The following is a 144179-nucleotide window of genomic DNA, read 5'->3' on the forward strand; positions in this document are numbered from 1 at the left end:
TAACTTAGGCCAAAATTGTAATATGATCTTATGAGTTATGGATATTGTTCCAATTCATATTTCAAGAATTACACGGCATGCTAATTACGTTGTCGATTGCCAAATTGCATTATCCCTAATAGTTTCCGATATACGGTCTATTGAAATTTTACACTTTAAGCTCTGTTTATAGTATAGACCAGAATCGTAAAATGGTCTTATGAGTTACGGATTTCATTCCAAATCACACTACCAGTAATACTCGGCATACTAATTAGGTTGTCGATTGCCAAATTGCATTATCCCTTATAGTTTCCGAGATATGGACTATCGACATCTTACAATATTGGCTCTGCTTCTACATGGACCAAAATTGTAAAATGGCCTTATGAATTAGCGATTTCGTTCCAATTCACATTCCAAGTAATATTCGGCATGCTAATTACGTTGCCGATTGCCAAATTGCATTATCCATTATAGTTTCCGAGATATGGACTATCGACATCTTACAATATTAGCTCTGCTTCTACTTGGGCCAATATTGTAAAATGGTCTTATGAATTAGCGATTTCGCTCCAATTCACATTCCAAGTCATATTCGGCATGCTAATTACGTTGCCGATTGCTAAATTGCATTATCTATTATAGTTTCCGATATGTGGACTATCGACATCTTACAATATTGACTCTGCTTCTACTTGGGCCAAAATTGTAAAATGGTCTTATGAATTAGCGATTTCGTTCCAAATCACATTCCAAGTAATATTGGATATGCTAATTACGTTGCCGGTTGCCAAATTGCATTATCTCTTATAGTTTCCGAGATATGGACTATCGACATCTTACAATATTTGCTCTGCTTCTACTTGTGCTAAAATTGTAAAATGGAATTATGAATTAGCGATTTCGTTCCAATTCACATTCCAAGTAATATTCGGCATGCTAATTACGCCGCCTATTGCCAAATAGCATTGTCTCTTATAGTTTCCTAGATATGGACTATCGACATCTTACAATATTGGCTCTGCTTCTACTTGGGCCAAAATTGTAAAATGGTCTTATCAATTAGCGATTTAGTTCCAATTCACATTCCAAGTAATATTCGGCATGCTAATTACGTTGCCGATTGCCAAATTGCATTATTTATTGTAGTTTCCGAAATATGGACTATCGATATATTACAATATTAGCTCTGCTTCTACTTAGGCCAAAATTGTAAAATGGTATTATCAATTAGCGATTTAGTTCCAATTCACATTCCAAGTAATATTCGGCATGCTAATTACGCCGCCGATTGCCAAATTGCAGTATCTATTATATTTTCCGAGATATGGACTATCGACATCTTACAATATTGGCTCTGCTTCTACTTGGGCCAAAATTGTATAATTGTCTTATGAATTAGCGATTTCGTTCCATTCACATTCCTAGTAATATTCGGCATGCTAATTACGTTGCCGATTGCCAAATTGCATTATCTCGTATAGTTTCCGAGATATGGACTATCGACATCTTACAATATTGGCTCTGCTTCTAGTTGGGCCAATATTGTAAAATAGCCTTATGAATTAGCGATTTCGTTCCATTCACATCCCAAGAAATATTCGGCATTCTAATTACGTTGCCGATTGCCAAATTGCATTATCTCTTATAGTTTCCGAGATATGGACTATCGACTTCTTACAATATTGGCTCTGCATCTACTAGGGCCGAAATTGTAAAATGATCTTATGAATTAGCGATTTCGTTCCAATTCACCTTCCAAGTAATATTTGGCGTGCTAATTACGTTGCCGATTGCCAAATTGCATTATCTCTTATAGTTTCCGAGATATGGACTATCGACATCTTACAATATTGGCTCTGCTTCTACTTGGGCCAAAATTGTAAAATGGTCTTATGAATTAGCGATTTCGTTCCAATTCACATTCCAAGTAATATTCGGCATGCTAATTACGTTGCCGATTGTCAAATTGCATTATCTATTGTAGTTTCCGAGATATGGACTATCGACATCTTACAATATTGGCTCTGCTTCTACTTGGGCCAAAATTGTAAAATGGTCTTATCAATTAGCGATTTAGTTCCAATTCACATTCCAAGTAATATTCGGCATGCTAATTACGTTGCCGATTGCCAAATTGCATTATTTATTGTAGTTTCCGAGATATGGACTATCGACATCTTACAATATTGGCTCTGCTTCTACTTGGGCCAAAATTGTAAAATGGTCTTATCAATTAGCGATTTCGTTCCAATTTGCATTCCAAGTAATATTCGGCATGCTAATTACGCTGCCGATTGCCAAATTGCATTATCTCTTATAGTTTCCGAGATATGGACTATCGACTTCTTACAATATTTTCTCTGCATCTACTAGGGCCAATATTGTAAAATAGCCTTATGAATTAGCGATTTCGTTCCATTCACATTTCAAGTAATATTCGGCATGCTAATTACGTTGCCGATTGCCAAATTGCATTATTTATTGTAGTTTCCGAGATATGGACTATCGACATCTTACAATATTGGCTCTGCTTATACTTTTGCCAAAATTGTAAAATGGTCTTATGAATTAGCGATTTCGTTCCAATATGCATTCCAAGTAATATTCGGCATGCTAATTACGCTGCCGATTGCCAAATTGCATTATCTCTTATAGTTTCCGAGATATGGACTATCGACTTCTTACAATATTTTCTCTGCATCTACTAGGGCCAATATTGTAAAATAGCCTTATGAATTAGCGATTTCGTTCCATTCACATTTCAAGTAATATTCGGCATGCTAATTACGTTGCCGATTGCCAAATTGCATTATCTCTTATAGTTTCCGAGATATGGACTATCGACTTCTTACAATATTGACTCTGCATCTACTAGGGCCGAAATTGTAAAATGGTCTTATGAATTAGCGATTTCGTTCCAGTTAACATTCCAAGTAATATTCGGCATGCTAATTACGTTGCCGATTGCCAAATTGCAGTATCTATTATAGTTTCCGAGATATGGTCTATCGACATCTTACAATATTGGCTCTGCTTCTACTTGGGCCAGAATTTTAAAATGGTCTTATGAATTAGCAATTTCGTTCCAAATAACATTCCAAGTAATATTCGGTGTGCTAATTACGTTGCCGATTGCCAAATTGCATTATCTCTTATAGTTTCCGAGATATGGACTATCGACATCTTACAATATTGACTCTGCTTCTACCTGGGCCAAAATTGTAAAATGGTCTTATGAATTAGCGATTTCGTTCCAATTCACATTCCAAGTAATATTCGGCGTGCTAATTACGTTGCCGATTGCCAAACTGCATTATCCCTTATATTTTCCGATATATGGTTTAATGAAACTTTACACTTTAGGCTCTGTTTATAACATAAGCCAAAATTGTAAAATGGTCTTATGAACTAGGGATTTCGTTTCAAATCACATTCCAAGTAATATTCGGCATGCTAATTACGTTGCCGATTGCCAAATTGCATTATCTCTTATAGTTTCCGAGATATGGACTATCGACATCTTACAATATTGGCTCTGCTTCTACTTGGTCCAAAATTGTAAAATGGTCTTTTGAATTAGAGATTTCGTTCCAATTCACTTTCCAAGTGATATTCGGCATGCTAATTACGTTGCGGATTGCCAAATTGCATTATCCCTTATAGTTTCCGAGATATGGACTATCGACATCTTACAATATTGGCTCTGCTTCTGCATGGACCAAAATTGTAAAATGGCCTTATGAATTAGCGATTTCGTTCCAATTCACATTCCAAGTAATATTCGGCATGCTAATTACGTTGCCGATTGCAAAATTGCATTATCCATTATAGTTTCCGAGATATGGACTATCGACATCTTACAATATTAGCTCTGCTTCTACTTGGGCCAATATTGTAAAATGGTCTTATGAATTAGCGATTTCGCTCCAATTCACATTCCAAGTCATATTCGGCATGCTAATTACGTTGCCGATTTCTAAATTGCATTATCTATTATAGTTTCCGATATGTGGACTATCGACATCTTACAATATTGACTCTGCTTCTACTTGGGCCAAAATTGTAAAATGGTCTTATGAATTAGCGATTTCGTTCCAAATCACATTCCAAGTAATATTGGATATGCTAATTACGTTGCCGGTTGCCAAATTGCATTATCTCTTATAGTTTCCGAGATATGGACTATCGACATCTTACAATATTTGCTCTGCTTCTACTTTTGCTAAAATTGTAAAATGGAATTATGAATTAGCGATTTCGTTCCAATTCACATTCCAAGTAATATTCGGCATGCTAATTACGCCGCCTATTGCCAAATTGCATTGTCTCTTATAGTTTCCGAGATATGGACTATCGACATCTTACAATATTGGCTCTGCTTCTACTTGGGCCAAAATTGTAAAATGGTCTTATGAATTAGCGATTTCGTTCCAATTCACATTCCAAGTAATATTCGGCATGCTAATTACGTTGCCGATTGCCAAATTGCATTATCTATTGTAGTTTCCGAGATATGGACTATCGACATCTTACAATATTGGCTCTGCTTCTACTTGGGCCAAAATTGTAAAATGGTCTTATCAATTAGCGATTTAGTTCCAATTCACATTCCAAGTAATATTCGGCATGCTAATTACGTTGCCGATTGCCAAATTGCATTATTTATTGTAGTTTCCGAGATATGGACTATCGACATCTTACAATATTGGCTCTGCTTCTACTTGGTCCAAAATTGTAAAATGGTCTTTTGAATTAGAGATTTCGTTCCAATTCACTTTCCAAGTGATATTCGGCATGCTAATTACGTTGCGGATTGCCAAATTGCATTATCCCTTATAGTTTCCGAGATATGGACTATCGACATCTTACAATATTGGCTCTGCTTCTACTTGGGCCAATATTGTAAAATGGTCTTATGAATTAGCGATTTCGCTCCAATTCACATTCCAAGTCATATTCGGCATGCTAATTACGTTGCCGATTTCTAAATTGCATTATCTATTATAGTTTCCGATATGTGGACTATCGACATCTTACAATATTGACTCTGCTTCTACTTGGGCCAAAATTGTAAAATGGTCTTATGAATTAGCGATTTCGTTCCAAATCACATTCCAAGTAATATTGGATATGCTAATTACGTTGCCGGTTGCCAAATTGCATTATCTCTTATAGTTTCCGAGATATGGACTATCGACATCTTACAATATTTGCTCTGCTTCTACTTTTGCTAAAATTGTAAAATGGAATTATGAATTAGCGATTTCGTTCCAATTCACATTCCAAGTAATATTCGGCATGCTAATTACGCCGCCTATTGCCAAATTGCATTGTCTCTTATAGTTTCCGAGATATGGACTATCGACATCTTACAATATTGGCTCTGCTTCTACTTGGGCCAAAATTGTAAAATGGTCTTATGAATTAGCGATTTCGTTCCAATTCACATTCCAAGTAATATTCGGCATGCTAATTACGTTGCCGATTGCCAAATTGCATTATCTATTGTAGTTTCCGAGATATGGACTATCGACATCTTACAATATTGGCTCTGCTTCTACTTGGGCCAAAATTGTAAAATGGTCTTATCAATTAGCGATTTAGTTCCAATTCACATTCCAAGTAATATTCGGCATGCTAATTACGTTGCCGATTGCCAAATTGCATTATTTATTGTAGTTTCCGAGATATGGACTATCGACATCTTACAATATTGGCTCTGCTTCTACTTGGGCCAAAATTGTAAAATGGTCTTATCAATTAGCGATTTAGTTCCAATTCACATTCCAAGTAATATTCGGCATGCTAATTACGTTGCCGATTGCCAAATTGCAGTATCTATTATATTTTCCGAGATATGGACTATCGAGATCTTACAATATTGGCTCTGCTTCTACTTGGGACAAAATTGTAAAATTGTCTTATGAATTAGCGATTTCGTTCCATTCACATTCCTAGTAATATTCGGCATGCTAATTACGTTGCCGATTGCCAAATTGCATTATCTCTTATAGTTTCTGAGATATGGACTATCGACATCTTACAATATTGGCTCTGCTTCTAGTTGGGCCAAAATTGTAAAATAGCCTTACGAATTAGCGATTTCGTTCCATTCACAACCCAAGAAATATTCGGCATTCTAATTACGTTGCCGATTGCCAAATTGCATTATCTCTTATAGTTTCCGAGATATGGACTATCGACATCTTACAATATTGGCTCTGCTTCTACTTGGGCCAAAATTGTAAAATGGTCTTATCCATTAGCGATTTAGTTCCAATTCACATTCCAAGTAATATTCGGCATGCTAATTACGCTGCCGATTGCCAAATTGCATTATCCCTTATAGTTTCCGAGATATGGACTATCGACTTCTTACAATATTTTCTCTGCATCTACTAGGGCCAATATTGTAAAATAGCCTTATGAATTAGCGATTTCGTTCCATTCACATTTGAAGTAATATTCGGCATGCTAATTACGTTGCCGATTGCCAAATTGCATTATCTCTTATAGTTTCCGAGATATGGACTATCGACTTCTTACAATATTGACTCTGCATCTACTAGGGCCGAAATTGTAAAATGGCCTTATGAATTAGCGATTTCGTTCCAGTTCACATTCCAAGTAATATTCGGCATGCTAATTACGCCGCCGATTGCCAAATTGCATTATCTATTATAGTTTCCGAGATGTGGACTATCGACATCTTACAATATTGACTCTGCTTCTACTTGGGCCAAAATTGTAAAATGGTCTTATGAATTAGCGATTTCGTTCCAGTTCACATTCCAAGTAATATTCGGCATGCTAATTACGCCGCCGATTGCCAAATTGCATTATCTATTATAGTTTCCGAGATGTGGACTATCGACATCTTACAATATTGGCTCTGCATCTACTAGGGCCGAAATTGTAAAATGGACTTATGAATTAGCGATTTCGTTCCAATTCACATTCCAAGTAATATTCGGCATGCTAATTACGTTGCCGATTGCCAAATTGCAGTACCTATTATAGTTTCTGAGATATGGACTATCGACATCTTACAATATTGGCTCTGCTTCTACTTGATCCAGAATTTTAAAATGGTCTTATGAATTAGCGATTTCGCTCCAAATCACATTCCAAGTAATATTGGGTATGCTAATTACGTTGCCGGTTGCCAAATTGCATTATCTCTTATAGTTTCCGAGATATGGACTATCGACATCTTACAATATTTGCTCTGCTTCTACTTGTACCAAAATTGTAAAATGGCCTTATGTATTAGCGATTTCGTTCCAATTCACATTCCAAGTAATATTCGGCATGCTAATTACGCCGCCTATTGCCAAATTGCAGTACCTATTATAGTTTCCGAGATATGGACTATCGACATCTTACAATATTGGCTCTGCTTCTACTTGGGCCAAAATTGTAAAATGGTCTTATCAATTAGCGATTTAGTTCCAATTCACATTCCAAGTAATATTCGGCATGCTAATTACGCTGCCGATTGCCAAATTGCATTATCTCTTATAGTTTCCGAGATATGGACTATCGACTTCTTACAATATTTTCTCTGCATCTACTAGGGCCAATATTGTAAAATAGCCTTATGAATTAGCGATTTCGTTCCATTCACATTTCAAGTAATATTCGGCATGCTGATTACGTTGCCGATTGCCAAATTGCATTATCTCTTATAGTTTCCGAGATACGGACTATCGACTCCTTACAATATTGACACTGCATCTACTAGGGCCGAAATTGTAAAATGATCTTATGAATTAGCGATTTCGTTCCAGTTCACATTCCAAGTAATATTCGGCATGCTAATTACGTTGTCGATTGCCAAATTGCAGTATCTATTATAGTTTCTGAGATATGGTCTATCGACATCTTACAATATTGGCTCTGCTTCTACTTGGGCCAGAATTTTAAAATGGTCTTATGAATTAGCAATTTCGTTCCAAATCACATTCCAAGTAATATTGGGTATGCTAATTACGTTGCCGGTTGCCAAATTGCATTATCTCTTATAGTTTCCGAGATATGGACTATCGACATCTTACAATATTTGCTCTGCTTCTACTTGTACCAAAATTGTAAAATGGCCTTATGTATTAGCGATTTCGTTCCAATTCACATTCCAAGTAATATTCGGCATGCTAATTACGCCGCCTATTGCCAAATTGCAGTACCTATTATAGTTTCTGAGATATGGACTATCGACATCTTACAATATTGACTCTGCATCTACTAGGGCCGAAATTGTAAAATGGACTTATGAATTAGCGATTTCGTTCCAATTCACATTCCAAGTAATATTCGGCATGCTAATTACGTTGCCGATTGCCAAATTGCAGTACCTATTATAGTTTCTGAGATATGGACTATCGACATCTTACAATATTGACTCTGCTTCTACTTGGGCCAAAATTGTAAAATGGTCTTATGAATTAGCGATTTCGTTCCAAATCACATTCCAAGTAATATTGGGTATGCTAATTACGTTGCCGGTTGCCAAATTGCATTTTCTCTTATAGTTTCCGAGATATGGACTATCGACATCTTACAATATTTGCTCTGCTTCTACTTGTGCTAAAATTGTAAAATGGAAATATGAATTAGCGATTTCGTTCCAATTCACATTCCAAGTAATATTCGGCATGCTAATTACGCCGCTTATTGCCAAATTGCAGTACCTATTATAGTTTCTGAGGTATGGACTATCGACATCTTACAATATTGACTCTGCATCTACTAGGGCCGAAATTGTAAAATGGACTTATGAATTAGCGATTTCGTTCCAATTCACATTCCAAGTAATATTCGGCATGCTAATTACGTTGCCGATTGCCAAATTGCAGTATCTATTATAGTTTCCGAGATATGGTCTATCGACATCTTACAATATTGGCTCTGCTTCTACTTGGGCCAGAATTTTAAAATGGTCTTATGAATTAGCAATTTCGTTCCAAATCACATTCCAAGTAATATTGGGTATGCTAATTACGTTGCCGGTTGCCAAATTGCATTATCTCTTATAGTTTCCGAGATATGGACTATCGACATCTTACAATATTTGCTCTGCTTCTACTTGTACCAAAATTGTAAAATGGCCTTATGTATTAGCGATTTCGTTCCAATTCACATTCCAAGTAATATTCGGCATGCTAATTACGCCGCCTATTGCCAAATTGCAGTATCTATTATAGTTTCCGAGATATGGTCTATCGACATCTTACAATATTTGCTCTGCTTCTACTTGTGCTAAAATTGTAAAATGGAATTATGAATTAGCGATTTCGTTCCAATTCACATTCCAAGTAATATTCGGCATGCTAATTACGCCGCCTATTGCCAAATTGCATTGCCTCTTATAGTTTCCGAGATATGGACTATCGACATCTTACAATATTGGCTCTGCTTCTACTTGGGCCAAAATTGTAAAATGGTCTTATGAATTAGCGATTTCGTTCCAATTCACATTCCAAGTAATATTCGGCATGCTAATTACGTTGCCGATTGCCAAATTGCATTATCTATTGTAGTTTCCGAGATATGGACTATCGACATCTTACAATATTGGCTCTGCTTCTACTTGGCCAAAATTGTAAAATGGTCTTATCAATTAGCGATTTAGTTCCAATTCACATTCCAAGTAATATTCGGCATGCTAATTACGTTGCCGATTGCCAAGTTGCATTATTTATTGTAGTTTCCGAGATATGGACTATCGACATCTTACAATATTGGCTCTGCTTCTACTTGGGCCAAAATTGTAAAATGGTCTTATCAATTAGCGATTTAGTTCCAATTCACATTCCAAGTAATATTCGGCATGCTAATTACGCCGCCGATTGCCAAATTGCAGTATCTATTATATTTTCCGAGATATGGACTATCGACATCTTACAATATTGGCTCTGCTTCTACTTGGGCCAAAATTGTAAAATTGTCTTATGAATTAGCGATTTCGTTCTATTCACATTCCTAGTAATATTCGGCATGCTAATTACGTTGCCGATTGCCAAATTGCATTATCTCTTATAGTTTCCGAGATATGGACTATCGACATCTTACAATATTGGCTCTGCATCTAGTTGGGCCAATATTGTAAAATAGCCTTACGAATTAGCGATTTCGTTCTATTCACATTCCTAGTAATATTCGGCATGCTAATTACGTTGCCGATTGCCAAATTGCATTATCTATTGTAGTTTCCGAGATATGGACTATCGACATCTTACAATATTGGCTCTGCTTCTACTTGGGCCAAAATTGTAAAATGGTCTTATCAATTAGCGATTTAGTTCCAATTCACATTCCAAGTAATATTCGGCATGCTAATTACGTTGCCGATTGCCAAATTGCATTATTTATTGTAGTTTCCGAGATATGGACTATCGACATCTTACAATATTGGCTCTGCTTCTACTTGGGCCAAAATTGTAAAATGGTCTTATCAATTAGCGATTTAGTTCCAATTCACATTCCAAGTAATATTCGGCATGCTAATTACGCTGCCGATTGCCAAATTGCATTATCTCTTATAGTTTCCGAGATATGGACTATCGACTTCTTACAATATTTTCTCTGCATCTACTAGGGCCAATATTGTAAAATAGCCTTATGAATTAGCGATTTCGTTCCATTCACATTTCAAGTAATATTCGGCATGCTAATTACGTTGCCGATTGCCAAATTGCAGTATCTATTATAGTTTCCGAGATATGGTCTATCGACATCTTACAATATTGACTCTGCATCTACTAGGGCCGAAATTGTAAAATGATCTTATGAATTAGCGATTTCGTTCCAGTTCACATTCCAAGTAATATTCGGCATGCTAATTACGTTGCCGATTGCCAAATTGCAGTATCTATTATAGTTTCCGAGATATGGTCTATCGACATCTTACAATATTGGCTCTGATTCTACTTGGGAGAGAATTTTAAAATGGTCTTATGAATTAGCAATTTCGTTCCAAATCACATTCCAAGAAATATTCGGTATGCTAATTACGTTGCCGATTGCCAAATTGCATTATCTCTTATAGTTTCCGAGATGTGGACTATCGACATCTTACAAAATTGGCTCTGCTTCTACTTGTGCCAAAATTGTAAAATGGCCTTATGAATTAGCGATTTCGTTCCAGTTCACATTCCAAGTAATATTCGGCATGCTAATTACGCCGCTGATTGCCAAATTGCATTATCTATTATAGTTTCCGAGATGTGGACTATCGACATCTTACAATATTGACTCTGCTTCTACTTGGGCCAAAATTGTAAAATGGTCTTATGAATTAGCGATTTCGTTCCAGTTCACATTCCAAGTAATATTCGGCATGCTAATTACGCCGCCGATTGCCAAATTGCATTATCTATTATAGTTTCCGAGATGTGGACTATCGACATCTTACAATATTGGCTCTGCATCTACTAGGGCCGAAATTGTAAAATGGACTTATGAATTAGCGATTTCGTTCCAATTCACATTCCAAGTAATATTCGGCATGCTAATTACGTTGCCGATTGCCAAATTGCAGTACCTATTATAGTTTCTGAGATATGGAGTATCGACATCTTACAATATTGGCTCTGCTTCTACTTGATCCAGAATTTTAAAATGGCCTTATGAATTAGCGATTTCGTTCCAAATAACATTCCAAGTAATATTGGGTATGCTAATTACGTTGCCGGTTGCCAAATTGCATTATCTCTTATAGTTTCCGAGATATGGACTATCGACATCTTACAATATTTGCTCTGCTTCTACTTGTACCAAAATTGTAAAATGGCCTTATGTATTAGCGATTTCGTTCCAATTCACATTCCAAGTAATATTCGGCATGCTAATTACGCCGCCTATTGCCAAATTGCATTATCTCTTATGGTTTTCGAGATATGGACTATCGACATCTTACAATATTGGCTCTGCATCTACTAGGGCCGAAATTGTAAAATGGACTTATGAATTAGCGATTTCGTTCCAATTCACATTCCAAGTAATATTCGGCATGCTAATTACGCCGCCTATTGCCAAATTGCATTGTCTCTTATAGTTTCCGAGATATGGACTATCGACATCTTACAATATTGGCTCTGCTTCTACTTGATCCAGAATTTTAAAATGGTCTTATGAATTAGCGATTTCGTTCCAAATCACATTCCAAGTAATATTCCAAATTGCATTATCTCTTATAGTTTCCGAGATATGGACTATCGACATCTTACAATATTTGCTCTGCTTCTACTTGTACCAAAATTGTAAAATGGCCTTATGTATTTGCGATTTCGTTCCAATTCACATTCCAAGTAACATTCGGCATGCTAATTACGCCGCCTATTGCCAAATTGCATTATCTCTTATGGTTTTCGAGATATGGACTATCGACATCTTACAATATTGGCTCTGCTTCTACTTGGGCCAAAATTGTAAAATGGTCTTATGAATTAGCGATTTCGTTCCAATTCACATTCCAAGTAATATTCGGCATGCTAATTACGTTGCCGATTGCCAAATTGCAGTACCTATTATAGTTCCTGAGATATGGACTATCGACATCTTACAATAATGGCTCTGCTTCTACTTGATCCAGAATTTTAAAATGGTCTTATGAATTAGCGATTTAGTTCCAATTCACATTCCAAGTAATATTCGGCATGCTAATTACGTTGCCGATTGCCAAATTGCATTATCTCTTATAGTTTCCGAGATATGGACTATCGACATCTTACAATATTTGCTCTGCTTCTACTTGTGCTAAAATTGTAAAATGGAATTATGAATTAGCGATTTCGTTCCAATTCACATTCCAAGTAATATTCGGCATGCTAATTACGCCGCCTATTGCCAAATTGCATTGTCTCTTATAGTTTCCGAGATATGGACTATCGACATCTTACAATATTGGCTCTGCTTCTACTTGGGCCAAAATTGTAAAATGGTCTTATGAATTAGCGATTTCGTTCCAATTCATATTCCAACTAATATTCGGCATGCTAATTACGTTGCCAATTGCCAAATTGCATTATCTATTGTAGTTTCCGAGATATGAACTATCGACATCTTACAATATTGATTCTGCTTCTACTTGGGCCAAAATTGTAAAATGGTCTTATCAATTAGCGATTTAGTTCCAATTCACATTCCAAGTAATATTCGGCATGCTAATTACGTTGCCGATTGCCAAATTGCATTATTTATTGTAGTTTCCGAGATATGGACTATCGACATCTTACAATATTGGCTCTGCTTCTACTTGGGCCAAAATTGTAAAATGGTCTTATCAATTAGCGATTTAGTTCCAATTCACATTCCAAGTAATTTTCGGCATGCTAATTACGCCGCCGATTGCCAAATTGCAGTATCTATTATATTTTCCGAGATATGGACTATCGACATCTTACAATATTGGCTCTGCTTCTACTTGGGCCAAAATTGTAAAATTGTCTTATGAATTAGCGATTTCGTTCCATTCACATTCCTAGTAATATTCGGCATGCTAATTACGTTGCCGATTGCCAAATTGCATTATCTCTTATAGTTTCCGAGATATGGACTATCGACATCTTACAATATTGGCTCTGCTTCTAGTTGGGCCAATATTGTAAAATAGCCTTACGAATTAGCGATTTCGTTCCATTCACATCCCAAGAAATATTCGGCATTCTAATTACGTTGCCGATTGCCAAATTGCATTATCTCTTATAGTTTCCGAGATATGGACTATCGACTTCTTACAATATTGGCTCTGCATCTACTAGGGCCGAAATTGTAAAATGATCTTATGAATTAGCGATTTCGTTCCAATTCACCTTCCAAGTAATATTTGGCGTGCTAATTACGTTGCCGATTGCCAAATTGCCTTATCTCTTATAGTTTCCGAGATATGGACTATCGACATCTTACAATATTGACTCTGCTTCTACTTGTGCCAAAATTGTAAAATGGCCTTATGAATTAGCGATTTCGTGCCAATTCACTTTCCAAGTGATATTCGGCATGCTAATTACGTTGCCGACTGCCAAATTGCATTCTTCATTATAGTTTCCGAGATATGGACTATCGACATCTTACAATATTTGCTCTGCTTCTACTTGTGCTAAAATTGTAAAATGGAATTATGAATTAGCGATTTCGTTCCAATTCACATTCCAAGTAATATTCGGCATGCTAATTACGCCGCCTATTGCCAAATTGCATTGTCTCTTATAGTTTCCGAGATATGGACTATCGACATCTTACAATATTGGCTCTGCTTCTACTTGGGCCAAAATTGTAAAATGGTCTTATGAATTAGCGATTTCGTTCCAATTCATATTCCAACTAATATTCGGCATGCTAATTACGTTGCCGATTGCCAAATTGCATTATCTATTGTAGTTTCCGAGATATGAACTATCGACATCTTACAATATTGGCTCTGCTTCTACTTGCGCCAAAATTGTAAAATGGTCTTATCAATTAGCGATTTAGTTCCAATTCACATTCCAAGTAATATTCGGCATGCTAATTACGTTGCCGATTGCCAAATTGCATTATTTATTGTAGTTTCCGAGATATGGACTATCGACATCTTACAATATTGCCTCTGCTTCTACTTGGGCCAAAATTGTAAAATGGTCTTATCAATTAGCGATTTAGTTCCAATTCACATTCCAAGTAATTTTCGGCATGCTAATTACGCCGCCGATTGCCAAATTGCAGTATCTATTATATTTTCCGAGATATGGACTATCGACATCTTACAATATTGGCTCTGCTTCTACTTGGGCCAAAATTGTAAAATTGTCTTATGAATTAGCGATTTCGTTCCATTCACATTCCTAGTAATATTCGGCATGCTAATTACGTTGCCGATTGCCAAATTGCATTATCTCTTATAGTTTCCGAGATATGGACTATCGACATTACAATATTGGCTCTGCTTCTAGTTGGGCCAATATTGTAAAATAGCCTTACGAATTAGCGATTTCGTTCCATTCACATCCCAAGAAATATTCGGCATTCTAATTACGTTGCCGATTGCCAAATTGCATTATCTCTTATAGTTTCCGAGATATGGACTATCGACTTCTTACAATATTGGCTCTGCATCTACTAGGGCCGAAATTGTAAAATGATCTTATGAATTAGCGATTTCGTTCCAATTCACCTTCCAAGTAATATTTGGCGTGCTAATTACGTTGCCGATTGCCAAATTGCCTTATCTCTTATAGTTTCCGAGATATGGACTATCGACATCTTACAATATTGACTCTGCTTCTACTTGTGCCAAAATTGTAAAATGGCCTTATGAATTAGCGATTTCGTGCCAATTCACTTTCCAAGTGATATTAGGCATGCTAATTACGTTGCCGATTGCCAAATTGCATTCTTCATTATAGTTTCCGAGATATGGACTATCGACATCTTACAATATTAGCTCTGCTTCTACTTGGGCCAATATTGTAAAATGGTCTTATGGATTAGCGATTTCGTTACAATTCACATTCCAAGTAATATTCGGCATGCTAATTACGCTGCCGATTGCCAAATTGCATTATCTCTTATAGTTTCCGAGATATGGACTGTCGACTTCTTACAATATTTTCTCTGCATCTACTAGGGCCAATATTGTAAAATAGCCTTATGAATTAGCGATTTCGTTCCATTCACATTCCTAGTAATATTCGGCATGCTAATTACGTTGCCGATTGCCAAATTGCATTATCTCTTATAGTTTCCGAGATATGGACTGTCGACTTCTTACAATATTTTCTCTGCATCTACTAGGGCCAATATTGTAAAATAGCCTTATGAATTAGCGATTTCGTTCCATTCACATTTCAAGTAATATTCGGCATGCTAATTACGTTGCCGATTGCCAAATTGCTTTATCTCTTATAGTTTCCGAGATATGGACTATCGACTTCTTACAATATTGGCTCTGCATCTACTAGGGCCGAAATTGTAAAATGGTCTCATGAATTAGCGATTTCGTTCCATTCACATTCCTAGTAATATTCGGCATGCTAATTACGTTGCCGATTGCCAAATTGCATTATCTCTTATAGTTTCCGAGATATAGACTATCGACATCTTACAATATTGGCTCTGCTTCTAGTTGGGCCAATATTGTAAAATAGCCTTACGAATTAGCGATTTCGTTCCATTCACATCCCAAGAAATATTCGGCATTCTAATTACGTTGCCGATTGCCAAATTGCATTATCTCTTATAGTTTCCGAGATATGGACTGTCGACTTCTTACAATATTTTCTCTGCATCTACTAGGGCCAATATTGTAAAATAGCCTTATGAATTAGCGATTTCGTTCCATTCACATTTCAAGTAATATTCGGCATGCTAATTACGTTACCGATTGCCAAATTGCTTTATCTCTTATAGTTTCCGAGATATGGACTATCGACTTCTTACAATATTGGCTCTGCATCTACTAGGGCCGAAATTGTAAAATGGTCTTATGAATTAGCGATTTCGTTCCAGTTCACATTCCAAGTAATATTCGGCATGCTAATTACGTTGCCGATTGCCAAATTGCAGTATCTATTATAGTTTCCGAGATATGGTCTATCGACATCTTACAATATTGGCTCTGATTCTACTTGGGAGAGAATTTTAAAATGGTCTTATGAATTAGCAATTTCGTTCCAAATCACATTCCAAGAAATATTCGGTATGCTAATTACGTTGCCGATTGCCAAATTGCATTATCTCTTATGGTTTTCGAGATATGGACTATCGACATCTTACAATATTGGCTCTGCATCTACTAGGGCCGAAATTGTAAAATGGACTTATGAATTAGCGATTTCGTTCCAATTCACATTCCAAGTAATATTCGGCATGCTAATTACGTTGCCGATTGCCAAGTTGCAGTACCTATTATAGTTTCTGAGATATGGACTATCGACATCTTACAATATTGGCTCTGCTTCTACTTGGGCCAAAATTGTAAAATGGTCTTATCAATTAGCGATTTAGTTCCAATTCACATCCCAAGTAATATTCGGCATACTAATTACGTTGCCGATTGCCAAATTGCATTATTTATTGTAGTTTCCGAGATATGGACTATCGACATCTTACAAAATTGGCTCTGCTTCTACTTGTGCCAAAATTGTAAAATGGCCTTATGAATTAGCGATTTCGTTCCAGTTCACATTCCAAGTAATATTCGGCATGCTAATTACGCCGCCGATTGCCAAATTGCATTATCTATTATAGTTTCCGAGATGTGGACTATCGACATCTTACAATATTGACTCTGCTTCTACTTGGGCCAAAATTGTAAAATGGTCTTATGAATTAGCGATTTCGTTCCAGTTCACATTCCAAGTAATATTCGGCATGCTAATTACGCCGCCGATTGCCAAATTGCATTATCTATTATAGTTTCCGAGATGTGGACTATCGACATCTTACAATATTGGCTCTGCATCTACTAGGGCCGAAATTGTAAAATGGACTTATGAATTAGCGATTTCGTTCCAATTCACATTCCAAGTAATATTCGGCATGCTAATTACGTTGCCGATTGCCAAATTGCAGTACCTATTATAGTTTCTGAGATATGGAGTATCGACATCTTACAATATTGGCTCTGCTTCTACTTGATCCAGAATTTTAAAATGGCCTTATGAATTGGCGATTTCGTTCCAAATAACATTCCAAGTAATATTGGGTATGCTAATTACGTTGCCGGTTGCCAAATTGCATTATCTCTTATAGTTTCCGAGATATGGACTATCGACATCTTACAATATTTGCTCTGCTTCTACTTGTACCAAAATTGTAAAATGGCCTTATGTATTAGCGATTTCGTTCCAATTCACATTCCAAGTAATATTCGGCATGCTAATTACGCCGCCTATTGCCAAATTGCATTATCTCTTATGGTTTTCGAGATATGGACTATCGACATCTTACAATATTGGCTCTGCATCTACTAGGGCCGAAATTGTAAAATGGACTTATGAATTAGCGATTTCGTTCCAATTCACATTCCAAGTAATATTCGGCATGCTAATTACGCCGCCTATTGCCAAATTGCATTGTCTCTTATAGTTTCCGAGATATGGACTATCGACATCTTACAATATTGGCTCTGCTTCTACTTGATCCAGAATTTTAAAATGGTCTTATGAATTAGCGATTTCGTTCCAAATCACATTCCAAGTAATATTCCAAATTGCATTATCTCTTATAGTTTCCGAGATATGGACTATCGACATCTTACAATATTTGCTCTGCTTCTACTTGTACCAAAATTGTAAAATGGCCTTATGTATTTGCGATTTCGTTCCAATTCACATTCCAAGTAACATTCGGCATGCTAATTACGCCGCCTATTGCCAAATTGCATTATCTCTTATGGTTTTCGAGATATGGACTATCGACATCTTACAATATTGGCTCTGCTTCTACTTGGGCCAAAATTGTAAAATGGTCTTATGAATTAGCGATTTCGTTCCAATTCACATTCCAAGTAATATTCGGCATGCTAATTACGTTGCCGATTGCCAAATTGCAGTACCTATTATAGTTCCTGAGATATGGACTATCGACATCTTACAATAATGGCTCTGCTTCTACTTGATCCAGAATTTTAAAATGGTCTTATGAATTAGCGATTTAGTTCCAATTCACATTCCAAGTAATATTCGGCATGCTAATTACGTTGCCGATTGCCAAATTGCATTATCTCTTATAGTTTCCGAGATATGGACTATCGACATCTTACAATATTTGCTCTGCTTCTACTTGTGCTAAAATTGTAAAATGGAATTAAGAATTAGCGATTTCGTTCCAATTCACATTCCAAGTAATATTCGGCATGCTAATTACGCCGCCTATTGCCAAATTGCATTGTCTCTTATAGTTTCCGAGATATGGACTATCGACATCTTACAATATTGGCTCTGCTTCTACTTGGGCCAAAATTGTAAAATGGTCTTATGAATTAGCGATTTCGTTCCAATTCATATTCCAACTAATATTCGGCATGCTAATTACGTTGCCAATTGCCAAATTGCATTATCTATTGTAGTTTCCGAGATATGAACTATCGACATCTTACAATATTGATTCTGCTTCTACTTGGGCCAAAATTGTAAAATGGTCTTATCAATTAGCGATTTAGTTCCAATTCACATTCCAAGTAATATTCGGCATGCTAATTACGTTGCCGATTGCCAAATTGCATTATTTATTGTAGTTTCCGAGATATGGACTATCGACATCTTACAATATTGGCTCTGCTTCTACTTGGGCCAAAATTGTAAAATGGTCTTATCAATTAGCGATTTAGTTCCAATTCACATTCCAAGTAATTTTCGGCATGCTAATTACGCCGCCGATTGCCAAATTGCAGTATCTATTATATTTTCCGAGATATGGACTATCGACATCTTACAATATTGGCTCTGCTTCTACTTGGGCCAAAATTGTAAAATTGTCTTATGAATTAGCGATTTCGTTCCATTCACATTCCTAGTAATATTCGGCATGCTAATTACGTTGCCGATTGCCAAATTGCATTATCTCTTATAGTTTCCGAGATATGGACTATCGACATCTTACAATATTGGCTCTGCTTCTAGTTGGGCCAATATTGTAAAATAGCCTTACGAATTAGCGATTTCGTTCCATTCACATCCCAAGAAATATTCGGCATTCTAATTACGTTGCCGATTGCCAAATTGCATTATCTCTTATAGTTTCCGAGATATGGACTATCGACTTCTTACAATATTGGCTCTGCATCTACTAGGGCCGAAATTGTAAAATGATCTTATGAATTAGCGATTTCGTTCCAATTCACCTTCCAAGTAATATTTGGCGTGCTAATTACGTTGCCGATTGCCAAATTGCCTTATCTCTTATAGTTTCCGAGATATGGACTATCGACATCTTACAATATTGACTCTGCTTCTACTTGTGCCAAAATTGTAAAATGGCCTTATGAATTAGCGATTTCGTGCCAATTCACTTTCCAAGTGATATTCGGCATGCTAATTACGTTGCCGACTGCCAAATTGCATTCTTCATTATAGTTTCCGAGATATGGACTATCGACATCTTACAATATTTGCTCTGCTTCTACTTGTGCTAAAATTGTAAAATGGAATTATGAATTAGCGATTTCGTTCCAATTCACATTCCAAGTAATATTCGGCATGCTAATTACGCCGCCTATTGCCAAATTGCATTGTCTCTTATAGTTTCCGAGATATGGACTATCGACATCTTACAATATTGGCTCTGCTTCTACTTGGGCCAAAATTGTAAAATGGTCTTATGAATTAGCGATTTCGTTCCAATTCATATTCCAACTAATATTCGGCATGCTAATTACGTTGCCGATTGCCAAATTGCATTATCTATTGTAGTTTCCGAGATATGAACTATCGACATCTTACAATATTGGCTCTGCTTCTACTTGGGCCAAAATTGTAAAATGGTCTTATCAATTAGCGATTTAGTTCCAATTCACATTCCAAGTAATATTCGGCATGCTAATTACGTTGCCGATTGCCAAATTGCATTATTTATTGTAGTTTCCGAGATATGGACTATCGACATCTTACAATATTGCCTCTGCTTCTACTTGGGCCAAAATTGTAAAATGGTCTTATCAATTAGCGATTTAGTTCCAATTCACATTCCAAGTAATTTTCGGCATGCTAATTACGCCGCCGATTGCCAAATTGCAGTATCTATTATATTTTCCGAGATATGGACTATCGACATCTTACAATATTGGCTCTGCTTCTACTTGGGCCAAAATTGTAAAATTGTCTTATGAATTAGCGATTTCGTTCCATTCACATTCCTAGTAATATTCGGCATGCTAATTACGTTGCCGATTGCCAAATTGCATTATCTCTTATAGTTTCCGAGATATGGACTATCGACATTACAATATTGGCTCTGCTTCTAGTTGGGCCAATATTGTAAAATAGCCTTACGAATTAGCGATTTCGTTCCATTCACATCCCAAGAAATATTCGGCATTCTAATTACGTTGCCGATTGCCAAATTGCATTATCTCTTATAGTTTCCGAGATATGGACTATCGACTTCTTACAATATTGGCTCTGCATCTACTAGGGCCGAAATTGTAAAATGATCTTATGAATTAGCGATTTCGTTCCAATTCACCTTCCAAGTAATATTTGGCGTGCTAATTACGTTGCCGATTGCCAAATTGCCTTATCTCTTATAGTTTCCGAGATATGGACTATCGACATCTTACAATATTGACTCTGCTTCTACTTGTGCCAAAATTGTAAAATGGCCTTATGAATTAGCGATTTCGTGCCAATTCACTTTCCAAGTGATATTAGGCATGCTAATTACGTTGCCGATTGCCAAATTGCATTCTTCATTATAGTTTCCGAGATATGGACTATCGACATCTTACAATATTAGCTCTGCTTCTACTTGGGCCAATATTGTAAAATGGTCTTATGGATTAGCGATTTCGTTACAATTCACATTCCAAGTAATATTCGGCATGCTAATTACGCTGCCGATTGCCAAATTGCATTATCTCTTATAGTTTCCGAGATATGGACTGTCGACTTCTTACAATATTTTCTCTGCATCTACTAGGGCCAATATTGTAAAATAGCCTTATGAATTAGCGATTTCGTTCCATTCACATTCCTAGTAATATTCGGCATGCTAATTACGTTGCCGATTGCCAAATTGCATTATCTCTTATAGTTTCCGAGATATGGACTGTCGACTTCTTACAATATTTTCTCTGCATCTACTAGGGCCAATATTGTAAAATAGCCTTATGAATTAGCGATTTCGTTCCATTCACATTTCAAGTAATATTCGGCATGCTAATTACGTTGCCGATTGCCAAATTGCTTTATCTCTTATAGTTTCCGAGATATGGACTATCGACTTCTTACAATATTGGCTCTGCATCTACTAGGGCCGAAATTGTAAAATGGTCTCATGAATTAGCGATTTCGTTCCATTCACATTCCTAGTAATATTCGGCATGCTAATTACGTTGCCGATTGCCAAATTGCATTATCTCTTATAGTTTCCGAGATATAGACTATCGACATCTTACAATATTGGCTCTGCTTCTAGTTGGGCCAATATTGTAAAATAGCCTTACGAATTAGCGATTTCGTTCCATTCACATCCCAAGAAATATTCGGCATTCTAATTACGTTGCCGATTGCCAAATTGCATTATCTCTTATAGTTTCCGAGATATGGACTGTCGACTTCTTACAATATTTTCTCTGCATCTACTAGGGCCAATATTGTAAAATAGCCTTATGAATTAGCGATTTCGTTCCATTCACATTTCAAGTAATATTCGGCATGCTAATTACGTTACCGATTGCCAAATTGCTTTATCTCTTATAGTTTCCGAGATATGGACTATCGACTTCTTACAATATTGGCTCTGCATCTACTAGGGCCGAAATTGTAAAATGGTCTTATGAATTAGCGATTTCGTTCCAGTTCACATTCCAAGTAATATTCGGCATGCTAATTACGTTGCCGATTGCCAAATTGCAGTATCTATTATAGTTTCCGAGATATGGTCTATCGACATCTTACAATATTGGCTCTGCTTCTACTTGGGCCAGAATTTTAAAATGGTCTCATGAATTAGCAATTTCGTTCCAAATCACATTCCAAGTAATATTCGGTATGCTAATTACGTTGCCGATTGCCAAATTGCATTATCTCTTATAGTTTCCGAGATGTGGACTATCGACATCTTACAAAATTGGCTCTGCTTCTACTTGTGCCAAAATTGTAAAATGGCCTTATGAATAAGCGATTTCGTTCCAGTTCACATTCCAAGTAATATTCGGCATGCTAATTACGCCGCCGATTGCCAAATTGCATTATCTCTTATAGTTTCCGAGATATGGACTATCGACTTCTTACAATATTGGCTCTGCATCTACTAGGGCCGAAATTGTAAAATGGACTTATGAATTAGCGATTTCGTTCCAATTCACATTCCAAGTAATATTCGGCATGCTAATTATGTTGCCGATTGCCAAATTGCAGTACCTATTATAGTTTCTGAGATATGGACTATCGACATCTTACAATATTGGCTCTGCTTCTACTTGATCCAGAATTTTAAAATGGTCTTATGAATTAGCGATTTCGTTCCAAATCACATTCCAAGTAATATTGGGTATGCTAATTACGTTGCCGGTTGCCAAATTGCATTATCTCTTATAGTTTCCGAGAGATGGACTATCGACATCTTACAATATTTGCTCTGCTTCTACTTGTACCAAAATTGTAAAATGGCCTTATGAATTAGCGATTTCGTTCCAATTCACATTCCAAGTAATATTCGGCATGCTAATTACGCCGCCTATTGCCAAATTGCATTATCTCTTATGGTTTTCGAGATATGGACTATCGACATCTTACAATATTGGCTCTGCTTCTACTTGGGCCAAAATTGTAAAATGGTCTTATGAATTAGCGATTTCGTTCCAATTCACATTCCAAGTAATATTCGGCATGCTAATTACGTTGCCGATTGCCAAATTGCATTATCTATTGTAGTTTCCGAGATATGGACTATCGACATCTTACAATATTGGCTCTGCTTCTACTTGAGCCAAAATTGTAAAATGGTCTTTTCAATTAGCGATTTGGTTCCAATTCACATTCCAATTAATATTCGGCATGCTAATTACGTTGCCGATTGCCAAATTGCATTATCTATTGTAGTTTCCGAGATATGGACTATCGACATCTTACAATATTGGCTCTGCTTCTATTTGGGCCAAAATTGTAAAATGGTCTTATCAATTAGCGATTTAGTTCCAATTCACATTCCAAATAATATTCGGCATGCTAATTACGTTGCCGATTGCCAAATTGCACTATCTCTTATAGCTTCCGAGATATGGTCTATCGACATCTTACAATATTGGCTCTGCTTCTACTTGGGCCAGAATTTTAAAATGGTCTTATGAATAAGCGACTTCGTTCCGAATCACATTCCAAGTAATATTCGGTATGCTAATTACGTTGCCGATTGCCAAATTGCATTATCTATTATAGTTTCCGAGATATGGTCTATCGACATCTTACAATATTGGCTCTGCTTCTACTTGGGCCAGAATTTTAAAATGGTCTTATGAATAAGCGATTTCGTTCCAAATCACATTCCAAACAATACTCGGCATGCTAATTACGCTGTCGATTACCAAATATCATTATCTTTTATAGTTTCCGATTATATAGATTATCTACATTTTACACATTTAGGCTCTTTTTTTAATAAAGGCCAAAATTGTAAAATGGTCATATGAATTAGGGGTTTCCTTCCAAATCACATTCCAAGTATTATTAGGTATGCTAATTACATTGCCATTTGCCGAATTCAATTACCTCTTATAGTTTCCGAGATATAGGCTATCGAAATTTTACACTTTGACCCATTTTTTAATATAGACCAAAATTGTAAAATTGTCTTATGAACCAATGATTTCGTTCCAAATCACATTCAAAGTTATATTCGGTATGATAATTACGTTGCCGTTTACCAAATTTCATTATCTCTTATAGTTTGTGATATATAGCCTATCGAAATTTTACACTTTAGGCTCTTTTTTTTTAAATAAGCCAAAATTGTAAAATGGGCATATGAATTAGAGATTTCGTTCCTAATCAAATTCCATATAGTATTCTGCATGCTAATTACGTGGTCGATTGCCAAATTGCATTATCTCTTATAGTTTCCCAGATATAGGCTATTGAAATTTTACAGTTTAGACTAATTTTTTAGTATAGGCCAAAATTGTAAAATGGTCTTATGAACTAGGAATTTTGTTCCAAATCACATTCCAAGTAATACTCGGCATGCTAATTATGATGTCCATTGCCAAATTGCGTTATCCCTTATATTTTCCGAGATATGGACTATCGACATCTTACAATATTAGCTCTGCTTCTACTTGGGCCAAAATGGTAAAATGGTCTTATGAATTAGCGATTTAGTTCCAATTCACATTCCAAGTAATATTCGGCATGCTAATTACGCTGCCGATTGCCAAATTGCATTATCTCTTATAGTTTCCGAGATATGGACTATCGACATCTTACAATATTGGCTCTGCTTCTAGTTGGGCCAATATTGTAAAATAGCCTTACGAATTAGCGATTTCGTTCCATTCACATCCCAAGAAATATTCGGCATTCTAATTACGTTGCCGATTGCCAAATTGCATTATCTCTTATAGTTTCCGAGATATGGACTATCGACTTCTTACAATATTGGCTCTGCTTCCACTTGGGCCAAAATTGTAAAATGGTCTTATCAATTAGCGATTTGGTTCCAATTCACATTCCAAGAATTACACGGCATGCTAATTACGTTGTTGATTGCCAAATTTCATTATCCCTTATAGTTTCCGATATAAGGTTTATTGAAATTTTACACTTTAGGCTCTGTTTATGATATAGGCCAAAATTGTAAAATGGTCTCATGAACTAGGGATTTCGTTTCAAGTTACATTCCAATTTATATTCGGTATGATAATTACTTTGCCGTTTGCCAAATTGCATTATCTCTTACAGTTTCGAAGATATGGACTTATGAAATTTTACACTTTAGACTATGTTTCTAACTTAGACCAAAATTGTAAAATGGTCATATGAATTAGGGATTTCGTTCCAAATCACGTTCCAAGCAATACTCCACGTTGGCAGCCAAATTGCATTATCTCTTATAGTTTCCGAGATATGGTCTATTGAAGTTTTACATTTTAGACTATGTTTCTAACTTAGGCCAAAATTGTAAAATGGTCTTATGATTACGCACTTCGTTCCAAATCAAGTATTATTCGGTATGATAATTACGTTGCCGATTGCCAAATTTAATTATCTCTTATACTTTCTGAGATATATACTATCGAAATTTTAGTAATTTAGATTAATTTTTTAATTAAATCCAAAATTGTAAAAGGGTCATACGGGTTTCCTTCCAAATCATATTCCAAGTCATATTCGGCATGCTAATTACGTTGCCGTTTTCCAAATTGAATTATCTCTTATAGTTTCCGAGATATAGGCTATGGAAATTTCATAATTTGGATTAATTTTTTAATATACGCCGAAATTGTAAAATGGTCTTTTGAACTAGGGATTTCGTTCCAAATCACATTCCAAGTTATATTAGGTGTGATAATTACATTGCCGTTTGCCAAACTGCACTACCTCTTGTAGATTCCGATGTATGGATTATCGGAAATTTACACCTTATACTCTGTTTCTAATTTGAGGCAAAATTGTAAAATGGTCATATGAGCTAGCGATTTCGTTCCAAATCACATTCCAAGCAATACTCGGATGCTAATTACGCTGTCGATTGCCAAATTTTTTTATATCTTATAATATCCGAGATATAGCCTATCGAATTTATACACTTTTAGGCCCTTTTTTTAATATAGGAAAAAATTGTTTCGTTCCAAATCACATTCCAAGCAATACTCGGCATGCTAATTATGCTGTCGATTGCCAAATTTTATTATCTCTTATAGTATCCGAGATATAGCCTATCGAAATTATACACCTTTAGGCTCTTTTTTTAATATAGGCCAAAATTGTAAAATGGGCATATGAATTAGGGATTTCGTTCCGAATCACATTCCGAGCAATATTCGGTGAGCTAATTACTTTACCGTTTTACCAAATTGAATTATCTTTTTAGTTTCCGAGATATAGGCTAACGAAATTTTACAATTTAGATTCATTTTTTAATAAAGGCCAAAATTGTAAAATGGTCTTATGAACTAGAGATTTCGTTCCAAATCACATTCCGGGTAATATTCAGCATGCTAATTACGTTGCCGTTTGCCAAACTGAATTATCTCTTATAGTTTCCGAGATATGGGCTATTGAAATTTTACACTTTAGACTCTTGGTTTAATAAAGGCCAAAATTGTAAAATGGTTATATGAATTAGGGGTTTCGTTCCAAATCACATAACAAGTAATATACGGCATGCTAATTACGTTGCCGTTTTTCAAATTGAATTATCTCTTATAGTTTCCGAGATATAGGATATGGAAATCTTATAATTTAGACTCATTTTTTTATATAGGCCAAAATAGTAAAATGGTCTTATGAACTAGGGATTTCGTTCCAAATCACATTCCAAGTTATATTTTGTGTGATAGTTACGTTTCTGTTTGCCAAACTGCGCTACCTCTTATAGATTCCGAGGTATGGACTATCGGAATTTTACACATTGGGCTCTGTTTCTAACTTAGGGCAAAATTGAAAACGGCCATATGAGTTAGCAATTTCGTTCCAAATCACATTCTAGGCAATATTTGGCATGCTAATTATGTTGTTGATTGCCAATTTGCATTACCTCTTGTAGTTTTCGAGATATGGGCAATCGAAATTTTACACTTTAGGCTCTGTTTCCAACTTGGGCCAAAATTGTAAAATGGTCTTACGAATTAGCAATTTCGTTCCAAATCACACTACAAGTATTATTCGGTATGATAATTACGTTGCCGATTGCCAAATTGAATTATCTCTTATAGTTTCTGAGATATATACTATAGAAATTTTATAATTTAGATTTATTTTTTAATTAAAGCCAAAATTGTAAAATGGTCATATGAATTAGGGGTTTCCTTCCAAATCACATTCCAAGTCATATTCGGTATGCTAATTACGTTGATGTTTGCCAAATTGAATTATCTCTTATATTTTCCGAGATATAGGCTATCGAAATTTTTCACTTTTGTCTGTATTTTTAACTTAGGCCAAAATTGTAATATGATCTTATGAGTTATGGAGTTTGTTCCAATTCACATTTCAAGAATTACACGGCATGCTAATTATGTTGCCCATTGCCAAATTGCATTATCTCTTTTAGTTTCCGAGGTATGGACTATCGGAATTTTACACATTGGGCTCTGTTTCTAACTTAGGGCAAAATTGAAAATGGCCATATGAGTTAGCAATTTCGTTCCAAATCACATTCCAGGCAATACTCGGCATGCTAATTATGTTGTTGATTGCCGAATTGCATAATCTCTTATAGTTGCCGATATATGGGCTATCAAATTTTATTCAGATATAGCCGAGATATGGGCTATCAAAATTAAGTCATATTCGGTATGCTAATTACGTTGCTGTTCGCCAAATTGAATTATCCCTTATATTTTCCGAGATATAGGCTATCGAAATTTTACACTTTTGTCTGTATTTTTAACTTAGGCCAAAATTGTAATATGATCTTATGAGTTATGGATTTTGTTCCAATTCATATTTCAAGAATTACACGGCATGCTAATTACGTTGTCGATTGCCAAATTGCATTATCCCTAATAGTTTCCGATATACGGTCTATTGAAATTTTACACTTATTTCATTCCAAATCACACTACCAGTAATACTCGGCATACTAATTAGGTTGTCGATTGCCAAATTGCATTATCCCTTATAGTTTCCGAGATATGGACTATCGACATCTTATAATATTGGCTCTGCTTCTACATGGACCAAAATTGTAAAATGGCCTTATGAATTAGCGATTTCGTTCCAATTCACATTCCAAGTAATATTCGGCATGCTAATTACGTTGCCGATTGCCAAATTGCATTATCCATTATAGTTTCCGAGATATGGACTATCGACATCTTACAATATTAGCTCTGCTTCTACTTGGGCCAAAATGGTAAAATGGTCTTATGAATTAGCGATTTCGTTCCAAATCATATTCCAAGTAATATTGGATATGCTAATTATGTTGCCGGTTGCCAAATTGCATTATCTCTTATAGTTTCCGAGATATGGACTATCGACATCTTACAACATTTGCTCTGCTTCTACTTGTGCTAAAATTGTAAAATGGAATTATGAATTAGCGATTTGGTTCCAATTCACATTCCAAGTAATATTCGGCATGCTAATTACGTTGCCGATTGCCAAATTGCATTATCTATTGTAGTTTCCGAGATATGGACTATCGACATCTTACAATATTGGCTCTGCTTCCACTTGGGCCAAAATTGTAAAATGGTCTTATCAATTAGCGATTTGGTTCCAATTCACATTCCAAGTAATATTCGGCATGCTAATTACGTTGCCGATTGCCAAATTGCATTATCTATTGTAGTTTCCGAGATATGGACTATCGACATCTTACAATATTGGCTCTGCTTCCACTTGGGCCAAAATTGTAAAATGGTCTTATCAATTAGCGATTTAGTTCCAATTCACATTCCAAGTAATATTCGGCATGCTAATTACGCCGCCGATTGCCAAATTGCAGTATCTATTAAATTTTCCGAGATATGGATTATCGGCATCTTACAATATCGGCTCTGCTTCTACTTGGGCCAAAATTGTATAATTGTCTTATGAATTAGCGATTTCGTTCCATTCACATTCCTAGTAATATTCGGCATGCTAATTACGTTGCCGATTGCCAAATTGCATTATCTCGTATAGTTTCCGAGATATGGACTATCGACATCTTACAATATTGGCTCTGCTTCTAGTTGGGCCAATATTGTAAAATAGCCTTACGAATTAGCGATTTCGTTCCATTCACATCCCAAGAAATATTCGGCATTCTAATTACGTTGCCGATTGCCAAATTGCATTATCTCTTATAGTTTCCGAGATATGGACTATCGACTTCTTACAATATTGGCTCTGCATCTACTAGGGCCGAAATTGTAAAATGATCTTATGAATTAGCGATTTCGTTCCAATTCACCTTCCAAGTAATATTTGGCGTGCTAATTACGTTGCCGATTGCCAAATTGCATTATCTCTTATAGTTTTCGAGATATGGACTATCGACATCTTACAATATTGGCTCTGCTACTACTTGGGCCAAAATTGTAAAATGGTCTTATGAATTACCGATTTCGTTCCAATTCACATTCCAAGTAATATTCGGCATGCTAATTACGTTGCCGATTGCCAAATTGCATTATCTATTGTAGTTTCCGAGATATGGACTATCGACATCTTACAATATTGGCTCTGCTTCTACTTGGGCCAAAATTGTAAAATGGTCTTATCAATTAGCGATTTAGTTCCAATTCACATTCCAAGTAACATTCGGCATGCTAATTACGTTGCCGATTGCCAAATTGCATTATTTATTGTAGTTTCCGAGATATGGACTATCGACATCTTACAATATTGGCTCTGCTTCTACTTGGGCCAAAATTGTAAAATTGTCTTATGAATTAGCGATTTCGTTCCAGTTCACATTCCAAGTAATATTCGGCATGCTAATTACGTTGCCGATTGCCAAATTGCAGTATTTATTATAGTTTCCGAGATATGGTCTATCGACATCTTACAATATTGGCTCTGCTTCTACTTGGGCCAGAATTTTAAAATGGTCTTATGAATTAGCAATTTCGTTCCAAATCACATTCCAAGTAATATTCGGTGTGCTAATTACGTTGCCGGTTGCCAAATTGCATTATCTCTTATATTTTCCGAGATATGGACTATCGACATCTTACAATATTGACTCTGCTTCTACTTGGGCCAAAATTGTTAAATGGTCTTATGAATTAGCGATTTCGTTCCAATTCACATTCCAAGTAATATTCGGCGTGCTAATTACGTTGCCGATTGCCAAATTGCATTATCCCTTATATTTTCCGATATATGGTTTAATGAAACTTTACACTTTAGGCTCTGTTTATAACATAAGCCAAAATTGTAAAATGGTCTTATGAACTAGGGATTTCGTTCCAAATCACATTCCAAGTAATATTCGGCATGCTAATTACGTTGCCGATTGCCAAATTGCATTATCTCTTATAGTTTCCGAGATATGGACTATCGACATCTTACAATATTGCCTCTGCTTCTACTTGGTCCAAAATTGTAAAATGGCCTTTTGAATTAGAGATTTCGTTCCAATTCACTTTCCAAGTGATATTCGGCATGCTAATTACGTTGCCGATTGCTAAATTGCATTATCTATTGTAGTTTCCGAGATATGGACAATCGACATCTTACAATATTGGCTCTGCTTCTACTTGGGCCAAAATTGTAAAATGGTCTTATCAATTAGCGATTTAGTTCCAATTCACATTCCAAGTAATATTCGGCATGCTAATTACGTTGCCGATTGCCAAATTGCATTATTTATTGTAGTTTCCGAGATATGGACTATCGACATCTTACAATATTGGCTCTGCTTCTACTTGGGCCAAAATTGTAAAATGGTCTTATCAATTAGCGATTTAGTTCCAATTCACATTCCAAGTAATATTCGGCATGCTAATTACGCCGCCGATTGCCAAATTGCAGTATCTATTATATTTTCCGAGATATGGACTATCGACATCTTACAATATTGGCTCTGCTTCTACTTGGGCCAAAATTGTAAAATTGTCTTATGAATTAGCGATTTCGTTCCATTCACATTCCTAGTAATATTCGGCATGCTAATTACGTTACCGATTGCCAAATTGCATTATCTCTTATAGTTTCCGAGATATGGACTATCGACATCTTACAATATTGGCTCTGCTTCTAGTTGGGCCAATATTGTAAAATAGCCTTACGAATTAGCGATTTCGTTCCATTCACAACCCAAGAAATATTCGGCATTCTAATTACGTTGCCGATTGCCAAATTGCATTATCTCTTATAGTTTCCGAGATATGGACTATCGACATCTTACAATATTGACTCTGCTTCTACTTGGGCCAAAATTGTAAAATGGTCTTATCAATTAGCGATTTAGTTCCAATTCACATTCCAAGTAATATTCGGCATGCTAATTACGCTGCCGATTGCCAAATTGCATTATCTCTTATAGTTTCCGAGATATGGACTATCGACTTCTTACAATATTTTCTCTGCATCTACTAGGGCCAATATTGTAAAATAGCCTTATGAATTAGCGATTTCGTTCCAATTCACATTCCAAGTAATATTCGGCATGCTAATTACGTTGCCGATTGCCAAATTGCAGTATCTATTATAGTTTCCGAGATATGGTCTATCGACATCTTACAATATTGGCTCTGCTTCTACTTGGGCCAGAATTTTAAAATGGTCTTATGAATTAGCAATTTCGTTCCAAATCACATTCCAAGTAATATTCGGTATGCTAATTACGTTGCCGATTGCCAAATTGCATTATCTCTTATAGTTTCCGAGATGTGGACTATCGACATCTTACAAAATTGGCTCTGCTTCTACTTGTGCCAAAATTGTAAAATGGCCTTATGAATTAGCGATTTCGTTCCAGTTCACATTCCAAGTAATATTCGGCATGCTAATTACGCCGCCGATTGCCAAATTGCATTATCTATTATAGTTTCCGAGATGTGGACTATCGACATCTTACAATATTGACTCTGCTTCTACTTGGGCCAAAATTGTAAAATGGTCTTATGAATTAGCGATTTCGTTCCAGTTCACATTCCAAGTAATATTCGGCATGCTAATTACGCCGCCGATTGCCAAATTGCATTATCTATTATAGTTTCCGAGATGTGGACTATCGACATCTTACAATATTGGCTCTGCATCTACTAGGGCCGAAATTGTAAAATGGACTTATGAATTAGCGATTTCGTTCCAATTCACATTCCAAGTAATATTCGGCATGCTAATTACGTTGCCAATTGCCAAATTGCAGTACCTATTATAGTTTCTGAGATATGGACTATCGACATCTTACAATATTGGCTCTGCTTCTACTTGATCCAGAATTTTAAAATGGTCTTATGAATTAGCGATTTCGTTCCAAATCACATTCCAAGAAATATTGGGTATGCTAATTACGTTGCCGGTTGCCAAATTGCATTATCTCTTATAGTTTCCGAGATATGGACTATCGACATCTTACAATATTTGCTCTGCTTCTACTTGTACCAAAATTGTAAAATGGCCTTATGTATTAGCGATTTCGTTCCAATTCGCATTCCAAGTAATATTCGGCATGCTAATTACGCCGCCTATTGCCAAATTGCATTATCTCTTATGGTTTTCGAGATATGGACTATCGACATCTTACAATATTGGCTCTGCATCTACTAGGGCCGAAATTGTAAAATGGACTTATGAATTAGCGATTTCGTTCCAATTCACATTCCAAGTAATATTCGGCATGCTAATTACGTTGCCGATTGCCAAATTGCAGTACCTATTATAGTTTCTGAGATATGGACTAACGACATCTTACAATATTGGCTCTGCATCTACTAGGGCCGAAATTGTAAAATGGACTTATGAATTAGCGATTTCGTTCCAATTCACATTCCAAGTAATATTCGGCATGCTAATTACGTTGCCGATTGCCAAATTGCAGTACCTATTATAGTTTCTGAGATATGCACTATCGACATCTTACAATATTGACTCTGCTTCTACTTGGGCCAAAATTGTAAAATGGTCTTATGAATTAGCGATTTCGTTCCAAATCACATTCCAAGTAATATTGGATATGCTAATTACGTTGCCGGTTGCCAAATTGCATTATCTCTTATAGTTTCCGAGATATGGACTATCGGCATCTTACAATATTTGCTCTGCTTCTACTTGTGCTAAAATTGTAAAATGGAATTATGAATTAGCGATTTCGTTCCAATTCACATTCCAAGTAATATTCGGCATGCTAATTACGCCGCCTATTGCCAAATTGCATTGTCTCTTATAGTTTCCGAGATATGGACTATCGACATCTTACAATATTGGCTCTGCTTCTACTTGGGCCAAAATTGTAAAATGGTCTTATGAATTAGCGATTTCGTTCCAATTCACATTCCAAGTAATATTCGGCATGCTAATTACGTTGCCGATTGCCAAATAGCATTATCTATTGTAGTTTCCGAGATATGGACTATCGACATCTTACAATATTGGCTCTGCTTCTACTTGGGCCAAAATTGTAAAATGGTCTTATCAATTAGCGATTTAGTTCCAATTCACATTCCAAGTAATATTCGGCATGCTAATTACGTTGCCGATTGCCAAATTGCATTATTTATTGTAGTTTCCGAGATATGGACTATCGACATCTTACAATATTGGCTCTGCTTCTACTTGGGCCAAAATTGTAAAATGGTCTTATCAATTAGCGATTTAGTTCCAATTCACATTCCAAGTAATATTCGGCATGCTAATTACGCCGCCGATTGCCAAATTGCAGTATCTATTATATTTTCCGAGATATGGACTATCGACATCTTACAATATTGGCTCTGCTTCTACTTGGGCCAAAATTGTAAAATTGTCTTATGAATTAGCGATTTCGTTCCATTCACATTCCTAGTAATATTCGGCATGCTAATTACGTTGCCGATTGCCAAATTACATTATCTCTTATAGTTTCCGAGATATGGACTATCGACATCTTACAATATTGGCTCTGCTTCTAGTTGGGCCAATATTGTAAAATGGTCTTATCAATTAGCGATTTAGTTCCAATTCACATTCCAAGTAATATTCGGCATGCTAATTACGCTGCCGATTGCCAAATTGCATTATCTCTTATAGTTTCCGAGATATGGACTATCGACATCTTACAATATTGGCTCTGCTTCTACTTGGGCCAAAATTGTAAAATGGTCTTATCAATTAGCGATTTAGTTCCAATTCACATTCCAAGTAATATTCGGCATGCTAATTACGCTGCCGATTGCCAAATTGCATTATCTCTTATAGTTTCCGAGATATGGACTATCGACTTCTTACAATATTTTCTCTGCATCTACTAGGGCCAATATTGTAAAATAGCCTTATGAATTAGCGATTTCGTTCCATTCACATTTCAAGTAATATTCGGCATGCTAATTACGTTGCCGATTGCCAAATTGCATTATCTCTTATAGTTTCCGAGATATGGACTATCGACTTCTTACAATATTGACTCTGCATCTACTAGGGCCGAAATTGTAAAATGACCTTATGAATTAGCGATTTCGTTCCAGTTCACATTCCAAGTAATATTCGGCATGCTAAGTACGTTGCCGATTGCCAAATTGCAGTATCTATTATAGTTTCCGAGATATGGTCTATCGACATCTTACAATATTGGCTCTGCTTCTACTTGGGCCAGAATTTTAAAATGGTCTTATGAATTAGCAATTTCGTTCCAAATCACATTCCAAGTAATATTCGGTATGCTAATTACGTTGCCGATTGCCAAATTGCATTATCTCTTATAGTTTCCGAGATGTGGACTATCGACATATTACAAAATTGGCTCTGCTTCTACTTGTGCCAAAATTGTAAAATGGCCTTATGAATTAGCGATTTCGTTCCAGTTCACATTCCAAGTAATATTCGACATGCTAATTACGCCGCCGATTGCCAAATTGCATTATCTATTATAGTGTCCGAGATGTGGACTATCGACATCTTACAATATTGACTCTGCTTCTACTTGGGCCAAAATTGTAAAATGGTCTTATGAATTAGCGATTTCGTTCCAGTTCACATTCCAAGTAATATTCGGCATGCTAATTACGCCGCCGATTGCCAAATTGCATTATCTATTATAGTTTCCGAGATGTGGACTATCGACATCTTACAATATTGGCTCTGCATCTACTAGGGCCGAAATTGTAAAATGGACTAATGAATTAGCGATTTCGTTCCAATTCACATTCCAAGTAATATTCGGCATGCTAATTACGTTGCCGATTGCCAAATTGCAGTACCTATTATAGTTTCTGAGATATGGACTATCGACATCTTACAATATTGGCTCTGCTTCTACTTGATCCAGAATTTTAAAATGGTCTTATGAATTAGCGATTTCGTTCCAAATCACATTCCAAGTAATATTGGGTATGCTAATTACGTTGCCGGTTGCCAAATTGCATTATCTCTTATAGTTTCCGAGATATGGACTATCGACATCATACAATTTTTGCTCTGCTTCTACATGTACCAAAATTGTAAAATGGCCTTATGTATTAGCGATTTCGTTCCAATTCACATTCCAAGTAATATTCGGCATGCTAATTACGCCGCCTATTGCCAAATTGCATTATCTCTTATGGTTTTCGAGATATGGACTATCGACATCTTACAATATTGGCTCTGCTTCTACTTGGGCCGAAATTGTAAAATGGTCTTATGAATTAGCGATTTCGTTCCAATTCACATTCCAAGTAATATTCGGCATGCTAATTACGTTGCCGATTGCCAAATTGCAGTACCTATTATAGTTCCTGAGATATGGACTATCGACATCTTACAATATTGGCTCTGCTTCTACTTGATCCAGAATTTTAAAATGGTCTTATGAATTAGCGATTTAGTTCCAATTCACATTCCAAGTAATATTCGGCATGCTAATTACGTTGCCGATTGCCAAATTGCATTATCTCTTATAGTTTCCGAGATATGGTCTATCGACATCTTACAATATTGGCTCTGCTTCTACTTGATCCAGAATTTTAAAATGGTCTTAAGAATTAGCGATTTCGTTCCAAATCACATTCCAAGTAATATTGGGTATGCTAATTACGTTGCCGGTTGCCAAATTGCAATATCTCTTATAGTTTCCGAGATATGGACTATCGACATCTTACAATATTTGCTCTGCTTCTACTTGTGCTAAAATTGTAAAATGGAATTATGAATTAGCGATTTCGTTCCAATTCACATTCCAAGTAATATTCGGCATGCTAATTACGCCGCCTATTGCCAAATTGCATTGTCTCTTATAGTTTCCGAGATATGGACTATCGACATCTTACAATATTGGCTCTGCTTCTACTTGGGCCAAAATTGTAAAATGGTCTTATGAATTAGCGATTTCGTTCCAATTCATATTCCAACTAATATTCGACATGCTAATTACGTTGCCGATTGCCAAATTGCATTATCTATTGTAGTTTCCGAGATATGAACTATCGACATCTTACAATATTGGCTCTGCTTCTACTTGGGCCAAAATTGTAAAATGGTCTTATCAATTAGCGATTTAGTTCCAATTCACATTCCAAGTAATATTCGGCATGCTAATTACGTTGCCGATTGCCAAATTGCATTATTTATTGTAGTTTCCGAGATATGGACTATCGACATCTTACAATATTGGCTCTGCTTCTACTTGGGCCAAAATTGTAAAATTGTCTTATGAATTAGCGATTTCGTTCCATTCACATTCCTAGTAATATTCGGCATGCTAATTACGTTGCTGATTGCCAAATTGCATTATCTCTTATAGTTTCCGAGATATGGACTATCGACATCTTACAATATTGGCTCTGCTTCTAGTTGGGCCAATATTTTAAAATAGCCTTACGAATTAGCGATTTCGTTCCATTCACATCCCAAGAAATATTCGGCATTCTAATTACGTTGCCGATTGCCAAATTGCATTATCTCTTATAGTTTCCGAGATATGGACTATCGACTTCTTACAATATTGGCTCTGCATCTACTAGGGCCGAAATTGTAAAATGATCTTATGAATTAGCGATTTCGTTCCAATTCACCTTCCAAGTAATATTTGGCGTGCTAATTACGTTGCCGATTGCCAAGTTGCCTTATCTCTTATAGTTTCCGAGATATGGACTATCGACATCTTACAATATTGACTCTGCTTCTACTTGTGCCAAAATTGTTAAATGGCCTTATGAATTAGCGATTTCGTGCCAATTCACATTCCAAGTAATATTCGGCATGCTAATTACGCTGCCGAATGCCAAATTGCATTATCTCTTATGGTTTTCGAGATATGGACTATCGACATCTTACAATATTGGCCCTGCTTCTACTTGGGCCAAAATAGTAAAATGGCCTTATGAATTAGCGATTTCGTTCCAATTCACTTTCCAAGTGATATTCGGCATGCTAATTACGTTGCCGATTGCCAAATTGAATTCTTCAGTATAGTTTCCGAGATATGGACTATCGACATCTTACAATATTATCTCTGCTTCTACTTGGGCCAATATTGTAAAATGGTCTTATGGATTAGCGATTTCGTTACAATTCACATTCCAAGTAATATTCGGCATGCTAATTACGCTGCCGATTGCCAAATTGCATTATCTCTTATAGTTTCCGAGATATGGACTGTCGACTTCTTACAATATTTTCTCTGCATTTACTAGGGCCAATATTGTAAAAAAGCCTTATGAATTAGCGATTTCGTTCCATTCACATTTCAAGTAATATTCGGCATGCTAATTACGTTGCCGATTGCCAAATTGCTTTATCTCTTATAGTTTCCGAGATATGGACTATCGACTTCTTACAATATTGGCTCTGCATCTACTAGGGCCGAAATTGTAAAATGGTCTTATGAATTAGCGATTTCGTTCCATTCACATTCCTAGTAATATTAGGCATGCTAATTACGCCGCCGATTGCCAAATTGCATTATCTATTATAGTTTCCGAGATGTGGACTATCGACATCTTACAATATTGACTCTGCTTCTACTTGGGCCAAAATTGTAAAATGGTCTTATGAATTAGCGATTTCGTTCCAGTTCACATTCCAAGTAATATTCGGCATGCTAATTACGCCGCCGATTGCCAAATTGCATTATCTATTATAGTTTCCGAGATGTGGACTATAGACATCTTACAATATTGGCTCTGCATCTACTAGGGCCGAAATTGTAAAATGGACTTATGAATTAGCGATTTCGTTCCAATTCACATTCCAAGTAATATTCGGCATGCTAATTACGTTGCCGATTGCCAAATTGCAGTACCTATTATAGTTTCTGAGATATGGACTATCGACATCTTACAATATTGGCTCTGCTTCTACTTGATCCAGAATTTTAAAATGGTGTTATGAATTAGCGATTTCGTTCCAAATCACATTCCAAGAAATATTGGGTATGCTAATTACGTTGCCGGTTGCCAAATTGCATTATCTCTTATAGTTTCCGAGATATGGACTATCGACATCTTACAATATTTGCTCTGCTTCTACTTGTACCAAAATTGTAAAATGGCCTTATGTATTAGCGATTTCGTTCCAATTCACATTCCAAGTAATATTCGGCATGCTAATTACGCCGCCTATTGCCAAATTGCATTATCTCTTATGGTTTTCGAGATATGGACTATCGACATCTTACAATATTGGCTCTGCATCTACTAGGGCCGAAATTGTAAAATGGACTTATGAATTAGCGATTTCGTTCCAATTCACATTCCAAGTAATATTCGGCATGCTAATTACGTTGCCGATTGCCAAATTGCAGTACCTATTATAGTTTCTGAGATATGGACTATCGACATCTTACAATATTGGCTCTGCTTCTACTTGATCCAGAATTTTAAAATGGTCTTATGAATTAGCGATTTCGTTCCAAATCACATTCCAAGTAATATTGGGTATGCTAATTACGTTGCCGGCTGCCAAATTGCATTATCTCTTATAGTTTCCGAGATATGGACTATCGACATCTTACAATATTTGCTCTGCTTCTACTTGTACCAAAATTGTAAAATGGCCTTATGTATTAGCGATTTCGTTCCAATTCACATTCCAAGTAATATTCGGCATGCTAATTACGCCGCCTATTGCCAAATTGCAGTACCTATTATAGTTTCTGAGATATGGACTATCGACATCTTACAATATTGACTCTGCATCTACTAGGGCCGAAATTGTAAAATGGACTTATGAATTAGCGATTTCGTTCCAATTCACATTCCAAGTAATATTCGGCATGCTAATTACGTTGCCGATTGCCAAATTGCAGTACCTATTATAGTTTCTGAGATATGGACTATCGACATCTTACAATATTGACTCTGCTTCTACTTGGGCCAAAATTGTAAAATGGTCTTATGAATTAGCGATTTCGTTCCAAATCACATTCCAAGTAATATTGGATATGCTAATTACGTTGCCGGTTGCCAAATTGCATTATCTCTTATAGTTTCCGAGATATGGACTATCGACATCTTACAATATTTGCTCTGCTTCTACTTGTGCTAAAATTGTAAAATGGAATTATGAATTAGCGATTTCGTTCCAATTCACATTCCAAGTAATATTCGGCATGCTAATTACGCCGCCTATTGCCAAATTGCATTGTCTCTTATAGTTTCCGAGATATGGACTATCGACATCTTACAATATTGGCTCTGCTTCTACTTGGGCCAAAATTGTAAAATGGTCTTATGAATTAGCGATTTCGTTCCAATTCACATTCCAAGTAATATTCGGCATGCTAATTACGTTGCCGATTGCCAAATTGCATTATCTATTGTAGTTTCCGAGATATGGACTATCGACATCTTACAATATTGGCTCTGCTTCTACTTGGGCCAAAATTGTAAAATGGTCTTATCAATTAGCGATATAGTTCCAATTCACATTCCAAGTAATATTCGGCATGCTAATTACGTTGCCGATTGCCAAATTGCATTATTTATTGTAGTTTCCGAGATATGGACTATCGACATCTTACAATATTGGCTCTGCTTCTACTTGGGCCAAAATTGTAAAATGGTCTTATCAATTAGCGATTTAGTTCCAATTCACATTCCAAGTAATATTCGGCATGCTAATTACGCCGCCGATTGCCAAATTGCAGTATCTATTATATTTTCCGAGATATGGACTATCGACATCTTACAATATTGGCTCTGCTTCTACTTGGGCCAAAATTGTAAAATTGTCTTATGAATTAGCGATTTCGTTCCATTCACATTCCTAGTAATATTCGGCATGCTAATTACGTTGCCGATTGCCAAATTGCATTATCTCTTATAGTTTCCGAGATATGGACTATCGACATCTTACAATATTGGCTCTGCTTCTACTTGGGCCAGAATTTTAAAATGGTCTTATGAATTAGCAATTTCGTTCCAAATCACATTCCAAGTAATATTCGGTATGTTAATTACGTTGCCGATTGCCAAATTGCATTATCTCTTATAGTTTCCGAGATGTGGACTATCGACATCTTACAAAATTGGCTCTGCTTCTACTTGTGCCAAAATTGTAAAATGGCCTTATGAATTAGCGATTTCGTTCCAGTTCACATTCCAAGTAATATTCGGCATGCTAATTACGCCGCCGATTGCCAAATTGCATTATCTATTATAGTTTCCGAGATGTGGACTATCGACATCTTACAATATTGACTCTGCTTCTACTTGGGCCAAAATTGTAAAATGGTCTTATGAATTAGCGATTTCGTTCCAGTTCACATTCCAAGTAATATTCGGCATGCTAATTACGCCGCCGATTGCCAAATTGCATTACCTATTACAGTTTCCGAGATGTGGACTATCGACATCTTACAATATTGGCTCTGCTTCTACTTGATCCAGAATTTTAAAATGGTCTTATGAATTAGCGATTTCGTTCCAAATCACATTCCAAGTAATATTGGGTATGCTAATTACGTTGCCGGTTGCCAAATTGCATTATCTCTTATAGTTTCCGAGATATGGACTATCGACATCATACAATATTTGCTCTACTTCTACTTGTACCAAAATTGTAAAATGGCCTTATGTATTAGCGATTTCGTTCCAATTCACATTCCAAGTAATATTCGGCATGCTAATTACGCCGCCTGTTGCCAAATTGCATTATCTCTTATGGTTTTCGAGATATGGACTATCGACATCTTACAATATTGGCTCTGCTTCTACTTGGGCCGAAATTGTAAAATGGTCTTATGAATTAGCGATTTCGTTCCAATTCACATTCCAAGTAATATTCGGCATGCTAATTACGTTGCCGATTGCCAAATTGCAGTACCTATTATAGTTCCTGAGATATGGACTATCGACATCTTACAATATTGGCTCTGCTTCTACTTGATCCAGAATTTTAAAATGGTCTTATGAATTAGCGATTTAGTTCCAATTCACGTTCCAAGTAATATTCGGCATGCTAATTACGTTGCCGATTGCCAAATTGCATTATCTCTTATAGTTTTCGAGATATGGTCTATCGACATCTTACAATATTGGCTCTGCTTCTACTTGATCCAGAATTTTAAAATGGTCTTAAGAATTAGCGATTTCGTTCCAAATCACATTCCAAGTAATATTGGGTATGCTAATTACGTTGCCGGTTGCCAAATTGTCTCTTATAGTTTCCGAGATATGGACTATCGACATCTTACAATATTTGCTCTGCTTCTACTTGTGCTAAAATTGTAAAATGGAATTATGAATTAGCGATTTCGTTCCAATTCACATTCCAAGTAATATTCGGCATGCTAATTACGCCGCCTATTGCCAAATTGCATTGTCTCTTATAGTTTCCGAGATATGGACTATCGACATCTTACAATATTGGCTCTGCTTCTACTTGGGCCAAAATTGTAAAATGGTCTTATGAATTAGCGATTTCGTTCCAATTCATATTCCAACTAATATTCGGCATGCTAATTACGTTGCCGATTGCCAAATTGCATTATCTATTGTAGTTTCCGAGATATGAACTATCGACATCTTACAATATTGGCTCTGCTTCTACTTGGGCCAAAATTGTAAAATGGTCTTATCAATTAGCGATTTAGTTCCAATTCACATTCCAAGTAATATTCGGCATGCTAATTACGTTGCCGATTGCCAAATTGCATTATTTATTGTAGTTTCCGAGATATGGACTATCGACATCTTACAATATTGGCTCTGCTTCTACTTGGGCCAAAATTGTAAAATGGTCTTATCAATTAGCGATTTAGTTCCAATTCACATTCCAAGTAATTTTCGGCATGCTAATTACGCCGCAGATTGCCAAATTGCAGTATCTATTATATTTTCCGAGATATGGACTATCGACATCTTACAATATTGGCTCTGCTTCTACTTGGGCCAAAATTGTAAAATTGTCTTATGAATTAGCGATTTCGTTCCATTCACATTCCTAGTAATATTCGGCATGCTAATTACGTTGCTGATTGCCAAATTGCATTATCTCTTATAATTTCCGAGATATGGACTATCGACATCTTACAATATTGGCTCTGCTTCTAGTTGGGCCAATATTGTAAAATAGCCTTACGAATTAGCGATTTCGTTCCATTCACATCCCAAGAAATATTCGGCATTTTAATTACGTTGCCGATTGCCAAATTGCATTATCTCTTATAGTTTCCGAGATATGGACTATCGACTTCTTACAATATTGGCTCTGCATCTACTAGGGCCGAAATTGTAAAATGATCTTATGAATTAGCGATTTCGTTCCAATTCACCTTCCAAGTAATATTTGGCGTGCTAATTACGTTGCCGATTGCCAAATTGCCTTATCTCTTATAGTTTCCGAGATATGGACTATCGACATCTTACAATATTGACTCTGCTTCTACTTGTGCCAAAATTGTTAAATGGCCTTATGAATTAGCGATTTCGTTCCAATTCACTTTCCAAGTGATATTCGGCATGCTAATTACGTTGCCGATTGCCAAATTGCATTCTTCATTATAGTTTCCGAGATATGGACTATCGACATCTTACAATATTAGCTCTGCTTCTACTTGGGCCAATATTGTAAAATGGTCTTATGGATTAGCGATTTCGTTACAATTCACATTCCAAGTAATATTCGGCATGCTAATTACGCTGCCGATTACCAAATTGCATTATCTCTTATAGTTTCCGAGATATGGACTGTCGACTTCTTACAATATTTTCTCTGCATCTAATAGGGCCAATATTGTAAAATAGCCGTATGAATTAGCGATTTCGTTCCATTCACATTTCAAGTAATATTCGGCATGCTAATTACGTTGCCGATTGCCAAATTGCTTTATCTCTTATAGTTTCCGAGATATGGACTATCGACTTCTTACAATATTGGCTCTGCATCTACTAGGGCCGAAATTGTAAAATGGTCTTATGAATTAGCGATTTCGTTACATTCACATTCCTAGTAATATTCGGCATGCTAATTACGTTGCCGATTGCCAAATTGCATTATCTCTTATAGTTTCCGAGATATGGACTGTCGACTTCTTACAATATTTTCTCTGCTTCTACTAGGGCCAATATTGTAAAATACCCTTATGAATTAGCGATTTCGTTCCATTCACATTTCAAGTAATATTCGGCATGCTAATTACGTTGCCGATTGCCAAATTGCTTTATCTCTTGTAGTTTCCGAGATATGGACTATCGACTTCTTACAATATTGGCTCTGCATCTACTAGGGCCGAAATTGTAAAATGGTCTTATGAATTAGCGATTTCGTTCCATTCACATTCCTAGTAATATTCGGCATGCTAATTACGTTGCCGATTGCCAAATTGCAGTATCTATTATAGTTTCCGAGATATGGTCTATCGACATCTTACAATATTGGCTCTGCTTCTACTTGGGCCAGAATTTTAAAATGGTCTCATGAATTAGCAATTTCGTTCCAAATCACATTCCAAGTAATATTCGGTATGCTAATTACGTTGCCGATTGCCAAATTGCATTATCTCTTATAGTGTCCGAGATGTGGACTATCGACATCTTACAAAATTGGCTCTGCTTCTACTTGTGCCAAAATTGTAAAATGGCCTTATGAATAAGCGATTTCGTTCCAGTTCACATTCCAAGTAATATTCGGAATGCTAATTACGCCGTCGATTGCCAAATTGCATTATCTCTTATAGTTTCCGAGATATGGACTATCGACTTCTTACAATATTGGCTCTGCATCTACTAGGGCCGAAATTGTAAAATGGACTTATGAATTAGCGATTTCGTTCCAATTCACATTCCAAGTAATATTCGGCATGCTTATTACGTTGCCGATTGCCAAATTGCAGTACCTATTATAGTTTCCGAGATGTGGACTATCGATATCTTACAAAATTGGCTCTGCTTCTACTTGTGCCAAAATTGTAAAATGGCCTTATGAATTAGCGATTTCGTTCCAGTTCACATTCCAAGTAATATTCGGCATGCTAATTACGCCGCCGATTGCCAAATTGCATTATCTATTATAGTTTCCGAGATGTGGACTATCGACATCTTACAATATTGACTCTGCTTCTACTTGGGCCAAAATTGTAAAATGGTCTTATGAATTAGCGATTTCGTTCCAGTTCACATTCCAAGTAATATTCGGCATGCTAATTACGCCGCCGATTGCCAAATTGCATTATCTATTATAGTTTCCGAGATGTGGACTATCGACATCTTACAATATTGGCTCTGCATCTACTAGGGCCGAAATTGTAAAATGGACTTATGAATTAGCGATTTCGTTCCAATTCACATTCCAAGTAATATTCGGCATGCTAATTACGTTTCCGATTGCCAAATTGCAGTACCTATTACAGTTTCTGAGATATGGACTATCGACATCTTACAATATTGGCTCTGCTTCTACTTGATCCAGAATTTTAAAATGGTCTTATGAATTAGCGATTTCGTTCCAAATCACATTCCAAGAAATATTGGGTATGCTAATTACGTTGCCGGTTGCCAAATTGCATTATCTCTTATAGTTTCCGAGATATGGACTATCGACATCTTACAATATTTGCTCTGCTTCTACTTGTACCAAAATTGTAAAATGGCCTTATGTATTAGCGATTTCGTTCCAATTCACATTCCAAGTAATATTCGGCATGCTAATTACGCCGCCTATTGCCAAATTGCATTATCTCTTATGGTTTTCGAGATATGGACTATCGACATCTTACAATATTGGCTCTGCATCTACTAGGGCCGAAATTGTAAAATGGACTTATGAATTAGCGATTTCGTTCCAATTCACATTCCAAGTAATATTCGGCATGCTAATTACGTTGCCGATTGCCAAATTGCAGTACCTATTATAGTTTCTGAGATATGGACTATCGACATCTTACAATATTGGCTCTGCTTCTACTTGATCCAGAATTTTAAAATGGTCTTATGAATTAGCGATTTCGTTCCAAATCACATTCCAAGTAATATTGGGTATGCTAATTACGTTGCCGGTTGCCAAATTGCATTATCTCTTATAGTTTCCGAGATATGGACTATCGACATGTTACAATATTGGCTCTGCTTCTACTTGTGCCAAAATTGTTAAATGGCCTTATGAATTAGCGATTTCGTGCCAATTCACATTCCAAGTAATATTCGGCATGCTAATTACGCTGCCGAATGCCAAATTGCATTATCTCTTATGGTTTTCGAGATATGGACTATCGACATCTTACAATATTGGCCCTGCTTCTACTTGGGCCAAAATAGTAATATGGTCTTATGAATTAGCGATTTCGTTCCAATTCACTTTCCAAATGACATTCGGCATGCTAATTACGTTGCCGATTGCCAAATTGCATTCTTCATTATAGTTTCCGAGATGTGGACTATCGACATCTTACAATATTGACTCTGCTTCTACTTGGGCCAAAATTGTAAAATGGTCTTATGAATTAGCGATTTCGTTCCAATTCACATTCCAAGTAATATTCGGCATGCTAATTACGCTGCCGATTGCCAAATTGCATTATCTCTTATAGTTTCCGAGATATGGACTATCGACTTCTTACAATATTGGCTCTGCATCTACTAGGGCCGAAATTGTAAAATGGACTTATGAATTAGCGATTTCGTTCCAATTCACATTCCAAGTAATATTGGGTATGCTAATTACGTTGCCGGTTGCCAAATTGCATTATCTCTTATAGTTTCCGAGAGATGGACTATCGACATCTTACAATATTTGCTCTGCTTCTACTTGTACCAAAATTGTAAAATGGCCTTATGAATTAACAATTTCGTTCCAATTCACATTCCAAGTAATATTCGGCATGCTAATTACGCCGCCTATTGCCAAAGTGCATTATCTCTTATGGTTTTCGAGATATGGACTATCGACATCTTACAATATTGGCTCTGCTTCTACTTGGGCCAAAATTGTAAAATGGTCTTATGAATTAGCGATTTCATTCCAATTCACATTCCAAGAAATATTTGGCGTGCTAATTACGTTGCCGATTGCCAAATTGCATTATCTCTTATAGTTTCCGAGAGATGGACTATCGACATCTTACAATATTTGCTCTGCTTCTACTTGTACCAAAATTGTAAAATGGCCTTATGAATTAGCGATTTCGTTCCAAATCAGATTCCAAGTAATATTGGGTATGCTAATTACGTTGCCGGTTGCCAAATTGCATTATCTCTTATAGTTTCCGAGAGATGGACTATCGACATCTTACAATATTTGCTCTGCTTCTACTTGTACCAAAATTGTAAAATGGCCTTATGAATTAGCGATTTCGTTCCAATTCACATTCCAAGTAATATTCGGCATGCTAATTACGCCGCCTATTGCCAAAGTGCATTATCTCTTATGGTTTTCGAGATATGGACTATCGACATCTTACCATATTGGCTCTGCTTCTACTTGGGCCAAAATTGTAAAATGGTCTTATGAATTAGCGATTTCATTCCAATTCACATTCCAAGAAATATTTGGCGTGCTAATTTCGTTGCCGATTGCCAAATTGCATTATCTCTTATAGTTTCCGAGATATGGTCTATCGACATCTTACAATATTGGCTCTGCTTCTACTCGTGCCAAAATTGTTAAATGGCCTTATGAATTAGCGATTTCTTGCCAATTCACATTCCAAGTAATATTCGGCATGCTAATTACGCTGCCGAATGCCAAATTGCGTTATCTCTTATGGTTTTCGAGATATGGACTATCGACATCTTACAATATTGGCCCTGCTTCTACTTGGGCCAAAATAGTAAAATGGTCTTATGAATTAGCGATTTCGTTCCAATTCACTTTCCAAGTGATATTCGGCATGCCAATTACGTTGCCGATTACCAAATTGCATTCTTCATTATAGTTTCCGAGATATGGACTATCGACATCTTACAATATTAGCTCTGCTTCTACTTGGGCCAATATTGTAAAATGGTCTTATGAATTAGCGATTTCGTTCCAATTCACATTCCAAGTAATATTCGGCATGCTAATTACGTTGCCGATTGCCAAATTGCATTATCTATTATAGTTTCCGAGATGTGGACTATCGACATCTTACAATATTGGCTCTGCTTCTACTTTTGCCAAAATTGTAAAATGGTCTTATGAATTAGCGATTTCGTTCCAATTCACATTCCAAGTAATATTCGGCATGCTAATTACGCTGCCGATTGCCAAATTGCATTATCTCTTATAGTTTCCGAGATATGGACTATCGACTTCTTACAATATTTTCTCTGCATCTACTAGGGCCAATATTGTAAAATAGCCTTATGAATTAGCGATTTCGTTCCATTCACATTTCAAGTAATATTCGGCATCCTAATTACGTTGCCGCTTGCCAAATTGCATTATCTCTTATAGTTTCCGAGATATGGACTATCGACTTCTTACAATATTGGCTCTGCATCTACTAGGGCCGAAATTGTAAAATGGTCTTATGAATTAGCGATTTCGTTCCAGTTCACATTCCAAGTAATATTCGGCATGCTAATTACGTTGCCGATTGCCAAATTGCAGTATCTATTATAGTTTCCGAGATATGGTCTATCGACATCTTATAATATTGGCTCTGCTTCTACTTGGGCCAGAATTTTAAAATGGTCTTATGAATTAGCAATTTCGTTCCAAATCACATTCCAAGTAATATTCGGTATGCTAATTACGTTGCCGATTGCCAAATTGCATTATCTATTATAGTTTCCGAGATGTGGACTATCGACATCTTACAATATTGACTCTGCTTCTACTTGGGCCAAAATTGTAAAATGGTCTTATGAATTAGCGATTTCGTTCCATTCACATCCCAAGAAATATTCGGCATTCTAATTACGTTGCCGATTGCCAAATTGCATTATCTATTATAGTTTCCGAGATATGGACTATCGACTTCTTACAATATTGGCTCTGCATCTACTAGGGCCGAAATTGAAAAATGATCTTATGAATTAGCGATTTCGTTCCAATTCACCTTCCAAGTAATATTTGGCGTGCTAATTACGTTGCCGATTGCCAAATTGCATTATCTCTTATAGTTTCCGAGATATGGACTATCGACATCTTACAATATTGGCTCTGCTTCTACTTGTGCCAAAATTGTTAAATGGCCTTATGAATTAGCGATTTCGTGCCAATTCACATTCCAAGTAATATTCGGCATGCTAATTACGCTGCCGAATGCCAAATTGCATTATCTCTTATAGTTTCCGAGATATGGACTATCGACTTCTTACAATATTGGCTCTGCATCTACTAGGGCCGAAATTGTAAAATGGACTTATGAATTAGCGATTTCGTTCCAATTCACATTCCAAGTAATATTCGGCATGCTAATTACGTTGCCGATTGCCAAATTGCAGTACATATTATAGTTTCTGAGATATGGACTATCGACATCTTACAATATTGGCTCTGCTTCTACTTGATCCAGAATTTTAAAATGGTCTTATGAATTAGCGATTTCGTTCCAAATCACATTCCAAGTAATATTGGGTATGCTAATTACGTTGCCGGTTGCCAAATTGCATTATCTCTTATAGTTTCCGAGAGATGGACTATCGACATCTTACAATATTTGCTCTGCTTCTACTTGTACCAAAATTGTAAAATGGCCTTATGAATTAGCGATTTCGTTCCAATTCACATTCCAAGTAATATTCGGCATGCTAATTACGCCGCCTATTGCCAAAGTGCATTATCTCATATGATTTTCGAGATATGGACTATCGACATCTTACAATATTGGCTCTGCTTCTACTTGGGCCAAAATTGTAAAATGGTCTTATGAATTAGCGATTTCATTCCAATTCACATTCCAAGAAATATTTGGCGTGCTAATTACGTTGCCGATTGCCAAATTGCATTATCTCTTATAGTTTCCGAGATATGGACTATCGACATGTTACAATATTGGCTCTGCTTCTACTTGTGCCAAAATTGTTAAATGGCCTTATGAATTAGCGATTTCGTGCCAATTCACATTCCAAGTAATATTCGGCATGCTAATTACGCTGCCGAATGCCAAATTGCATTATCTCTTATGGTTTTCGAGATATGGACTATCGACATCTTACAATATTGGCCCTGCTTCTACTTGGGCCAAAATAGTAAAATGGTCTTATGAATTAGCGATTTCGTTCCAATTCACTTTCCAAATGACATTCGGCATGCTAATTACGTTGCCGATTGCCAAATTGCATTCTTCATTATAGTTTCCGAGATGTGGACAATCGACATCTTACAATATTGACTCTGCTTCTACTTGGGCCAAAATTGTAAAATGGTCTTATGAATTAGCGATTTCGTTCCAATTCACATTCCAAGTAATATTCGGCATGCTAATTACGCTGCCGATTGCCAAATTGCATTATCTCTTATAGTTTCCGAGATATGGACTATCGACTTCTTACAATATTGGCTCTGCATCTACTAGGGCCGAAATTGTAAAATGGACTTATGAATTAACGATTTCGTTCCAATTCACATTCCAAGTAATATTGGGTATGCTAATTACGTTGCCGGTTGCCAAATTGCATTATCTCTTATAGTTTCCGAGAGATGGACTATCGACATCTTACAATATTTGCTCTGCTTCTACTTGTACCAAAATTGTAAAATGGCCTTATGAATTAGCAATTTCGTTCCAATTCACATTCCAAGTAATATTCGGCATGCTAATTACGCCGCCTATTGCCAAAGTGCATTATCTCTTATGGTTTTCGAGATATGGACTATCGACATCTTACAATATTGGCTCTGCTTCTACTTGGGCCAAAATTGTAAAATGGTCTTATGAATTAGCGATTTCATTCCAATTCACATTCCAAGAAATATTTGGCGTGCTAATTACGTTGCCGATTGCCAAATTGCATTATCTCTTATAGTTTCCGAGATATGGACTATCGACATCTTACAATATTGGCTCTGCTTCTACTTGTGCCAAAATTGTTAAATGGCCTTATGAATTAGCGATTTCGTGCCAATTCACATTCCAAGTAATATTCGGCATGCTAATTACGCTGCCGAATGCCAAATTGCATTATATCTTATGGTTTTCGAGATATGGACTATCGACATCTTACAATATTTTCCCTGCTTCTACTTGGGCCAAAATAGTAAAATGGTCTTATGAATTAGCGATTTCGTTCCAATTCACTTTCCAAGTGATATTCGGCATGCTAATTACGTTGCCGATTGCCAAATTGCATTCTTCATTATAGTTTCCGAGATGTGGACTATCGACATCTTACAATATTGACTCTGCTTCTACTTGGGCCAAAATTGTAAAATGGTCTTATGAATTAGCGATTTCGTTCCAATTCACATTCCAAGTAATATTCGGCATGCTAATTACGCTGCCGATTGCCAAATTGCATTATCTCTTATAGTTTCCGAGATATGGACTATCGACTTCTTACAATATTGGCTCTGCATCTACTAGGGCCGAAATTGTAAAATGGACTTATGAATTAGCGATTTCGTTCCAATTCACATTCCAAGTAATATTCGGCATGCTAATTACGTTGCCGATTGCCAAATTGCAGTACCTATTATAGTTTCTGAGATATGGACTATCGACATCATACAATATTGGCTCTGCTTCTACTTGATCCAGAATTTTAAAATGGTCTTATGAATTAGCGATTTCGTTCCAAATCACATTCCAAGTAATATTGGGTATGCTAATTACGTTGCCGGTTGCCAAATTGCATTATCTCTTATAGTTTCCGAGAGATGGACTATCGACATCTTACAATATTTGCTCTGCTTCTACTTGTACCAAAATTGTAAAATGGCCTTATGAATTAGCGATTTCGTTCCAATTCACATTCCAAGTAATATTCGGCATGCTAATTACGCCGCCTATTGCCAAAGTGCATTATCTCTTATGGTTTTCGAGATATGGACTATCGACATCTTACCATATTGGCTCTGCTTCTACTTGGGCCAAAATTGTAAAATGGTCTTATGAATTAGCGATTTCATTCCAATTCACATTCCAAGAAATATTTGGCGTGCTAATTACGTTGCCGATTGCCAAATTGCATTATCTCTTATAGTTTCGGAGATATGGTCTATCGACATCTTACAATATTGGCTCTGCTTCTACTCGTGCCAAAATTGTTAAATGGCCTTATGAATTAGCGATTTCGTGCCAATTCACATTCCAAGTAATATTCGGCATGCTAATTACGCTGCCGAATGCCAAATTGCGTTATCTCTTATGGTTTTCGAGATATGGACTATCGACATCTTACAATATTGGCCCTGCTTCTACTTGGGCCAAAATAGTAAAATGGTCTTATGAATTAGCGATTTCGTTCCAATTCACTTTCCAAGTGATATTCGGCATGCCAATTACGTTGCCGATTACCAAATTGCATTCTTCATTATAGTTTCCGAGATATGGACTATCGACATCTTACAATATTAGCTCTGCTTCTACTTGGGCCAATATTGTAAAATGGTCTTATGAATTAGCGATTTCGTTCCAATTCACATTCCAAGTAATATTCGGCATGCTAATTACGTTGCCGATTGCCAAATTGCATTATCTATTATAGTTTCCGAGATGTGGACTATCGACATCTTACAATATTGGCTCTGCTTCTACTTTTGCCAAAATTGTAAAATGGTCTTATGAATTAGCGATTTCGTTCCAATTCACATTCCAAGTAATATTCGGCATGCTAATTACGCTGCCGATTGCCAAATTGCATTATCTCTTATAGTTTCCGAGATATGGACTATCGACTTCTTACAATATTTTCTCTGCATCTACTAGGGCCAATATTGTAAAATAGCCTTATGAATTAGCGATTTCGTTCCATTCACATTTCAAGTAATATTCGGCATCCTAATTTCGTTGCCGCTTGCCAAATTGCATTATCTCTTATAGTTTCCGAGATATGGACTATCGACTTCTTACAATATTGGCTCTGCATCTACTAGGGCCGAAATTGTAAAATGGTCTTATGAATTAGCGATTTCGTTCCAGTTCACATTCCAAGTAATATTCGGCATGCTAATTACGTTGCCGATTGCCAAATTGCAGTATCTATTATAGTTTCCGAGATATGGTCTATCGACATCTTATAATATTGGCTCTGCTTCTACTTGGGCCAGAATTTTAAAATGGTCTTATGAATTAGCAATTTCGTTCCAAATCACATTCCAAGTAATATTCGGTATGCTAATTACGTTGCCGATTGCCAAATTGCATTATCTATTATAGTTTCCGAGATGTGGACTATCGACATCTTACAATATTGACTCTGCTTCTACTTGGGCCAAAATTGTAAAATGGTCTTATGAATTAGCGATTTCGTTCCATTCACATCCCAAGAAATATTCGGCATGCTAATTACGTTGCCGATTGCCAAATTGCATTATCTATTATAGTTTCCGAGATGTGGACTATCGACATCTTACAATATTGACTCTGCTTCTACTTGGGCCAGAATTTTAAAATGGTCTTATGAATTAGCAATTTCGTTCCAAATCACATTCCAAGTAATATTCGGTATGCTAATTACGTTGCCGATTGCCAAATTGCATTATCTATTATAGTTTCCGAGATGTGGACTATCGACATCTTACAATATTGACTCTGCTTCTACTTGGGCCAAAATTGTAAAATGGTCTTATGAATTAGCGATTTCGTTCCAGTTCACATTCCAAGTAATATTCGGCATGCTAATTACGTTGCCGATTGCCAAATTGCAGTATCTATTATAGTTTCCGAGATATGGTCTATCGACATCTTATAATATTGGCTCTGCTTCTACTTGGGCCAGAATTTTAAAATGGTCTTATGAATTAGCAATTTCGTTCCAAATCACATTCCAAGTAATATTCGGTATGCTAATTACGTTGCCGATTGCCAAATTGCATTATCTATTATAGTTTCCGAGATGTGGACTATCGACATCTTACAATATTGACTCTGCTTCTACTTGGGCCAAAATTGTAAAATGGTCTTATGAATTAGCGATTTCGTTCCATTCACATCCCAAGAAATATTCGGCATGCTAATTACGCTGCCGATTGTCAAATTGCATTATCTCTTATAGTTTCCGAGATATGGACTATCGACTTCTTACAATATTGGCTCTGCATCTACTAGGGCCGAAATTGTAAAATGGACTTATGAATTAACGATTTCGTTCCAATTCACATTCCAAGTAATATTGGGTATGCTAATTACGTTGCCGGTTGCCAAATTGCATTATCTCTTATAGTTTCCGAGAGATGGACTATCGACATCTTACAATATTTGCTCTGCTTCTACTTGTACCAAAATTGTAAAATGGCCTTATGAATTAGCAATTTCGTTCCAATTCACATTCCAAGTAATATTCGGCATGCTAATTACGCCGCCTATTGCCAAAGTGCATTATCTCTTATGGTTTTCGAGATATGGACTATCGACATCTTACAATATTGGCTCTGCTTCTACTTGGGCCAAAATTGTAAAATGGTCTTATGAATTAGCGATTTCATTCCAATTCACATTCCAAGAAATATTTGGCGTGCTAATTACGTTGCCGATTGCCAAATTGCATTATCTCTTATAGTTTCCGAGATATGGACTATCGACATCTTACAATATTGGCTCTGCTTCTACTTGTGCCAAAATTGTTAAATGGCCTTATGAATTAGCGATTTCGTGCCAATTCACATTCCAAGTAATATTCGGCATGCTAATTACGCTGCCGAATGCCAAATTGCATTATATCTTATGGTTTTCGAGATATGGACTATCGACATCTTACAATATTTTCCCTGCTTCTACTTGGGCCAAAATAGTAAAATGGTCTTATGAATTAGCGATTTCGTTCCAATTCACTTTCCAAGTGATATTCGGCATGCTAATTACGTTGCCGATTGCCAAATTGCATTCTTCATTATAGTTTCCGAGATGTGGACTATCGACATCTTACAATATTGACTCTGCTTCTACTTGGGCCAAAATTGTAAAATGGTCTTATGAATTAGCGATTTCGTTCCAATTCACATTCCAAGTAATATTCGGCATGCTAATTACGCTGCCGATTGCCAAATTGCATTATCTCTTATAGTTTCCGAGATATGGCCTATCGACTTCTTACAATATTGGCTCTGCATCTACTAGGGCCGAAATTGTAAAATGGACTTATGAATTAGCGATTTCGTTCCAATTCACATTCCAAGTAATATTCGGCATGCTAATTACGTTGCCGATTGCCAAATTGCAGTACCTATTATAGTTTCTGAGATATGGACTATCGACATCATACAATATTGGCTCTGCTTCTACTTGATCCAGAATTTTAAAATGGTCTTATGAATTAGCGATTTCGTTCCAAATCACATTCCAAGTAATATTGGGTATGCTAATTACGTTGCCGGTTGCCAAATTGCATTATCTCTTATAGTTTCCGAGAGATGGACTATCGACATCTTACAATATTTGCTCTGCTTCTACTTGTACCAAAATTGTAAAATGGCCTTATGAATTAGCGATTTCGTTCCAATTCACATTCCAAGTAATATTCGGCATGCTAATTACGCCGCCTATTGCCAAAGTGCATTATCTCTTATGGTTTTCGAGATATGGACTATCGACATCTTACCATATTGGCTCTGCTTCTACTTGGGCCAAAATTGTAAAATGGTCTTATGAATTAGCGATTTCATTCCAATTCACATTCCAAGAAATATTTGGCGTGCTAATTACGTTGCCGATTGCCAAATTGCATTATCTCTTATAGTTTCCAAGATATGGTCTATCGACATCTTACAATATTGGCTCTGCTTCTACTCGTGCCAAAATTGTTAAATGGCCTTATGAATTAGCGATTTCGTGCCAATTCACATTCCAAGTAATATTCGGCATGCTAATTACGCTGCCGAATGCCAAATTGCGTTATCTCTTATGGTTTTCGAGATATGGACTATCGACATCTTACAATATTGGCCCTGCTTCTACTTGGGCCAAAATAGTAAAATGGTCTTATGAATTAGCGATTTCGTTCCAATTCACTTTCCAAGTGATATTCGGCATGCCAATTACGTTGCCGATTACCAAATTGCATTCTTCATTATAGTTTCCGAGATATGGACTATCGACATCTTACAATATTAGCTCTGCTTCTACTTGGGCCAATATTGTAAAATGGTCTTATGAATTAGCGATTTCGTTCCAATTCACATTCCAAGTAATATTCGGCATGCTAATTACGTTGCCGATTGCCAAATTGCATTATCTATTATAGTTTCCGAGATGTGGACTATCGACATCTTACAATATTGGCTCTGCTTCTACTTTTGCCAAAATTGTAAAATGGTCTTATGAATTAGCGATTTCGTTCCAATTCACATTCCAAGTAATATTCGGCATGCTAATTACGCTGCCGATTGCCAAATTGCATTATCTCTTATAGTTTCCGAGATATGGACTATCGACTTCTTACAATATTTTCTCTGCATCTACTAGGGCCAATATTGTAAAATAGCCTTATGAATTAGCGATTTCGTTCCATTCACATTTCAAGTAATATTCGGCATCCTAATTACGTTGCCGCTTGCCAAATTGCATTATCTCTTATAGTTTCCGAGATATGGACTATCGACTTCTTACAATATTGGCTCTGCATCTACTAGGGCCGAAATTGTAAAATGGTCTTATGAATTAGCGATTTCGTTCCAGTTCACATTCCAAGTAATATTCGGCATACTAATTACGTTGCCGATTGCCAAATTGCAGTATCTATTATAGTTTCCGAGATATGGTCTATCGACATCTTATAATATTGGCTCTGCTTCTACTTGGGCCAGAATTTTAAAATGGTCTTATGAATTAGCAATTTCGTTCCAAATCACATTCCAAGTAATATTCGGTATGCTAATTACGTTGCCGATTGCCAAATTGCATTATCTATTATAGTTTCCGAGATGTGGACTATCGACCTCTTACAATATTGACTCTACTTCTACTTGGGCCAAAATTGTAAAATGGTCTTATGAATTAGCGATTTCGTTCCATTCACATCCCAAGAAATATTCGGCATGCTAATTACGTTGCCGATTGCCAAATTGCATTATCTATTATAGTTTCCGAGATGTGGACTATCGACATCTTACAATATTGACTCTGCTTCTACTTGGGCCAGAATTTTAAAATGGTCTTATGAATTAGCAATTTCGTTCCAAATCACATTCCAAGTAATATTCGGTATGCTAATTACGTTGCCGATTGCCAAATTGCATTATCTATTATAGTTTCCGAGATGTGGACTATCGACATCTTACAATATTGACTCTGCTTCTACTTGGGCCAAAATTGTAAAATGGTCTTATGAATTAGCGATTTCGTTCCAGTTCACATTCCAAGTAATATTCGGCATGCTAATTACGTTGCCGATTGCCAAATTGCAGTATCTATTATAGTTTCCGAGATATGGTCTATCGACATCTTATAATATTGGCTCTGCTTCTACTTGGGCCAGAATTTTAAAATGGTCTTATGAATTAGCAATTTCGTTCCAAATCACATTCCAAGTAATATTCGGTATGCTAATTACGTTGCCGATTGCCAAATTGCATTATCTATTATAGTTTCCGAGATGTGGACTATCGACATCTTACAATATTGACTCTGCTTCTACTTGGGCCAAAATTGTAAAATGGTCTTATGAATTAGCGATTTCGTTCCATTCACATCCCAAGAAATATTCGGCATTCTAATTACGTTGCCGATTGCCAAATTGCATTATCTATTATAGTTTCCGAGATATGGACTATCGACTTCTTACAATATTGGCTCTGCATCTACTAGGGCCGAAATTGAAAAATGATCTTATGAATTAGCGATTTCGTTCCAATTCACCTTCCAAGTAATATTTGGCGTGCTAATTACGTTGCCGATTGCCAAATTGCATTATCTCTTATAGTTTCCGAGATATGGACTATCGACATCTTACAATATTGGCTCTGCTTCTACTTGTGCCAAAATTGTTAAATGGCCTTATGAATTAGCGATTTCGTGCCAATTCACATTCCAAGTAATATTCGGCATGCTAATTACGCTGCCGAATGCCAAATTGCATTATCTCTTATGGTTTTCGAGATATGGACTATCGACATCTTACAATATTGGCTCTGCTTCTACTTGGGCCAAAATAGTAAAATGGTCTTATGAATTAGCGATTTCGTTCCAATTCACTTTCCAAGTGATATTCGGCATGCTAATTACGTTGCCGAATGCCAAATTGCATTCTTTATTATAGTTTCCGAGATATGGACTATCGGCATCTTACAATATTGGCTCTGCTTCTACTTTTGCCAAAATTGTGAAATGGTCTTATGAATTAGCGATTTCGTTCCAATTCACATTCCAAGTAATATTCGGCATGCTAATTACGCTGCCGATTGCCAAATTGCATTATCTCTTATAGTTTCCGAGATATGGACTATCGACTTCTTACAATATTTTCTCTGCATCTACTAGGACCAATATTATAAAATAGCCTTATGAATTAGCGATTTCGTTCCATTCACATTTCAAGTAATATTCGGCATGCTAATTACGTTGCCGATTGCCAAATTGCATTATCTCTTATAGTTTCCGAGATATGGACTATCGACTTCTTACAATATTGACTCTGCATCTACTAGGGCCGAAATTGTAAAATGGTCTTATGAATTAGCGATTTCGTTCCAGTTCACATTCCAAGTAATATTCGGCATGCTAATTACATTGCCGATTGCCAAATTGCAGTATCTATTATAGTTTCCGAGATATGGTCTATCGACATCTTACAATATTGGCTCTGCTTCTACTTGGGCCAGAATTTTAAAATGGTCTTATGAATTAGCAATTTCGTTCCAAATCACATTCCAAGTAATATTCGGCATGCTAATTACGTTGCTGATTGCCAAATTGCAGTACCTATTATAGTTTCCGAGATGTGGACTATCGACATCTTACAATATTGGCTCTGCATCTACTAGGGCCGAAATTGTAAAATGGACTTATGAATTAGCGATTTCGTTCCAATTCACATTCCAAGTAATATTCGGCATGCTAATTACGTTGCTGATTGCCAAATTGCAGTACCTATTATAGTTTCTGAGATATGGACTATCGACATCTTACAATATTGGCTCTGCTTCTACTTGATCCAGAATTTTAAAATGGTTTTATGAATTAGCGGTTTCGTTCCAATTCACATTCCAAGTAATATTCGGCATGCTAATTACGCCGCCTATTGCCAAATTGCATTATCTCTTATGGTTTTCGGGATATGGACTATCGACATCTTACAATATTGGCTCTGCTTCTACTTGGGCCAAAATTGTAAAATGGTCTTATGAATTAGCGATTTCGTTCCAATTCACATTCCAAGTAATATTCGGCATGCTAATTACGTTGCCGATTGCCAAATTGCAGTACCTATTATAGTTTCTGAGATATGGACTATCGACATCTTACAATATTGGCACTGCTTCTACTTGATCCAGAATTTTAAAATGGTCTTATGAATTAGCGATTTAGTTCCAATTCACATTCCAAGTAATATTCGGCATGCTAATTACGTTGCCGATTGCCAAATTGCATTATCTCTTATAGTTTCCGAGATATGGTCTATCGACATCTTACAATATTGGCTCTGCTTCTACTTGATCCAGAATTTTAAAATGGTCTTAAGAATTAGCGATTTCGTTCCAAATCACATTCCAAGTAATATTGGGTATGCTAATTACGTTGCCGGTTGCCAAATTACATTATCTCTTATAGTTTCCGAGATATGGACTATCGATATCTTACAATATTTGCTCTGCTTCTACTTGTGCTAAAATTGTAAAATGGAATTATGAATTAGCGATTTCGTTCCAATTCACATTCCAAGTAATATTCGGCATGCTAATTACGCCGCCTATTGCCAAATTGCATTGTCTCTTATAGTTTACGAGATATGGACTATCGACATCTTACAATATTGGCTCTGCTTCTACTTGGGCCAAAATTGTAAAATGGTCTTATCAATTAGCGATTTAGTTCCAATTCACATTCCAAGTAATATTCGGCATGCTAATTACGTTGCCAATTGCCAAATTGCATTATTTATTGTAGTTTCCGAGATATGGACTATCGACATCTTACAATATTGGCTCTGATTCTACTTGGGCCAAAATTGTAAAATTGTCTTATGAATTAGCGATTTCGTTCCATTCACATTCCTAGTAATATTCGGCATGCTAATTACGTTGCCGATTGCCAAATTGCATTATCTATTGTAGTTTCCGAGATATGGACTATCGACATCTTACAACATTGGCTCTGCTTCTAGTTGGGCCAATATTGTAAAATAGCCTTACGAATTAACGATTTCGTTCCATTCACATCCCAAGAAATATTTGGCATTCTAATTACGTTGCCGATTGCCAAATTGCATTATCTCTTATAGTTTCCGAGATATGGACTATCGAGTTCTTACAATATTGGCTCTGCATCTACTAGGGCCGAAATTGTAAAATGATCTTATGAATTAGCGATTTCGTTCCAATTCACCTTCCAAGTAATATTTGGCGTGCTAATTACGTTGCCGATTGCCAAATTGCATTATCTCTTATAGTTTCCGAGATATGGACTATCGACATCTTACAATATTGGCTCTGCTTCTACTTGGGCCAAAATGGTTAAATGGCCTTATGAATTAGCGATTTCGTGCCAATTCACATTCCAAGTAATATTCGGCATGCTAATTACGCTGCCGAATGCCAAATTGCATTATCTCTTATGGTTTTCGAGATATGGACTATCGACATCTTACAATATTGGCTCTGCTTCTAACTTGGGCCAGAATTGTAAAATGGTCTTATGAATTAGCGATTTCATTCCAATTCACATTCCAAGAAATATTTGGCGTGCTAATTACGTTGCCGATTGCCAAATTGCATTATCTCTTATAGTTTCCGAGATATGGACTATCGACATCTTACAATATTGGCTCTGCTTCTACTTGTGCCAAAATTGTTAAATGGCCTTATGAATTAGCGATTTCGTGCCAATTCACATTCCAAGTAATATTCGGCATGCTAATTACGCTGCCGAATGCCAAATTGCATTATCTCTTATGGTTTTCGAGATATGGACTATCGACATCTTACAATATTGGCCCTGATTCTACTTGGGCCAAAATAGTAAAATGGTCTTATGAATTAGCGATTTCGTTCCAATTCACTTTCCAAGTGATATTCGGCATTCTAATTACGTTGCCGATTGCCAAATTGCATTCTTCATTATAGTTTCCGAGATGTGGACTATCGACATCTTACAATATTGACTCTGCTTCTACTTGGACCAAAATTGTAAAATGGTCTTATGAATTAGCGATTTCGTTCCAATTCACATTCCAAGTAATATTCGGCATGCTAATTACGCTGCCGATTGCCAAATTGCATTATCTCTTATAGTTTCCGAGATATGGACTATCGACTTCTTACAATATTGGCTCTGCATCTACTAGGGCCGAAATTGTAAAATGGACTTATGAATTAGCGATTTCGTTCCAATTCACATTCCAAGTAATATTCGGCATGCTAATTACGTTGCCGATTGCCAAATTGCAGTACCTATTATAGTTTCTGAGATATGGACTATCGACATCTTACAATATTGGCTCTGCTTCTACTTGATCCAGAATTTTAAAATGGTCTTATGAATTAGCGATTTCGTTCCAAATCACATTCCAAGTAATATTGGGTATGCTAATTACGTTGCCGGTTGCCAAATTGCATTATCTCTTATAGTTTCCGAGAGATGGACTATCGACATCTTACAATATTTGCTCTGCTTCTACTTGTACCAAAATTGTAAAATGGCCTTATGAATTAGCGATTTCGTTCCAATTCACATTCCAAGTAATATTCGGCATGCTAATTACGCCGCCTATTGCCAAAGTGCATTATCTCATATGGTTTTCGAGATATGGACTATCGACATCTTACAATATTGGCTCTGCTTCTACTTGGGCCAAAATTGTAAAATGGTCTTATGAATTAGCGATTTCATTCCAATTCACATTCCAAGAAATATTTGGCGTGCTAATTACGTTGCCGAATGCCAAATTGCATTATCTCTTATGGTTTTCGAGATATGGACTATCGACATCTTACAATATTGGCTCTGCTTCTACTTGGGCCAAAATTGTAAAATGGTCTTATGAATTAGCGATTTCGTTCCAATTCACATTCCAAGTAATATTCGGCATGCTAATTACGCTGCCGATTGCCAAATTGCATTATCTCTTATAGTTTCCGAGATATGGACTATCGACTTCTTACAATATTGGCTCTGCATCTACTAGGGCCGAAATTGTAAAATGGACTTATGAATTAGCGATTTCGTTCCAATTCACATTCCAAGTAATATTGGGTATGCTAATTACGTTGCCGGTTGCCAAATTGCATTATCTCTTATAGTTTCCGAGAGATGGACTATCGACATCTTACAATATTTGCTCTGCTTCTACTTGTACCAAAATTGTAAAATGGCCTTATGAATTAGCGATTTCGTTCCAATTCACATTCCAAGTAATATTCGGCATGCTAATTACGCCGCCTATTGCCAAAGTGCATTATCTCTTATGGTTTTCGAGATATGGACTATCGACATCTTACAATATTGGCTCTGCTTCTACTTGGGCCAAAATTGTAAAATGGTCTTATGAATTAGCGATTTCATTCCAATTCACATTCCAAGAAATATTTGGCGTGCTAATTACGTTGCCGATTGCCAAATTGCATTATCTCTTATAGTTTCCGAGATATGGACTATCGACATCTTACAATATTGGCTCTGCTTCTACTTGTGCCAAAATTGTTAAATGGCCTTATGAATTAGCGATTTCGTGCCAATTCACATTCCAAGTAATATTCGGCATGCTAATTACGCTGCCGAATGCCAAATTGCATTATATCTTATGGTTTTCGAGATATGGACTATCGACATCTTACAATATTTTCCCTGCTTCTACTTGGGCCAAAATAGTAAAATGGTCTTATGAATTAGCGATTTCGTTCCAATTCACTTTCCAAGTGATATTCGGCATGCTAATTACGTTGCCGATTGCCGAATTGCATTCTTCATTATAGTTTCCGAGATGTGGACTATCGACATCTTACAATATTGACTCTGCTTCTACTTGGGCCAAAATTGTAAAATGGTCTTATGAATTAGCGATTTCGTTCCAATTCACATTCCAAGTAATATTCGGCATGCTAATTACGCTGCCGATTGCCAAATTGCATTATCTCTTATAGTTTCCGAGATATGGACTATCGACTTCTTACAATATTGGCTCTGCATCTACTAAGGCCGAAATTGTAAAATGGACTTATGAATTAGCGATTTCGTTCCAATTCACATTCCAAGTAATATTCGGCATGCTAATTACGTTGCCGATTGCCAAATTGCAGTACCTATTATAGTTTCTGAGATATGGACTATCGACATCATACAATATTGGCTCTGCTTCTACTTGATCCAGAATTTTAAAATGGTCTTATGAATTAGCGATTTCGTTCCAAATCACATTCCAAGTAATATTGGGTATGCTAATTACGTTGCCGGTTGCCAAATTGCATTATCTCTTATAGTTTCCGAGAGATGGACTATCGACATCTTACAATATTTGCTCTGCTTCTACTTGTACCAAAATTGTAAAATGGCCTTATGAATTAGCGATTTCGTTCCAATTCACATTCCAAGTAATATTCGGCATGCTAATTACGCCGCCTATTGCCAAAGTGCATTATCTCTTATGGTTTTCGAGATATGGACTATCGACATCTTACCATATTGGCTCTGCTTCTACTTGGGCCAAAATTGTAAAATGGCCTTATGAATTAGCGATTTCGTGCCAATTCACATTCCAAGTAATATTCGGCATGCTAATTACGCTGCCGAATGCCAAATTGCGTTATCTCTTATGGTTTTCGAGATATGGACTATCGACATCTTACAATATTGGCCCTGCTTCTACTTGGGCCAAAATAGTAAAATGGTCTTATGAATTAGCGATTTCGTTCCAATTCACTTTCCAAGTGATATTCGGCATGCCAATTACGTTGCCGATTACCAAATTGCATTCTTCATTATAGTTTCCGAGATATGGACTATCGACATCTTACAATATTAGCTCTGCTTCTACTTGGGCCAATATTGTAAAATGGTCTTATGAATTAGCGATTTCGTTCCAATTCACATTCCAAGTAATATTCGGCATGCTAATTACGTTGCCGATTGCCAAATTGCATTATCTATTATAGTTTCCGAGATGTGGACTATCGACATCTTACAATATTGGCTCTGCTTCTACTTTTGCCAAAATTGTAAAATGGACTTATGAATTAGCGATTTCGTTCCAATTCACATTCCAAGTAATATTCGGCATGCTAATTACGCTGCCGATTGCCAAATTGCATTATCTGTTATAGTTTCCGAGATATGGACTATCGACTTCTTACAATATTTTCTCTGCATCTACTAGGGCCAATATTGTAAAATAGCCTTATGAATTAGCGATTTCGTTCCATTCACATTTCAAGTAATATTCGGCATCCTAATTACGTTGCCGCTTGCCAAATTGCATTATCTCTTATAGTTTCCGAGATATGGACTATCGACTTCTTACAATATTGGCTCTGCATCTAGTAGGGCCGAAATTGTAAAATGGTCTTATGAATTAGCGATTTCGTTCCAGTTCACATTCCAAGTAATATTCGGCATGCTAATTACGTTGCCGATTGCCAAATTGCAGTATCTATTATAGTTTCCGAGATATGGTCTATCGACATCTTATAATATTGGCTCTGCTTCTACTTGGGCCAGAATTTTAAAATGGTCTTATGAATTAGCAATTTCGTTCCAAATCACATTCCAAGTAATATTCGGTATGCTAATTACGTTGCCGATTGCCAAATTGCATTATCTATTATAGTTTCCGAGATGTGGACTATCGACATCTTACAATATTGACTCTGCTTCTACTTGGGCCAAAATTGTAAAATGGTCTTATGAATTAGCGATTTCGTTCCAATTCACATTCCAAGTAATATTCGGCATGCTAATTACATTGCCGGTTGCCAAATTGCATTATCTCTTATAGTTTCCGAGAGATGGACTATCGACATCTTACAATATTGGCTCTGCATCTACTAGGGCCGAAATTGTAAAATGGACTTATGAATTAGCGATTTCGTTCCAATTCACATTCCAAGTAATATTCGGCATGCTAATTACGTTGCCGGTTGCCAAATTGCATTATTTCTTATAGTTTCCGAGATATGGACTATCGACTTCTTACAATATTGGCTCTGCATCTACTAGGGCCGAAATTGTAAAATGGACTTATGAATTATCGATTTCGTTCCAATTCACATTCCAAGTAATATTCGGCATGCTAATTACGTTGCCGATTGCCAAATTGCAGTACCTATTATAGTTTCTGAGATATGGACTATCGACATCTTACAATATTGGCTCTGCTTCTACTTGATCCAGAATTTTAAAATGGTCTTATGAATTAGCGATTTCGTTCCAAATCACATTCCAAGTAATATTGGGTATGCTAATTACGTTGCCGGTTGCCAAATTGCATTATCTCTTATAGTTTCCGAGAGATGGACTATCGACATCTTACAATATTTGCTCTGCTTCTACTTGTACCAAAATTGTAAAATGGCCTTATGAATTAGCGATTTCGTTCCAATTCACATTCCAAGTAATATTCGGCATGCTAATTACGCCGCCTATTGCCAAATTGCATTATCTCTTATGGTTTTCGAGATATGGACTATCGACATCTTACAATATTGGCTCCGCTTCTACTTGAGCCAAAATTGTAAAATGGTCTTATCAATTAGCGATTTAGTTCCAATTTACATTCCAAGTAATATTCGGCATGCTAATTACGTTGCCGATTGCCAAATTGCATTACCTATTGTAGTTTCCGAGATATGGACTATCGACATCTTACAATATTGGCTCTGCTTCTACTTGGGCCAAAATTGTAAAATGGTCTTATCAATTAGCGATTTAGTTCCAATTCACATTCCAAGTAATATTCGGTATGATAATTACGTTGCCGTTTACCAAATTTCATTATCTCTTATAGTTTGTGATATATAGCCTATCGAAATTTTACACTTTAGGTTCTTTTTTTTTAAATAAGCCAAAATTGTAAAATGGTCATATGAATTAGAGATTTCGTTCCTAATCAAATTCCATATAGTATTCTGCATGCTAATTACGTGGTCGATTGCCAAATTGCATTATCTCTTATAGTTTCCCAGATATAGGCTATTGAAATTTTACAGTTTAGACTAATTTTTTAGTATAGGCCAAAATTGTAAAATGGTCTTATGAACTAGGAATTTTGTTCCAAATCACATTCCAAGTAATACTCGGCATGCTAATTATGATGTCCATTGCCAAATTGCGTTATCCCTTATATTTTCCGAGATTTAGGCTATAGAAATTTTACACTTTTGTCTGTGTTTTTAACTTAGGCCAAATTGTAAAATGGTCTTACGAATTATGGATTTTAATCCAATTCACATTTCAAGAATTACAGGGCATGCTAATTACGTTGTTGATTGCCAAATTTCATTATCCCTTATAGTTTCCGATATAAGGTTTATTGAAATTTTACACTTTAGGCTCTGTTTATGATATAGGCCAAAATTGTAAAATGGTCTCATGAACTAGGGATTTCGTTTCAAGTTACATTCCAATTTATATTCGGTATGATAATTACTTTGCCGTTTGCCAAATTGCATTATCTCTTACAGTTTCGAAGATATGGAGTTATGAAATTTTACACTTTAGACTATGTTTCTAACTTAGACCAAAATTGTAAAATGGTCATATGAATTAGGGATTTCGTTCCAAATCACGTTCCAAGCAATATTCCACGTTGTTGGCAGCCAAATTGCATTATCTCTTATAGTTTCCGAGATATGGTCTATTGAAGTTTTACATTTTAGACTATGTTTCTAACTTAGGCCAAAATTGTAAAATGGTCTTATGATTACGCACTTCGTTCCAAATCAAGTATTATTCGGTATGATAATTACGTTGCCGATTGCCAAATTTAATTATCTCTTATACTTTCTGAGATATATACTATCGAAATTTTATAATTTAGATTAATTTTTTAATTAAATCCAAAATTGTAAAAGGGTCATACGAATTAGGGGTTTCCTTCCAAATCATATTCCAAGTCATATTCGGCATGCTAATTACGTTGCCGTTTTCCAAATTGAATTATCTCTTATAGTTTCGGAGATATAGGCTATGGAAATTTCATAATTTGGATTAATTTTTTAATATACGCCAAAATTGTAAAATGGTCTTTTGAACTAGGGATTTCGTTCCAAATCACATTCCAAGTTATATTTGGTGTGATAATTACGTTGCCGTTTGCCAAACTGCACTACCTCTTGTAGATTCCGATGTATGGATTATCGGAAATTTACACCTTATACTCTGTTTCTAATTTGAGGCAAAATTGTAAAATGGTCATATGAGCTAGCGATTTCGTTCCAAATCACATTCCAAGCAATACTCGGATGCTAATTACGCTGTCGATTGCCAAATTTTATTTTCTCTTATAATATCCGAGATATAGCCTATCGAATTTATACACTTTTAGGCCCTTCTTTAATATAGGAAAAAATTGTTTCGTTCCAAATCACATTCCAAGCAATACTCGGCATGATAATTATGCTGTCGATTGCCAAATTTTATTATCTCTTATAGTACCGAGATATAGCCTATCGAAATTATACACTTTTAGGCTCTTTTTTTAATATAGGCCAAAATTGTAAAATGGGCATATGAATTAGGGATTTCGTTCCGAATCACATTCCGAGCAATATTCGGTGAGCTAATTACGTTACCGTTTTACCAAATTGAATTATCTTTTTAGTTTCCGAGATATAGGCTAACGAAATTTTACAATTTAGACTCATTTTTTAATAAAGGCCGAAATTGTAAAATGGTCTTATGAACTAGAGATTTCGTTCCAAATCACATTCCGGGTAATATTCAGCATGCTAATTACGTTGCCGTTTGCCAAACTGAATTATCTCTTATAATTTCCGAGATATGGGCTATTGAAATTTTACACTTTAGACTCTTGGTTTAATAAAGGCCAAAATTGTAAAATGGTTATATGAATTAGGGGTTTCGTTCCAAATCACATAACAAATAATATACGGCATGCTAATTACGTTGCCGTTTTTCAAATGGAATTATCTCTTATAGTTTCCGAGATATAGGATATGGAAATCTTATAATTTAGACTCATTTTTTAATATAGGCCAAAATAGTAAAATGGTCTTATGAACTAGGGATTTCGTTCCAAATCACATTCCAAGTTATATTTTGTGTGATAATTACGTTTCTGTTTGCCAAACTGCGCTACCTCTTATAGATTCCGAGGTATGGACTATCGGAATTTTACACATTGGGCTCTGTTTCTAACTTAGGGCAAAATTGAAAATGGCCATATGAGTTAGCAATTTCGTTCCAAATCACATTCTAGGCAATATTTGGCATGCTAATTATGTTGTTGATTGCCAATTTGCATTACCTCTTGTAGTTTCCGAGATATGGGCAATCGAAATTTTACACTTTAGGCTCTGTTTCCAACTTGGGCCAAAATTGTAAAATGGTCTTACGAATTAGCAATTTCGTTCCAAATCACACTACAAGTATTATTCGGTATGATAATTACGTTGCCGATTGCCAAATTGAATTATCTCTTATATTTTCCGAGATATAGGCTATCGAAATTTTTCACTTTTGTCTGTATTTTTAACTTAGGCCAAAATTGTAATATGATCTTATGAGTTATGGATTTTGTTCCAATTCACATTTCAAGAATTACACGGCATGCTAATTACGCTGCCGATTGCCAAATTGCATTATCTCTTTTAGTTTCCGAGGTATGGACTATCGGAATTTTACACATTGGGCTCTGTTTCTAACTTAGGGCAAAATTGAAAATGGCCATATGAGTTAGCAATTTCGTTCCAAATCACATTCCAGGCAATACTCGGCATGCTAATTATGTTGTTGATTGCCGAATTGCATAATCTCTTATAGTTGCCGATATATGGGCTATCAAATTTTATTCAGATATAGCCGAGATATGGGCTATCAAAATTAAGTCATATTCGGTATGCTAATTACGTTGCTGTTCGCCAAATTGAATTATCTCTTATATTTTCCGAGATATAGGCTATCGAAATTTTACACTTTTGTCTGTATTTTTAACTTAGGCCAAAATTGTAATATGATCTTATGAGTTATGGATTTTGTTCCAATTCATATTTCAAGAATTACACGGCATGCTAATTACGTTGTCGATTGCCAAATTGCATTATCCCTAATAGTTTCCGATATACGGTCTATTGAAATTTTACACTTTAAGCTCTGTTTATAGTATAGACCAGAATCGTAAAATGGTCTTATGAGTTACGGATTTCATTCCAAATCACACTACCAGTAATACTCGGCATACTAATTAGGTTGTCGATTGCCAAATTGCATTATCCCTTATAGTTTCCGAGATATGGACTATCGACATCTTACAATATTGGCTCTGCTTCTACATGGACCAAAATTGTAAAATGGCCTTATGAATTAGCGATTTCGTTCCAAATCACATTCCAAGTAATATTCGGTGTGCTAATTACGCCGCCTATTGCCAAATTGCATTATCTCTTATGGTTTTCGAGATATGGACTATCGACATCTTACAATATTGGCTCTGCATCTACTAGGGCCGAAATTGTAAAATGGACTTATGAATTAGCGATTTCGTTCCAATTCACATCCCAAGTAATATTCGGCATGCTAATTACGTTGCCGATTGCCAAATTGCAGTACCTATTATAGATTCTGAGATATGGACTATCGACATCTTACAATATTGGCTCTGCTTCTACTTGATCCAGAATTTTAAAATGGTCTTATGAATTAGCGATTTCGTTCCAAATCACATTCCAAGTAATATTGGGTATGCTAATTACGTTGCCGGTTGCCAAATTGCATTATCTCTTATAGTTTCCGAGATATGGACTATCGACTTCTTACAATATTTGCTCTGCTTCTACTTGTACCAAAATTGTAAAATGGCCTTATGAATTAGCGATTTCGTTCCAATTCACATTCCAAGTAATATTCGGCATGCTAATTACGCCGCCTATTGCCAAAGTGCATTATCTCTTATGGTTTTCGAGATATGGACTATCGACATCTTACCATATTGGCTCTGCTTCTACTTGGGCCAAAATTGTAAAATGGTCTTATGAATTAGCGATTTCATTCCAATTCACATTCCAAGAAATATTTGGCGTGCTAATTACGTTGCCGATTGCCAAATTGCATTATCTCTTATAGTTTCCGAGATATGGTCTATCGACATCTTACAATATTGGCTCTGCTTCTACTCGTGCCAAAATTGTTAAATGACCTTATGAATTAGCGATTTCGTGCCAATTCACATTCCAAGTAATATTCGGCATGCTAATTACGCTGCCGAATGCCAAATTGCGTTATCTCTTATGGTTTTCGAGATATGGACTATCGACATCTTACAATATTGGCCCTGCTTCTACTTGGGCCAAAATAGTAAAATGGTCTTATGAATTAGCGATTTCGTTCCAATTCACTTTCCAAGTGATATTCGGCATGCCAATTACGTTGCCGATTACCAAATTGCATTCTTCATTATAGTTTCCGAGATATGGACTATCGACATCTTACAATATTAGCTCTGCTTCTACTTGGGCCAATATTGTAAAATGGTCTTATGAATTAGCGATTTCGTTCCAATTCACATTCCAAGTAATATTCGGCATGCTAATTACGTTGCCGATTGCCAAATTGCATTATCTATTATAGTTTCCGAGATGTGGACTATCGACATCTTACAATATTGGCTCTGCTTCTACTTTTGCCAAAATTGTAAAATGGTCTTATGAATTAGCGATTTCGTTCCAATTCACATTCCAAGTAATATTCGGCATGCTAATTACGCTGCCGATTGCCAAATTGCATTATCTCTTATTGTTTCCGAGATATGGACTATCGACTTCTTACAATATTTTCTCTGCATCTACTAGGGCCAATATTGTAAAATAGCCTTATGAATTAGCGATTTCGTTCCATTCACATTTCAAGTAATATTCGGCATCCTAATTACGTTGCCGCTTGCCAAATTGCATTATCTCTTATAGTTTCCGAGATATGGACTATCGACTTCTTACAATATTGGCTCTGCATCTACTAGGGCCGAAATTGTAAAATGGTCTTATGAATTAGCGATTTCGTTCCAGTTCACATTCCAAGTAATATTCGGCATGCTAATTACGTTGCCGATTGCCAAATTGCAGTATCTATTATAGTTTCCGAGATATGGTCTATCGACATCTTATAATATTGGCTCTGCTTCTACTTGGGCCAGAATTTTAAAATGGTCTTATGAATTAGCAATTTCGTTCCAAATCACATTCCAAGTAATATTCGGTATGCTAATTACGTTGCCGATTGCCAAATTGCATTATCTATTATAGTTTCCGAGATGTGGACTATCGACATCTTACAATATTGACTCTGCTTCTACTTGGGCCAAAATTGTAAAATGGTCTTATGAATTAGCGATTTCGTTCCATTCACATCCCAAGAAATATTCGGCATGCTAATTACGTTGCCGATTGCCAAATTGCATTATCTATTATAGTTTCCGAGATGTGGACTATCGACATCTTACAATATTGACTCTGCTTCTACTTGGGCCAGAATTTTAAAATGGTCTTATGAATTAGCAATTTCGTTCCAAATCACATTCCAAGTAATATTCGGTATGCTAATTACGTTGCCGATTGCCAAATTGCATTATCTATTATAGTTTCCGAGATGTGGACTATCGACATCTTACAATATTGACTCTGCTTCTACTTGGGCCAAAATTGTAAAATGGTCTTATGAATTAGCGATTTCGTTCCAGTTCACATTCCAAGTAATATTCGGCATGCTAATTACGTTGCCGATTGCCAAATTGCAGTATCTATTATAGTTTCCGAGATATGGTCTATCGACATCTTATAATATTGGCTCTGCTTCTACTTGGGCCAGAATTTTAAAATGGTCTTATGAATTAGCAATTTCGTTCCAAATCACATTCCAAGTAATATTCGGTATGCTAATTACGTTGCCGATTGCCAAATTGCATTATCTATTATAGTTTCCGAGATGTGGACTATCGACATCTTACAATATTGACTCTGCTTCTACTTGGGCCAAAATTGTAAAATGGTCTTATGAATTAGCGATTTCGTTCCATTCACATCCCAAGAAATATTCGGCATTCTAATTACGTTGCCGATTGCCAAATTGCATTATCTATTATAGTTTCCGAGATATGGACTATCGACTTCTTACAATATTGGCTCTGCATCTACTAGGGCCGAAATTGAAAAATGATCTTATGAATTAGCGATTTCGTTCCAATTCACCTTCCAAGTAATATTTGGCGTGCTAATTACGTTGCCGATTGCCAAATTGCATTATCTCTTATAGTTTCCGAGATATGGACTATCGACATCTTACAATATTGGCTCTGCTTCTACTTGTGCCAAAATTGTTAAATGGCCTTATGAATTAGCGATTTCGTGCCAATTCACATTCCAAGTAATATTCGGCATGCTAATTACGCTGCCGAATGCCAAATTGCATTATCTCTTATGGTTTTCGAGATATGGACTATCGACATCTTACAATATTGGCTCTGCTTCTACTTGGGCCAAAATAGTAAAATGGTCTTATGAATTAGCGATTTCGTTCCAATTCACTTTCCAAGTGATATTCGGCATGCTAATTACGTTGCCGAATGCCAAATTGCATTCTTTATTATAGTTTCCGAGATATGGACTATCGGCATCTTACAATATTGGCTCTGCTTCTACTTTTGCCAAAATTGTGAAATGGTCTTATGAATTAGCGATTTCGTTCCAATTCACATTCCAAGTAATATTCGGCATGCTAATTACGCTGCCGATTGCCAAATTGCATTATCTCTTATAGTTTCCGAGATATGGACTATCGACTTCTTACAATATTTTCTCTGCATCTACTAGGACCAATATTATAAAATAGCCTTATGAATTAGCGATTTCGTTCCATTCACATTTCAAGTAATATTCGGCATGCTAATTACGTTGCCGATTGCCAAATTGCATTATCTCTTATAGTTTCCGAGATATGGACTATCGACTTCTTACAATATTGACTCTGCATCTACTAGGGCCGAAATTGTAAAATGGTCTTATGAATTAGCGATTTCGTTCCAGTTCACATTCCAAGTAATATTCGGCATGCTAATTACATTGCCGATTGCCAAATTGCAGTATCTATTATAGTTTCCGAGATATGGTCTATCGACATCTTACAATATTGGCTCTGCTTCTACTTGGGCCAGAATTTTAAAATGGTCTTATGAATTAGCAATTTCGTTCCAAATCACATTCCAAGTAATATTCGGCATGCTAATTACGTTGCTGATTGCCAAATTGCAGTACCTATTATAGTTTCCGAGATGTGGACTATCGACATCTTACAATATTGGCTCTGCATCTACTAGGGCCGAAATTGTAAAATGGACTTATGAATTAGCGATTTCGTTCCAATTCACATTCCAAGTAATATTCGGCATGCTAATTACGTTGCTGATTGCCAAATTGCAGTACCTATTATAGTTTCTGAGATATGGACTATCGACATCTTACAATATTGGCTCTGCTTCTACTTGATCCAGAATTTTAAAATGGTTTTATGAATTAGCGATTTCGTTCCAAATCACATTCCAAGTAATATTGGGTATGCTAATTACGTTGCCTGTTGCCAAATTGCATTATCTCTTATAGTTTCCGAGATATGGACTATCGACATCTTACAATATTTGCTCTGCTTCTACTTGTACCAAAATTGTAAAATGGCCTTATGAATTAGCGATTTCGTTCCAATTCACATTCCAAGTAATATTCGGCATGCTAATTACGCCGCCTATTGCCAAATTGCATTATCTCTTATGGTTTTCGGGATATGGACTATCGACATCTTACAATATTGGCTCTGCTTCTACTTGGGCCAAAATTGTAAAATGGTCTTATGAATTAGCGATTTCGTTCCAATTCACATTCCAAGTAATATTCGGCATGCTAATTACGTTGCCGATTGCCAAATTGCAGTACCTATTACAGTTTCTGAGATATGGACTATCGACATCCTACAATATTTGCTCTGCTTCTACTTGTGCTAAAATTGTAAAATGGCCTTATGAATTAGCGATTTCGTTCCAATTCACATTCCAAGTAATATTCGGCATGCTAATTACGCCGCCTATTGCCAAATTGCATTATCTCTTATGGTTTTCGGGATATGGACTATCGACATCTTACAATATTGGCTCTGCTTCTACTTGGGCCAAAATTGTAAAATGGTCTTATGAATTAGCGATTTCGTTCCAAATCACATTCCAAGCAATACTCGGCATGATAATTATGCTGTCGATTGCCAAATTTTATTATCTCTTATAGTACCGAGATATAGCCTATCGAAATTATACACTTTTAGGCTCTTTTTTTAATATAGGCCAAAATTGTAAAATGGGCATATGAATTAGGGATTTCGTTCCGAATCACATTCCGAGCAATATTCGGTGAGCTAATTACGTTACCGTTTTACCAAATTGAATTATCTTTTTAGTTTCCGAGATATAGGCTAACGAAATTTTACAATTTAGACTCATTTTTTAATAAAGGCCGAAATTGTAAAATGGTCTTATGAACTAGAGATTTCGTTCCAAATCACATTCCGGGTAATATTCAGCATGCTAATTACGTTGCCGTTTGCCAAACTGAATTATCTCTTATAATTTCCGAGATATGGGCTATTGAAATTTTACACTTTAGACTCTTGGTTTAATAAAGGCCAAAATTGTAAAATGGTTATATGAATTAGGGGTTTCGTTCCAAATCACATAACAAATAATATACGGCATGCTAATTACGTTGCCGTTTTTCAAATGGAATTATCTCTTATAGTTTCCGAGATATAGGATATGGAAATCTTATAATTTAGACTCATTTTTTAATATAGGCCAAAATAGTAAAATGGTCTTATGAACTAGGGATTTCGTTCCAAATCACATTCCAAGTTATATTTTGTGTGATAATTACGTTTCTGTTTGCCAAACTGCGCTACCTCTTATAGATTCCGAGGTATGGACTATCGGAATTTTACACATTGGGCTCTGTTTCTAACTTAGGGCAAAATTGAAAATGGCCATATGAGTTAGCAATTTCGTTCCAAATCACATTCTAGGCAATATTTGGCATGCTAATTATGTTGTTGATTGCCAATTTGCATTACCTCTTGTAGTTTCCGAGATATGGGCAATCGAAATTTTACACTTTAGGCTCTGTTTCCAACTTGGGCCAAAATTGTAAAATGGTCTTACGAATTAGCAATTTCGTTCCAAATCACACTACAAGTATTATTCGGTATGATAATTACGTTGCCGATTGCCAAATTGAATTATCTCTTATATTTTCCGAGATATAGGCTATCGAAATTTTTCACTTTTGTCTGTATTTTTAACTTAGGCCAAAATTGTAATATGATCTTATGAGTTATGGATTTTGTTCCAATTCACATTTCAAGAATTACACGGCATGCTAATTACGCTGCCGATTGCCAAATTGCATTATCTCTTTTAGTTTCCGAGGTATGGACTATCGGAATTTTACACATTGGGCTCTGTTTCTAACTTAGGGCAAAATTGAAAATGGCCATATGAGTTAGCAATTTCGTTCCAAATCACATTCCAGGCAATACTCGGCATGCTAATTATGTTGTTGATTGCCGAATTGCATAATCTCTTATAGTTGCCGATATATGGGCTATCAAATTTTATTCAGATATAGCCGAGATATGGGCTATCAAAATTAAGTCATATTCGGTATGCTAATTACGTTGCTGTTCGCCAAATTGAATTATCTCTTATATTTTCCGAGATATAGGCTATCGAAATTTTACACTTTTGTCTGTATTTTTAACTTAGGCCAAAATTGTAATATGATCTTATGAGTTATGGATTTTGTTCCAATTCATATTTCAAGAATTACACGGCATGCTAATTACGTTGTCGATTGCCAAATTGCATTATCCCTAATAGTTTCCGATATACGGTCTATTGAAATTTTACACTTTAAGCTCTGTTTATAGTATAGACCAGAATCGTAAAATGGTCTTATGAGTTACGGATTTCATTCCAAATCACACTACCAGTAATACTCGGCATACTAATTAGGTTGTCGATTGCCAAATTGCATTATCCCTTATAGTTTCCGAGATATGGACTATCGACATCTTACAATATTGGCTCTGCTTCTACATGGACCAAAATTGTAAAATGGCCTTATGAATTAGCGATTTCGTTCCAAATCACATTCCAAGTAATATTCGGTGTGCTAATTACGCCGCCTATTGCCAAATTGCATTATCTCTTATGGTTTTCGAGATATGGACTATCGACATCTTACAATATTGGCTCTGCATCTACTAGGGCCGAAATTGTAAAATGGACTTATGAATTAGCGATTTCGTTCCAATTCACATCCCAAGTAATATTCGGCATGCTAATTACGTTGCCGATTGCCAAATTGCAGTACCTATTATAGATTCTGAGATATGGACTATCGACATCTTACAATATTGGCTCTGCTTCTACTTGATCCAGAATTTTAAAATGGTCTTATGAATTAGCGATTTCGTTCCAAATCACATTCCAAGTAATATTGGGTATGCTAATTACGTTGCCGGTTGCCAAATTGCATTATCTCTTATAGTTTCCGAGATATGGACTATCGACTTCTTACAATATTTGCTCTGCTTCTACTTGTACCAAAATTGTAAAATGGCCTTATGAATTAGCGATTTCGTTCCAATTCACATTCCAAGTAATATTCGGCATGCTAATTACGCCGCCTATTGCCAAAGTGCATTATCTCTTATGGTTTTCGAGATATGGACTATCGACATCTTACCATATTGGCTCTGCTTCTACTTGGGCCAAAATTGTAAAATGGTCTTATGAATTAGCGATTTCATTCCAATTCACATTCCAAGAAATATTTGGCGTGCTAATTACGTTGCCGATTGCCAAATTGCATTATCTCTTATAGTTTCCGAGATATGGTCTATCGACATCTTACAATATTGGCTCTGCTTCTACTCGTGCCAAAATTGTTAAATGACCTTATGAATTAGCGATTTCGTGCCAATTCACATTCCAAGTAATATTCGGCATGCTAATTACGCTGCCGAATGCCAAATTGCGTTATCTCTTATGGTTTTCGAGATATGGACTATCGACATCTTACAATATTGGCCCTGCTTCTACTTGGGCCAAAATAGTAAAATGGTCTTATGAATTAGCGATTTCGTTCCAATTCACTTTCCAAGTGATATTCGGCATGCCAATTACGTTGCCGATTACCAAATTGCATTCTTCATTATAGTTTCCGAGATATGGACTATCGACATCTTACAATATTAGCTCTGCTTCTACTTGGGCCAATATTGTAAAATGGTCTTATGAATTAGCGATTTCGTTCCAATTCACATTCCAAGTAATATTCGGCATGCTAATTACGTTGCCGATTGCCAAATTGCATTATCTATTATAGTTTCCGAGATGTGGACTATCGACATCTTACAATATTGGCTCTGCTTCTACTTTTGCCAAAATTGTAAAATGGTCTTATGAATTAGCGATTTCGTTCCAATTCACATTCCAAGTAATATTCGGCATGCTAATTACGCTGCCGATTGCCAAATTGCATTATCTCTTATTGTTTCCGAGATATGGACTATCGACTTCTTACAATATTTTCTCTGCATCTACTAGGGCCAATATTGTAAAATAGCCTTATGAATTAGCGATTTCGTTCCATTCACATTTCAAGTAATATTCGGCATCCTAATTACGTTGCCGCTTGCCAAATTGCATTATCTCTTATAGTTTCCGAGATATGGACTATCGACTTCTTACAATATTGGCTCTGCATCTACTAGGGCCGAAATTGTAAAATGGTCTTATGAATTAGCGATTTCGTTCCAGTTCACATTCCAAGTAATATTCGGCATGCTAATTACGTTGCCGATTGCCAAATTGCAGTATCTATTATAGTTTCCGAGATATGGTCTATCGACATCTTATAATATTGGCTCTGCTTCTACTTGGGCCAGAATTTTAAAATGGTCTTATGAATTAGCAATTTCGTTCCAAATCACATTCCAAGTAATATTCGGTATGCTAATTACGTTGCCGATTGCCAAATTGCATTATCTATTATAGTTTCCGAGATGTGGACTATCGACATCTTACAATATTGACTCTGCTTCTACTTGGGCCAAAATTGTAAAATGGTCTTATGAATTAGCGATTTCGTTCCATTCACATCCCAAGAAATATTCGGCATGCTAATTACGTTGCCGATTGCCAAATTGCATTATCTATTATAGTTTCCGAGATGTGGACTATCGACATCTTACAATATTGACTCTGCTTCTACTTGGGCCAGAATTTTAAAATGGTCTTATGAATTAGCAATTTCGTTCCAAATCACATTCCAAGTAATATTCGGTATGCTAATTACGTTGCCGATTGCCAAATTGCATTATCTATTATAGTTTCCGAGATGTGGACTATCGACATCTTACAATATTGACTCTGCTTCTACTTGGGCCAAAATTGTAAAATGGTCTTATGAATTAGCGATTTCGTTCCAGTTCACATTCCAAGTAATATTCGGCATGCTAATTACGTTGCCGATTGCCAAATTGCAGTATCTATTATAGTTTCCGAGATATGGTCTATCGACATCTTATAATATTGGCTCTGCTTCTACTTGGGCCAGAATTTTAAAATGGTCTTATGAATTAGCAATTTCGTTCCAAATCACATTCCAAGTAATATTCGGTATGCTAATTACGTTGCCGATTGCCAAATTGCATTATCTATTATAGTTTCCGAGATGTGGACTATCGACATCTTACAATATTGACTCTGCTTCTACTTGGGCCAAAATTGTAAAATGGTCTTATGAATTAGCGATTTCGTTCCATTCACATCCCAAGAAATATTCGGCATTCTAATTACGTTGCCGATTGCCAAATTGCATTATCTATTATAGTTTCCGAGATATGGACTATCGACTTCTTACAATATTGGCTCTGCATCTACTAGGGCCGAAATTGAAAAATGATCTTATGAATTAGCGATTTCGTTCCAATTCACCTTCCAAGTAATATTTGGCGTGCTAATTACGTTGCCGATTGCCAAATTGCATTATCTCTTATAGTTTCCGAGATATGGACTATCGACATCTTACAATATTGGCTCTGCTTCTACTTGTGCCAAAATTGTTAAATGGCCTTATGAATTAGCGATTTCGTGCCAATTCACATTCCAAGTAATATTCGGCATGCTAATTACGCTGCCGAATGCCAAATTGCATTATCTCTTATGGTTTTCGAGATATGGACTATCGACATCTTACAATATTGGCTCTGCTTCTACTTGGGCCAAAATAGTAAAATGGTCTTATGAATTAGCGATTTCGTTCCAATTCACTTTCCAAGTGATATTCGGCATGCTAATTACGTTGCCGAATGCCAAATTGCATTCTTTATTATAGTTTCCGAGATATGGACTATCGGCATCTTACAATATTGGCTCTGCTTCTACTTTTGCCAAAATTGTGAAATGGTCTTATGAATTAGCGATTTCGTTCCAATTCACATTCCAAGTAATATTCGGCATGCTAATTACGCTGCCGATTGCCAAATTGCATTATCTCTTATAGTTTCCGAGATATGGACTATCGACTTCTTACAATATTTTCTCTGCATCTACTAGGACCAATATTATAAAATAGCCTTATGAATTAGCGATTTCGTTCCATTCACATTTCAAGTAATATTCGGCATGCTAATTACGTTGCCGATTGCCAAATTGCATTATCTCTTATAGTTTCCGAGATATGGACTATCGACTTCTTACAATATTGACTCTGCATCTACTAGGGCCGAAATTGTAAAATGGTCTTATGAATTAGCGATTTCGTTCCAGTTCACATTCCAAGTAATATTCGGCATGCTAATTACATTGCCGATTGCCAAATTGCAGTATCTATTATAGTTTCCGAGATATGGTCTATCGACATCTTACAATATTGGCTCTGCTTCTACTTGGGCCAGAATTTTAAAATGGTCTTATGAATTAGCAATTTCGTTCCAAATCACATTCCAAGTAATATTCGGCATGCTAATTACGTTGCTGATTGCCAAATTGCAGTACCTATTATAGTTTCCGAGATGTGGACTATCGACATCTTACAATATTGGCTCTGCATCTACTAGGGCCGAAATTGTAAAATGGACTTATGAATTAGCGATTTCGTTCCAATTCACATTCCAAGTAATATTCGGCATGCTAATTACGTTGCTGATTGCCAAATTGCAGTACCTATTATAGTTTCTGAGATATGGACTATCGACATCTTACAATATTGGCTCTGCTTCTACTTGATCCAGAATTTTAAAATGGTTTTATGAATTAGCGATTTCGTTCCAAATCACATTCCAAGTAATATTGGGTATGCTAATTACGTTGCCTGTTGCCAAATTGCATTATCTCTTATAGTTTCCGAGATATGGACTATCGACATCTTACAATATTTGCTCTGCTTCTACTTGTACCAAAATTGTAAAATGGCCTTATGAATTAGCGATTTCGTTCCAATTCACATTCCAAGTAATATTCGGCATGCTAATTACGCCGCCTATTGCCAAATTGCATTATCTCTTATGGTTTTCGGGATATGGACTATCGACATCTTACAATATTGGCTCTGCTTCTACTTGGGCCAAAATTGTAAAATGGTCTTATGAATTAGCGATTTCGTTCCAATTCACATTCCAAGTAATATTCGGCATGCTAATTACGTTGCCGATTGCCAAATTGCAGTACCTATTATAGTTTCTGAGATATGGACTATCGACATCTTACAATATTGGCACTGCTTCTACTTGATCCAGAATTTTAAAATGGTCTTATGAATTAGCGATTTAGTTCCAATTCACATTCCAAGTAATATTCGGCATGCTAATTACGTTGCCGATTGCCAAATTGCATTATCTCTTATAGTTTCCGAGATATGGTCTATCGACATCTTACAATATTGGCTCTGCTTCTACTTGATCCAGAATTTTAAAATGGTCTTAAGAATTAGCGATTTCGTTCCAAATCACATTCCAAGTAATATTGGGTATGCTAATTACGTTGCCGGTTGCCAAATTACATTATCTCTTATAGTTTCCGAGATATGGACTATCGATATCTTACAATATTTGCTCTGCTTCTACTTGTGCTAAAATTGTAAAATGGAATTATGAATTAGCGATTTCGTTCCAATTCACATTCCAAGTAATATTCGGCATGCTAATTACGCCGCCTATTGCCAAATTGCATTGTCTCTTATAGTTTACGAGATATGGACTATCGACATCTTACAATATTGGCTCTGCTTCTACTTGGGCCAAAATTGTAAAATGGTCTTATCAATTAGCGATTTAGTTCCAATTCACATTCCAAGTAATATTCGGCATGCTAATTACGTTGCCAATTGCCAAATTGCATTATTTATTGTAGTTTCCGAGATATGGACTATCGACATCTTACAATATTGGCTCTGATTCTACTTGGGCCAAAATTGTAAAATTGTCTTATGAATTAGCGATTTCGTTCCATTCACATTCCTAGTAATATTCGGCATGCTAATTACGTTGCCGATTGCCAAATTGCATTATCTATTGTAGTTTCCGAGATATGGACTATCGACATCTTACAACATTGGCTCTGCTTCTAGTTGGGCCAATATTGTAAAATAGCCTTACGAATTAACGATTTCGTTCCATTCACATCCCAAGAAATATTTGGCATTCTAATTACGTTGCCGATTGCCAAATTGCATTATCTCTTATAGTTTCCGAGATATGGACTATCGAGTTCTTACAATATTGGCTCTGCATCTACTAGGGCCGAAATTGTAAAATGATCTTATGAATTAGCGATTTCGTTCCAATTCACCTTCCAAGTAATATTTGGCGTGCTAATTACGTTGCCGATTGCCAAATTGCATTATCTCTTATAGTTTCCGAGATATGGACTATCGACATCTTACAATATTGGCTCTGCTTCTACTTGGGCCAAAATGGTTAAATGGCCTTATGAATTAGCGATTTCGTGCCAATTCACATTCCAAGTAATATTCGGCATGCTAATTACGCTGCCGAATGCCAAATTGCATTATCTCTTATGGTTTTCGAGATATGGACTATCGACATCTTACAATATTGGCTCTGCTTCTAACTTGGGCCAGAATTGTAAAATGGTCTTATGAATTAGCGATTTCATTCCAATTCACATTCCAAGAAATATTTGGCGTGCTAATTACGTTGCCGATTGCCAAATTGCATTATCTCTTATAGTTTCCGAGATATGGACTATCGACATCTTACAATATTGGCTCTGCTTCTACTTGTGCCAAAATTGTTAAATGGCCTTATGAATTAGCGATTTCGTGCCAATTCACATTCCAAGTAATATTCGGCATGCTAATTACGCTGCCGAATGCCAAATTGCATTATCTCTTATGGTTTTCGAGATATGGACTATCGACATCTTACAATATTGGCCCTGATTCTACTTGGGCCAAAATAGTAAAATGGTCTTATGAATTAGCGATTTCGTTCCAATTCACTTTCCAAGTGATATTCGGCATTCTAATTACGTTGCCGATTGCCAAATTGCATTCTTCATTATAGTTTCCGAGATGTGGACTATCGACATCTTACAATATTGACTCTGCTTCTACTTGGACCAAAATTGTAAAATGGTCTTATGAATTAGCGATTTCGTTCCAATTCACATTCCAAGTAATATTCGGCATGCTAATTACGCTGCCGATTGCCAAATTGCATTATCTCTTATAGTTTCCGAGATATGGACTATCGACTTCTTACAATATTGGCTCTGCATCTACTAGGGCCGAAATTGTAAAATGGACTTATGAATTAGCGATTTCGTTCCAATTCACATTCCAAGTAATATTCGGCATGCTAATTACGTTGCCGATTGCCAAATTGCAGTACCTATTATAGTTTCTGAGATATGGACTATCGACATCTTACAATATTGGCTCTGCTTCTACTTGATCCAGAATTTTAAAATGGTCTTATGAATTAGCGATTTCGTTCCAAATCACATTCCAAGTAATATTGGGTATGCTAATTACGTTGCCGGTTGCCAAATTGCATTATCTCTTATAGTTTCCGAGAGATGGACTATCGACATCTTACAATATTTGCTCTGCTTCTACTTGTACCAAAATTGTAAAATGGCCTTATGAATTAGCGATTTCGTTCCAATTCACATTCCAAGTAATATTCGGCATGCTAATTACGCCGCCTATTGCCAAAGTGCATTATCTCATATGGTTTTCGAGATATGGACTATCGACATCTTACAATATTGGCTCTGCTTCTACTTGGGCCAAAATTGTAAAATGGTCTTATGAATTAGCGATTTCATTCCAATTCACATTCCAAGAAATATTTGGCGTGCTAATTACGTTGCCGAATGCCAAATTGCATTATCTCTTATGGTTTTCGAGATATGGACTATCGACATCTTACAATATTGGCTCTGCTTCTACTTGGGCCAAAATTGTAAAATGGTCTTATGAATTAGCGATTTCGTTCCAATTCACATTCCAAGTAATATTCGGCATGCTAATTACGCTGCCGATTGCCAAATTGCATTATCTCTTATAGTTTCCGAGATATGGACTATCGACTTCTTACAATATTGGCTCTGCATCTACTAGGGCCGAAATTGTAAAATGGACTTATGAATTAGCGATTTCGTTCCAATTCACATTCCAAGTAATATTGGGTATGCTAATTACGTTGCCGGTTGCCAAATTGCATTATCTCTTATAGTTTCCGAGAGATGGACTATCGACATCTTACAATATTTGCTCTGCTTCTACTTGTACCAAAATTGTAAAATGGCCTTATGAATTAGCGATTTCGTTCCAATTCACATTCCAAGTAATATTCGGCATGCTAATTACGCCGCCTATTGCCAAAGTGCATTATCTCTTATGGTTTTCGAGATATGGACTATCGACATCTTACAATATTGGCTCTGCTTCTACTTGGGCCAAAATTGTAAAATGGTCTTATGAATTAGCGATTTCATTCCAATTCACATTCCAAGAAATATTTGGCGTGCTAATTACGTTGCCGATTGCCAAATTGCATTATCTCTTATAGTTTCCGAGATATGGACTATCGACATCTTACAATATTGGCTCTGCTTCTACTTGTGCCAAAATTGTTAAATGGCCTTATGAATTAGCGATTTCGTGCCAATTCACATTCCAAGTAATATTCGGCATGCTAATTACGCTGCCGAATGCCAAATTGCATTATATCTTATGGTTTTCGAGATATGGACTATCGACATCTTACAATATTTTCCTTGCTTCTACTTGGGCCAAAATAGTAAAATGGTCTTATGAATTAGCGATTTCGTTCCAATTCACTTTCCAAGTGATATTCGGCATGCTAATTACGTTGCCGATTGCCAAATTGCATTCTTCATTATAGTTTCCGAGATGTGGACTATCGACATCTTACAATATTGACTCTGCTTCTACTTGGGCCAAAATTGTAAAATGGTCTTATGAATTAGCGATTTCGTTCCAATTCACATTCCAAGTAATATTCGGCATGCTAATTACGCTGCCGATTGCCAAATTGCATTATCTCTTATAGTTTCCGAGATATGGACTATCGACTTCTTACAATATTGGCTCTGCATCTACTAGGGCCGAAATTGTAAAATGGACTTATGAATTAGCGATTTCGTTCCAATTCACATTCCAAGTAATATTCGGCATGCTAATTACGTTGCCGATTGCCAAATTGCAGTACCTATTATAGTTTCTGAGATATGGACTATCGACATCATACAATATTGGCTCTGCTTCTACTTGATCCAGAATTTTAAAATGGTCTTATGAATTAGCGATTTCGTTCCAAATCACATTCCAAGTAATATTGAGTATGCTAATTACGTTGCCGGTTGCCAAATTGCATTATCTCTTATAGTTTCCGAGAGATGGACTATCGACATCTTACAATATTTGCTCTGCTTCTACTTGTACCAAAATTGTAAAATGGCCTTATGAATTAGCGATTTCGTTCCAATTCACTTTCCAAGTAATATTCGGCATGCTAATTACGCCGCCTATTGCCAAAGTGCATTATCTCTTATGGTTTTCGAGATATGGACTATCGACATCTTACCATATTGGCTCTGCTTCTACTTGGGCCAAAATTGTAAAATGGTCTTATGAATTAGCGATTTCATTCCAATTCACATTCCAAGAAATATTTGGCGTGCTAATTACGTTGCCGATTGCCAAATTGCATTATCTCTTATAGTTTCCGAGATATGGTCTATCGACATCTTACAATATTGGCTCTGCTTCTACTCGTGCCAAAATTGTTAAATGGCCTTATGAATTAGCGATTTCGTGCCAATTCACATTCCAAGTAATATTCGGCATGCTAATTACGCTGCCGAATGCCAAATTGCGTTATCTCTTATGGTTTTCGAGATATGGACTATCGACATCTTACAATATTGGCCCTGCTTCTACTTGGGCCAAAATAGTAAAATGGTCTTATGAATTAGCGATTTCGTTCCAATTCACTTTCCAAGTGATATTCGGCATGCCAATTACGTTGCCGATTACCAAATTGCATTCTTCATTATAGTTTCCGAGATATGGACTATCGACATCTTACAATATTAGCTCTGCTTCTACTTGGGCCAATATTGTAAAATGGTCTTATGAATTAGCGATTTCGTTCCAATTCACATTCCAAGTAATATTCGGCATCCTAATTACGTTGCCGATTGCCAAATTGCATTATCTATTATAGTTTCCGAGATGTGGACTATCGACATCTTACAATATTGGCTCTGCTTCTACTTTTGCCAAAATTGTAAAATGGTCTTATGAATTAGCGATTTCGTTCCAATTCACATTCCAAGTAATATTCGGCATGCTAATTACGCTGCCGATTGCCAAATTGCATTATCTCTTATAGTTTCCGAGATATGGACTATCGACTTCTTACAATATTTTCTCTGCATCTACTAGGGCCAATATTGAAAAATAGCCTTATGAATTAGCGATTTCGTTCCATTCACATTTCAAGTAATATTCGGCATCCTAATTACGTTGCCGCTTGCCAAATTGCATTATCTCTTATAGTTTCCGAGATATGGACTATCGACTTCTTACAATATTGGCTCTGCATCTAGTAGGGCCGAAATTGTAAAATGGTCTTATGAATTAGCGATTTCGTTCCAGTTCACATTCCAAGTAATATTCGGCATGCTAATTACGTTGCCGATTGCCAAATTGCAGTATCTATTATAGTTTCCGAGATATGGTCTATCGACATCTTATAATATTGGCTCTGCTTCTACTTGGGCCAGAATTTTAAAATGGTCTTATGAATTAGCAATTTCGTTCCAAATCACATTCCAAGTAATATTCGGTATGCTAATTACGTTGCCGATTGCCAAATTGCATTATCTATTATAGTTTCCGAGATGTGGACTATCGACATCTTACAATATTGACTCTGCTTCTACTTGGGCCAAAATTGTAAAATGGTCTTATGAATTAGCGATTTCGTTCCAATTCACATTCCAAGTAATATTCGGCATGCTAATTACATTGCCGGTTGCCAAATTGCATTATCTCTTATAGTTTCCGAGAGATGGACTATCGACATCTTACAATATTGGCTCTGCATCTACTAGGGCCGAAATTGTAAAATGGACTTATGAATTAGCGATTTCGTTCCAATTCACATTCCAAGTAATATTCGGCATGCTAATTACATTGCCGGTTGCCAAATTGCATTATTTCTTATAGTTTCCGAGATATGGACTATCGACTTCTTACAATATTGGCTCTGCATCTACTAGGGCCGAAATTGTAAAATGGACTTATGAATTATCGATTTCGTTCCAATTCACATTCCAAGTAATATTCGGCATGCTAATTACGTTGCCGATTGCCAAATTGCAGTACCTATTATAGTTTCTGAGATATGGACTATCGACATCTTACAATATTGGCTCTGCTTCTACTTGATCCAGAATTTTAAAATGGTCTTATGAATTAGCGATTTCGTTCCAAATCACATTCCAAGTAATATTGGGTATGCTAATTACGTTGCCGGTTGCCAAATTGCATTATCTCTTATAGTTTCCGAGAGATGGACTATCGACATCTTACAATATTTGCTCTGCTTCTACTTGTACCAAAATTGTAAAATGGCCTTATGAATTAGCGATTTCGTTCCAATTCACATTCCAAGTAATATTCGGCATGCTAATTACGCCGCCTATTGCCAAATTGCATTATCTCTTATGGTTTTCGAGATATGGACTATCGACATCTTACAATATTGGCTCCGCTTCTACTTGAGCCAAAATTGTAAAATGGTCTTATCAATTAGCGATTTAGTTCCAATTTACATTCCAAGTAATATTCGGCATGCTAATTACGTTGCCGATTGCCAAATTGCATTACCTATTGTAGTTTCCGAGATATGGACTATCGACATCTTACAATATTGGCTCTGCTTCTACTTGGGCCAAAATTGTAAAATGGTCTTATCAATTAGCGATTTAGTTCCAATTCACATTCCAAGTAATATTCGGTATGATAATTACGTTGCCGTTTACCAAATTTCATTATCTCTTATAGTTTGTGATATATAGCCTATCGAAATTTTACACTTTAGGTTCTTTTTTTTTAAATAAGCCAAAATTGTAAAATGGTCATATGAATTAGAGATTTCGTTCCTAATCAAATTCCATATAGTATTCTGCATGCTAATTACGTGGTCGATTGCCAAATTGCATTATCTCTTATAGTTTCCCAGATATAGGCTATTGAAATTTTACAGTTTAGACTAATTTTTTAGTATAGGCCAAAATTGTAAAATGGTCTTATGAACTAGGAATTTTGTTCCAAATCACATTCCAAGTAATACTCGGCATGCTAATTATGATGTCCATTGCCAAATTGCGTTATCCCTTATATTTTCCGAGATTTAGGCTATAGAAATTTTACACTTTTGTCTGTGTTTTTAACTTAGGCCAAATTGTAAAATGGTCTTACGAATTATGGATTTTAATCCAATTCACATTTCAAGAATTACAGGGCATGCTAATTACGTTGTTGATTGCCAAATTTCATTATCCCTTATAGTTTCCGATATAAGGTTTATTGAAATTTTACACTTTAGGCTCTGTTTATGATATAGGCCAAAATTGTAAAATGGTCTCATGAACTAGGGATTTCGTTTCAAGTTACATTCCAATTTATATTCGGTATGATAATTACTTTGCCGTTTGCCAAATTGCATTATCTCTTACAGTTTCGAAGATATGGAGTTATGAAATTTTACACTTTAGACTATGTTTCTAACTTAGACCAAAATTGTAAAATGGTCATATGAATTAGGGATTTCGTTCCAAATCACGTTCCAAGCAATATTCCACGTTGTTGGCAGCCAAATTGCATTATCTCTTATAGTTTCCGAGATATGGTCTATTGAAGTTTTACATTTTAGACTATGTTTCTAACTTAGGCCAAAATTGTAAAATGGTCTTATGATTACGCACTTCGTTCCAAATCAAGTATTATTCGGTATGATAATTACGTTGCCGATTGCCAAATTTAATTATCTCTTATACTTTCTGAGATATATACTATCGAAATTTTATAATTTAGATTAATTTTTTAATTAAATCCAAAATTGTAAAAGGGTCATACGAATTAGGGGTTTCCTTCCAAATCATATTCCAAGTCATATTCGGCATGCTAATTACGTTGCCGTTTTCCAAATTGAATTATCTCTTATAGTTTCGGAGATATAGGCTATGGAAATTTCATAATTTGGATTAATTTTTTAATATACGCCAAAATTGTAAAATTGTCTTTTGAACTAGGGATTTCGTTCCAAATCACATTCCAAGTTATATTTGGTGTGATAATTACGTTGCCGTTTGCCAAACTGCACTACCTCTTGTAGATTCCGATGTATGGATTATCGGAAATTTACACCTTATACTCTGTTTCTAATTTGAGGCAAAATTGTAAAATGGTCATATGAGCTAGCGATTTCGTTCCAAATCACATTCCAAGCAATACTCGGATGCTAATTACGCTGTCGATTGCCAAATTTTATTTTCTCTTATAATATCCGAGATATAGCCTATCGAATTTATACACTTTTAGGCCCTTCTTTAATATAGGAAAAAATTGTTTCGTTCCAAATCACATTCCAAGCAATACTCGGCATGATAATTATGCTGTCGATTGCCAAATTTTATTATCTCTTATAGTACCGAGATATAGCCTATCGAAATTATACACTTTTAGGCTCTTTTTTTAATATAGGCCAAAATTGTAAAATGGGCATATGAATTAGGGATTTCGTTCCGAATCACATTCCGAGCAATATTCGGTGAGCTAATTACGTTACCGTTTTACCAAATTGAATTATCTTTTTAGTTTCCGAGATATAGGCTAACGAAATTTTACAATTTAGACTCATTTTTTAATAAAGGCCGAAATTGTAAAATGGTCTTATGAACTAGAGATTTCGTTCCAAATCACATTCCGGGTAATATTCAGCATGCTAATTACGTTGCCGTTTGCCAAACTGAATTATCTCTTATAATTTCCGAGATATGGGCTATTGAAATTTTACACTTTAGACTCTTGGTTTAATAAAGGCCAAAATTGTAAAATGGTTATATGAATTAGGGGTTTCGTTCCAAATCACATAACAAGTAATATACGGCATGCTAATTACGTTGCCGTTTTTCAAATGGAATTATCTCTTATAGTTTCCGAGATATAGGATATGGAAATCTTATAATTTGGACTCATTTTTTAATATAGGCCAAAATAGTAAAATGGTCTTATGAACTAGGGATTTCGTTCCAAATCACATTCCAAGTTATATTTTGTGTGATAATTACGTTTCTGTTTGCCAAACTGCGCTACCTCTTATAGATTCCGAGGTATGGACTATCGGAATTTTACACATTGGGCTCTGTTTCTAACTTAGGGCAAAATTGAAAATGGCCATATGAGTTAGCAATTTCGTTCCAAATCACATTCTAGGCAATATTTGGCATGCTAATTATGTTGTTGATTGCCAATTTGCATTACCTCTTGTAGTTTCCGAGATATGGGCAATCGAAATTTTACACTTTAGGCTCTGTTTCCAACTTGGGCCAAAATTGTAAAATGGTCTTACGAATTAGCAATTTCGTTCCAAATCACACTACAAGTATTATTCGGTATGATAATTACGTTGCCGATTGCCAAATTGAATTATCTCTTATATTTTCCGAGATATAGGCTATCGAAATTTTTCACTTTTGTCTGTATTTTTAACTTAGGCCAAAATTGTAATATGATCTTATGAGTTATGGATTTTGTTCCAATTCACATTTCAAGAATTACACGGCATGCTAATTACGCTGCCGATTGCCAAATTGCATTATCTCTTTTAGTTTCCGAGGTATGGACTATCGGAATTTTACACATTGGGCTCTGTTTCTAACTAAGGGCAAAATTGAAAATGGCCATATGAGTTAGCAATTTCGTTCCAAATCACATTCCAGGCAATACTCGGCATGCTAATTATGTTGTTGATTGCCGAATTGCATAATCTCTTATAGTTGCCGATATATGGGCTATCAAATTTTATTCAGATATAGCCGAGATATGGGCTATCAAAATTAAGTCATATTCGGTATGCTAATTACGTTGCTGTTCGCCAAATTGAATTATCTCTTATATTTTCCGAGATATAGGCTATCGAAATTTTACACTTTTGTCTGTATTTTTAACTTAGGCCAAAATTGTAATATGATCTTATGAGTTATGGATTTTGTTCCAATTCATATTTCAAGAATTACACGGCATACTAATTACGTTGTCGATTGCCAAATTGCATTATCCCTAATAGTTTCCGATATACGGTCTATTGAAATTTTACACTTTAAGCTCTGTTTATAGTATAGGCCAGAATCGTAAAATGGTCTTATGAGTTACGGATTTCATTCCAAATCACACTACCAGTAATACTCGGCATACTAATTAGGTTGTCGATTGCCAAATTGCATTATCCCTTATAGTTTCCGAGATATGGACTATCGACATCTTACAATATTGGCTCTGCTTCTACATGGACCAAAATTGTAAAATGGCCTTATGAATTAGCGATTTCGTTCCAATTCACATTCCAAGTAATATTCGGCATGCTAATTACGTTGCCGATTGCCAAATTGCATTATCCATTATAGTTTCCGAGATATGGACTATCGACATCTTACAATATTAGCTCTGCTTCTACTTGGGCCAATATTGTAAAATGGTCTTATGAATTAGCGATTTCGCTCCAATTCACATTCCAAGTCATATTCGGCATGCTAATTACGTTGCCGATTGCTAAATTGCATTATCTATTATAGTTTCCGATATGTGGACTATCGACATCTTACAATATTGGCTCTGCTTCTACTTGGGCCAAAATTGTAAAATGGTCTTATGAATTAGCGATTTCGTTCCAAATCACATTCCAAGTAATATTGGATATGCTAATTACGTTGCCGGTTGCCAAATTGCATTATCTCTTATTGTTTCCGAGATATGGACTATCGACATCTTACAATATTTGCTCTGCTTCTACTTGTGCTAAAATTGTAAAATGGAATTATGAATTAGCGATTTCGTTCCAATTCACATTCCAAGTAATATTCGGCATGCTAATTACGCCGCCTATTGCCAAATAGCATTGTCTCTTATAGTTTCCGAGATATGGACTATCGACATCTTACAATATTGGCTCTGCTTCTACTTGGGCCAAAATTGTAAAATGCTCTTATGAATTAGCGATTTGGTTCCAATTCACATTCCAAGTAATATTCGGCATGCTAATTACGTTGCCGATTGCCAAATTGCATTATCTATTGTAGTTTCCGAGATATGGACTATCGACATCTTACAATATTGGCTCTGCTTCTACTTGGGCCAAAATTGTAAAATGGTCTTATCAATTAGCGATTTAGTTCCAATTCACATTCCAAGTAATATTCGGCATGCTAATTACGTTGCCGATTGCCAAATTGCATTATTTATTGTAGTTTCCGACATATGGACTATCGATATATTACAATATTAGCTCTGCTTCTACTTGGGCCAAAATTGTAAAATGGTCTTATCAATTAGCGATTTAGTTCCAATTCACATTCCAAGTAATATTCGGCATGCTAATTACGCCGCCGATTGCCAAATTGCAGTATTTATTATATTTTCCGAGATATGGACTATCGACATCTTACAATATTGGCTCTGCATCTACTAGGGCCGAAATTGTAAAATGATCTTATGAATTAGCGATTTCGTTCCAATTCACCTTCCAAGTAATATTTGGCGTGCTAATTACGTTGCCGATTGCCAAATTGCATTATCTCTTATAGTTTCCGAGATATGGACTATCGACGTCTTACAATATTGGCTCTGCTTCTACTTGGGCCAAAATTGTAAAATGGTCTTATGAATTAGCGATTTCGTTCCAATTCACATTCCAAGTAATATTCGGCATGCTAATTACGTTGCCGATTGCCAAATTGCATTATCTATTGTAGTTTCCGAGATATGGACTATCGATATCTTACAATATTGGCTCTGCTTCTACTTGGGCCAAAATTGTAAAATGGTCTTATCAATTAGCGATTTCGTTCCAATTTGCATTCCAAGTAATATTCGGCATGCCAATTACGCTGCCGATTGCCAAATTGCATTATCTCTTATAGTTTCCGAGATATGGACTATCGACTTCTTACAATATTTTCTCTGCATCTACTAGGGCCAATATTGTAAAATAGCCTTATGAATTAGCGATTTCGTTCCATTCACATTTCAAGTAATATTCGGCATGCTAATTACGTTGCCGATTGCCAAATTGCATTATTTATTGTAGTTTCCGAGATATGGACTATCGACATCTTACAATATTGGCTCTGCTTATACTTTTGCCAAAATTGTAAAATGGTCTTATGAATTAGCGATTTCGTTCCAATTTGCATTCCAAGTAATATTCGGCATACTAATTACGCTGCCGATTGCCAAATTGCATTATCTCTTATAGTTTCCGAGATATGGACTATCGACTTCTTACAATATTTTCTCTGCATCTACTAGGGCCAATATTGTAAAATAGTCTTATGAATTAGCGATTTCGTTCCATTCACATTTCAAGTAATATTCGGCATGCTAATTACGTTGCCGATTGCCAAATTGCATTATCTCTTATAGTTTCCGAGATATGGACTATCGACTTCTTACAATATTGACTCTGCATCTACTAGGGCCGAAATTGTAAAATGGTCTTATGAATTAGCGATTTCGTTCCAGTTCACATTCCAAGTAATATTCGGCATGCTAATTACGTTGCCGATTGCCAAATTGCAGTATCTATTATAGTTTCCGAGATATGGTCTATCGACATCTTACAATATTGGCTCTGCTTCTACTTGGGCCAGAATTTTAAAATGGTCTTATGAATTAGCAATTTCGTTCCAAATCACATTCCAAGTAATATTCGGTGTGCTAATTACGTTGCCGATTGCCAAATTGCATTATCTCTTATAGTTTCCGAGATATGGACTATCGACATCTTACAATATTGGCTCTGCATCTACTAGGGCCGAAATTGTAAAATGGTCTTATGAATTAGCGATTTCGTTCCAGTTCACATTCCAAGTAATATTCGGCATGCTAATTACGTTGCCGATTGCCAAATTGCAGTATCTATTATAGTTTCTGAGATATGGTCTATCGACATCTTATAATATTGGCTCTGCTTCTACTTGGGCCAGAATTTTAAAATGGTCTTATGAATTAGCAATTTCGTTCCAAATCACATTCCAAGTAATATTCGGTATGCTAATTACGTTGCCGATTGCCAAATTGCATTATCTCTTATAGTTTCCGAGATGTGGACTATCGACATCTTACAAAATTGGCTCTGCTTCTACTTGTGCCAAAATTGTAAAATGGCCTTATGAATAAGCGATTTCGTTCCAGTTCACATTCCAAGTAATATTCGGCATACCAATTACGCCGCCGATTGCCAAATTACATTATCTATTATAGTTTCCGAGATGTGGACTATCGACATCTTACAATATTGACTCTGCTTCTACTTGGGCCAAAATTGTAAAATGGTCTTATGAATTAGCGATTTCGTTCCAATTCACATTCCAAGTAATATTCGGCATGCTAATTACGCTGCCGATTGCCAAATTGCATTATTTATTGTAGTTTCCGAGATATGGACTATCGACATCTTACAATATTGGCTCTGCTTCTACTTGGGCCAATATTGTAAAATAGCCTTATGAATTAGCGATTTCGCTCCATTCACATTTCAAGTAATATTCGGCATGCTAATTACGTTGCCGATTGCCAAATTGCATTATTTATTGTAGTTTCCGAGATATGGACTATCGACATCTTACAATATTGGCTCTGCTTATACTTTTGCCAAAATTGTAAAATGGTCTTATGAATTAGCGATTTCGTTCCAATTTGCATTCCAAGTAATATTCGGCATGCTAATTACGCTGCCGATTGCCAAATTGCATTATCTCTTATAGTTTCCGAGATATGGACTATCGACTTCTTACAATATTTTCTCTGCATCTACTAGGGCCAATATTGTAAAATAGCCTTATGAATTAGCGATTTCGTTCCATTCACATTTCAAGTAATATTCGGCATGCTAATTACGTTGCCGATTGCTAAATTGCATTATCTCTTATAGTTTCCGAGATATGGACTATCGACTTCTTACAATATTGGCTCTGCTTCTACTTGGGCCAGAATTTTAAAATGGTCTTATGAATTAGCAATTTCGTTCCAAATCACATTCCAAGTAATATTCGGTGTGCTAATTACGTTGCCGATTGCCAAATTGCATTATCTCTTATAGTTTCCGAGATATGGACTATCGACATCTTACAATATTGGCCATGCATCTACTAGGGCCGAAATTGTAAAATGGTCTTATGAATTAGCGATTTCGTTCCAGTTCACATTCCAAGTAATATTCGGCATGCTAATTACGTTGCCGATTGCCAAATTGCAGTATCTATTATAGTTTCCGAGATATGGTCTATCGACATCTTATAATATTGGCTCTGCTTCTACTTGGGCCAGAATTTTAAAATGGTCTTATGAATTAGCAATTTCGTTCCAAATCACATTCCAAGTAATATTCGGTATGCTAATTACGTTGCCGATTGCCAAATTGCATTATCTCTTATAGTTTCCGAGATGTGGACTATCGACATCTTACAAAATTGGCTCTGCTTCTACTTGTGCCAAAATTGTAAAATGGCCTTATGAATAAGCGATTTCGTTCCAGTTCACATTCCAAGTAATATTCAGCATGCTAATTACGCCGCCGATTGCCAAATTGCATTATCTATTATAGTTTCCGAGATGTGGACTATCGACATCTTACAATATTGACTCTGCTTCTACTTGGGCCAAAATTGTAAAATGGTCTTATGAATTGGCGATTTCGTTCCAATTCACATTCCAAGTAATATTCGGCATGCTAATTACGCTGCCGATTGCCAAATTGCATTATCTCTTATAGTTTCCGAGATATGGACTATCGACTTCTTACAATATTGGCTCTGCATCTACTAGGGCCGAAATTGTAAAATGGACTTATGAATTAGCGATTTCGTTCCAATTCACATTCCAAGTAATATTCGGCATGCTAATTACGTTGCCGATTGCCAAATTGCAGTACCTATTATAGTTTCTGAGATATGGACTATCGACATCTTACAATATTGGCTCTGCTTCTACTTGATCCAGAATTTTAAAATGGTCTTATGAATTAGCGATTTCGTTCCAAATCACATTCCAAGTAATATTGGGTATGCTAATTACGTTGCCGGTTGCCAAATTGCATTATCTCTTATAGTTTCCGAGAGATGGACTATCGACATCTTACAATATTTGCTCTGCTTCTACTTGTACCAAAATTGTAAAATGGTCTTATAAATTAACGATTTCGTTCCAGTTCACATTCCAAGTAATACTCGGCATGCTAATTACGTTGCCGATTGCCAAATTGCAGTATCTATTATAGTTTCCGAGATATGGTCTATCGACATCTTACAATATTGGCTCTGCTTCTACTTGGGCCAGAATTTTAAAATGGTCTTATGAATTAGCAATTTCGTTCCAAATCACATTCCAAGTAATATTCGGTGTGCTAATTACGTTGCCGATTGCCAAATTGCATTATCTCTTATAGTTTCCGAGATATGGACTATCGACATCTTACAATATTGGCTCTGCATCTACTAGGGCCGAAATTGTAAAATGGTCTTATAAATTAGCGATTTCGTTCCAGTTCACATTCCAAGTAATATTCGGCATGCTAATTACGTTGCCGATTGCCAAATTGCAGTATCTATTATAGTTTCCGAGATATGGTCTATCGACATCTTATAATATTGGCTCTGCTTCTACTTGGGCCAGAATTTTAAAATGGTCTTATGAATTAGCAATTTCGTTCCAAATCACATTCCAAGTAATATTCGGTATGCTAATTACGTTGCCGATTGCCAAATTGCATTATCTCTTATAGTTTCCGAGATGTGGACTATCGACATCTTACAAAATTGGCTCTGCTTCTACTTGTGCCAAAATTGTAAAATGGCCTTATGAATAAGCGATTTCGTTCCAGTTCACATTCCAAGTAATATTCGGCATGCTAATTACGCCGCCGATTGCCAAATTGCATTATCTATTATAGTTTCCGAGATGTGGACTATCGACATCTTACAATATTGACTCTGCTTCTACTTGGGCCAAAATTGTAAAATGGTCTTATGAATTAGCGATTTCGTTCCAATTCACATTCCAAGTAATATTCGGCATGCTAACTACGCTGCCCATTGCCAAATTGCATTATCTCTTATAGTTTCCGAGATATGGACTATCGACTTCTTACAATATTGGCTCTGCATCTACTAGGGCCGAAATTGTAAAATGGACTTATGAATTAGCGATTTCGTTCCAATTCACATTCCAAGTAATATTCGGCATGCTAATTACGTTGCCGATTGCCAAATTGCAGTACCTATTATAGTTTCTGAGATATGGACTATCGACATCTTACAATATTGGCTCTGCTTCTACTTGATCCAGAATTTTAAAATGGTCTTATGAATTAGCGATTTCGTTCCAAATCACATTCCAAGTAATATATGGTATGCTAATTACGTTGCCGGTTGCCAAATTGCATTATCTCTTATAGTTTCCGAGATATGGACTATCGACTTCTTACAATATTGGCTCTGCATCTACTAGGGCCGAAATTGTAAAATGGACTTATGAATTAGCGATTTCGTTCCAATTCACATTCCAAGTAATATTCGGCATGCTAATTACGTTGCCGATTGCCAAATTGCAGTACCTATTATAGTTTCTGAGATATGGACTATCGACATCTTACAATATTGGCTCTGCTTCTACTTGATCCAGAATTTTAAAATGGTCTTATGAATTAGCGATTTCGTTCCAAATCACATTCCAAGTAATATTGGGTATGCTAATTACGTTGCCGGTTGCCAAATTGCATTATCTCTTATAGTTTCCGAGAGATGGACTATCGACATCTTACAATATTTGCTCTGCTTCTACTTGTACCAAAATTGTAAAATGGCCTTATGAATTAGCGATTTCGTTCCAATTCACATTCCAAGTAATATTCGGCATGCTAATTACGCCGCCTATTGCCAAATTGCATTATCTTTTATGGTTTTCGAGATATGGACCATCGACATCTTACAATATTGGCTCTGCTTCTACTTGGGCCAAAATTGTAAAATGGTCTTATGAATTAGCGATTTCGTTCCAATTCACATTCCAAGTAATATTCGGCATGCTAATTACGTTGCCGATTGCCAAATTGCATTATCTATTGTAGTTTCCGAGATATGGACTATCGACATCTTACAATATTGGCTCTGCTTCTACTTGGGCCAGAATTTTAAAATGGTCTTATGAATTAGCAATTTCGTTCCAAATCACATTCCAAGTAATATTCGGTATGCTAATTACGTTGCCGATTGCCAAATTGCATTATCTCTTATAGTTTCCGAGATGTGGACTATCGACATCTTACAAAATTGGCTCTGCTTCTACTTGTGCCAAAATTGTAAAATGGCCTTATGAATAAGCGATTTCGTTCCAGTTCACATTCCAAGTAATATTCGGCATGCTAATTACGCCGCCGATTGCCAAATTGCATTATCTATTATAGTTTCCGAGATGTGGACTATCGACATCTTACAATATTGACTCTGCTTCTACTTGGGCCAAAATTGTAAAATGGTCTTATGAATTAGCGATTTCGTTCCAATTCACATTCCAAATAATATTCGGCATGCTAATTACGCTGCCGATTGCCAAATTGCATTATCTCTTATAGTTTCCGAGATATGGACTATCGACTTCTTACAATATTGGCTCTGCATCTACTAGGGCCGAAATTGTAAAATGGACTTATGAATTAGCGATTTCGTTCCAATTCACATTCCAAGTAATATTCTGCATGCTAATTACGTTGCCGATTGCCAAATTGCAGTACCTATTATAGTTTCTGAGATATGGACTATCGACATCTTACAATATTGGCTCTGCTTCTACTTGATCCAGAATTTAAAATGGTCTTATGAATTAGCGATTTCGTTCCAAATCACATTCCAAGTAATATTGGGTATGCTAATTACGTTGCCGGTTGCCAAATTGCATTATCTCTTATAGTTTCCGAGAGATGGACTATCAACATCTTACAATATTTGCTCTGCTTCTACTTGTACCAAAATTGTAAAATGGCCTTATGAATTAGCGATTTCGTTCCAATTCACATTCCAAGTAATATTCGGCATGCTAATTACGTTGCCGATTGCCAAATTGCGTTATCTCTTATAGTTTCCGAGATATGGACTATCGACATCTTACAATATTGGCTCTGCTTCTACTTGAGCCAAAATTGTAAAATGGTCTTATCAATTAGCGATTTAGTTCCAATTTACATTCCAAGTAATATTTGGCATGCTAATTACGTTGCCGATTGCCAAATTGCATTATCTATTGTAGTTTCCGAGATATGGACTATCGACATCTTACAATATTGGCTCTGCTTCTACTTGGGCCAAAATTGTAAAATGGTCTTATCAATTAGCGATTTAGTTCCAATTCACATTCCAAGTAATATTCGGTATGATAATTACGTTGCCGTTTACCAAATTTCATTATCTCTTATAGTTTGTGATATATAGCCTATCGAAATTTTACGCTTTAGGTTCTTTTTTTTTAAATAAGCCAAAATTGTAAAATGGTCATATGAATTAGAGATTTCGTTCCTAATCAAATTGCATATAGTATTCTGCATGCTAATTACGTGGTCGATTGCCAAATTGCATTATCTCTTATAGTTTCCCAGATATAGGCTATTGAAATTTTACAGTTTAGACTAATTTTTTAGTATAGGCCAAAATTGTAAAATGGTCTTATGAACTAGGAATTTTGTTCCAAATCACATTCCAAGTAATACTCGGCATGCTAATTATGATGTCCATTGCCAAATTGCGTTATCCCTTATATTTTCCGAGATTTAGGCTATAGAAATTTTACACTTTTGTCTGTGTTTTTAATTTAGGCCAAATTGTAAAATGGTCTTACGAATTATGGATTTTAATCCAATTCACATTTCAAGAATTACACGGCATGCTAATTACGTTGTTGATTGCCAAATTTCATTATCCCTTATAGTTTCCGATATAAGGTTTATTGAAATTTTACACTTTAGGCTCTGTTTATGATATAGGCCAAAATTGTAAAATGGTCTCATGAACTAGGGATTTCGTTTCAAGTTACATTCCAATTTATATTCGGTATGATAATTACTTTGCCGTTTGCCAAATTGCATTATCTCTTACAGTTTCGAAGATATGGGCTTATGAAATTTTACACTTTAGACTATGTTTCTAACTTAGACCAAAATTGTAAAATGGTCATATGAATTAGGGATTTCGTTCCAAATCACGTTCCAAGCAATACTCCACGTTGTTGGCAGCCAAATTGCATTATCTCTTATAGTTTCCGAGATATGGTCTATTGAAGTTTTACATTTTAGACTATGTTTCTAACTTAGGCCAAAATTGTAAAATGGTCTTATGATTACGCACTTCGTTCCAAATCAAGTATTATTCGGTATGATAATTACGTTGCCGATTGCCAAATTTAATTATCTCTTATACTTTCTGAGATATATACTATCGAAATTTTATAATTTAGATTAATTTTTTAATTAAATCCAAAATTGTAAAAGGGTCATACGAATTAGGGGTTTCCTTCCAAATCATATTCCAAGTCATATTCGGCATGCTAATTACGTTGCCGATTGCCAAATTGCGTTATCTCTTATAGTTTCCGAGATATGGACTATCGACTTCTTACAATATTGGCTCTGCTTCTACCTGGGCCAAAATTGTAAAATGGTCTTATCAATTAGCGATTTCGTTCCAATTTGCATTCCAAGTAATATTCGGCATGCTAATTACGCTGCCGATTGCCAAATTGCATTATCTCTTATAGTTTCCGAGATATGGACTATCGACTTCTTACAATATTTTCTCTGCATCTACTAGGGCCAATATTGTAAAATAGCCTTATGAATTAGCGATTTCGTTCCATTCACATTTCAAGTAATATTCGGCATGCTAATTACGTTGCCGATTGCCAAATTGCATTATTTATTGTAGTTTCCGAGATATGGACTATCGACATCTTACAATATTGGCTCTGCTTATACTTTTGCCAAAATTGTAAAATGGTCTTATGAATTAGCGATTTCGTTCCAATTTGCATTCCAAGTAATATTCGGCATGCTAATTACGCTGCCGATTGCCAAATTGCATTATCTCTTATAGTTTCCGAGATATGGACTATCGACTTCTTACAATATTTTCTCTGCATCTACTAGGGCCAATATTGTAAAATAGGCTTATGAATTAGCGATTTCGTTCCATTCACATTTCAACTAATATTCGGCATGCTAATTACGTCGCCGATTGCCAAATTGCATTATCTCTTATAGTTTCCGAGATATGGACTATCGACTTCTTACAATATTGACTCTGCATCTACTAGGGCCGAAATTGTAAAATGGTCTTATGAATTAGCGATTTCGTTCCAGTTCACATTCCAAGTAATATTCGGCATGCTAATTACGTTGCCGATTGCCAAATTGCATTATCTATTATAGTTTCCGAGATATGGTCTATCGACATCTTACAATATTGGCTCTGCTTCTAGTTGGGCCAGAATTTTAAAATGGTCTTATGAATTAGCAATTTCGTTCCAAATCACATTCCAAGTAATATTCGGTGTGCTAATTACGTTGCCGATTGCCAAATTGCATTATCTCTTATAGTTTCCGAGATATGGACTATCGACATCTTACAATATTGACTCTGCTTCTACTTGGGCCAAAATTGTAAAATGGTCTTATGAATTAGCGATTTCGTTCCAATTCACATTCCAAGTAATATTCGGCGTGCTAATTACGTTGCCGATTGCCAAATTGCATTATCCCTTATATTTTCCGATATATGGTTTAATGAAACTTTACACTTTAGGCTCTGTTTATAACATAAGCCAAAATTGTAAAATGGTCTTATGAACTAGGGATTTCGTTCCAAATCACATTCCAAGTAATATTCGGCATGCTAATTACGTTGCCGATTGCCAAATTGCATTATCTCTTATAGTTTCCGAGATATGGACTATCGACATCTTACAATATTGGCTCTGCTTCTACTTGGTCCAAAATTGTAAAATGGTCTTTTGAATTAGAGATTTCCTTCCAATTCACTTTCCAAGTGATATTCGGCATGCTAATTACGTTGCGGATTGCCAAATTGCATTATCCCTTATAGTTTCCGAGATATGGACTATCGACATCTTACAATATTGGCTCTGCTTCTGCATGGACCAAAATTGTAAAATGGCCTTATGAATTAGCGATTTCGTTCCAATTCACATTCCAAGTAATATTCGGCATGCTAATTACGTTGCCGATTGCAAAATTGCATTATCCATTATAGTTTCCGAGATATGGACTATCGACATCTTACAATATTAGCTCTGCTTCTACTTGGGCCAATATTGTAAAATGGTCTTATGAATTAGCGATTTCGCTCCAATTCACATTCCAAGTCATATTCGGCATGCTAATTACGTTGCCGATTGCTAAATTGCATTATCTATTATAGTTTCCGATATGTAGACTACCGACATCTTACAATATTGACTCTGCTTCTACTTGGGCCAAAATTGTAAAATGGTCTTATGAATTAGCGATTTCGTTCCAAATCACATTCCAAGTAATATTGGATATGCTAATTACGTTGCCGGTTGCCAAATTGCATTATCTCTTATAGTTTCCGAGATATGGACTATCGACATCTTACAATATTTGCTCTGCTTCTACTTGTGCTAAAATTGTAAAATGGAATTATGAATTAGCGATTTCGTTCCAATTCACATTCCAAGTAATATTCGGCATGCTAATTACGCCGCCTATTGCCAAATTGCATTGTCTCTTATAGTTTCCGAGATATGGACTATCGACATCTTACAATATTGGCTCTGCTTCTACTTGGGCCAAAATTGTAAAATGGTCTTATGAATTAGCGATTTCGTTCCAATTCACATTCCAAGTAATATTCGGCATGCTAATTACGTTGCCGATTGCCAAATTGCATTATCTATTGTAGTTTCCGAGATATGGACTATCGACGTCTTACAATATTGGCTCTGCTTCTACTTGGGCCAAAATTGTAAAATGGTCTTATCAATTAGCGATTTAGTTCCAATTCACATTCCAAGTAATATTCGGCATGCTAATTACGTTGCCGATTGCCAAATTGCATTATTTATTGTAGTTTCCGAGATATGGACTATCGACATCTTACAATAATGGCTCTGCTTCTACTTGGGCCAAAATTGTAAAATGGTCTTATCAATTAGCGATTTAGTTCCAATTCATATTCCAAGTAATATTCGGCATGCTAATTACGTTGCCGATTGCCAAATTTAATTATCTCTTATACTTTCTGAGATATATACTATCGAAATTTTATAATTTAGATTAATTTTTTAATTAAATCCAAAATTGTAAAAGGGTCATACGAATTAGGGGTTTCCTTCCAAATCATATTCCAAGTCATATTCGGCATGCTAATTACGTTGCCGTTTTCCAAATTGAATTATCTCTTATAGTTTCGGAGATATAGGCTATGGAAATTTCATAATTTGGATTAATTTTTTAATATACGCCAAAATTGTAAAATGGTCTTTTGAACTAGGGATTTCGTTCCAAATCACATTCCCAGTTATATTTGGTGTGATAATTACGTTGCCGTTTGCCAAACTGCACTACCTCTTGTAGATGCCGATGTATGGATTATCGGAAATTTACACCTTATACTCTGTTTCTAATTTGAGGCAAAATTGTAAAATGGTCATATGAGCTAGCGATTTCGTTCCAAATCACATTCCAAGCAATACTCGGATGCTAATTACGCTGTCGATTGCCAAATTTTATTTTCTCTTATAATATCCGAGATATAGCCTATCGAATTTATACACTTTTAGGCCCTTTTTTAATATAGGAAAAAATTGTTTCGTTCCAAATCACATTCCAAGCAATACTCGGCATGCTAATTATGCTGTCGATTGCCAAATTTTATTATCTCTTATAGTATCCGAGATATAGCCTATCGAAATTATACACTTTTAGGCTCTTTTTTTAATATAGGCCAAAATTGTAAAATGGGCATATGAATTAGGGATTTCGTTCCGAATCACATTCCGAGCAATATTCGGTGAGCTAATTACGTTACCGTTTTACCAAATTGAATTATCTTTTTAGTTTCCGAGATATAGGCTAACGAAATTTTACAATTTAGACTCATTTTTTAATAAAGGCCGAAATTGTAAAATGGTCTTATGAACTAGAGATTTCGTTCCAAATCACATTCCGGGTAATATTCAGCATGCTAATTACGTTGCCGTTTGCCAAACTGAATTATCTCTTATAGTTTCCGAGATATGGGCTATTGAAATTTTACACTTTAGACTCTTGGTTAAATAAAGGCCAAAATTGTAAAATGGTTATATGAATTAGGGGTTTCGTTCCAAATCACATAACAAGTAATATACGGCATGCTAATTACGTTGCCGTTTTTCAAATTGAATTATCTCTTATAGTTTCCGAGATATAGGATATGGAAATCTTATAATTTAGACTCATTTTTTAATATAGGCCAAAATAGTAAAATGGTCTTATGAACTAGGGATTTCGTTCCAAATCACATTCCAAGTTATATTTTGTGTGATAATTACGTTTCTGTTTGCCAAACTGCGCTACCTCTTATAGATTCCGAGGTATGGACTATCGGAATTTTACACATTGGGCTCTGTTTCTAACTTAGGGCAAAATTGAAAATGGCCATATGAGTTAGCAATTTCGTTCCAAATCACATTCTAGGCAATATTTGGCATGCTAATTATGTTGTTGATTGCCAATTTGCATTACCTCTTGTAGTTTCCGAGATATGGGCAATCGAAATTTTACACTTTAGGCTCTGTTTCCAACTTGGGCCAAAATTGTAAAATGGTCTTACGAATTAGCAATTTCGTTCCAAATCACACTACAAGTATTATTCGGTATGATAATTACGTTGCCGATTGCCAAATTGAATTATCTCTTATATTTTCCGAGATATAGGCTATCGAAATTTTTCACTTTTGTCTGTATTTTTAACTTAGGCCAAAATTGTAATATGATCTTATGAGTTATGGATTTTGTTCCAATTCACATTTCAAGAATTACACGGCATGCTAATTACGTTGCCGATTGCCAAATTGCATTATCTCTTTTAGTTTCCGAGGTATGGACTATCGGAATTTTACACATTGGGCTCTGTTTCTAACTTAGGGCAAAATTGAAAATGGCCATATGAGTTAGCAATTTCGTTCCAAATCACATTCCAGGCAATACTCGGCATGCTAATTATGTTGTTGATTGCCGAATTGCATAATCTCTTATAGTTGCCGATATATGGGCTATCAAATTTTATTCAGATATAGCCGAGATATGGGCTATCAAAATTATGTCATATTCGGTATGCTAATTACGTTGCTGTTCGCCAAATTGAATTATCTCTTATATTTTCCGAGATATAGGCTATCGAAATTTTACACTTTTGTCTGTATTTTTAACTTAGGCCAAAATTGTAATATGATCTTATGAGTTATGGATATTGTTCCAATTCATATTTCAAGAATTACACGGCATGCTAATTACGTTGTCGATTGCCAAATTGCATTATCCCTAATAGTTTCCGATATACGGTCTATTGAAATTTTACACTTTAAGCTCTGTTTATAGTATAGACCAGAATCGTAAAATGGTCTTATGAGTTACGGATTTCATTCCAAATCACACTACCAGTAATACTCGGCATACTAATTAGGTTGTCGATTGCCAAATTGCATTATCCCTTATAGTTTCCGAGATATGGACTATCGACATCTTACAATATTGGCTCTGCTTCTACATGGACCAAAATTGTAAAATGGCCTTATGAATTAGCGATTTCGTTCCAATTCACATTCCAAGTAATATTCGGCATGCTAATTACGTTGCCGATTGCCAAATTGCATTATCCATTATAGTTTCCGAGATATGGACTATCGACATCTTACAATATTAGCTCTGCTTCTACTTGGGCCAATATTGTAAAATGGTCTTATGAATTAGCGATTTCGCTCCAATTCACATTCCAAGTCATATTCGGCATGCTAATTACGTTGCCGATTGCTAAATTGCATTATCTATTATAGTTTCCGATATGTGGACTATCGACATCTTACAATATTGACTCTGTTTCTACTTGGGCCAAAATTGTAAAATGGTCTTATGAATTAGCGATTTCGTTCCAAATCACATTCCAAGTAATATTGGATATGCTAATTACGTTGCCGGTTGCCAAATTGCATTATCTCTTATAGTTTCCGAGATATGGACTATCGACATCTTACAATATTTGCTCTGCTTCTACTTGTGCTAAAATTGTAAAATGGAATTATGAATTAGCGATTTCGTTCCAATTCACATTCCAAGTAATATTCGGCATGCTAATTACGCCGCCTATTGCCAAATAGCATTGTCTCTTATAGTTTCCTAGATATGGACTATCGACATCTTACAATATTGGCTCTGCTTCTACTTGGGCCAAAATTGTAAAATGGTCTTATCAATTAGCGATTTAGTTCCAATTCACATTCCAAGTAATATTCGGCATGCTAATTACGTTGCCGATTGCCAAATTGCATTATTTATTGTAGTTTCCGAAATATGGACTATCGATATATTACAATATTAGCTCTGCTTCTACTTGGGCCAAAATTGTAAAATGGTATTATCAATTAGCGATTTAGTTCCAATTCACATTCCAAGTAATATTCGGCATGCTAATTACGCCGCCGATTGCCAAATTGCAGTATCTATTATATTTTCCGAGAGATGGACTATCGACATCTTACAATATTGGCTCTGCTTCTACTTGGGCCAAAATTGTAAAATTGTCTTATGAATTAGCGATTTCGTTCCATTCACATTCCTAGTAATATTCGGCATGCTAATTACGTTGCCGATTGCCAAATTGCATTATCTCTTATAGTTTCCGAGATATGGACTATCGACTTCTTACAATATTGGCTCTGCTTCTACTTGGGCCAAAATTGTAAAATTGTCTTATGAATTAGCGATTTCGTTCCATTCACATTCCTAGTAATATTCGGCATGCTAATTACGTTGCCGATTGCCAAATTGCATTATCTCTTATAGTTTCCGAGATATGGACTATCGACTTCTTACAATATTGGCTCTGCTTCTACTTGGGCCAAAATTGTAAAATGGTCTTATGAATTAGCGATTTCGTTCCAATTCACATTCCAAGTAATATTCGGCATGCTAATTACGTTGCCGATTGTCAAATTGCATTATCTATTGTAGTTTCCGAGATATGGACTATCGACATCTTACAATATTGGCTCTGCTTCTACTTGGGCCAATATTGTAAAATGGTCTTATCAATTAGCGATTTAGTTCCAATTCACATTCCAAGTAATATTCGGCATGCTAATTACGTTGCCGATTGCCAAATTGCATTATTTATTGTAGTTTCCGAGATATGGACTATCGACATCTTACAATATTGGCTCTGCTTCTACTTGGGCCAAAATTGTAAAATGGTCTTATCAATTAGCGATTTCGTTCCAATTTGCATTCCAAGTAATATTCGGCATGCTAATTACGCTGCCGATTGCCAAATTGCATTATCTCTTATAGTTTCCGAGATATGGACTATCGACTTCTTACAATATTTTCTCTGCATCTACTAGGGCCAATATTGTAAAATAGCCTTATGAATTAGCGATTTCGTTCCATTCACATTTCAAGTAATATTCGGCATGCTAATTACGTTGCCGATTGCCAAATTGCATTATTTATTGTAGTTTCCGAGATATGGACTATCGACATCTTACAATATTGGCTCTGCTTATACTTTTGCCAAAATTGTAAAATGGTCTTATGAATTAGCGATTTCGTTCCAATTTGCATTCCAAGTAATATTCGGCATGCTAATTACGCTGCCGATTGCCAAATTGCATTATCTCTTATAGTTTCCGAGATATGGACTATCGACTTCTTACAATATTTTCTCTGCATCTACTAGGGCCAATATTGTAAAATAGCCTTATGAATTAGCGATTTCGTTCCATTCACATTTCAAGTAATATTCGGCATGCTAATTACGTTGCCGATTGCCAAATTGCATTATCTCTTATAGTTTCCGAGATATGGACTATCGACTTCTTACAATATTGACTCTGCATCTACTAGGGCCGAAATTGTAAAATGGTCTTATGAATTAGCGATTTCGTTCCAGTTAACATTCCAAGTAATATTCGGCATGCTAATTACGTTGCCGATTGCCAAATTGCAGTATCTATTATAGTTTCCGAGATATGGTCTATCGACATCTTACAATATTGGCTCTGCTTCTACTTGGGCCAGAATTTTAAAATGGTCTTATGAATTAGCAATTTCGTTCCAAATAACATTCCAAGTAATATTCGGTGTGCTAATTACGTTGCCGATTGCCAAATTGCATTATCTCTTATAGTTTCCGAGATATGGACTATCGACATCTTACAATATTGACTCTGCTTCTACTTGGGCCAAAATTGTAAAATGGTCTTATGAATTAGCGATTTCGTTCCAATTCACATTCCAAGTAATATTCGGCGTGCTAATTACGTTGCCGATTGCCAAACTGCATTATCCCTTATATTTTCCGATATATGGTTTAATGAAACTTTACACTTTAGGCTCTGTTTATAACATAAGCCAAAATTGTAAAATGGTCTTATGAACTAGGGATTTCGTTCCAAATCACATTCCAAGTAATATTCGGCATGCTAATTACGTTGCCGATTGCCAAATTGCATTATCTCTTATAGTTTCCGAGATATGGACTATCGACATCTTACAATATTGGCTCTGCTTCTACTTGGTCCAAAATTGTAAAATGGTCTTTTGAATTAGAGATTTCGTTCCAATTCACTTTCCAAGTGATATTCGGCATGCTAATTACGTTGCGGATTGCCAAATTGCATTATCCCTTATAGTTTCCGAGATATGGACTATCGACATCTTACAATATTGGCTCTGCTTCTGCATGGACCAAAATTGTAAAATGGCCTTATGAATTAGCGATTTCGTTCCAATTTACATTCCAAGTAATATTCGGCATGCTAATTACGTTGCCGATTGCAAAATTGCATTATCCATTATAGTTTCCGAGATATGGACTATCGACATCTTACAATATTAGCTCTGCTTCTACTTGGGCCAATATTGTAAAATGGTCTTATGAATTAGCGATTTCGCTCCAATTCACATTCCAAGTCATATTCGGCATGCTAATTACGTTGCCGATTTCTAAATTGCATTATATATTATAGTTTCCGATATGTGGACTATCGACATCTTACAATATTGACTCTGCTTCTACTTGGGCCAAAATTGTAAAATGGTCTTATGAATTAGCGATTTCGTTCCAAATCACATTCCAAGTAATATTGGATATGCTAATTACGTTGCCGGTTGCCAAATTGCATTATCTCTTATAGTTTCCGAGATATGGACTATCGACATCTTACAATATTTGCTCTGCTTCTACTTGTGCTAAAATTGTAAAATGGAATTATGAATTAGCGATTTCGTTCCAATTCACATTCCAAGTAATATTCGGCATGCTAATTACGTTGCCGATTGCCAAATTGCATTATCTATTGTAGTTTCCGAGATATGGACTATCGACATCTTACAATATTGGCTCTGCTTCTACTTGGGCCAAAATTGTAAAATGGTCTTATCAATTAGCGATTTAGTTCCAATTCACATTCCAAGTAATATTCGGCATGCTAATTACGTTGTCGATTGCCAAATTGCAGTATCCATTATATTTTCCGAGATATGGACTATCGACATCTTACAATATTGGCTCTGCTTCTACTTGGGACAAAATTGTAAAATTGTCTTATGAATTAGCGATTTCGTTCCATTCACATTCCTAGTAATATTCGGCATTCTAATTACGTTGCCGATTGCCAAATTGCATTATCTCTTATAGTTTCCGAGATATGGACTATCGACATCTTACAATATTGGCTCTGCTTCTACTTGGGCCAAAATTGTAAAATGGTCTTATCCATTAGCGATTTAGTTCCAATTCACAATCCAAGTAATATTCGGCATGCTAATTACGCTGCCGATTGCCAAATTGCATTATCCCTTATAGTTTCCGAGATATGGACTATCGACTTCTTACAATATTTTCTCTGCATCTACTAGGGCCAATATTGTAAAATAGCCTTATGAATTAGCGATTTCGTTCCATTCACATTTGAAGTAATATTCGGCATGCTAATTACGTTGCCGATTGCCAAATAGCATTATCTCTTATAGTTTCCGAGATATGGACTATCGACTTCTTACAATATTGACTCTGCATCTACTAGGGCCGAAATTGTAAAATGGCCTTATGAATTAGCGATTTCGTTCCAGTTCACATTCCAAGTAATATTCGGCATGCTAATTACGCCGCCGATTGCCAAATTGCATTATCTATTATAGTTTCCGAGATGTGGACTATCGACATCTTACAATATTGACTCTGCTTCTACTTGGGCCAAAATTGTAAAATGGTCTTATGAATTAGCGATTTCGTTCCAGTTCACATTCCAAGTAATATTCGGCATGCTAATTACGCCGCCGATTGCCAAATTGCATTATCTATTATAGTTTCCGAGATGTGGACTATCGACATCTTACAATATTGGCTCTGCATCTACTAGGGCCGAAATTGTAAAATGGACTTATGAATTAGCGATTTCGTTCCAATTCACATTCCAAGTAATATTCGGCATGCTAATTACGTTGCCGATTGCCAAATTGCAGTACCTATTATAGTTTCTGAGATATGGACTATCGACATCTTACAATATTGGCTCTGCTTCTACTTGATCCAGAATTTTAAAATGGTCTTATGAATTAGCGATTTCGTTCCAAATCACATTCCAAGTAATATTGGGTATGCTAATTACGTTGCCGGTTGCCAAATTGCATTATCTCTTATAGTTTCCGAGATATGGACTATCGACATCTTACAATATTTGCTCTGCTTCTACTTGTACCAAAATTGTAAAATGGCCTTATGTATTAGCGATTTCGTTCCAATTCACATTCCAAGTAATATTCGGCATGCTAATTACGCCGCCTATTGCCAAATTGCATTATCTCTTATGGTTTTCGAGATATGGACTATCGACATCTTACAATATTGGCTCTGCATCTACTAGGGCCGAAATTGTAAAATGGACTTATGAATTAGCGATTTCGTTCCAATTCACATCCCAAGTAATATTCGGCATGCTAATTACGTTGCCGATTGCCAAATTGCAGTACCTATTATAGATTCTGAGATATGGACTATCGACATCTTACAATATTGGCTCTGCTTCTACTTGATCCAGAATTTTAAAATGGTCTTATGAATTAGCGATTTCGTTCCAAATCACATTCCAAGTAATATTGGGTATGCTAATTACGTTGCCGGTTGCCAAATTGCATTATCTCTTATAGTTTCCGAGATATGGACTATCGACTTCTTACAATATTTGCTCTGCTTCTACTTGTACCAAAATTGTAAAATGGCCTTATGTATTAGCGATTTCGTCCCAATTCACATTCCAAGTAATATTCGGCATGCTAATTACGCCGCCTATTGCCAAATTGCAGTACCTATTATAGTTTCCGAGATATGGACTATCGACATCTTACAATATTGGCTCTGCTTCTACTTGGGCCAAAATTGTAAAATGGTCTTATCAATTAGCGATTTAGTTCCAATTCACATTCCAAGTAATATTCGGCATGCTAATTACGCTGCCGATTGCCAAATTGCATTATCCCTTATAGTTTCCGAGATATGGACTATCGACTTCTTACAATATTTTCTCTGCATCTACTAGGGCCAATATTGTAAAATAGCCTTATGAATTAGCGATTTCGTTCCATTCACATTTCAAGTAATATTCGGCATGCTGATTACGTTGCCGATTGCCAAATTGCATTATCTCTTATAGTTTCCGAGATACGGACTATCGACTTCTTACAATATTGACACTGCATCTACTAGGGCCGAAATTGTAAAATGATCTTATGAATTAGCGATTTCGTTCCAGTTCACATTCCAAGTAATATTCGGCATGCTAATTACGTTGCCGATTGCCAAATTGCAGTATCTATTATAGTTTCTGAGATATGGTCTATCGACATCTTACAATATTGGCTCTGCTTCTACTTGGGCCAGAATTTTAAAATGGTCTTATGAATTAGCAATTTCGTTCCAAATCACATTCCAAGTAATATTGGGTATGCTAATTACGTTGCCGGTCGCCAAATTGCATTATCTCTTATAGTTTCCGAGATATGGACTATCGACATCTTACAATATTTGCTCTGCTTCTACTTGTACCAAAATTGTAAAATGGCCTTATGTATTAGCGATTTCGTTCCAATTCACATTCCAAGTAATATTCGGCATGCTAATTACGCCGCCTATTGCCAAATTGCAGTACCTATTATAGTTTCTGAGATATGGACTATCGACATCTTACAATATTGACTCTGCATCTACTAGGGCCGAAATTGTAAAATGGACTTATGAATTAGCGATTTCGTTCCAATTCACATTCCAAGTAATATTCGGCATGCTAATTACGTTGCCGATTGCCAAATTGCAGTACCTATTACAGTTTCTGAGATATGGACTATCGACATCTTACAATATTGACTCTGCTTCTACTTGGGCCAAAATTGTAAAATGGTCTTATGAATTAGCGATTTCGTTCCAAATCACATTCCAAGTAATATTGGGTATGCTAATTACGTTGCCGGTTGCCAAATTGCATTATCTCTTATAGTTTCCGAGATATGGACTATCGACATCCTACAATATTTGCTCTGCTTCTACTTGTGCTAAAATTGTAAAATGGAAATATGAATTAGCGATTTCGTTCCAATTCACATTCCAAGTAATATTCGGCATGCTAATTACGCCGCCTATTGCCAAATTGCAGTACCTATTATAGTTTCTGAGATATGGACTATCGACATCTTACAATATTGACTCTGCATCTACTAGGGCCGAAATTGTAAAATGGACTTATGAATTAGCGATTTCGTTCCAATTCACATTCCAAGTAATATTCGGCATGCTAATTACGTTGCCGATTGCCAAATTGCAGTATCTATTATAGTTTCCGAGATATGGTCTATCGACATCTTACAATATTGGCTCTGCTTCTACTTGGGCCAGAATTTTAAAATGGTCTTATGAATTTGCAATTTCGTTCCAAATCACATTCCAAGTAATATTCGGTGTGCTAATTACGTTGCCGATTGCCAAATTGCATTATCTCTTATAGTTTCCGAGATATGGACTATCGACATCTTACAATATTGACTCTGCTTCTACTTGGGCCAAAATTGTAAAATGGTCTTATGAATTAGCGATTTCGTTCCAATTCACATTCCAAGTAATATTCGGCGTGCTAATTACGTTGCCGATTGCCAAACTGCATTATCCCTTATATTTTCCGATATATGGTTTAATGAAACTTTACACTTTAGGCTCTGTTTATAACATAAGCCAAAATTGTAAAATGGTCTTATGAACTAGGGATTTCGTTCCAAATCACATTCCAAGTAATATTCGGCATGCTAATTACGTTGCCGATTGCCAAATTGCATTATCTCTTATAGTTTCCGAGATATGGACTATCGACATCTTACAATATTGGCTCTGCTTCTACTTGGTCCAAAATTGTAAAATGGTCTTTTGAATTAGAGATTTCGTTCCAATTCACTTTCCAAGTGATATTCGGCATGCTAATTACGTTGCGGATTGCCAAATTGCATTATCCCTTATAGTTTCCGAGATATGGACTATCGACATCTTACAATATTGGCTCTGCTTCTGCATGGACCAAAATTGTAAAATGGCCTTATGAATTAGCGATTTCGTTCCAATTTACATTCCAAGTAATATTCGGCATGCTAATTACGTTGCCGATTGCAAAATTGCATTATCCATTATAGTTTCCGAGATATGGACTATCGACATCTTACAATATTAGCTCTGCTTCTACTTGGGCCAATATTGTAAAATGGTCTTATGAATTAGCGATTTCGCTCCAATTCACATTCCAAGTCATATTCGGCATGCTAATTACGTTGCCGATTTCTAAATTGCATTATATATTATAGTTTCCGATATGTGGACTATCGACATCTTACAATATTGACTCTGCTTCTACTTGGGCCAAAATTGTAAAATGGTCTTATGAATTAGCGATTTCGTTCCAAATCACATTCCAAGTAATATTGGATATGCTAATTACGTTGCCGGTTGCCAAATTGCATTATCTCTTATAGTTTCCGAGATATGGACTATCGACATCTTACAATATTTGCTCTGCTTCTACTTGTGCTAAAATTGTAAAATGGAATTATGAATTAGCGATTTCGTTCCAATTCACATTCCAAGTAATATTCGGCATGCTAATTACGTTGCCGATTGCCAAATTGCATTATCTATTGTAGTTTCCGAGATATGGACTATCGACATCTTACAATATTGGCTCTGCTTCTACTTGGGCCAAAATTGTAAAATGGTCTTATCAATTAGCGATTTAGTTCCAATTCACATTCCAAGTAATATTCGGCATGCTAATTACGTTGTCGATTGCCAAATTGCAGTATCCATTATATTTTCCGAGATATGGACTATCGACATCTTACAATATTGGCTCTGCTTCTACTTGGGACAAAATTGTAAAATTGTCTTATGAATTAGCGATTTCGTTCCATTCACATTCCTAGTAATATTCGGCATTCTAATTACGTTGCCGATTGCCAAATTGCATTATCTCTTATAGTTTCCGAGATATGGACTATCGACATCTTACAATATTGGCTCTGCTTCTACTTGGGCCAAAATTGTAAAATGGTCTTATCCATTAGCGATTTAGTTCCAATTCACAATCCAAGTAATATTCGGCATGCTAATTACGCTGCCGATTGCCAAATTGCATTATCCCTTATAGTTTCCGAGATATGGACTATCGACTTCTTACAATATTTTCTCTGCATCTACTAGGGCCAATATTGTAAAATAGCCTTATGAATTAGCGATTTCGTTCCATTCACATTTGAAGTAATATTCGGCATGCTAATTACGTTGCCGATTGCCAAATAGCATTATCTCTTATAGTTTCCGAGATATGGACTATCGACTTCTTACAATATTGACTCTGCATCTACTAGGGCCGAAATTGTAAAATGGCCTTATGAATTAGCGATTTCGTTCCAGTTCACATTCCAAGTAATATTCGGCATGCTAATTACGCCGCCGATTGCCAAATTGCATTATCTATTATAGTTTCCGAGATGTGGACTATCGACATCTTACAATATTGACTCTGCTTCTACTTGGGCCAAAATTGTAAAATGGTCTTATGAATTAGCGATTTCGTTCCAGTTCACATTCCAAGTAATATTCGGCATGCTAATTACGCCGCCGATTGCCAAATTGCATTATCTATTATAGTTTCCGAGATGTGGACTATCGACATCTTACAATATTGGCTCTGCATCTACTAGGGCCGAAATTGTAAAATGGACTTATGAATTAGCGATTTCGTTCCAATTCACATTCCAAGTAATATTCGGCATGCTAATTACGTTGCCGATTGCCAAATTGCAGTACCTATTATAGTTTCTGAGATATGGACTATCGACATCTTACAATATTGGCTCTGCTTCTACTTGATCCAGAATTTTAAAATGGTCTTATGAATTAGCGATTTCGTTCCAAATCACATTCCAAGTAATATTGGGTATGCTAATTACGTTGCCGGTTGCCAAATTGCATTATCTCTTATAGTTTCCGAGATATGGACTATCGACATCTTACAATATTTGCTCTGCTTCTACTTGTACCAAAATTGTAAAATGGCCTTATGTATTAGCGATTTCGTTCCAATTCACATTCCAAGTAATATTCGGCATGCTAATTACGCCGCCTATTGCCAAATTGCATTATCTCTTATGGTTTTCGAGATATGGACTATCGACATCTTACAATATTGGCTCTGCATCTACTAGGGCCGAAATTGTAAAATGGACTTATGAATTAGCGATTTCGTTCCAATTCACATCCCAAGTAATATTCGGCATGCTAATTACGTTGCCGATTGCCAAATTGCAGTACCTATTATAGATTCTGAGATATGGACTATCGACATCTTACAATATTGGCTCTGCTTCTACTTGATCCAGAATTTTAAAATGGTCTTATGAATTAGCGATTTCGTTCCAAATCACATTCCAAGTAATATTGGGTATGCTAATTACGTTGCCGGTTGCCAAATTGCATTATCTCTTATAGTTTCCGAGATATGGACTATCGACTTCTTACAATATTTGCTCTGCTTCTACTTGTACCAAAATTGTAAAATGGCCTTATGTATTAGCGATTTCGTCCCAATTCACATTCCAAGTAATATTCGGCATGCTAATTACGCCGCCTATTGCCAAATTGCAGTACCTATTATAGTTTCCGAGATATGGACTATCGACATCTTACAATATTGGCTCTGCTTCTACTTGGGCCAAAATTGTAAAATGGTCTTATCAATTAGCGATTTAGTTCCAATTCACATTCCAAGTAATATTCGGCATGCTAATTACGCTGCCGATTGCCAAATTGCATTATCTCTTATAGTTTCCGAGATATGGACTATCGACTTCTTACAATATTTTCTCTGCATCTACTAGGGCCAATATTGTAAAATAGCCTTATGAATTAGCGATTTCGTTCCATTCACATTTCAAGTAATATTCGGCATGCTGATTACGTTGCCGATTGCCAAATTGCATTATCTCTTATAGTTTCCGAGATACGGACTATCGACTTCTTACAATATTGACACTGCATCTACTAGGGCCGAAATTGTAAAATGATCTTATGAATTAGCGATTTCGTTCCAGTTCACATTCCAAGTAATATTCGGCATGCTAATTACGTTGCCGATTGCCAAATTGCAGTATCTATTATAGTTTCTGAGATATGGTCTATCGACATCTTACAATATTGGCTCTGCTTCTACTTGGGCCAGAATTTTAAAATGGTCTTATGAATTAGCAATTTCGTTCCAAATCACATTCCAAGTAATATTGGGTATGCTAATTACGTTGCCGGTCGCCAAATTGCATTATCTCTTATAGTTTCCGAGATATGGACTATCGACATCTTACAATATTTGCTCTGCTTCTACTTGTACCAAAATTGTAAAATGGCCTTATGTATTAGCGATTTCGTTCCAATTCACATTCCAAGTAATATTCGGCATGCTAATTACGCCGCCTATTGCCAAATTGCAGTACCTATTATAGTTTCTGAGATATGGACTATCGACATCTTACAATATTGACTCTGCATCTACTAGGGCCGAAATTGTAAAATGGACTTATGAATTAGCGATTTCGTTCCAATTCACATTCCAAGTAATATTCGGCATGCTAATTACGTTGCCGATTGCCAAATTGCAGTACCTATTACAGTTTCTGAGATATGGACTATCGACATCTTACAATATTGACTCTGCTTCTACTTGGGCCAAAATTGTAAAATGGTCTTATGAATTAGCGATTTCGTTCCAAATCACATTCCAAGTAATATTGGGTATGCTAATTACGTTGCCGGTTGCCAAATTGCATTATCTCTTATAGTTTCCGAGATATGGACTATCGACATCCTACAATATTTGCTCTGCTTCTACTTGTGCTAAAATTGTAAAATGGAAATATGAATTAGCGATTTCGTTCCAATTCACATTCCAAGTAATATTCGGCATGCTAATTACGCCGCCTATTGCCAAATTGCAGTACCTATTATAGTTTCTGAGATATGGACTATCGACATCTTACAATATTGACTCTGCATCTACTAGGGCCGAAATTGTAAAATGGACTTATGAATTAGCGATTTCGTTCCAATTCACATTCCAAGTAATATTCGGCATGCTAATTACGTTGCCGATTGCCAAATTGCAGTATCTATTATAGTTTCCGAGATATGGTCTATCGACATCTTACAATATTGGCTCTGCTTCTACTTGGGCCAGAATTTTAAAATGGTCTTATGAATTTGCAATTTCGTTCCAAATCACATTCCAAGTAATATTGGGTATGCTAATTACGTTGCCGGTTGCCAAATTGCATTATCTTTTATAGTTTCCGAGATATGGACTATCGACATCTTACAATATTTGCTCTGCTTCTACTTGTACCAAAATTGTAAAATGGCCTTATGTATTAGCGATTTCGTTCCAATTCACATTCCAAGTAATATTCGGCATGCTAATTACGCCGCCTATTGCCAAATTGCAGTATCTATTATAGTTTCCGAGATATGGTCTATCGACATCTTACAATATTTGCTCTGCTTCTACTTGTGCTAAAATTGTAAAATGGAATTATGAATTAGCGATTTCGTTCCAATTCACATTCCAAGTAATATTCGGCATGCTAATTACGCCGCCTATTGCCAAATTGCATTGCCTCTTATAGTTTCCGAGATATGGACTATCGACATCTTACAATATTGGCTCTGCTTCTACTTGGGCCAAAATTGTAAAATGGTCTTATGAATTAGCGATTTCGTTCTAATTCACATTCCAAGTAATATTCGGCATGCTAATTACGTTGCCGATTGCCAAATTGCATTATCTATTGTAGTTTCCGAGATATGGACTATCGACATCTTACAATATTGGCTCTGCTTCTACTTGGGCCAAAATTGTAAAATGGTCTTATCAATTAGCGATTTAGTTCCAATTCACATTCCAAGTAATATTCGGCATGCTAATTACGTTGCCGATTGCCAAATTGCATTATTTATTGTAGTTTCCGAGATATGGACTATCGACATCTTACAATATTGGCTCTGCTTCTACTTGGGCCAAAATTGTAAAATGGTCTTATCAATTAGCGATTTAGTTCCAATTCACATTCCAAGTAATATTCGGCATGCTAATTACGCCGCCGATTGCCAAATTGCAGTATCTATTATATTTTCCGAGATATGGACTATCGACATCTTACAATATTGGCTCTGCTTCTACTTGGGCCAAAATTGTAAAATTGTCTTATGAATTAGCGATTTCGTTCTATTCACATTCCTAGTAATATTCGGCATGCTAATTACGTTGCCGATTGCCAAATTGCATTATCTCTTATAGTTTCCGAGATATGGACTATCGACATCTTACAATATTGGCTCTGCATCTAGTTGGGCCAATATTGTAAAATAGCCTTACGAATTAGCGATTTCGTTCCATTCACAACCCAAGAAATATTCGGCATTCTAATTACGTTGCCGATTGCCAAATTGCATTATCTCTTATAGTTTCCGAGATATGGACTATCGACATCTTACAATATTGGCTCTGCTTCTACTTGGGCCAAAATTGTAAAATGGTCTTATCAATTAGCGATTTAGTTCCAATTCACATAACAAGTAATATTCGGCATGCTAATTACGCTGCCGATTGCCAAATTGCATTATCTCTTATAGTTTCCGAGATATGGACTATCGACTTCTTACAATATTTTCTCTGCATCTACTAGGGCCAATATTGTAAAATAGCCTTATGAATTAGCGATTTCGTTCCATTCACATTTCAAGTAATATTCGGCATGCTAATTACGTTGCCGATTGCCAAATTGCATTATCTCTTATAGTTTCCGAGATATGGACTATCGACTTCTTACAATATTGACTCTGCATCTACTAGGGCCGAAATTGTAAAATGATCTTATGAATTAGCGATTTCGTTCCAGTTCACATTCCAAGTAATATTCGGCATGCTAATTACGTTGCCGATTGCCAAATTGCAGTATCTATTATAGTTTCCGAGATATGGTCTATCGACATCTTACAATATTGGCTCTGCTTCTACTTGGGCCAGAATTTTAAAATGGTCTTATGAATTAGCAATTTCGTTCCAAATCACATTCCAAGTAATATTCGGTATGCTAATTACGTTGCCGATTGCCAAATTGCATTATCTCTTATAGTTTCCGAGATGTGGACTATCGACATCTTACAAAATTGGCTCTGCTTCTACTTGTGCCAAAATTGTAAAATGGCCTTATGAATTAGCGATTTCGTTCCAGTTCACATTCCAAGTAATATTCGGCATGCTAATTACGCCGCCGATTGCCAAATTGCATTATCTATTATAGTTTCCGAGATGTGGACTATCGACATCTTACAATATTGACTCTGCTTCTACTTGGGCCAAAATTGTAAAATGGTCTTATGAATTAGCGATTTCGTTCCAGTTCACATTCCAAGTAATATTCGGCATGCTAATTACGCCGCCGATTGCCAAATTGCATTATCTATTATAGTTTCCGAGATGTGGACTATCGACATCTTACAATATTGGCTCTGCATCTACTAGGGCCGAAATTGTAAAATGGCCTTATGAATTAGCGATTTCGTTCCAATTCACATTCCAAGTAATATTCGGCATGCTAATTACGTTGCCGATTGCCAAATTGCAGTACCTATTATAGTTTCTGAGATATGGAGTATCGACATCTTACAATATTGGCTCTGCTTCTACTTGATCCAGAATTTTAAAATGGTCTTATGAATTAGCGATTTCGTTCCAAATAACATTCCAAGTAATATTGGGTATGCTAATTACGTCGCCGGTTGCCAAATTGCATTATCTCTTATAGTTTCCGAGATATGGACTATCGACATCTTACAATATTTGCTCTGCTTCTACTTGTACCAAAATTGTAAAATGGCCTTATGTATTAGCGATTTCGTTCCAATTCACATTCCAAGTAATATTCGGCATGCTAATTACGCCGCCTATTGCCAAATTGCATTATCTCTTATGGTTTTCGAGATATGGACTATCGACATCTTACAATATTGGCTCTGCATCTACTAGGGCCGAAATTGTAAAATAGACTTATGAATTAGCGATTTCGTTCCAATTCACATTCCAAGTAATATTCGGCATGCTAATTACGCCGCCTATTGCCAAATTGCATTGTCTCTTATAGTTTCCGAGATATGGACTATCGACATCTTACAATATTGGCTCTGCTTCTACTTGATCCAGAATTTTAAAATGGTCTTATGAATTAGCGATTTCGTTCCAAATCACATTCCAAGTAATATTCCAAATTGCATTATCTCTTATAGTTTCCGAGATATGGACTATCGACATCTTACAATATTTGCTCTGCTTCTACTTGTACCAAAATTGTAAAATGGCCTTATGTATTTGCGATTTCGTTCCAATTCACATTCCAAGTAACATTCGGCATGCTAATTACGCCGCCTATGGCCAAATTGCATTATCTCTTATGGTTTTCGAGATATGGACTATCGACATCTTACAATATTGGCTCTGCTTCTACTTGGGCCAAAATTGTAAAATGGTCTTATGAATTAGCGATTTCGTTCCAATTCACATTCCAAGTAATATTCGGCATGCTAATTACGTTGCCGATTGCCAAATTGCAGTACCTATTATAGTTCCTGAGATATGGACTATCGACATCTTACAATATTGGCTCTGCTTCTACTTGATCCAGAATTTTAAAATGGTCTTATGAATTAGCGATTTAGTTCCAATTCACATTCCAAGTAATATTCGGCATGCTAATTACGTTGCCGATTGCCAAATTGCATTATCTCTTATAGTTTCCGAGATATGGTCTATCGACATCTTACTATATTGGCTCTGCTTCTACTTGATCCAGAATTTTAAAATGGTCTTAAGAATTAGCGATTTCGTTCCAAATCACATTCCAAGTAATATTGGGTATGCTAATTACGTTGCCGGTTGCCAAATTGCATTATCTCTTATAGTTTCCGAGATATGGACTATCGACATCTTACAATATTTGCTCTGCTTCTACTTGTGCTAAAATTGTAAAATGGAATTATGAATTAGCGATTTCGTTCCAATTCACATTCCAAGTAATATTCGGCATGCTAATTACGCCGCCTATTGCCAAATTGCATTGTCTCTTATAGTTTCCGAGATATGGACTATCGACATCTTACAATATTGGCTCTGCTTCTACTTGGGCCAAAATTGTAAAATGGTCTTATGAATTAGCGATTTCGTTCCAATTCATATTCCAACTAATATTCGGCATGCTAATTACGTTGCCGATTGCCAAATTGCATTATCTATTGTAATTTCCGAGATATGAACTATCGACATCTTACAATATTGATTCTGCTTCTACTTGGGCCAAAATTGTAAAATGGTCTTATCAATTAGCGATTTAGTTCCAATTCACATTCCAAGTAATATTCGGCATGCTAATTACGTTGCCGATTGCCAAATTGCATTATTTATTGTAGTTTCCGAGATATGGACTATCGACATCTTACAATATTGGCTCTGCTTCTACTTGGGCCAAAATTGTAAAATGGTCTTATCAATTAGCGATTTAGTTCCAATTCACATTCCAAGTAATTTTCGGCATGCTAATTACGCCGCCGATTGCCAAATTGCAGTATCTATTATATTTTCCGAGATATGGACTATCGACATCTTACAATATTGGCTCTGCTTCTACTTGGGCCAAAATTGTAAAATTGTCTTATGAATTAGCGATTTCGTTCCATTCACATTCCTAGTAATATTCGGCATGCTAATTACGTTGCCGATTGCCAAATTGCATTATCTCTTATAGTTTCCGAGATATGGACTATCGACATCTTACAATATTGGCTCTGCTTCTAGTTGGGCCAATATTGTAAAATAGCCTTACGAATTAGCGATTTCGTTCCATTCACATCCCAAGAAATATTCGGCATTCTAATTACGTTGCCGATTGCCAAATTGCATTATCTCTTATAGTTTCCGAGATATGGTCTATCGACATCTTACAATATTGGCTCTGCTTCTACTTGGGCCAGAATTTTAAAATGGTCTTATGAATTAGCAATTTCGTTCCAAATCACATTCCAAGTAATATTCGGTATGCTAATTACGTTGCCGATTGCCAAATTGCATTATCTCTTATAGTTTCCGAGATGTGGACTATCGACATCTTACAAAATTGGCTCTGCTTCTACTTGTGCCAAAATTGTAAAATGGCCTTATGAATTAGCGATTTCGTTCCAGTTCACATTCCAAGTAATATTCGGCATGCTAATTACGCCGCCGATTGCCAAATTGCATTATCTATTATAGTTTCCGAGATGTGGACTATCGACATCTTACAATATTGACTCTGCTTCTACTTGGGCCAAAATTGTAAAATGGTCTTATGAATTAGCGATTTCGTTCCAGTTCACATTCCAAGTAATATTCGGCATGCTAATTACGCCGCCGATTGCCAAATTGCATTATCTATTATAGTTTCCGAGATGTGGACTATCGACATCTTACAATATTGGCTCTGCATCTACTAGGGCCGAAATTGTAAAATGGCCTTATGAATTAGCGATTTCGTTCCAATTCACATTCCAAGTAATATTCGGCATGCTAATTACGTTGCCGATTGCCAAATTGCAGTACCTATTATAGTTTCTGAGATATGGAGTATCGACATCTTACAATATTGGCTCTGCTTCTACTTGATCCAGAATTTTAAAATGGTCTTATGAATTAGCGATTTCGTTCCAAATAACATTCCAAGTAATATTGGGTATGCTAATTACGTCGCCGGTTGCCAAATTGCATTATCTCTTATAGTTTCCGAGATATGGACTATCGACATCTTACAATATTTGCTCTGCTTCTACTTGTACCAAAATTGTAAAATGGCCTTATGTATTAGCGATTTCGTTCCAATTCACATTCCAAGTAATATTCCAAATTGCATTATCTCTTATGGTTTTCGAGATATGGACTATCGACATCTTACAATATTGGCTCTGCATCTACTAGGGCCGAAATTGTAAAATAGACTTATGAATTAGCGATTTCGTTCCAATTCACATTCCAAGTAATATTCGGCATGCTAATTACGCCGCCTATTGCCAAATTGCATTGTCTCTTATAGTTTCCGAGATATGGACTATCGACATCTTACAATATTGGCTCTGCTTCTACTTGATCCAGAATTTTAAAATGGTCTTATGAATTAGCGATTTCGTTCCAAATCACATTCCAAGTAATATTCCAAATTGTATTATCTCTTATAGTTTCCGAGATATGGACTATCGACATCTTACAATATTTGCTCTGCTTCTACTTGTACCAAAATGGCCTTATGTATTTGCGATTTCGTTCCAATTCACATTCCAAGTAACATTCGGCATGCTAATTACGCCGCCTATGGCCAAATTGCATTATCTCTTATGGTTTTCGAGATATGGACTATCGACATCTTACAATATTGGCTCTGCTTCTACTTGGGCCAAAATTGTAAAATGGTCTTATGAATTAGCGATTTCGTTCCAATTCACATTCCAAGTAATATTCGGCATGCTAATTACGTTGCCGATTGCCAAATTGCAGTACCTATTATAGTTCCTGAGATATGGACTATCGACATCTTACAATATTGGCTCTGCTTCTACTTGATCCAGAATTTTAAAATGGTCTTATGAATTAGCGATTTAGTTCCAATTCACATTCCAAGTAATATTCGGCATGCTAATTACGTTGCCGATTGCCAAATTGCATTATCTCTTATAGTTTCCGAGATATGGTCTATCGACATCTTACTATATTGGCTCTGCTTCTACTTGATCCAGAATTTTAAAATGGTCTTAAGAATTAGCGATTTCGTTCCAAATCACATTCCAAGTAATATTGGGTATGCTAATTACGTTGCCGGTTGCCAAATTGCATTATCTCTTATAGTTTCCGAGATATGGACTATCGACATCTTACAATATTTGCTCTGCTTCTACTTGTGCTAAAATTGTAAAATGGAATTATGAATTAGCGATTTCGTTCCAATTCACATTCCAAGTAATATTCGGCATGCTAATTACGCCGCCTATTGCCAAATTGCATTGTCTCTTATAGTTTCCGAGATATGGACTATCGACATCTTACAATATTGGCTCTGCTTCTACTTGGGCCAAAATTGTAAAATGGTCTTATGAATTAGCGATTTCGTTCCAATTCATATTCCAACTAATATTCGGCATGCTAATTACGTTGCCGATTGCCAAATTGCATTATCTATTGTAGTTTCCGAGATATGAACTATCGACATCTTACAATATTGATTCTGCTTCTACTTGGGCCAAAATTGTAAAATGGTCTTATCAATTAGCGATTTAGTTCCAATTCACATTCCAAGTAATATTCGGCATGCTAATTACGTTGCCGATTGCCAAATTGCATTATTTATTGTAGTTTCCGAGATATGGACTATCGACATCTTACAATATTGGCTCTGCTTCTACTTGGGCCAAAATTGTAAAATGGTCTTATCAATTAGCGATTTAGTTCCAATTCACATTCCAAGTAATTTTCGGCATGCTAATTACGCCGCCGATTGCCAAATTGCAGTATCTATTATATTTTCCGAGATATGGACTATCGACATCTTACAATATTGGCTCTGCTTCTACTTGGGCCAAAATTGTAAAATTGTCTTATGAATTAGCGATTTCGTTCCATTCACATTCCTAGTAATATTCGGCATGCTAATTACGTTGCCGATTGCCAAATTGCATTATCTCTTATAGTTTCCGAGATATGGACTATCGACATCTTACAATATTGGCTCTGCTTCTAGTTGGGCCAATATTGTAAAATAACCTTACGAATTAGCGATTTCGTTCCATTCACATCCCAAGAAATATTCGGCATTCTAATTACGTTGCCGATTGCCAAATTGCATTATCTCTTATAGTTTCCGAGATATGGACTATCGACTTCTTACAATATTGGCTCTGCATCTACTAGGGCCGAAATTGTAAAATGATCTTATGAATTAGCGATTTCGTTCCAATTCACCTTCCAAGTAATATTTGGCGTGCTAATTACGTTGCCGATTGCCAAATTGCCTTATCTCTTATAGTTTCCGAGATATGGACTATCGACATCTTACAATATTGACTCTGCTTCTACTTGTGCCAAAATTGTAAAATGGCCTTATGAATTAGCGATTTCGTGCCAATTCACTTTCCAAGTGATATTCGGCATGCTAATTACGTTGCCGACTGCCAAATTGCATTCTTCATTATAGTTTCCGAGATATGGACTATCGACATCTTACAATATTAGCTCTGCTTCTACTTGGGCCAATATTGTAAAATGGTCTTATGGATTAGCGATTTCGTTACAATTCACATTCCAAGTAATATTCGGCATGCAAATTACGTTGCCAGTTGCCAAATTGCATTATCTCTTATAGTTTCCGAGATATGGACTATCGACATCTTACAATATTTGCTCTGCTTCTACTTGTGCTAAAATTGTAAAATGGAATTATGAATTAGCGATTTCGTTCCAATTCACATTCCAAGTAATATTCGGCATGCTAATTACGCCGCCTATTGCCAAATTGCATTGTCTCTTATAGTTTCCGAGATATGGACTATCGACATCTTACAATATTGGCTCTGCTTCTACTTGGGCCAAAATTGTAAAATGGTCTTATGAATTAGCGATTTCGTTCCAATTCATATTCCAACTAATATTCGGCATGCTAATTACGTTGCCGATTGCCAAATTGCATTATCTATTGTAGTTTCCGAGATATGAACTATCGACATCTTACAATATTGGCTCTGCTTCTACTTGGGCCAAAATTGTAAAATGGTCTTATCAATTAGCGATTTAGTTCCAATTCACATTCCAAGTAATATTCGGCATGCTAATTACGTTGCCGATTGCCAAATTGCATTATTTATTGTAGTTTCCGAGATATGGACTATCGACATCTTACAATATTGGCTCTGCTTCTACTGGGGCCAAAATTGTAAAATGGTCTTATCAATTAGCGATTTAGTTCCAATTCACATTCCAAGTAATTTTCGGCATGCTAATTACGCCGCCGATTGCCAAATTGCAGTATCTATTATATTTTCCGAGATATGGACTATCGACATCTTACAATATTGGCTCTGCTTCTACTTGGGCCAAAATTGTAATATTGTCTTATGAATTAGCGATTTCGTTCCATTCACATTCCTAGTAATATTCGGCATGCTAATTACGTTGCCGATTGCCAAATTGCATTATCTCTTATAGTTTCCGAGATATGGACTATCGACATTACAATATTGGCTCTGCTTCTAGTTGGGCCAATATTGTAAAATAGCCTTACGAATTAGCGATTTCGTTCCATTCACATCCCAAGAAATATTCGGCATTCTAATTACGTTGCCGATTGCCAAATTGCATTATCTCTTATAGTTTCCGAGATATGGACTATCGACTTCTTACAATATTGGCTCTGCATCTACTAGGGCCGAAATTGTAAAATGATCTTATGAATTAGCGATTTCGTTCCAATTCACCTTCCAAGTAATATTTGGCGTGCTAATTACGTTGCCGATTGCCAAATTGCCTTATCTCTTATAGTTTCCGAGATATGGACTATCGACATCTTACAATATTGACTCTGCTTCTACTTGTGCCAAAATTGTAAAATGGCCTTATGAATTAGCGATTTCGTGCCAATTCACTTTCCAAGTGATATTAGGCATGCTAATTACGTTGCCGATTGCCAAATTGCATTCTTCATTATAGTTTCCGAGATATGGACTATCGACATCTTACAATATTAGCTCTGCTTCTACTTGGGCCAATATTGTAAAATGGTCTTATGGATTAGCGATTTCGTTACAATTCACATTCCAAGTAATATTCGGCATGCTAATTACGCTGCCGATTGCCAAATTGCATTATCTCTTATAGTTTCCGAGATATGGACTGTCGACTTCTTACAATATTTTCTCTGCATCTACTAGGGCCAATATTGTAAAATAGCCTTATGAATTAGCGATTTCGTTCCATTCACATTTCAAGTAATATTCGGCATGCTAATTACGTTGCCGATTGCCAAATTGCTTTATCTCTTATAGTTTCCGAGATATGGACTATCGACTTCTTACAATATTGGCTCTGCATCTACTAGGGCCGAAATTGTAAAATGGTCTTATGAATTAGCGATTTCGTTCCATTCAGATTCCTAGTAATATTCGGCATGCTAATTACGTTGCCGATTGCCAAATTGCATTATCTCTTATAGTTTCCGAGATATGGACTGTCGACTTCTTACAATATTTTCTCTGCATCTACTAGGGCCAATATTGTAAAATAGCCTTATGAATTAGCGATTTCGTTCCATTCACATTTCAAGTAATATTCGGCATGCTAATTACGTTGCCGATTGCCAAATTGCTTTATCTCTTATAGTTTCCGAGATATGGACTATCGACTTCTTACAATATTGGCTCTGCATCTACTAGGGCCGAAATTGTAAAATGGTCTCATGAATTAGCGATTTCGTTCCATTCACATTCCTAGTAATATTCGGCATGCTAATTACGTTGCCGATTGCCAAATTGCATTATCTCTTATAGTTTCCGAGATATAGACTATCGACATCTTACAATATTGGCTCTGCTTCTAGTTGGGCCAATATTGTAAAATAGCCTTATGAATTAGCGATTTCGTTCCATTCACATTTCAAGTAATATTCGGCATGCTAATTACGTTGCCGATTGCCAAATTGCTTTATCTCTTATAGTTTCCGAGATATGGACTATCGACTTCTTACAGTATTGGCTCTGCATCTACTAGGGCCGAAATTGTAAAATGGTCTTATGAATTAGCGATTTCGTTCCAGTTCACATTCCAAGTAATATTCGGCATGCTAATTACGTTGCCGATTGCCAAATTGCAGTATCTATTATTGTTTCCGAGATATGGTCTATCGATATCTTACAATATTGGCTCTGCTTCTACTTGGGCCAGAATTTTAAAATGGTCTCATGAATTAGCAATTTCGTTCCAAATCACATTCCAAGTAATATTCGGTATGCTAATTACGTTGCCGATTGCCAAATTGCATTATCTCTTATAGTTTCCGAGATGTGGACTGTCGACTTCTTACAAAATTGGCTCTGCTTCTACTTGTGCCAAAATTGTAAAATGGCCTTATGAATAAGCGATTTCGTTCCAGTTCACATTCCAAGTAATATTCGGCATGCTAATTACGCCGCCGATTGCCAAATTGCATTATCTCTTATAGTTTTCGAGATATGGACTATCGACATCTTACAATATTGGCTCTGCTTCTACTTGGGCCAAAATTGTAAAATGGTCTTATGAATTAGCGATTTAGTTCCAATTCACATTCCAAGTAATATTCGGCATGCTAATTACGTTGCCGATTGCCAAATTGCATTATCTATTGTAGTTTCCGAGATATGGACTATCGACATCTTACAATATTGGCTCTGCTTCTACTTGGGCCAAAATTGTAAAATGGTCTTATCAATTAGCGATTTAGTTCCAATTCACATTCCAAGTAACATTCGGCATGCTAATTACGTTGCCGATTGCCAAATTGCATTATTTATTGTAGTTTCCGAGATATGGACTATCGACATCTTACAATATTGGCTCTGCTTCTACTTGGGCCAAAATTGTAAAATTGTCTTATGAATTAGCGATTTCGTTCCAGTTCACATTCCAAGTAATATTCGGCATGCTAATTACGTTGCCGATTGCCAAATGGCAGTATCTATTATAGTTTCCGAGATATGGTCTATCGACATCTTACAATATTGGCTCTGCTTCTACTTGGGCCAGAATTTTAAAATGGTCTTATGAATTAGCAATTTCGTTCCAAATCACATTCCAAGTAATATTCGGTGTGCTAATTACGTTGCCGGTTGCCAAATTGCATTATCTCTTATATTTTCCGAGATATGGACTATCGACATCTTACAATATTGACTCTGCTTCTACTTGGGCCAAAATTGTTAAATGGTCTTATGAATTAGCGATTTCGTTCCAATTCACATTCCAAGTAATATTCGGCGTGCTAATTACGCTGCCGATTGCCAAATTGCATTATCTCTTATAGTTTCCGAGATATGGACTATCGACTTCTTACAATATTGGCTCTGCATCTACTAGGGCCGAAATTGTAAAATGGACTTATGAATTAGCGATTTCGTTCCAATTCACATTCCAAGTAATATTGGGTATGCTAATTACGTTGCCGGTTGCCAAATTGCATTATCTCTTATAGTTTCCGAGAGATGGACTATCGACATCTTACAATATTTGCTCTGCTTCTACTTGTACCAAAATTGTAAAATGGCCTTATGAATTAGCGATTTCGTTCCAATTCACATTCCAAGTAATATTCGGCATGCTAATTACGCCGCCTATTGCCAAAGTGCATTATCTCTTATGGTTTTCGAGATATGGACTATCGACATCTTACAATATTGGCTCTGCTTCTACTTGGGCCAAAATTGTAAAATGGTCTTATGAATTAGCGATTTCATTCCAATTCACATTCCAAGAAATATTTGGCGTGCTAATTACGTTGCCGATTGCCAAATTGCATTATCTCTTATAGTTTCCGAGATATGGACTATCGACATCTTACAATATTGGCTCTGCTTCTACTTGTGCCAAAATTGTTAAATGGCCTTATGAATTAGCGATTTCGTGCCAATTCACATTCCAAGTAATATTCGGCATGCTAATTACGCTGCCGAATGCCAAATTGCATTATATCTTATGGTTTTCGAGATATGGACTATCGACATCTTACAATATTTTCCCTGCTTCTACTTGGGCCAAAATAGTAAAATGGTCTTATGAATTAGCGATTTCGTTCCAATTCACTTTCCAAGTGATATTCGGCATGCTAATTACGTTGCCGATTGCCAAATTGCATTCTTCATTATAGTTTCCGAGATGTGGACTATCGACATCTTACAATATTGACTCTGCTTCTACTTGGGCCAAAATTGTAAAATGGTCTTATGAATTAGCGATTTCGTTCCAATTCACATTCCAAGTAATATTCGGCATGCTAATTACGCTGCCGATTGCCAAATTGCATTATCTCTTATAGTTTCCGAGATATGGACTATCGACTTCTTACAATATTGGCTCTGCATCTACTAGGGCCGAAATTGTAAAATGGACTTATCTATTGGCGATTTCGTTCCAATTCACATTCCAAGTAATATTCGGCATGCTAATTACGTTGCCGATTGCCAAATTGCAGTACCTATTATAGTTTCTGAGATATGGACTATCGACATCATACAATATTGGCTCTGCTTCTACTTGATCCAGAATTTTAAAATGGTCTTATGAATTAGCGATTTCGTTCCAAATCACATTCCAAGTAATATTGGGTATGCTAATTACGTTGCCGGTTGCCAAATTGCATTATCTCTTATAGTTTCCGAGAGATGGACTATCGACATCTTACAATATTTGCTCTGCTTCTACTTGTACCAAAATTGTAAAATGGCCTTATGAATTAGCGATTTCGTTCCAATTCACTTTCCAAGTAATATTCGGCATGCTAATTACGCCGCCTATTGCCAAAGTGCATTATCTCTTATGGTTTTCGAGATATGGACTATCGACATCTTACCATATTGGCTCTGCTTCTACTTGGGCCAAAATTGTAAAATGGTCTTATGAATTAGCGATTTCATTCCAATTCACATTCCAAGAAATATTTGGCGTGCTAATTACGTTGCCGATTGCCAAATTGCATTATCTCTTATAGTTTCCGAGATATGGTCTATCGACATCTTACAATATTGGCTCTGCTTCTACTCGTGCCAAAATTGTTAAATGGCCTTATGAATTAGCGATTTCGTGCCAATTCACATTCCAAGTAATATTCGGCATGCTAATTACGCTGCCGAATGCCAAATTGCGTTATCTCTTATGGTTTTCGAGATATGGACTATCGACATCTTACAATATTGGCCCTGCTTCTACTTGGGCCAAAATAGTAAAATGGTCTTATGAATTAGCGATTTCGTTCCAATTCACTTTCCAAGTGATATTCGGCATGCCAATTACGTTGCCGATTACCAAATTGCATTCTTCATTATAGTTTCCGAGATATGGACTATCGACATCTTACAATATTAGCTCTGCTTCTACTTGGGCCAATATTGTAAAATGGTCTTATGAATTAGCGATTTCGTTCCAATTCACATTCCAAGTAATATTCGGCATCCTAATTACGTTGCCGATTGCCAAATTGCATTATCTATTATAGTTTCCGAGATGTGGACTATCGACATCTTACAATATTGGCTCTGCTTCTACTTTTGCCAAAATTGTAAAATGGTCTTATGAATTAGCGATTTCGTTCCAATTCACATTCCAAGTAATATTCGGCATGCTAATTACGCTGCCGATTGCCAAATTGCATTATCTCTTATAGTTTCCGAGATATGGACTATCGACTTCTTACAATATTTTCTCTGCATCTACTAGGGCCAATATTGAAAAATAGCCTTATGAATTAGCGATTTCGTTCCATTCACATTTCAAGTAATATTCGGCATCCTAATTACGTTGCCGCTTGCCAAATTGCATTATCTCTTATAGTTTCCGAGATATGGACTATCGACTTCTTACAATATTGGCTCTGCATCTAGTAGGGCCGAAATTGTAAAATGGTCTTATGAATTAGCGATTTCGTTCCAGTTCACATTCCAAGTAATATTCGGCATGCTAATTACGTTGCCGATTGCCAAATTGCAGTATCTATTATAGTTTCCGAGATATGGTCTATCGACATCTTATAATATTGGCTCTGCTTCTACTTGGGCCAGAATTTTAAAATGGTCTTATGAATTAGCAATTTCGTTCCAAATCACATTCCAAGTAATATTCGGTATGCTAATTACGTTGCCGATTGCCAAATTGCATTATCTATTATAGTTTCCGAGATGTGGACTATCGACATCTTACAATATTGACTCTGCTTCTACTTGGGCCAAAATTGTAAAATGGTCTTATGAATTAGCGATTTCGTTCCAATTCACATTCCAAGTAATATTCGGCATGCTAATTACATTGCCGGTTGCCAAATTGCATTATCTCTTATAGTTTCCGAGAGATGGACTATCGACATCTTACAATATTGGCTCTGCATCTACTAGGGCCGAAATTGTAAAATGGACTTATGAATTAGCGATTTCGTTCCAATTCACATTCCAAGTAATATTCGGCATGCTAATTACGTTGCCGGTTGCCAAATTGCATTATTTCTTATAGTTTCCGAGATATGGACTATCGACTTCTTACAATATTGGCTCTGCATCTACTAGGGCCGAAATTGTAAAATGGACTTATGAATTATCGATTTCGTTCCAATTCACATTCCAAGTAATATTCGGCATGCTAATTACGTTGCCGATTGCCAAATTGCAGTACCTATTATAGTTTCTGAGATATGGACTATCGACATCTTACAATATTGGCTCTGCTTCTACTTGATCCAGAATTTTAAAATGGTCTTATGAATTAGCGATTTCGTTCCAAATCACATTCCAAGTAATATTGGGTATGCTAATTACGTTGCCGGTTGCCAAATTGCATTATCTCTTATAGTTTCCGAGAGATGGACTATCGACATCTTACAATATTTGCTCTGCTTCTACTTGTACCAAAATTGTAAAATGGCCTTATGAATTAGCGATTTCGTTCCAATTCACATTCCAAGTAATATTCGGCATGCTAATTACGCCGCCTATTGCCAAATTGCATTATCTCTTATGGTTTTCGAGATATGGACTATCGACATCTTACAATATTGGCTCCGCTTCTACTTGAGCCAAAATTGTAAAATGGTCTTATCAATTAGCGATTTAGTTCCAATTTACATTCCAAGTAATATTCGGCATGCTAATTACGTTGCCGATTGCCAAATTGCATTACCTATTGTAGTTTCCGAGATATGGACTATCGACATCTTACAATATTGGCTCTGCTTCTACTTGGGCCAAAATTGTAAAATGGTCTTATCAATTAGCGATTTAGTTCCAATTCACATTCCAAGTAATATTCGGTATGATAATTACGTTGCCGTTTACCAAATTTCATTATCTCTTATAGTTTGTGATATATAGCCTATCGAAATTTTACACTTTAGGTTCTTTTTTTTTAAATAAGCCAAAATTGTAAAATGGTCATATGAATTAGAGATTTCGTTCCTAATCAAATTCCATATAGTATTCTGCATGCTAATTACGTGGTCGCTTGCCAAATTGCATTATCTCTTATAGTTTCCCAGATATAGGCTATTGAAATTTTACAGTTTAGACTAATTTTTTAGTATAGGCCAAAATTGTAAAATGGTCTTATGAACTAGGAATTTTGTTCCAAATCACATTCCAAGTAATACTCGGCATGCTAATTATGATGTCCATTGCCAAATTGCGTTATCCCTTATATTTTCCGAGATTTAGGCTATAGAAATTTTACACTTTTGTCTGTGTTTTTAACTTAGGCCAAATTGTAAAATGGTCTTACGAATTATGGATTTTAATCCAATTCACATTTCAAGAATTACAGGGCATGCTAATTACGTTGTTGATTGCCAAATTTCATTATCCCTTATAGTTTCCGATATAAGGTTTATTGAAATTTTACACTTTAGGCTCTGTTTATGATATAGGCCAAAATTGTAAAATGGTCTCATGGACTAGGGATTTCGTTTCAAGTTACATTCCAATTTATATTCGGTATGATAATTACTTTGCCGTTTGCCAAATTGCATTATCTCTTACAGTTTCGAAGATATGGAGTTATGAAATTTTACACTTTAGACTATGTTTCTAACTTAGACCAAAATTGTAAAATGGTCATATGAATTAGGGATTTCGTTCCAAATCACGTTCCAAGCAATATTCCACGTTGTTGGCAGCCAAATTGCATTATCTCTTATAGTTTCCGAGATATGGTCTATTGAAGTTTTACATTTTAGACTATGTTTCTAACTTAGGCCAAAATTGTAAAATGGTCTTATGATTACGCACTTCGTTCCAAATCAAGTATTATTCGGTATGATAATTACGTTGCCGATTGCCAAATTTAATTATCTCTTATACTTTCTGAGATATATACTATCGAAATTTTATAATTTAGATTAATTTTTTAATTAAATCCAAAATTGTAAAAGGGTCATACGAATTAGGGGTTTCCTTCCAAATCATATTCCAAGTCATATTCGGCATGCTAATTACGTTGCCGTTTTCCAAATTGAATTATCTCTTATAGTTTCGGAGATATAGGCTATGGAAATTTCATAATTTGGATTAATTTTTTAATATACGCCAAAATTGTAAAATTGTCTTTTGAACTAGGGATTTCGTTCCAAATCACATTCCAAGTTATATTTGGTGTGATAATTACGTTGCCGTTTGCCAAACTGCACTACCTCTTGTAGATTCCGATGTATGGATTATCGGAAATTTACACCTTATACTCTGTTTCTAATTTGAGGCAAAATTGTAAAATGGTCATATGAGCTAGCGATTTCGTTCCAAATCACATTCCAAGCAATACTCGGATGCTAATTACGCTGTCGATTGCCAAATTTTATTTTCTCTTATAATATCCGAGATATAGCCTATCGAATTTATACACTTTTAGGCCCTTCTTTAATATAGGAAAAAATTGTTTCGTTCCAAATCACATTCCAAGCAATACTCGGCATGATAATTATGCTGTCGATTGCCAAATTTTATTATCTCTTATAGTACCGAGATATAGCCTATCGAAATTATACACTTTTAGGCTCTTTTTTTAATATAGGCCAAAATTGTAAAATGGGCATATGAATTAGGGATTTCGTTCCGAATCACATTCCGAGCAATATTCGGTGAGCTAATTACGTTACCGTTTTACCAAATTGAATTATCTTTTTAGTTTCCGAGATATAGGCTAACGAAATTTTACAATTTAGACTCATTTTTTAATAAAGGCCGAAATTGTAAAATGGTCTTATGAACTAGAGATTTCGTTCCAAATCACATTCCGGGTAATATTCAGCATGCTAATTACGTTGCCGTTTGCCAAACTGAATTATCTCTTATAATTTCCGAGATATGGGCTATTGAAATTTTACACTTTAGACTCTTGGTTTAATAAAGGCCAAAATTGTAAAATGGTTATATGAATTAGGGGTTTCGTTCCAAATCACATAACAAGTAATATACGGCATGCTAATTACGTTGCCGTTTTTCAAATGGAATTATCTCTTATAGTTTCCGAGATATAGGATATGGAAATCTTATAATTTAGACTCATTTTTTAATATAGGCCAAAATAGTAAAATGGTCTTATGAACTAGGGATTTCGTTCCAAATCACATTCCAAGTTATATTTTGTGTGATAATTACGTTTCTGTTTGCCAAACTGCGCTACCTCTTATAGATTCCGAGGTATGGACTATCGGAATTTTACACATTGGGCTCTGTTTCTAACTTAGGGCAAAATTGAAAATGGCCATATGAGTTAGCAATTTCGTTCCAAATCACATTCTAGGCAATATTTGGCATGCTAATTATGTTGTTGATTGCCAATTTGCATTACCTCTTGTAGTTTCCGAGATATGGGCAATCGAAATTTTACACTTTAGGCTCTGTTTCCAACTTGGGCCAAAATTGTAAAATGGTCTTACGAATTAGCAATTTCGTTCCAAATCACACTACAAGTATTATTCGGTATGATAATTACGTTGCCGATTGCCAAATTGAATTATCTCTTATATTTTCCGAGATATAGGCTATCGAAATTTTTCACTTTTGTCTGTATTTTTAACTTAGGCCAAAATTGTAATATGATCTTATGAGTTATGGATTTTGTTCCAATTCACATTTCAAGAATTACACGGCATGCTAATTACGCTGCCGATTGCCAAATTGCATTATCTCTTTTAGTTTCCGAGGTATGGACTATCGGAATTTTACACATTGGGCTCTGTTTCTAACTTAGGGCAAAATTGAAAATGGCCATATGAGTTAGCAATTTCGTTCCAAATCACATTCCAGGCAATACTCGGCATGCTAATTATGTTGTTGATTGCCGAATTGCATAATCTCTTATAGTTGCCGATATATGGGCTATCAAATTTTATTCAGATATAGCCGAGATATGGGCTATCAAAATTAAGTCATATTCGGTATGCTAATTACGTTGCTGTTCGCCAAATTGAATTATCTCTTATATTTTCCGAGATATAGGCTATCGAAATTTTACACTTTTGTCTGTATTTTTAACTTAGGCCAAAATTGTAATATGATCTTATGAGTTATGGATTTTGTTCCAATTCATATTTCAAGAATTACACGGCATGCTAATTACGTTGTCGATTGCCAAATTGCATTATCCCTAATAGTTTCCGATATACGGTCTATTGAAATTTTACACTTTAAGCTCTGTTTATAGTATAGGCCAGAATCGTAAAATGGTCTTATGAGTTACGGATTTCATTCCAAATCACACTACCAGTAATACTCGGCATACTAATTAGGTTGTCGATTGCCAAATTGCATTATCCCTTATAGTTTCCGAGATATGGACTATCGACATCTTACAATATTGGCTCTGCTTCTACATGGACCAAAATTGTAAAATGGCCTTATGAATTAGCGATTTCGTTCCAATTCACATTCCAAGTAATATTCGGCATGCTAATTACGTTGCCGATTGCCAAATTGCATTATCCATTATAGTTTCCGAGATATGGACTATCGACATCTTACAATATTAGCTCTGCTTCTACTTGGGCCAATACTGTAAAATGGTCTTATGAATTAGCGATTTCGCTCCAATTCACATTCCAAGTCATATTCGGCATGCTAATTACGTTGCCGATTTCTAAATTGCATTATCTATTATAGTTTCCGATATGTGGACTATCGACATCTTACAATATTGACTCTGCTTCTACTTGGGCCAAAATTGTAAAATGGTCTTATGAATTAGCGATTTCGTTCCAAATCACATTCCAAGTAATATTGGATATGCTAATTACGTTGCCGGTTGCCAAATTGCATTATCTCTTATAGTTTCCGAGATATGGACTATCGACATCTTACAATATTTGCTCTGCTTCTACTTGTGCTAAAATTGTAAAATGGAATTATGAATTAGCGATTTCGTTCCAATTCACATTCCAAGTAATATTCGGCATGCTAATTACGCCGCCTATTGCCAAATAGCATTGTCTCTTATAGTTTCCGAGATATGGACTATCGACATCTTACAATATTGGCTCTGCTTCTACTTGGGCCAAAATTGTAAAATGCTCTTATGAATTAGCGATTTGGTTCCAATTCACATTCCAAGTAATATTCGGCATGCTAATTACGTTGCCGATTGCCAAATTGCATTATCTATTGTAGTTTCCGAGATATGGACTATCGACATCTTACAATATTGGCTCTGCTTCTACTTGGGCCAAAATTGTAAAATGGTCTTATCAATTAGCGATTTAGTTCCAATTCACATTCCAAGTAATATTCGGCATGCTAATTACGTTGCCGATTGCCAAATTGCATTATTTATTGTAGTTTCCGACATATGGACTATCGATATATTACAATATTAGCTCTGCTTCTACTTGGGCCAAAATTGTAAAATGGTCTTATCAATTAGCGATTTAGTTCCAATTCACATTCCAAGTAATATTCGGCATGCTAATTACGCCGCCGATTGCCAAATTGCAGTATTTATTATATTTTCCGAGATATGGACTATCGACATCTTACAATATTGGCTCTGCATCTACTAGGGCCGAAATTGTAAAATGATCTTATGAATTAGCGATTTCGTTCCAATTCACCTTCCAAGTAATATTTGGCGTGCTAATTACGTTGCCGATTGCCAAATTGCATTATCTCTTATAGTTTCCGAGATATGGACTATCGACGTCTTACAATATTGGCTCTGCTTCTACTTGGGCCAAAATTGTAAAATGGTCTTATGAATTAGCGATTTCGTTCCAATTCACATTCCAAGTAATATTCGGCATGCTAATTACGTTGCCGATTGCCAAATTGCATTATCTATTGTAGTTTCCGAGATATGGACTATCGATATCTTACAATATTGGCTCTGCTTCTACTTGGGCCAAAATTGTAAAATGGTCTTATCAATTAGCGATTTCGTTCCAATTTGCATTCCAAGTAATATTCGGCATGCCAATTACGCTGCCGATTGCCAAATTGCATTATCTCTTATAGTTTCCGAGATATGGACTATCGACTTCTTACAATATTTTCTCTGCATCTACTAGGGCCAATATTGTAAAATAGCCTTATGAATTAGCGATTTCGTTCCATTCACATTTCAAGTAATATTCGGCATGCTAATTACGTTGCCGATTGCCAAATTGCATTATTTATTGTAGTTTCCGAGATATGGACTATCGACATCTTACAATATTGGCTCTGCTTATACTTTTGCCAAAATTGTAAAATGGTCTTATGAATTAGCGATTTCGTTCCAATTTGCATTCCAAGTAATATTCGGCATACTAATTACGCTGCCGATTGCCAAATTGCATTATCTCTTATAGTTTCCGAGATATGGACTATCGACTTCTTACAATATTTTCTCTGCATCTACTAGGGCCAATATTGTAAAATAGTCTTATGAATTAGCGATTTCGTTCCATTCACATTTCAAGTAATATTCGGCATGCTAATTACGTTGCCGATTGCCAAATTGCATTATCTCTTATAGTTTCCGAGATATGGACTATCGACTTCTTACAATATTGACTCTGCATCTACTAGGGCCGAAATTGTAAAATGGTCTTATGAATTAGCGATTTCGTTCCAGTTCACACTCCAAGTAATATTCGGCATGCTAATTACGTTGCCGATTGCCAAATTGCAGTATCTATTATAGTTTCCGAGATATGGTCTATCGATATCTTACAATATTGGCTCTGCTTCTACTTGGGCCAGAATTTTAAAATGGTCTTATGAATTAGCAATTTCGTTCCAAATCACATTCCAAGTAATATTCGGTGTGCTAATTACGTTGCCGATTGCCAAATTGCATTATCTCTTATAGTTTCCGAGATATGGACTATCGACATCTTACAATATTGGCTCTGCATCTACTAGGGCCGAAATTGTAAAATGGTCTTATGAATTAGCGATTTCGTTCCAGTTCACATTCCAAGTAATATTCGGCATGCTAATTACGTTGCCGATTGCCAAATTGCAGTATCTATTATAGTTTCTGAGATATGGTCTATCGACATCTTATAATATTGGCTCTGCTTCTACTTGGGCCAGAATTTTAAAATGGTCTTATGAATTAGCAATTTCGTTCCAAATCACATTCCAAGTAATATTCGGTATGCTAATTACGTTGCCGATTGCCAAATTGCATTATCTCTTATAGTTTCCGAGATGTGGACTATCGACATCTTACAAAATTGGCTCTGCTTCTACTTGTGCCAAAATTGTAAAATGGCCTTATGAATAAGCGATTTCGTTCCAGTTCACATTCCAAGTAATATTCGGCATACCAATTACGCCGCCGATTGCCAAATTACATTATCTATTATAGTTTCCGAGATGTGGACTATCGACATCTTACAATATTTGCTCTGCTTCTACTTGTGCTAAAATTGTAAAATGGAATTATGAATTAGCGATTTCGTTCCAATTCACATTCCAAGTAATATTCGGCATGCTAATTACGCCGCCTATTGCCAAATAGCATTGTCTCTTATAGTTTCCGAGATATGGACTATCGACATCTTACAATATTGGCTCTGCTTCTACTTGGGCCAAAAATTGTAAAATGCTCTTATGAATTAGCGATTTGGTTCCAATTCACATTCCAAGTAATATTCGGCATGCTAATTACGTTGCCGATTGCCAAATTGCATTATCTATTGTAGTTTCCGAGATATGGACTATCGACATCTTACAATATTGGCTCTGCTTCTACTTGGGCCAAAATTGTAAAATGGTCTTATCAATTAGCGATTTAGTTCCAATTCACATTCCAAGTAATATTCGGCATGCTAATTACGTTGCCGATTGCCAAATTGCATTATTTATTGTAGTTTCCGACATATGGACTATCGATATATTACAATATTAGCTCTGCTTCTACTTGGGCCAAAATTGTAAAATGGTCTTATCAATTAGCGATTTAGTTCCAATTCACATTCCAAGTAATATTCGGCATGCTAATTACGCCGCCGATTGCCAAATTGCAGTATTTATTATATTTTCCGAGATATGGACTATCGACATCTTACAATATTGGCTCTGCATCTACTAGGGCCGAAATTGTAAAATGATCTTATGAATTAGCGATTTCGTTCCAATTCACCTTCCAAGTAATATTTGGCGTGCTAATTACGTTGCCGATTGCCAAATTGCATTATCTCTTATAGTTTCCGAGATATGGACTATCGACGTCTTACAATATTGGCTCTGCTTCTACTTGGGCCAAAATTGTAAAATGGTCTTATGAATTAGCGATTTCGTTCCAATTCACATTCCAAGTAATATTCGGCATGCTAATTACGTTGCCGATTGCCAAATTGCATTATCTATTGTAGTTTCCGAGATATGGACTATCGATATCTTACAATATTGGCTCTGCTTCTACTTGGGCCAAAATTGTAAAATGGTCTTATCAATTAGCGATTTCGTTCCAATTTGCATTCCAAGTAATATTCGGCATGCCAATTACGCTGCCGATTGCCAAATTGCATTATCTCTTATAGTTTCCGAGATATGGACTATCGACTTCTTACAATATTTTCTCTGCATCTACTAGGGCCAATATTGTAAAATAGCCTTATGAATTAGCGATTTCGTTCCATTCACATTTCAAGTAATATTCGGCATGCTAATTACGTTGCCGATTGCCAAATTGCATTATTTATTGTAGTTTCCGAGATATGGACTATCGACATCTTACAATATTGGCTCTGCTTATACTTTTGCCAAAATTGTAAAATGGTCTTATGAATTAGCGATTTCGTTCCAATTTGCATTCCAAGTAATATTCGGCATACTAATTACGCTGCCGATTGCCAAATTGCATTATCTCTTATAGTTTCCGAGATATGGACTATCGACTTCTTACAATATTTTCTCTGCATCTACTAGGGCCAATATTGTAAAATAGTCTTATGAATTAGCGATTTCGTTCCATTCACATTTCAAGTAATATTCGGCATGCTAATTACGTTGCCGATTGCCAAATTGCATTATCTCTTATAGTTTCCGAGATATGGACTATCGACTTCTTACAATATTGACTCTGCATCTACTAGGGCCGAAATTGTAAAATGGTCTTATGAATTAGCGATTTCGTTCCAGTTCACATTCCAAGTAATATTCGGCATGCTAATTACGTTGCCGATTGCCAAATTGCAGTATCTATTATAGTTTCCGAGATATGGTCTATCGATATCTTACAATATTGGCTCTGCTTCTACTTGGGCCAGAATTTTAAAATGGTCTTATGAATTAGCAATTTCGTTCCAAATCACATTCCAAGTAATATTCGGTGTGCTAATTACGTTGCCGATTGCCAAATTGCATTATCTCTTATAGTTTCCGAGATATGGACTATCGACATCTTACAATATTGGCTCTGCATCTACTAGGGCCGAAATTGTAAAATGGTCTTATGAATTAGCGATTTCGTTCCAGTTCACATTCCAAGTAATATTCGGCATGCTAATTACGTTGCCGATTGCCAAATTGCAGTATCTATTATAGTTTCTGAGATATGGTCTATCGACATCTTATAATATTGGCTCTGCTTCTACTTGGGCCAGAATTTTAAAATGGTCTTATGAATTAGCAATTTCGTTCCAAATCACATTCCAAGTAATATTCGGTATGCTAATTACGTTGCCGATTGCCAAATTGCATTATCTCTTATAGTTTCCGAGATGTGGACTATCGACATCTTACAAAATTGGCTCTGCTTCTACTTGTGCCAAAATTGTAAAATGGCCTTATGAATAAGCGATTTCGTTCCAGTTCACATTCCAAGTAATATTCGGCATACCAATTACGCCGCCGATTGCCAAATTACATTATCTATTATAGTTTCCGAGATGTGGACTATCGACATCTTACAATATTGACTCTGCTTCTACTTGGGCCAAAATTGTAAAATGGTCTTATGAATTAGCGATTTCGTTCCAATTCACATTCCAAGTAATATTCGGCATGCTAATTACGCTGCCGATTGCCAAATTGCATTATTTATTGTAGTTTCCGAGATATGGACTATCGACATCTTACAATATTGGCTCTGCTTCTACTTGGGCCAATATTGTAAAATAGCCTTATGAATTAGCGATTTCGCTCCATTCACATTTCAAGTAATATTCGGCATGCTAATTACGTTGCCGATTGCCAAATTGCATTATTTATTGTAGTTTCCGAGATATGGACTATCGACATCTTACAATATTGGCTCTGCTTATACTTTTGCCAAAATTGTAAAATGGTCTTATGAATTAGCGATTTCGTTCCAATTTGCATTCCAAGTAATATTCGGCATGCTAATTACGCTGCCGATTGCCAAATTGCATTATCTCTTATAGTTTCCGAGATATGGACTATCGACTTCTTACAATATTTTCTCTGCATCTACTAGGGCCAATATTGTAAAATAGCCTTATGAATTAGCGATTTCGTTCCATTCACATTTCAAGTAATATTCGGCATGCTAATTACGTTGCCGATTGCTAAATTGCATTATCTCTTATAGTTTCCGAGATATGGACTATCGACTTCTTACAATATTGGCTCTGCTTCTACTTGGGCCAGAATTTTAAAATGGTCTTATGAATTAGCAATTTCGTTCCAAATCACATTCCAAGTAATATTCGGTGTGCTAATTACGTTGCCGATTGCCAAATTGCATTATCTCTTATAGTTTCCGAGATATGGACTATCGACATCTTACAATATTGGCCATGCATCTACTAGGGCCGAAATTGTAAAATGGTCTTATGAATTAGCGATTTCGTTCCAGTTCACATTCCAAGTAATA

Source organism: Rhynchophorus ferrugineus, unplaced genomic scaffold, assembly GCF_030347505.1.
Source record: "Rhynchophorus ferrugineus isolate W39M unplaced genomic scaffold, kcgeb_rfMv2 rfM8, whole genome shotgun sequence".
NCBI classification, from domain to species: domain Eukaryota; kingdom Metazoa; phylum Arthropoda; class Insecta; order Coleoptera; family Curculionidae; genus Rhynchophorus; species Rhynchophorus ferrugineus.